Source organism: Poromitra crassiceps (genome assembly GCF_964638095.1).
Source record: "Poromitra crassiceps genome assembly, chromosome: 18".
Lineage (NCBI taxonomy): Eukaryota > Metazoa > Chordata > Actinopteri > Beryciformes > Melamphaidae > Poromitra > Poromitra crassiceps.
Window position 1 is genome coordinate 15,979,153 of NC_139636.1, and position 144,179 is coordinate 16,123,331.

General features: G+C 43.5%; 5 protein-coding genes across 7 annotated transcripts in view; 3 read left to right on the top strand and 2 right to left on the bottom strand.

The window, feature by feature from the left end:
• Positions 1 to 18,621: 18,621 nt before the first annotated feature.
• banp (BTG3 associated nuclear protein) lies at positions 18,622 to 67,754 on the bottom strand. Its single transcript, XM_083654846.1, has 13 exons — positions 67,664 to 67,754; positions 64,106 to 64,184; positions 63,327 to 63,439; positions 63,021 to 63,220; positions 62,650 to 62,739; positions 61,581 to 61,753; positions 59,210 to 59,449; positions 57,002 to 57,160; positions 53,344 to 53,462; positions 51,398 to 51,469; positions 45,252 to 45,296; positions 27,522 to 27,662; positions 18,622 to 19,653 (listed from the first exon to the last, which is right to left on the bottom strand). The coding sequence occupies exons 2-13, from the start codon at positions 64,176 to 64,178 to the stop codon at positions 19,537 to 19,539; spliced, it is 1,542 nt and encodes a 513-aa protein (XP_083510972.1). The 5' UTR covers positions 64,179 to 64,184; positions 67,664 to 67,754; the 3' UTR covers positions 18,622 to 19,536.
• Positions 67,755 to 72,606: 4,852 nt separating this feature from the next.
• On the top strand, positions 72,607 to 86,605 carry LOC310793232 (cocaine esterase-like). Its single transcript, XM_083655004.1, is given in 14 exon segments — positions 72,607 to 72,702; positions 73,586 to 73,775; positions 73,912 to 74,056; positions 74,587 to 74,644; positions 74,647 to 74,719; positions 75,442 to 75,595; positions 75,730 to 75,834; positions 75,968 to 76,066; positions 76,200 to 76,343; positions 76,495 to 76,572; positions 76,675 to 76,822; positions 76,929 to 77,078; positions 77,195 to 77,267; positions 85,473 to 86,605. Coding segments are annotated over 14 exon segments (1,674 nt in total). The 5' UTR covers positions 72,607 to 72,629; the 3' UTR covers positions 85,657 to 86,605.
• A 590-nt stretch (positions 86,606 to 87,195) lies between these two features.
• ces2b (carboxylesterase 2b) lies at positions 87,196 to 116,178 on the top strand. Of its 2 annotated transcripts, none has more exons than XR_014553512.1 (35): positions 87,196 to 87,333; positions 88,072 to 88,261; positions 88,349 to 88,487; positions 89,882 to 90,015; positions 90,099 to 90,252; positions 91,180 to 91,284; positions 91,503 to 91,604; positions 91,901 to 92,044; positions 92,586 to 92,663; positions 93,180 to 93,327; positions 103,319 to 103,468; positions 103,577 to 103,649; positions 103,940 to 104,110; positions 104,280 to 104,480; positions 104,557 to 104,695; positions 105,100 to 105,233; positions 107,387 to 107,540; positions 107,645 to 107,749; positions 107,878 to 107,976; positions 108,134 to 108,277; positions 108,472 to 108,549; positions 108,647 to 108,794; positions 108,885 to 109,125; positions 110,425 to 110,595; positions 110,776 to 110,976; positions 111,053 to 111,191; positions 111,562 to 111,695; positions 113,270 to 113,423; positions 113,528 to 113,632; positions 113,761 to 113,859; positions 114,011 to 114,154; positions 114,348 to 114,425; positions 114,523 to 114,684; positions 114,783 to 115,023; positions 115,162 to 115,300. XR_014553512.1 is itself a non-coding variant. In XM_083655003.1 (35 exons), exons 1-35 carry the CDS (start codon positions 87,249 to 87,251, stop codon positions 115,343 to 115,345), a joined length of 4,914 nt encoding a protein of 1,637 aa, XP_083511129.1. In that variant the 5' UTR covers positions 87,196 to 87,248; the 3' UTR covers positions 115,346 to 116,178. The 2 variants fall into 2 exon arrangements, 1 of the variants encoding a protein (XP_083511129.1); XM_083655003.1 differs by having other exon boundaries at positions 114,523 to 114,670; positions 115,162 to 116,178.
• A 2,671-nt stretch (positions 116,179 to 118,849) lies between these two features.
• Positions 118,850 to 128,558, bottom strand: fbxo31 (F-box protein 31). Its single transcript, XM_083655149.1, has 9 exons — positions 128,069 to 128,558; positions 126,806 to 126,877; positions 125,129 to 125,205; positions 123,670 to 123,837; positions 122,960 to 123,034; positions 122,669 to 122,778; positions 121,932 to 122,085; positions 121,067 to 121,443; positions 118,850 to 120,807 (listed from the first exon to the last, which is right to left on the bottom strand). Exons 1-9 carry the CDS (start codon positions 128,484 to 128,486, stop codon positions 120,585 to 120,587), a joined length of 1,674 nt encoding a protein of 557 aa, XP_083511275.1. The 5' UTR covers positions 128,487 to 128,558; the 3' UTR covers positions 118,850 to 120,584.
• A 4,771-nt stretch (positions 128,559 to 133,329) lies between these two features.
• fanci (FA complementation group I) overlaps positions 133,330 to 144,179 on the top strand; it is a gene marked incomplete at its 5' end in the record, with an annotated part of 14,901 nt that continues 4,051 nt past the window's right edge. For both annotated transcript variants that reach the window (XM_083655026.1, XM_083655025.1), the window contains 27 exons: positions 133,330 to 133,422; positions 133,605 to 133,677; positions 133,877 to 134,007; positions 134,416 to 134,569; positions 134,703 to 134,760; positions 134,953 to 134,994; positions 135,654 to 135,777; positions 135,919 to 136,004; positions 136,115 to 136,247; positions 136,362 to 136,439; positions 136,543 to 136,679; positions 136,816 to 136,996; positions 137,128 to 137,215; positions 137,339 to 137,469; positions 138,701 to 138,771; positions 138,949 to 139,063; positions 139,505 to 139,627; positions 139,868 to 139,936; positions 140,047 to 140,148; positions 140,277 to 140,471; positions 141,307 to 141,428; positions 141,552 to 141,713; positions 142,288 to 142,467; positions 142,940 to 143,106; positions 143,407 to 143,483; positions 143,854 to 143,970; positions 144,049 to 144,100. In XM_083655026.1, the coding sequence (XP_083511152.1) occupies positions 133,330 to 133,422; positions 133,605 to 133,677; positions 133,877 to 134,007; positions 134,416 to 134,569; positions 134,703 to 134,760; positions 134,953 to 134,994; positions 135,654 to 135,777; positions 135,919 to 136,004; positions 136,115 to 136,247; positions 136,362 to 136,439; positions 136,543 to 136,679; positions 136,816 to 136,996; positions 137,128 to 137,215; positions 137,339 to 137,469; positions 138,701 to 138,771; positions 138,949 to 139,063; positions 139,505 to 139,627; positions 139,868 to 139,936; positions 140,047 to 140,148; positions 140,277 to 140,471; positions 141,307 to 141,428; positions 141,552 to 141,713; positions 142,288 to 142,467; positions 142,940 to 143,106; positions 143,407 to 143,483; positions 143,854 to 143,970; positions 144,049 to 144,100 (3,061 nt within the window). The remainder of the gene's footprint in view (positions 133,423 to 133,604; positions 133,678 to 133,876; positions 134,008 to 134,415; positions 134,570 to 134,702; positions 134,761 to 134,952; positions 134,995 to 135,653; positions 135,778 to 135,918; positions 136,005 to 136,114; positions 136,248 to 136,361; positions 136,440 to 136,542; positions 136,680 to 136,815; positions 136,997 to 137,127; positions 137,216 to 137,338; positions 137,470 to 138,700; positions 138,772 to 138,948; positions 139,064 to 139,504; positions 139,628 to 139,867; positions 139,937 to 140,046; positions 140,149 to 140,276; positions 140,472 to 141,306; positions 141,429 to 141,551; positions 141,714 to 142,287; positions 142,468 to 142,939; positions 143,107 to 143,406; positions 143,484 to 143,853; positions 143,971 to 144,048; positions 144,101 to 144,179) is intronic.

The window sequence follows — 144,179 nt, forward strand, 5'->3', positions numbered from 1 at the left end:
CATCTAACATAGCCTCAGGACTGACTCTTGGAATAGAAGATCCGGTTAAGGCAAATACTCAAATTACACATCATTCTACTGAGGTTCACAATGTCAAACTGTCTACCAAGCTTTGAAGCCAGGAGGGAATGTGTTATAGCCCCCTCTACCGTGACTAAACTGACAACATGTATAGCACTTACTGTAACGCATTCATTCAGTTTCCTACGCGACCTAACTTCAGTCTACTTTGCCAAGACATACATCTCAATGAAATTTCTTAATTTTACACGGAATTCAAAACCATGTCACAACCCAGAATAATAAACCATAAAATCTCTATGGAAATCGTAAATCCATAAGAGGAAGCCCATAATGTTAGAATGCAGCAACAGTAGAGGCGCTTTTCAGAACAGACTCAAATTTTGGTCCTACTTTAGATGAGGGATTATAAAAGCATGAGGGAATGCCATTCTGGCCATGAATCTGAGGCGAAGCTGTAATTGATACAGGTTCAAAAAGGCAGCATCATCTTAAAGGAAAACTCCACCCTTGGATCCTCGTATACTGTTATATATCATCATCAATCTGTGATGCATTGCAGGAGTTATTTTGTTGTATCCACTTTCCCTCAACCTCCTTCAACCTGCCCAGCAAAGCATTGGTAACATAACGAGTTTTTCCAGTCAACAGCTCTTGTGGCTGCACTGCATTCTGGTCTATTGAGTCAGTGGATAAATATCTCTGCCTCTTCTATGATGGATTTCTCCCTGCATGATTGTTGAATGTCGGTGGAAAATGAGTCTAGACAGAAGAGCTGCGCTCTTTGCTTTTCAGGAACTCACACCAGAATGATGTCTCATTGGTGGAGCATCACTTCAGAAGAGACAGGACAGACTGTCTAACCAGTTTTGTGGAATTACTCAGTCCAAATCAACAAGATTGAAATAATGAGATAGGCTACAGATTGACTGTAGCTAGCTACTGTAAACAGAAAGCATGTGTGTACGGTAGTTCTTTCCTTAAACCAGAAAGTTGCTCCTACCTGAGCAGAATCACCTGCTGCTCTGTTCCCCTGCTCTTTCTATTGACAGGAGGCCTACAGAAAGTGAAAAACAATGGAGAAATTTAGAAGAGCGTCCCTAAAATGATAGTAATCAGAATCAGAATCACCTTTATTGGGCAAGTATGTACACACACAAGTAATTTGACTCCGGTTTGCGTTGCTCTCAAAGTCCTCACATACAGAAAAGAAGGTATGCACAAGTTAAAAACAGAAAATGTGCAGTAACCATGATGCCTATGATTTGCGTTGTTTACAGTGGCTCAAATCGATCAAACTTTAACAACAACAACAACACAAAATATCCGCATCCATGACACAGCTGAAGTGGACACATGGACATGATAGAGAAAAATAGCAGCCAACGATGTATCGGGTGCCTGCCGGTTACGACAAGCATCAAAACAGACAGAACTCAGAACTCGGAAATCAATAAGAAGACTTTGGCTGTGAGAGTGCCAGTGTTCTGTGTGTTTTGGATGCATGGACACCTTGGATCTCGGAGTTCTGGATTGAACGGACAATGTTGGAAAGTTGGGACTGTTTTCCTTCATCGGCTTGGACTGGAGAAGCCGCGGTGGAAACTCGCTTGTTGACAACAGCACATCACAGCCATTAGAAGCGGGAGGCTTGTAAGTGTTTGTTTTGATTCCTTCTGTGTATTTGTTTGCGAGTTTGAACCTTTGAACACAGTATGGAAGTGCTGCCACACCAGTGGGGACTGTTGGTGGGCTGTTTTGACTGCGTGTAACACTGTGGCTGCCTGCTCTGTTGAGATGAACAATCGCACTGCCGAGGGCCACAGGAGATGTTGAACTATTGTGAATGTGGTTTACAGTATCTGTGTGGAGTGTGGTGGTGTTTATTTGTTGCTGAGTGTTTTGATGAATCGTGCATGTTGGAAAATGACAAAATGAGTGAACTGAGTTGTATGCCTCCATAATTCTCTCTCTACTTTCATTTGTTTTGGAGGACAAGGTAGTCTTTAGGCTATGCTATCTACTGCATCCATAGCTTGCAACTCTTCATAACATAAAGATCACGTCCAGTTGAAAATTAGCCATTTTGCTAACACTGGCATGTTTACAGTGATGTTGATTATGTGCACTGTCCCTCAGATAAATACATAGAAAATAAATACATCGTCATTTTCTGTTTATACCTTTCTCTCGTATCGTCTCAACTAGTACGAGCTTTCCTCCATCTCATCCATTCTGCTTTTCACTTCAATTTCTTGATGTCATCCGAATCACGTGGTTGCAAACAAGCTACTGATAATGAGTCATTTTACCAAAGGTGAGGGACGTATCGGAGCACTGTGCCCGCTCCGTGCCTGACTGACGTTAAAACCTGCTGTTGATGTTTCATTTAGACGAGACAGTTGACCATTTTTCTGCGATCAAACTTGTAGCTGCGCTGGAAATATCATGAATTGAACAGCATTTGGCTAGTTATCCATCCATGGGAATAAGAAAAACACCAAACAACTAAATTGGCCCAGAAATGCAAGGTCAAAAGACCAACAGCTGCTTTTTTAACACTGATTAAGTGTTTTAGGGTGGACTGTAACGTTACTGTATCATGTATAAATCAATTATATGCTGGAGGGAAAGGTGAACTTAGGTGGCCTGCATTTCACGTAGCCTGAACTGTGAGCTTAGCTCGGGTAAATCTTTTAAATATTTTTGCTTAAAAAAAACACACACACACACATTCCACTCTCAGGCAGAGCATTTTCTTATCAGACCGCTCCAATGACCACTCAACTCCTTCTGAGGCCTCTCTCTCTCTCTCTCTCACACACACACACATGCTCACACACACACGCTCACACACACACACGCTCACACACACACACACACACACACACACACACACACACACACACACACACACACACACACACACACACACACACACACACAGTACTTCTGAGGCCTCTCTCATTCCTTCTGAGGCCTCTCTCATTCCCAAAGCAGCAGAACACACAGATGATGTAAAAAGAGAGACAAATGCATGCAATTTAGACATGCAATATAGACACCCCCCATATCTCTCTCTCTCACTCACTCAGACACACACACACACACACACACACACACACACACACACACACACACACACACACACACACACACACACACACACACACACACACAGTACAGTAGTGCGCATAACGGAGTAGGCCTACACACATTCTCAGGGATCCAATGACATGTTTCTGTCAATATATCTTCAGGTAGCACCCGGCCGGCGCATCGTAAACTTAGGAATGTCTCAGAGCCGACGAGATGAAGAGAGGAGAAGGCCAGCTCAGTGCTCCAGTCTCCTCATTCCCATCATCTCCTCCTCGGCAGCAATGATCCAAACACGAAGGCAGAATCGGCTCGCGGCGACCCCATTATTTACAAGCGTGTTCGACAATCGCTCCCTGGACAAATTATTTACCACGCCAGGATTTTATCTGAATGTATCCATCATTTTCAACTTTAATGGCAGGCTTTTAATCATGGATGTTTTTGTGCGTGCATGCCGAGCTCTATTGGCAAGAAGAGGAGAAGCAGAGAGGAGTGAGTGACGAGGGATCGGCCGTGGGTTGATCATAGATATTAAGATACCAGTGAAACATTTGGACACACCTGATTGATCTGTTTTTCATTCTCTTAAAAGCTATTTTGATCCAAAACGCATATGCTTAAATGACTGTCGTTTTTCAGACAAATATGAATAAATATAAACTTTAAAGAATCCAAAGTATAAGATAGGTTGGATCTGGATTTTTATTTTATTTTTGGTCACTGCATAATTCAATTTGTGATATTCCATAGTTTTGATGTCTTCACTATTATTCTAAAATGTAAAAAAAATAAAAAATAAAGCAAAATGCGGTGTCAAAACTTTTGACTGGTCGTCAATATCATAGTTCTCCATGTAGGAATGAAGACTGCCTAATGTCTTTGAATGTGATACACTGACTCTGGAGCTCTGGTTCCTGAGGCACTGAGGTCATCAGGTTCGAAATCTATGGTGCTGCATCTCTCCAAAGGTTGAGAGTTGAGGACTTTGCTTTGTTCATCCTGGCTGTGGGCTGTTCAAGCATCACTGTATCACTGGTGAATGCTGAGTGAGTGAGGAGGGAACCAGCTTGGGCTATCATTTTCTTGGTTGCGGTTAAGCCGGCGAGCCAGATTTCCCTCTGTTCAAACGGGTTTAATTTAGGGTCATCATTAAGTAACAGAACAATTGGGTCAAGAGGAATTCGATGTGCACTTATGTCAGATATTACTGATGTTACTGAGGTCGTTTTATCCCAGACTTCATGCACTTTTTTCACATTCCCAGACCATGTGTAAGAAAGTTCCAATGTGTTCAGGCTGGCAGAAAGAGCAGTAAGGCTTGGGAATGGTTTTAGTATTTCCTTTGAGGGGTCCAATATTATTACAAAATTATGTCCTATATGTTGAACTGGATCAACTGGTGGTTTGGGTTGTTGGAACATTTGAAAATATTGTCCCAAACTGTATCCCAAATTAATCAATTATGTTTTCGGAGGTCAAATCTCCTTCCCGTTTTCCATCGGAAGTCCTCCTACGAATGCATCTGTTAGATTGGCATAAATCCAGAGATCCAGAGTTAATGACTGGGTGTGCCTCGAGACCTTTTCCCCATGGAGCTCCATAACCTTTAAGGGTAGAGCGTAAGCACAAATAAAAGAAAGGGGAAGTCTTTGGGCCGTCAAAACAGGCTCTTAGGTCCTAAATGTTTTTTTTAAATGGCTTCTTGGTTTTGGTTGGTCACAATAATCCCGCCCCCAGCCCCTGACATACCCTTGACGTAAGCGGTCCTTTCTTCTAGTCCAGCAAAGAGTTGGTGTCACTCTGGAACCACGTTTCCTGGCTGAGAGCCAGTTCTTTGGCTGTCGAAAAAACGCAAAGAACCGTTTGAGATTAGGCCCTGGATCCGAACCGGCCCTGGAACTGCCTTGGTTGAAAAGGGGTATTGGACTCCTGGTGCTGTGGCGGCATTTGAAAGCCAGTCTGCAGGTTCAGGACAACCCGCAGATTATGAGAACACGAGAGTGGTGGTGAAAGTTTATGGGAGGGATATTTTAGAGCTGGAGGGAGGAAGTCGAGAGTGCTTCAGTAATTATTTCCGAAAGACATAAACAACAAAATATGCCCGACTCGCTCTGAAGTCTGGTTAGAAAATAACACATCGATGAAAACAGGAAACCATGAACGTGACCTTTCATGCGTCTTTGTGTGTGTGTAACAAAACCCCTCTACCCACTGTGCTGCTTGATCATGTGATCAAGCAGAGCTGAACCAGATGGCGGTGAGTTCATAATCCAAGAAACTGACTGCTTTTTCATACACACACAAATAACCCAAACACCTATGCCGTCACTGGACAACTTGAAGATTAACATTGGCACGCTCATCCTGTATTTGAAATTTCATATTCTGGCCCTATGAATCTCTCCGTAGTCCGGACAATGATGCAAATATAAAGTGCACTAGCGCCAGGCATCATTCACTGTCCAGTTGGACCTTGTGAAACTCTCTCACCAATGGTGTGGCCTTTCGGCCCTGTGGCAAAGCAGCCAACTCCTGTGTTGCGAGTTCACTCGGTTCAGCCTTTTCAAGTTTTGTTAATCCTTCAAGTTTACATCTGATTTCTCCCTGGACCTTCTCTGAGCTCCATCGCCAGCTACACTCACTTCATCATATTACTCAACAGTGACAACACAGCCCAAGTGTATTTCCTGATCTTGTCTCTCACTCTCTAATTGCTCTGAACGATGAGCGAGCCAAGACGCAGCTGGGTGCCACACCAGTCACCTCCCTCTCCTGGGCTGATGTGAGTGGCGCGGGCAGGGCTCATCCTCCAAATGAAAAGGGTTTTGTCCAGCACTGATTGCAGAGATAATTGTCAGAGCTCAGAGGCCATGGACGACCCATCCCTTCCTCCTCTGTCCTCACTCGTACCAGAGCCAACGAGGGCGCAAACCAGAACTGTCGTCCATCTAGGAGCGCCCAACCCTGAATGGACCAGAACGCGAGTAGAGGCGACCCGGCCAAAAGACAACCCAGGCTGAAAGGCTCGCTCCAGATCATCCTCCCCTGTGTTCTAGAGCTTAAAGCGCTACGTGCGATTTGTTTCGCTCTGCGAGATTTAATGAGGATCTGCTTCTAGTTTTCTCTTCTCTGGGTTTTGCTGCATTCTCTCTGGAGGTCATTAAGGAAGATGAAGGGAACAACAGCACGTGATGAGAAGGGGACAGTATGTGCGGTGCTGCCCACTGACACACAAACACACTCTTGTGCTGCTTGGGGAAATAATATGCAACATTTTCATTCATACAAACAAATTAGTATTTTGCCACACTATCACTGATTTATATATTCGTGATTCAATTCCTACCCAGTTCATGACCGCTTAGGCTGGGTGGGCACGCTACGGCCTCGCCCGCCCTGCAGCTCGCCGAGCTGGCCATGCAGCTTGCATACGCAGCTCAGCTGATGACATCATCAGTGACTTATGACATAACTGTAATGTCACAATGCTGATGAGGTCACTGATGACATCATCAGTGAGGTCACAATGCACAATTGCGGAAGTGACATCACTTATGACATCATCAGTGATTTATGATGACATCATCAGTGGGACAAAAATGGAAACGGAGGACAAACAGACATAGAACAGAGCCCACATTGCCAAATTTGTATACTGTATATTGTTTACATGTTTTTTTAGCGGGGGGTTCCTAACTGGAGGAAACCCCTGGGGAGCACGGGGAGAAGATGCAAACTCCACACAGAAAGGCCCTTTATGCTTGTTTCGAATACGTAGGAGAACCTGGTTGTTAGCATGATGATGAGCACCGATAGCCACCGTTGCTGAACAGACACAAATGCAATCAACAGAAAAACAGAGGAAAAATACATCACAGTATTGGCAACACTGTTTGATTGCAGTGATCTCTGGAATGTTTAGTGCAAAACACAACAGCAATGACTGCTTATCATCATCATCATAAAAAACAGCATTTGGCAGAATCTATATTTTCTCAAGGGGGCTTTCACGCCAATGTTCTGTACAGTATGAGCAAAATGCATCCTGTAGGATTAAGTGCATCCTATGGATTTGCATTATTGGTTCAAATCCAACTGTATATCATGTCTCTCTCTCTTTCCCATCTGTCCTTTCTCTCCACTCTATACGGTCAAACAAAACGTTTGAGGGGAAAAGAGAGGAAGAAATGTAAGCTATTCCAAAGGTACATCCAAACATGCAGAAATTGACTGCATCTGAGCTGTAAAAATGTCCTGTCATGAAAAAAAAATACACGTGTTTATCACAAACTGCAAGTATAATGAAATCTTTTAAGTGCATTTTTACTTATTCATCAATTTAATAAAGAGAACTTTAAGAGCCGATTGGCTATTACAAAGGCTTAAGAGCCGAGTCATGTCATCTGTCAAGTGTTAAACAAACAGCTGCCATTGCTAAAGTATACCTCCCAGGTTTTAAATGCTTCTTTGGCCTTCAGAGTACTCTTTCACCCAGGTGAAACTGAAGACCATGCTTTGTGCCTGAACTGTCCTCCTTTCCTCTCAATCTGCGTGTGCTCTTATCAGTTATCACCCCATTAAACTCTGTCTCAATCCCCCCCCCCCCTCTTTTCTTTTTCCATCCTGCAACCTCCTCCAACCATTCCTCCAGCACCGCTGTCAGACGCAGGTCTTGAACGCCTCCTGCAAACACTTTGCTCGAGGCATGCCTCCTCCTGACTCGATCCAAACCCCACTCATCTCTCCACATCGTTCTCTTTACGAGCAAAACTCGCTATCTCTGTGCGTCGCTGTCATTCATCCAGTCTGCCGAGCCAGGAAGTCGACTGAAGACTCATTACAAGGCTGACTTAGCGTTTACTCTCCAGGCATAGATTCTGGCTGCGGGCTCGCTCGTGAGCCGACTGGGGGTTAAGTGAGTTACTAAATGGTTTGGCCTGTGATCATGTGCTCATTGTAAAGAGCACAACCTCCCGAGTCAGTCTAGGAGTCTCTCTAGTGCGCCGCCAAAACATCCCATAGAAGGCAAGTTGCTCTCAGTCATTTTAAGCTCATAAACACTCACACGTACTAAAAAAAACACAACCCCTTTCTGCGCTCGTTGCCAGTCTCTTCATATCTGAGCCATATAAAAAAAAATACTTTGTAGGCACTCCTTCCTCCTTCTGAGAATTTGAGAGTCTTGAAAGGTTCATGTCTGAATATAACCAGAGATGGTGTGATGCAGTGTCAGACACTGCTCTTTAACGGCTCCAGAGAGCTCGGAGTCCCTGTTTTGCTGGGCTGACCTCCTGGTACGGTCCGAAACTTAGAGGAAAACATGCTCCGAGATGTTGGCTCCGGGCAAGGCCTTGTACTGCATGCCACATCTGGCATAATCATATTTGTAACCATAGCAAAGATAGCAGGCCGTAAATCAAACACAGCCCCTCTCAGGACACTTATGCAGAGCACTTTTGCTCAATGAAAAAAGCAAATTGGAGTTTCCTTTCATCACGTGAGAGCGTTTCTGGCGTTAACAAACAAGCGCTCCTTCTCCCATGGAATCAGAGCCGGGCTGGTTCCAAGCCGGATGACCTCTCCGAGTCCCCGCGCCGCTCAGGAAACAAAGCACCATTCTATATTAGGCATCTTAAGACTCACAAAGTGTGAACAGAAACACACAGCTAGATGTGGCCATTCTCTGACCTATAGGCTCATTTCACAACAACCCTTTTGAGGTGGTGAAGCAGGAAATAACGCAGGTGTAATCATTAGCATTAATGAGGGCACTTAGCCCGCTAGCCGGGTGCTTCTCGCTCATACTGAGCATTACCGCCCAGAGAACCACATACAGTAACATTTCCCCATAGCTCTCGCGGCTACGTCTTAAAAGATTACCTGAGCCAGAAACCTGAAGTAACGATGCCTAACATCCTCTTCTAAATGGCGACAGATGTTGCCGCTTCCAACTTGTTGCAAAAAATCCACTTTTGTCTTTGATATCAAAAAGTCCTTAATGAAATACCAATACCGGAAGTGTGGGGGGGGCAGTAGAGTAAACACAGTGCGTCGATGTCCCTACTGCCCCCCCCACACTTCCGGGTATTGGCATTGCATTAAGGAATTTTTAATATCAAAGACATAAAACTGGATTTTATGCAACAAGTCGAAAGTGGCAACATCTGTCGGCATTTAGAAAAGGAAGTTAGGCATCGTATAGGGTCTTCACTTCAGGTTTCTGGCTCAGGTAAGTAATCTTTTAAGACGTAGCCGCCAGAGCAGACAGCTGGTCTATGGTGCTAATGCTCAGTATGAGCGAGAAGCGCCCGGCTAGCGGGGTAACATAGCGGGGTAACATAGCAGGAAACAACGCAGCAGGTCAGGTGTAATATTTAGCATTAATGAGGGCACCTGGCACTGGAACACCTAAAGACAGAATGGAAGCATAATTAAATGGTATTAGCGTACAGCTGCTTTACTTCCTGCTTTTACCACCTCAAAAGGGTTGCTGTGAAATGGGTCCAATATGGTGCATAGATGTCAATCTGGATCGGATCTGTCCGAGAGTCGTCATCTGCCAGCTGCCAAAGAGCATCCCCCATGAGGAGCAGAGAGAAACAGCAGAGGCGAAAAGATGCACAGGAACCTAGCAGGGTTGCCAGGTACAGACAGTGTTTACAGCCATGTCCATGTACAGACTGTGAAATATACAAAGCCTACAACTATATTGATCATCATCAACCAGCAGAAATCCTGTATGGGCGCATCAACGGCATCGTCAGGCCGGGTCGATCGAAAACACCAGTACGTCTCTGTGTGTCATTCAAGCAACAGATCTACTTCACACTACTTGACGCCTGCATTTTGTGTGAGCGAAAGAGAGAGAGAGAACTTGAAAGAGCAACAAGAGCACAACAGAAGGAGGGATGAGGCCGTGAAGATAGATGTTATCAGAAGGAGAGAGCACAGAATCCCAGAGTAGATTACAATGCTGATTGATGTACATCTGTTGTTGCATTGAATATTGGCCTGTAGCTGGCCTGGCATCATATAGTGTTGCTGTGTTGTGTAACTGTCAGCCCATCGGGAATAATGAGCATGGATGACTATTTAGCCCCTATGGGATAGAATAGTGCATTAATGATTTGCTTTTGTATAATCTGATATTTGTTGGTGTGTTCAAATAATACGTATAAAATAAATAGATAAATATCGTGTTTACCGTGTACATGTGTTTATGTTATATGTATGTTAAGAGAGCATGGATCAGAATGTACAGACGGGCTGAGAGTCAATGTTGAGCTTATTGAGTTGCCCGCAGCTTACAGTAAACAGTTGGGTCTCAATAAAACTGGTAATTAATTTGCTCATAACATCGTGAGATGCTAATAAAACGTATTACAGCTACTTGCTCAAAAAGACCACAGAGTTCATTCAATACAGGCCTCTGGTTCAGACACTTTGTCTAGGAATACCATAAGATTGTTTACCAGTTGTTGACTACAACAATGTGGCTCATAAAATAGGCAAGACGTAATTTTGTTCGCCCTAACAGATAGCATTCCGTTCAAATGATGTTCACATGTAACTTGTAATGTAAGCAATTATAGTTATTATAATTATATACGGTGGTTCCCAGAATTGTGTCCAGGAGCCCCCGGGGACCTGGATGGGTGTTGCACGGGGCAGCAAACCAAAATTTTAATCTTCACGATTATTGAATCCACAAGTTAAAGGGGGATAGTTCAGATTTGAGTTCAGAAGCAGTTCAAAAGGTCAGAAGCAAAACAATGTAGTCGGCTAGGCTAGCACTGTGGAGGGGTCAGCAGAAAAACTGATTTTAGCCACCTAAGAAGGCTCACCCAAACAAATGAATATCAATATAGCCTAAGTTAAGTGTAGGCTATATTTAGAACATTTCCAGAGCTTTACCACTGTATTACGCTGCAGACCAGCCCTTTCTTTTCGCATCTTCTCAACCATAGAAACAGCTGATATGCAGTTTAATCATAGACCGTATAAAATATATGGATGTAGCCACTGTGATGTCACCCATTAGTTTGTGGACTCACATTTTGAAGCCTCAAAGTTTGCACTTTCACCATCGCCATCTTGGTTATTTGGAGCCAGAAGTGATGTGGATCATAATTTACGGATCATAATTTACAAAATGAACATCTCGCTGTATTGAAGAAGACTTGAAACTCCATAATCAAGTGAGCAGTACGGTCATTTCCCTATTGACTTCCATGTAGCCTGACTTCTTTTTGCAGCCAGTGGAGTCGCCCCCTGCAGGCCATTCGAAAGAATGCAGGTTTAAGTTCCTTTCGCATTGGCTTCACAAATGGAGCTATGAGCTAACCCCTTGGGCATAATACAGTGCAGTAGCTACAGTCTGTAGTGCTGAAAATGTTCTAAATATAGCATACACTTTTATTGATTTTTAGCTCGGCCCCGTCACTTTCACACCCGCAACTTTTAGCCCCGTGTTTAGACGAAAAATAAGGGTTAACCCCCAAAAAGTCAGGCCAGCTAGCCCCGGGCTAAAGTCACGGCTGGGACACACCAGAAGCATCTCCGAAGCAGTGCGTCACAGAAGCGTCGAGGAGCCTTGCCATTCACACCAGTGGCGCTCTGTTTTGCTCCACACTGGTCACAACTTGTACCGACTTCATGCCTGGCTGCACACGGCCGCTCGTGTCACGCGTCAAAACTAGACCCGATGCCGAAACTCTTGCTGCACGCTCTGCGAGGCGGCGCGCTGCGGATGGTGTGATCGGTCTCCCTTATTAACAAGGGCGCTGAAATGAAACTGCCTCTGCCAGGTGCTGCTTCAGCATCGGATATGCTTCTGGTGTGTTTGGGGAGTCAGGGTTAGCCCACTTTGGAATGTTCCATGATTGTGCAAGTCAAGTGTGAAAGCTTTCTTAACCTGGGGCTAAAGCCCAATGTCCACCAGCTGCGGTATGGCTCTGTGTGGCTCCGGTACGGCTGCCGGTACAGACTCTCGCCCATGTCATACTGTAGATGGGCAACGCATGTGGTACGGCAGAAATATGCACCTGTTCTATGTTTGCTGGATCCGCATGCGTCGCACAAGATTAAATGGTTGTGGGTATGTTCAGGCAGCCGCACGGATCCGTATCGCAGCTAATGGACATAATAGGCCTTAACAGCAGAAATGGGGACTTGAGACTTGGACTTGAGTCAACTAAAGTCCCTGTTTTTATGACTTGCAACTTGACAAAAAAAAATACTTGAGACTTGAGACGTTACCGTTACACCCTCTCACTCTAACGTTAGACTATTTTGGGGTTCCTTTGCCTTTCCGACATGCTGCCACTCCGAACGTTAACTTCCATCATTCGGACTGGCGGTCGTTCACCTTAGAAGCCGCAATGCCGACCTTAGGTTTAGGCGTGGGGGTGGGAGAGGTTAGGTTTTGGGTTAGGGTCTGGGGGAGGTTAGGTTTAGGCATAGGGGGAGGTTAGGTTTGGCGTGGGGGTTGGGAGAGGTTAGTGAAAAACGGGGAATATAGACCCCCTTTCGGAGTGCCGATATTTCGGAGTGGCAGAACGTCGGAGTGGCAGCACGTCGGAGTGGCAGCATGTAACCGACTATTTTGTATTTCTGGTCAGACGTTGACGTTAATACACAGTATTATCATCAGCATCACTATCACTAATTAGACACAGGTACTAATACCTTGTCTTTTTTCTTAATATAAAGGTAGGTAAGACTGTAATCTCTTTGGTGGAAAAGAAGTGACTTGACTTGGGAATTGACTTGACTTGCCAGCCTGTGACCTGACTTGCTCAAAACAAAATGACTTGGGACTTGCATGAGACTTGGACCAAACAACGTGGGACTTGAGACTTGGACCAAAGTGACTTGGTCCCATGTCTGCTAAACAGCCCCCTTAGCCCAAGCTAAGAGAATCACTTAGCCCCTGCTAGTGTGAAAAGCCTATCGATAAGTCGCCTACCTCAGTCATACAACAACCGGAACTACCCCTTTAACACTAGGAGATATGTTTTTTTCTTATGAGTCAATGGTGCAACGCACCTCTACTCATCCTTAACATTAAAAAGTATGGGAATATGTGCGCTAAAGCAGAATTGATGAGAAACGATACAGGCAAAGACTGTCAAAGCTGTGACAGCAGCCGCGTCGATACGGGCTGCAGAGAAACTGATTTGAATGCATCGCATGAGCCTGTCAGAAGTACTTACAGCCTTACGTCATCACGCCAGAAGTTCACCTTCAGGACATCAGCGTGATCGGCGTTTCAAAACAACTGACTGACTGAACACGGTGCCGTTTCCACTTACCTTCGACGCGTTAAGAAAACGTGCAAGCGAAGATCCGCGCTGTCATCATCTCACCGTGCTTTCCCCCCCCGTTCTTTTTCTTGCAAAAGCGGTGACCAGGAAGCTTTTTGCAGGCGCTGCTGCCTGAATGAGGAGATGTATCCCTCCTCCTCTCTCCCATCTGCATGGTCCCTCCGGGCAGGCAGGGGGGGACCTCCCATCAACGCATGTGTGTCGCCTTTATGCACCGAGTAAGCAGTTTTTGTGTGACCTTTGTATTTGAACTTTTGTTCAATAAAGAGAGAAAAAAACTTGTCAATTTAGTTATTTCCAAATTATTCCTTGCATCTTCTGATTGATCTGGTCTTTGAAACAGCTGTTTCTCAAAAAAGTGCTGGTCAGAGTAGATGAATCACAAACTCGTCCACACTTTGCCTCATCATAGCAATGAATGCAGAGATCATAATATAAGAATAAGACAAATTGAAGATAATAGAATAAGAAATGACTACAGTTGAAAAGATTGATGATAATAATACAGCAGTTCAAGTTGTTGATGTTACAGTTTGAAGCAAGTGTGCATCAGTGGCTATTCACAGTATGATGGGAAATAATGTGCACATAAAAATGTGTCCAGGCATAATTACCATACATGGCGGTACATATATACATATATGTACAAACATATATATGTTTTAGCCTAAATAGTTAATTTGAAGTGGATTTACCAGTAAGCAGAGATTAAGGTAGAAATAACATTTTAACATTTCGACCCTAATAGTGCTCTGTGCATGAATACTGACAACTGAAAGAAGAGCAAATCACCACGTTTCAAGTTCCTGAACCTTGTTAACACATGCTGTGTAAATGGACAAACAATACATTTGTAAATCCTTCAAAACAAATCAGCAGAACATTAAGACTGATCAGATTTGATAGAATTCTTCTTCCTCCATGCATTCAAAAATATGTGACTGTTTCCATTCTGGAAGGAGTTTATTGCTGGACCCTCCTTGATCATCCTCCCTGCTTGTCCATCATCAACAGATGTTCATTTGTCATGCTTCATTATATCTACAGTAAACCCCAAAACTGTTTTTATGACTGTTCTGTGCATGGGGACATCAAGAGTAAGATTGTGAAACAAAAGCTAAGCAAAACCAAAAAACAACTCATGATGGGGGATGATCTGATGCTGATAGGCCTCGGGAACGTCATTCTAACGGCTTGTCATATTTATTGGGCTGCCTTAGGGCAGTTAAATGAATGTCTAAGCTAGGATCTTTGGCGCTTTAACGTCCCAAAAACCAAGATCCAGCAGCCTTCACCATTTAATGATGCGTGTAACAACCAGCCATGCTGCTCAGCTTCCCTGACTGGTTCAAGACTCGCCGCTGTCCTTAGACAATGTAAGACTACAGCAACACATACCCCTAAGATCCCATGACACAATGATTATGATACAAAACCTGTTTTTATAGGCAGCAGGAAACACAATCAAAGGCTAGAGATGTCTCTAAAGGCAAAAAATAAAAAACAAAAAAACATGGTATGTCTCACTTGTGAGTGTGACCTCTGGAATATTCAGCATGTGAGAGATATAAAACAAATTGGGGCATCTGATCTGGGTAGTGTAGAGGTTAAAGCACTCGCCTATCACCGCAGGGTCGCGGGTTCGGCTCCTGGTAGCGGTACTTCCGGCTTGGTCAGACGCTCCTACAGACACAATTGGCCGTGCCTGCAGCTGGGAAGCCGGTGGGGTATGAGTCGCTGCCAGGTCGCTGCACTAGTGCCTCCTCTGGTCGGCTGAGGCGCCTGCTCGGGGGGGAGGGGAACTGTGGGGTCGCCACGTCCACCGGTGAAACTCCTCGCTGTCAGGTGTAAAGAAGCGTCTGGCGACTGTGCATGTAACAGAGGAAGCATGGTGCTACTGGAGTCCACCGCTCTCCCCAGATCGGCAGAGGGGGTGGAGCAACGACCAGGACAGCAGGAGGAATTGGCCAAGTACAATTGTGGAGAAAATGGGAGAAAAAAAACAGCATAAAAAAGAGATACAAAATGAAATGTGTATACACCGTCAACTGTAAGCCCTCTGCTCTGGGGTCATCTGTCTGCTGGCCGGAGATGCTCTGCGGAGTTTTGTTTCCCCAAGATGAACAATGGCTGATTTATGATTGATGATCCTGGAGAAACATTGCGTTTGGACATTTTTGATCCCAAAAACGTTCGCTCATCTTTACACAGCCCGTGATACAGTAACTCTTCGAGGGTTGTAAAAATGTGAGCAGGGGGAAGCTCAGCAACAACAAACCGTCCTTAGCATGTGATTGTGAACCCCGGCCAATGAGCAGAGCAGAGCAGAGTGGTGCAGAGCAGAGGTTGGTACTCGGTGGGTGCCAGCAGACTTGCCGTCACACAGCGCCGTCGAAAGGAGGGAAAGATTCACTCTCTGGTCTCCGTCCATCACTCTGCTCCTTCTCCCCACAGATGCATTATCCTTCCAAACAATCTCATCGCTCCATCGATCACTTGTTTCTGTTTTCAGCGGGCTATCTGAGAGAGGGCCCGTCGCTATGGCAACCACTCCAGCCTCTGGATGGCACCCAGGGTTGTAAAAGTGAAACGGCCCGGTGATGTTAAGTGAACAGGAGAAGATGTGTAAGGCCGAGATTTAGTGGGGTCGGCGGGAAGGGAGGACAAGAGGACAAGTCAACATTTGCCTTCAGCTACAATGTGAAGAGTGTGGGCCAGCCAGGGATGGAAACTCACCACATCTCAGGTCAATAAAGCAACTTAGGTGCAAGGCCAAAGGCAACTGATAAGAAAAGCAGAAGGGCCAGCACGCTGAAGAAGTTACTCACTGAAACATGTCCGCTGTACGTTGGTCTGACCCAGATTTATTAAAACCAAAGGGATGCAGAGACTAGTGAAGTCTAGACATAATTTCAGTCAGGAAGACTACTTAGCCCATGCCCTGTTTCATTCATATGTCTCTCTATTCAATCAGTTATCCATGCCCGGTTTCATTCATACTTCTTCCTATCCAATCACAGTCATCCACGCTCTCCCACGCCATCAATAGCCAATCAGCTCAAGACATCTCTTTCCTTCGCTTTGCAGCTGAACCAATCACCTAAGCAGTTAAGAGTATTTGAAGTTCACGTTTTTACTATGTTGTTCCGCTACTCACCTATCTGTTATTGGTCTGCAGTTGCTGTCATTCCCATGTACCAGCCGTTTTGCCCCACCTCCTCCCCTGCCACCACCGTCATGGCTCCAGAGGGATTGCCTGTGGGGGGGGGATTTCTAGCCTACACATTCACAACGCCCTCATCACAGGAGGAGCATCATCATGGAGCCATAGGTTAACGTTAATCTTGCTTTATTGCATCAATAGTTTAATTTGAACCTTCATACAAGTCTCCTGATTGAAACAGCACAGACACACTACCGGATGGTCAGTCGTCAGATCGCCTTTCTGTTCAGATAACACAACTTGCCGTCTTGTAATCGGGAGTCTTGAAGTGGTGATTTTCACACTATATGACTGAGCAGACAGGGGCTCACACTTACACCAGGAGAATCCCTGAGTCCACAAACGCACTCTCACACAGGTCTGCTCAGTGCTCACCGCTGCTGACAGCTTGATTTCTAAACACACACGCGCTCGCACAAAATCTATGGGCCATTCTACCGAATTGGTTCAAAGTCAGAGTTACAGTATTAGCCTACATTTACTGCTATAACAAATATTATGGGGTTTCAACAGCAGTCGTCCTTGCGCTCTCATTGGCTGTAGCAGTTGATGGCTCTCCCGACACCACCAGATATTTAGCCTGCTAGATATCCGTTGGGTGATCCAAAGATTGTCGTCGAGGGCTATCGTGTCATGTCACTCGGCATAACTCGCTAGTCCATGGCCACTACATTTTAAACCAGGCAAGTACAACATTTTGAGCGGGGGGAGGGCAGGTAAATGGAATATAATTTAATATGGCTTCCAAGTGAACCAACACAGCAGTCTGGTGTCTAACGTCCTTCCATCTCTAGTGTGAGTGAGGTGAGGGGATGGGGAAGAGGAGACAGAGGAAAGGGTCAGGAGAGTGCGGCAAATGAGGAGAAAACGCAATATACGGTCAGAGAGAGCAACAGACTGAAAAGAAACAAAGGGAAGCAGCCAAGATCATGAATGTTATTTTATCGAGTTAAATTTGTCGACCGATTCTTTCTTCCAAAATACACGATTACATCACACTGTGCGTGGGAAACGTCCCCGAACTAACCCAGGGCTCCAAAGAGCCTCACTTATCTCTTAACTGCCGCCTCCAAATGCATTCATCATTACTGCAGCATCATCCGTCCCACATCACTTGAATAGAGACGCTTCTCTGTACTGCGGGGGGATGGAAACATGCAATGGCCACTGCACTTTGATGGACGATAAGTACAAGGGGGAAAGTACCAGACCCTAGGACTTAAGGTGTGGTAAAACCTAAGGCTTAGGTGCTGCCTTCCCCCACACATTACTTCAAAAAACGTTTTTTTTTACAAATCTTTTCCCCCCTGCAAATTTCCCCCATTTTCTCCCCAATTGTACTTGGCCAATTCCCCCTGCCGATCTGGGGAGGGCCGTAGACACATGCTTCCTCTGATACATGTGCAGTTGCCAGCCGCTTCTTTTCACCCGACAGCTTCACCGGCAGGACGTAGCACATGGGAGGATCATGCTATTCCCACCAGTTCCCTTCCACCCCGAACAGGCGCAGAACTCCATTTTCTTAATGAACAAAATCTTCTCAAGCAGTTACGCGTCATAAATTGTTTTGAAAATAATATTATCAAAAATATATAATAAACAAAAATATTGATTAGTCTTTTGGCAGATGCCCATGAAGTCCAAATAAATCAAATCTATTTTGTTGTCAGATTCTCAGGGTTGCATAGTAATAGCTACAGTTCCCATGGTTATGGAAAAACAGGCAAAACATGTTCATGTCTACAATTTGAAAATCATCAGCCCAACATTAAACAAGACCTCAAAACCAAACTCAGTCCAAGCCATTTCTAAAATATCTCCTCAAGAGTGCAAAGCAACACTTGCCTTGACGCCTTTGAAGCCATTTCGCTGACCACTGTTTATGGCAAGAAAGAGAATTCAGTAACAAACACCAAAAAAGAAAAACACTTATGGCAACCACAAAATATTTTATTCACATGAATGTATCTTTCACAAAGACACCGCAGGGGGAAAAGAACAACTTAAATGTTTTCTGGGTATTCTACAAGTAACTTGTATTACCTACCACACTTCTACCTTCAAAATTAAATTGCCCCCAAGACTTCAGCATGATACAATGAGATAAATCAAACAAAAGTAATGTGGCTAAACCAATATGAAAACAAGCTGGGTGAAGTGCAGGGAGGTGGGGGTTCATCGTCCGTACCCTGCAGACACTGTATGGAGTGAATCAAGCAGAGTGTGTCAGGAAACCAGATTAATCACGACCAAGAGTAGCTGTCCTCAGCTAAATCTACTTTCCACTGCAGTCCCACATGACAAGAAGTGACCAGAAAGGGAGCACAGTACTGGCTGTTTTGAGGTGGGATTCAGGGGTTTTGTGAATCCCGCAGGGGGTTTCAGGGTTAGCCAAGCAGCTTAACTCCAAATAGCTCGAGTCTTTTCCAACGTTGATGTAAACAAGCGTGTGTGCTGCTGATGAAGTGGCGGGGTGATGGTCTGCCTAAGCAGCATCCTCCATTGATGGAGTATAATCCCACTGTGTATTCTGTGGTGGGCCAGGGTCCTTCTGGCCATGAAAACACCAGAAGAACCACAGTTGATTTTGGAGCATCACGGTCTCTTCAAGTTCTCTGTGAACATTTCCACATTGTGACATTTGGCTGGCAATGAGCACAGTTCTTGTGAGAATAAAACCAATAGACAGAAACGCCTCTCCACTCTATTGATGAAAGACCGTCTGTATTTGTTGGACAATGTTTTTCGATTTGATTGTAAAGGAACTGTAATTAATTTGTTGACCTCTGGTGTTCCCTTCTCACGTGCTTAGCCATGCTGTGTAGGGCAGAGTCCGGGTGGCGGAGCTGTGAATACAGACGGGGGCTCTCAGGTAGCGACAGCGGTGACGATCTGCACCAGCTCCCCGTTCTCTCCCTGCATGGCACCCTGGATGGCCTCTTTCACCTCCATGTCCGCCTGCAGGCCCGCGCCCATTTGAGCAGCCTGGGAGCCATAAGACAGAGGAGACAGACACAGGGAGATGAGTGGGAAAAGAGTTCAGTAAAACAAGACAATGGTAAACATGCCGTTCCCCACAAATAAGGGTTATAACGGAGGGGTTCTCAATTTCGGGGGGGCAACGTTGAGGTGGTTTTGCTTTTTTCAAATAACAGTTAATTTGCAAAATGGGAGATGAAAACGCCTTTTTTGAGTACGGTAAGTTCTGACATAGCGAACATTTAACTTGCATGAGTGATCTGCTGCAGCACTGAGTGTGCTTGTGCACAGCTGGCAGCTTGTCCGGTCTGCTGAGATGTGGAATCTGCAACAAATGGGCCGATAATCCTGCAGCAGATCAAATGTTGTTCTGGATGCTAAAGTGTTGCACCCAAAGGCTCTCACTTTGTCCCTACAATGTCTTTAGCAGGGTGTCTCCCACAACGCTCTTGTGCGACTCGTTTCCCAGATATATGGCGAGCGCGAGCGTCGCAGAACGAGCATTTCGCCTGTGATATTGGCCGCGATATTTACTCATCACCGCCAGAAAGAAATAAATATGGCCACCAGCAGATGACATGACATCAGAATTATTACTTCTCCTATGGCAGGTAGCCATTGGAAAGCTCTCATCTCTTCTCAACCTCTGGGCCCACACACAACACTTACTCGCTTAACAGCGGTAAATGGAAACGCACCCGATTCAAATTTTAAGATAGTCTTAAGTGAGTTTTCAAAAGTTCACGTAGAATTTGCGCAAAACCCGAATGGAAATACAGCTATAGTCTCCGGCGCTCTCCGCCCCAATTTCCTCACGGGGCAACAACAGTGAATGGATCAAATATGGAAGGAGCGGTGAAGAAAGGAGGGGGAGAACAGAGAAGACGTAACACGGAACAGAGAGAGAAAAGAAGCAGAGTGACAGGCCGTAGAGAGACATGAGAAGCGAGAAGCTATTAGTGTTTTAGGAGCGCTCAGACTGTCTCGGTGCTGTTTGTTAGACAGAGGGAGGTATTGTGTTGGTAAACCCCCTAAGAAGATGAGAGCTTCATGACTCAAGTCCTGGAGGACGACCATGAAGAGTGACTCACTCCTTCCTCGAATGCACGCCAAAGGTTCCCTCAAACACACCTGCAGGTTTTAATCCCCCCGCGCCCAAGTGTGCTGTCACTAGACAACAGCGGTGACTGGAGCACAGCTGCACCGCAGCAGCAGCAGCACAGCACAGCACACACACACAATGCAACAACACAACGTTGGGCCGACGCACTGCACTGTACGGGTTGGTGGTAAAGGAAGCCAAGTAAAGCTCATATGGATTTCATGTTTTTAAGTGAGCATTTGAAACGCCAGCTGTGTTGAACCACCACCCCATCGTTCTCCATTTGGGAATGCTGCTGGATAATGGATCCCTTGCCTTGGCTGTAGAGGCTTTTCAGAAGACTGTTATGGCATCTTTGGAAGCGCTGTGCCCAGAGCAGAGTATCAGTGCAACCTCGTCCCTGCTTTAGAGCTGATTTTGGGGGGTGAACAATCTTAAGTCCAAACTCTTTGGTAAGTTACAGCCAACCCAGGAAAAGCAGTCCTTTGCTGTACAGAAATATCATTGTCTCTGTTGTGCACCATTTGATCTAAGTTTGTGTAATGGAAACTATTAAATAAAGAGAGAGAAAAATGCAGAGATAAATAAATACAAAAGCCTAAGTAATTTTTCAAGAACTTGTATAAATGCTACCATATGTTTGGAAACAGATGAGAGGGAGTCTCTCGATTCAACACGTTTCAGAAAGGAGGGAAAAATCAGCGCTAAACTTCCGCTGACCTTTGAACTAAAAGTCATAGAAACATTGATGCACGTTACAACTCTGCGTTCCGATCGGCTAGTAGTTCCCTGCGAAGTGGACCGGCGCACAGGGTATTCAGCCCTATTACTTAACATGGCTGAATACCCTGTGCAGTCCACTTCGAAGGGGAACTACTAGCAGATCGGAACGCAGCCATAGAGCAACACCCCCACAGTGATAATAGCACACTGTGCCAGGCTTTCGGCATTCTTGTTAACAGGGGAGACCGATCACACGGGTCGCAGCGTGTCCCGTCTGTCTCACGTTCTGCAGCAAGATACCCACAGCAGTCCAGCAGGGTGCAGCGTAGAGCATAAAACAAGCAGCATCCTCGTCCCGTCTGCTTTTTCACAAGTCATCATGACGCAGTTTATTCAGTCAGCAAAACAGCGTGAAATCAGTGATCAGACGCCAGCAAACAAAGCAAAATATCTATGCAGATATTTTGACACTTGGGAGACTATTTTCCCATTCCTGACCAGCAGTATGTTGGGAAACAACCATGTATTTTGCAAGAGTTGTAGGATGGAATTTCGTCTTGGTCATGGTGGGAAAAACATAAGTGCACCCAAAACGCGCCCAACCGATTTCATATTGTATCAAATTATGATTGGGTGGAGGTCCGGGAAAATCTCCCGTATTTTCTAAGCCCAATGTTGACAGGTATGTCTTGACTTGCACGTCCATATGACCTTACTGACCCTGAGCTCCTGAGCAGCAATGTAGATGAATGATCAGAGCTGGTTATCTTTGTTGATTTCTGTCACTGTGTACAATCAAACATTAGGGGGAAAAATAGTTCTTTATAGATCTAAAAACCCATTCAAACCAAATCAGTCGAGTAAACACAGCTTGATTACTTGCTGCGCCAATCAAGATGGAGCGCAGACCTCGGGATACTGTCCATGGGGTGGCAATCATTGTGAAGGCTCATGAATTCACAAATAAATAGCATATCAGTGTTCTGGGGGTATGACCTGCACCAAAGGAATCCATCTACATAGGATGCCTTAATTACATCCATGCTGTCAGGGGGGGCAAGGAGCCCGTTACCTAGACAACAAACAACAACAAAGGGATAACGAGTGTCATCGACAGGGCAAAGTTTGACTGTAAATAGAAAAATCCCAAAAACCTGATGCGTAGCCGGCTGCTGTGGACATTTGATCTCTGCATGTCTCGCGGGGAAGAAGTGAATATGATCCATCACACTGCAAACTGTGCAAGCGAGGAGATCCCTGTTTTACACGGCCACAAATCATTTGACAGGCCGAGCTGTTTAAGGTCACACACACTGTCTGCCACGGCACGAGTGGAGAAGGCCTTCACTCACATCGGTAATGGAAGGTACCCAGAATGGGATTTCGGGGAAACCGAGCAGTGAGAACAAAATGTGACATTCAACATGTTTGGGGGGAAACAAAAGAGGAGACAACAATGGAAAAGTGCTGTTTTTGTTGTCTTTTATATTCCTGGCAGAGCCCAGCTGACCACTTTAAAGGCCCCTGCTGTGGATGCCTGCGCACCATTCTTCATTCAACACATGGTTTCAGCTCGAGCTCAGCCATCAAGGGATTTAATGCTAATCTACTAATTATGACTTTTCCTCTTTGTAACACTCCATCCATGCATTTTATCACGTTAAATTACTGTTTACAAAAAACACCATAGGGACTGGGGGGTTAGGTGCGTTTGATTTAAGTGAAATCATGACAGACAACAGGGCAAAAAGCAGACAGCCGTGTACCTGCAAGTAGTTAAGTTAAATTAGAGAAATTGCATTCATATTTCAGTTTCAACCTGACACAAATTATCAGTGAAATATGACAGAACAAAACCTCATTATGAAGTTGATTAACCCATTATAGTACAAAAATAGGTAGGTGTCGGCTCCAGCAACCAAACGCTTTGGCTGCTTGTCAGGGAAAAGTGGAGAGATTCTGATCTCTCAAAGAGCTGTTACTACAGCTGGACCAGGACAAAGGAATTGTACTCTCAGGCTCCATCTACACCAAGACAGATCTTTTTAAAACAGTATTCTCCCTGCATTTTGGCCTCTCGTCCACATGAAAACTGAGGAAAATGTTTTAGGTAACTGAAAATGTAGCTTTTGGAAAACACCTTGCTTGTATTCGTGTGGACAGGTGAAACGGAGCTTCCTGAAGACACTAACATCATAACCTCAACTTGGACGTGGCAAATGCTGTTTTATTTATAATGAGCATGTGACTCATTGAGTGTAGAATCTGCACCCTGCCACAGGATTTTGTTTTTTAAATAACGGTTATTATTATTCAATAATATACAAATAATTTACTACTTGGGTTGGTAGAGTATGTATGCTCCAGAACAGACAGAACAAACCACAACAATATTGAAGCGTCCAGCTGCTCTCCCGTTACCGTCGTCAAAAAAGTGCAGAGCAGTATCTAATGACTTTTATGACTCGGGTGATAAGCTGTTTTGCAAATTCTGTCAACATCAAGCCAATGAGGTAAGCTTGCTAATGTAACATTACGTAGCCGCGACAAAGTCCTTTATAGTTGCGCGTTGCGGCTAAACGTTACATAATAACACTGACAAAGCTGTTAACTTAAACAAGCTGTTAAACAAGCAACTTACATCACGTGGGATGACAAGCAAGATGCGGTGAGGAAGAGGGCATGACTCCTTGTCATGTTCCAATAATCCATTAGATGACCGAACGTAATCATTATGGTAAACAAAACTCGCATCCAATAACGTTAAGGCGCTGACAGGGTTCTTTCCCGTACTTACTGGGAAAGACAGTGGGGGTATTATATCTTTCAACAGTAACTACAACTTCTTACAACATGAATAAACAAACGGAAACGATTATAAAACAAATGATTGGTCTTTACTGAACGATCTCAGTCATTACAGCATTGCAGTAGTTAGTAACAGGCTTGCTGTCTAATCTTAACGTTGTTCTTCTTCTGCCGTTTTATTCTTCTTCTACTGAACATGTAGGCATTTTGACGTTGACTAAAGAAATACTGCCGCCTAGTGGCCACTTTTAGATAGGATTCCAAATTAGTGCTTAAATCAAACACATCAATAGCAAATGCTACCTAAAACAAATACAACAGGGGGGAGGGGTTGGTGGGAGTATTAGGCTACTCCACACATGCGCTCTGTTTACAAACTTGTGTACAATAAAGATTTAAAGTGGGGGGAAATGCCTTTGCCTTGTCAAACAGCTGGAATACAGACATCTGAGAGGGAGGCACACCCCACACTTTGAAAATCACTGCTCTAGAGTAAAACCTTTTTGTGTGGATTGCCTAGATCTTATTAAATAGTGGACATGTATTCATTCCCACTTATTAGACACTATTTCTGCGTAAAAAGCAGAATTCAGAAAAATTCAAAGTGAAAAAAACAGAATTTGGGATTTGTTGCTTTTTTTCCCTTTGTACCGTATTTGTACCGAACCGTGACCCCAAAACCGAGGTACGTACCGAACCGTGACTTTTGTGTACCGTGACACCTATCACATATCAGTGGTGGCTGGTGAGCTTGGAACCAGGGGAGGAAGCTAGTGCCGCCCCCGAAAAAAAATTGGGGTTTTTTTTTTCACGTGTGCGCGCGCGCGCGCGCATATGTGTGTGTGTGTATTTGCCATGTTTCCCATGCTGTCAAGCCTCTTAGCTTTCCACCCAGTGAGGAGCATTGCATTAGCACCCAGTGAGAGGACTACAGGACGGAACAGCACCTGGCACCTGAGGCGGTCCCAGGGAAAATATGACGTGTGCTCTGCTGCTGATACTCTCACCCACAAGCAGTTTTTGCCCAAAACGCCCAAATCTCATTTTAAATTAGCATTAGGATTAGACTGTTGTGATGTCATTATTCAGTTTTAACCATCAATAATTGTTCCTTTTCTCATTATTTCATTTCTCAGAGTAAATACTGTATATTTATTTCGAGATTTTTGTCAATTATTTGTGCTGTTATGGTTATAATTAGCCTAGTTACTCACTTCTACACTATCTTAGATTGTGTTACTTATGGATGGCATGGAATTATAGTATAAATAGATTATCCCCCCTTTTTGCTGGGGACCCCACTTTGAAAACCACTGGCTTAGGCTAGAACTGTTGCGAGAAGGTTTCAGGATTTATCTCTATGCATTAGGCTGTGATTACTATTTATATAAATCTATTTATTCACATAGATTCATGATATATTATGGTATACAGCCTACCTGTGACATCAATGTTTTGATTCATCCTATGATGTCTCACACTCAGGTGTGCTTTCACAAGACAGGTGTTGTCCATTCAATCAGCTAACCTGTCTTTATAATGGCTGTCTTGCACTGTTTGTATGATACTTGACAAAGTCTATGGCCGAAACTGTTGTCAAATAGCGTTAAATTACACTTAATTGCATCTGGAACGAGAGTGTGTCTTCCTGTGAACAGTGCTGCACTACTCATTTAGTTATCAACTTTGGAGCGTTATTTACCCCCCCTTCCCGACATCCTAGGTTGACATGCTTCATCCCAATCGATTCCTTATTTCTTCTACTTTCATATGATATAAAGATCACCACTCAAGCTTTAAAATTGAGCCCGCTGTCAGCTATCGATTTACAGGCCAAATTCAGTTAAAAAATGTGTGAATCTAAAGTTTGCGGGTTTTAGTATAAGAAATTACAGGATGAAACTTCAATACGACAAAAATAGCGCTGCTCGGTGAACCATTTCCACGCCGAATTTAATAGAAGGTTCGGATAACTTGAAATCAATTGACTTACTTGAATATCCGTGCTGTCTGTAGGGGAAACGCTGCAGTCGAGACGTTGCAAATATTCCAGTTTTCTGACATTGCAAAAAGCCCGTATCGCAGCTCAAGTCTCCCCCGCAACTCGAAACTCGTTTTGGTGGTAATCCAATATCAACGACTGTCTGGCTTGTGAACACTTACTGATTGATAAAAAAGTAAATAAAAATAAGAGGGAAATATGATATGCTGCTACTGTCTCAGTAAATCCTTCCTGTCAGGTCAAGCAGTGGATTTCACCTCCTTGATTCAGCGTGACCACAGACCAGCCAGTGGAACAACGTTGCCGATTTTCAGACGTATTCAGCATTGGACAATACAGAATGTCAATCAATGTCAAGCAATCTATCAATCAAACAACAACCAATTAGGGTTTCACCTGGTTTCACGGGCTAAGGGAGAGCTCCCCTCCTCCTCAATCTGATTCGTTGGAAAACACATCACTCTCACTGTTTTCTGTGAATTGCAAGTCTTTTTCAACCAATCTTATTTTTTCATTAGATAAATTACCAAATAAATCAAGCCCACAGGGCGGGTGTTTTTTTAATCCCCTCCCCCATGCTGGGACCAGGGCCAGAGTGACTCGTCTGCATGGAGCTATATAATGAATGAAAAAATGAGCATCTGCACATAAGAAAAAACACATTTGATTGATATTTTATTATAAAAAAAAATATGAAAAATGAAAAATATAAAAATAAAAATAAAAAATATATTTTTTTAATATATATATTTTTTTATATAAAATCCCCAATCTAATAGAGGAGGACCATCCTCCTATGCCTCACTGGAAAAACCTCCTCTGATATATATATATATATATACACACACACACACACACACACGCTCGCTCTATAAAGTTATTATTATTATTATATAAACACACACACACAGTTAATGGCATTTCATAGGGAAGGATTAGTGATCTTCTTCAGATAGGAGGAGTAGTTATTTATTGTGGTTACTTTAAAAAACAAACGCATGTTAAGTGTGATTGGAGTAGATTTAGTACTCGGGCCTGTTTGGCCTCAACCAGCGGGGATAGTTACAGGCCTTTGGAGCGCTCCCCGGTTACAAACTATTTACATGTGTCTGTGCACGCACGCACACACACGCACACGCACACACACACACACACACACACACACACACACACACACACACACACACGTGTATGGCAGCTTGTGAAGCGCGTGCTTGTGTGCGCAGGTTGTGTGTTTACCTGTACGGCAGCAGAGTGGTCTGTGACGGGGGCTAGCTGGACGTACTGCACTTGGATGTCGGGGGGGAGCGCGGAGCCTTCTACTGCCGTGCCCCCTCCGTCGGATGAGGCCACCGCTATCAGCTGAGCTCCACGCAGAACCTGGGACAGGAGAGAGACATGGAAAGAACCAACAGCCACCATCAGTTACATATTCAGTGTAATATCATAGCAACACTGTATCAATGACAATAGATCTGAACCAAAGCGTGACCCGCACTGGACCTCAAACAGCCTGCTAATTGAGCTTTAAAGAGCACCGATCGGCCCGGCGCTGAAAGGAACTCCACTCCACATGAAATAAGAACCAATGTGAAAAAGCAAACAGCAGAAAGTGTAATTGATGTCCTATCTTATGTGTTTATGTTCTTTTATTGATTACAGCCATCAGTGTGTACAAGTGCAGTGCCACACACACACCCACACAGAGTCACTTTGTGGCAAGGAGTCAGGCGTATGTATCCGAGTGACGTAAATAAACAGTTCACTCCCCGCTTCTCTCACTCCCTTCTCCATCCCTCTCTCTCTGTGTATACATCAGGTCGGATAGCGACGTCACGCTCCATTCATTTCAATTCTATTTTTACGAGTTTTGTATTCCTGAGGTGCATAACATGATATGCTAGTTAGGCTCAGTTTGATTTGGTTCCAAGTCATTCACTTTGAATCACTTTCAATGATTCATTCAATTCACATTGAGAGAAAAAATAAATACATTTGGCACAGGATGGAGAGGGGGGGGGGGGGGGGTATTCTAATCACCCACAATGTTGACCGTCAGCCAGGCGTCATGACAGTTTCAATGCAGTAATGACAGAGCAGAGCAGTGCAGTGCAGCTGGAGTGCCGTTGCGTATTCCTATAGCTTGCTGAGGTTATTCCTATGGGTAGAGGCGCAACCACTACACACACAGAGGATCGCATTTATGTACATACTTGTTGTACGAGGAGACACACACACACACACACATATGCAAATGATCTGGGATTTGCATGCACCGCTGCCTAACATTGGATAGCATAACTCGGATGTGACAACAGAGATACAAATCTAACATACAATTATGCTGTCGACACAGACGCACACAAAGACAAATGGAGGGAAACTTTTACTCAAGTCGTCTGCATTTTCAGACCACTCTGGTAAGTGTGGCTCAAGGCTCTCCAGAAATCAGTGGAAGTTTCTCACACAAATTACATTTTTAATGAACGCACGTTGCCATCTATGATCATCTCACACATTTTCATGGCTCTGTCTCTGAAGACAGGCCTCTGTGCTCTTCCTTCATGGCTCTGTCTCTGAACACAGGCCTCTGCTCTTCCTTCATGGCTCCGTCTCTGAACACATGTCTCTGCTCTTCCTTCATGGCTCCGTCTCTGAACACATGTCTCTGCTCTTCCTTCATGGCTCTGTCTCTGAACACATGTCTCTGCTCTTCCTTCATGGCTCCGTCTCTGAACACATGTCTCTGCTCTTCCTTCATGGCTCTGTCTCTGAACACATGTCTCTGCTCTTCCTTCATGGCTCCGTCTCTGAACACATGTCTCTGCTCTTCCTTCATGGCTCTGTCTCTGAACACAGGCCTCTGCTCTTGCTTCATGGCTCTGTCTCTGAACACATGTCTCTGCTCTTCCTTCATGGCTCTGTCTCTGAACACATGTCTCTTCTCTTCCTTCATGGCTCTGTCTCTGAACACATGTCTCTTCTCTTCCTTCATGGCTCTGTCTCTGAACACAGGTCTCTGCTCTTCCTTCATGGCTCTGTCTCTGAACACGTCTCTGCTCTTCCTTCATGGCTCTGTCTCTGAACACATGTCTCTGCTCTTCCTTCATGGCTCCGTCTCTGAACACATGTCTCTGCTCTTCCTTCATGGCTCTGTCTCTGAACACAGGCCTCTGCTCTTGCTTCATGGCTCTGTCTCTGAACACATGTCTCTGCTCTTCCTTCATGGCTCTGTCTCTGAACACATGTCTCTTCTCTTCCTTCATGGCTCTGTCTCTGAACACATGTCTCTTCTCTTCCTTCATGGCTCTGTCTCTGAACACAGGTCTCTGCTCTTCCTTCATGGCTCTGTCTCTGAACACATGTCTCTGCTCTTCCTTCATGGCTCTGTCTCTGAACACATGTCTCTGCTCTTCCTTCATGGCTCTGTCTCTGAACACAGGCCTCTGCTCTTCCTTCATGGCTCTGTCTCTGAACACAGGCCTCTGCTCTTCCTTCATGGCTTTGTCTCTGAACACAGGCTTCTGTGCTCTTCCTTCATGGCTCTGTCTCTGAACACAGGCCTCTGTGCTCTTCCTTCATGGCTCTGTCTCTGAACACATGTCTCTGCTCTTCCTTCATGGCTCTGTCTCTGAACACAGGCCTCTGCTCTTCCTTCATGGCTCTGTCTCTGAACACAGGCCTCTGCTCTTCCTTCATGGCTTTGTCTCTGAACACAGGCTTCTGTGCTCTTCCTTCATGGCTCTGTCTCTGAACACAGGCCTCTGTGCTCTTCCTTCATGGCTCTGTCTCTGAACACATGTCTCTGCTCTTCCTTCATGGCTCTGTCTCTGAACACATGTCTCTGCTCTTCCTTCATGGCTCTGTCTCTGAACACAGGCCTCTGCTCTTCCTTCATGGCTCTGTCTCTGAACACAGGCCTCTGCTCTTCTTTCATGGCTCTGTCTCTGAACACAGGTCTCTGCTCTTCCTTCATGGCTCTGTCTCTGAACACAGGCCTCTGCTCTTCCTTCATGGCTCTGTCTCTGAACACATGCCTCTGTGCTCTTCCTTCATGGCTCTGTCTCTGAACACAGGTCTCTGCTCTTCCTTCATGGCTCTGTCTCTGAACACAGGCCTCTGCTCTTCCTTCATGGCTCTGTCTCTGAACACAGGCCTCTGCTCTTCCTTCATGGCTCTGTCTCTGAACACAGGTCTCTGCTCTTCCTTCATGGCTCTGTCTCTGAACACATGTCTCTGCTCTTCCTTCATGGCTCTGTCTCTGAACACATGTCTCTGCTCTTCCTTCATGGCTCTGTGCTCTTCCTTCATGGCTCTGTCTCTGAACACAGGCCTCTTCTCTTCCTTCATGGCTCTGTCTCTGAACACATGTCTCTGCTCTTCCTTCATGGCTCTGTCTCTGAACACATGTCTCTGCTCTTCCTTCATGGCTCTGTCTCTGAACACATGTCTCTGCTCTTTCTTCATGGCTCCGTCTCTGAACACATGTCTCTGCTCTTCCTTCATGGCTCTGTCTCTGAACACATGTCTCTGCTCTTCCTTCATGGCTCTGTCTCTGAACACAGGTCTCTGTGCTCTTCCTTCATGGCTCTGTCGCTGAACACAGGTCTCTGTGCTCTTCCTTCATGGCTCTGTCTCTGAACACATGTCTCTGCTCTTCCTTCATGGCTCTGTCTCTGAACACATGTCTCTGCTCTTCCTTCATGGCTCTGTCTCTGAACACAGGTCTCTGTGCTCTTCCTTCATGGCTCTGTCTCTGAACACATGTCTCTGTGCTCTTCCTTCATGGCTCTGTCTCTGAACACAGGTCTCTGTGCTCTTCCTTCATGACTCTGTCTCTGAACACATGTCTCTGTGCTCTTCCTTCATGGCTCTGTCTCTGAACACAGGTCTCTGCTCTTCCTTCATGGCTCTGTCTCTGAACACAGGCCTCCGCTCTTCCTTCATGGCTCTGTCTCTGAACACAGGCCTCTGCTCTTCCTTCTCCAACGTCTCCTGTCTAGCATTCTTTCATGTGTGCCCTGTCTCTGTGTGCGTCAACGTCATTTGTACACTTCCTCTGCCTTGTGATGTGACCGTCTCAGTCTTCAGCTCCGTCTCCTTCCAGCTCCGGTACAGGCTGGGACCGGCTGGGGACATGCCCAACAGACACTCGGAATTTGCAAAGCCTGCAGAAAAACCCAAACCTCACAAACCTCAATTACAGATGATGTTTGTTGCCCCTAACCCTTCCAATTCCTGAGTCCCAAACTCCCTCCAGCCTCCACAACCCCCAGTCCGGCCTTGGCTTTGAAGTTCTGACTCAGTGACGAGCCCCAAGAGTTCAGTTAAAACCCCCTCCAGTACCCGCCGGCTTGCCTTGTCATCTACGAGACTTCGCCAGTTTCACCACAGCATGTGCCGCCTCAGCACCATAATGCGCCGGGCCCGGGCCCGGCCCGATGGAAGACATTAGTGAAGGCCGTCTCCCTGACTCACCCGATCAGACAAGCAGCAGATGTCAACGCAGACATGGATAACAGTCGGGTGAGATACGGTCTCCATGTTGCGGGGGACAAATGAATCATCGCGTTGATGACCCATGAACACATTCGCTGATCAATGGGAACATTAGCCCTGGATGATTACAGCAGTCATCAGACACAGCCTCGAAATACACGCGCCTCGCCTCAGAAACAAACAAGACCGCACGCCAACAGCGCCCAGTCGGAGGTCAGCTCGTTGAGAACAGCGAGAACCCAGATGGATGCACAACCAGCTGTGTAAGTGTTTCTTCATAGGAAGCATCCACAGAGATACATCCTCTTCTCTTCTCTCCATCACAGTGATGCCTTCTTAAGCATGATGAGTAGCTGGTGCCAATCGTGTGTGTGTGTGTGTGTGTGTGTGTGTGTGTGTGTGTGTGTGTGTGTCTGTAAACTTGAAGGCACGACAGTTTGCACGGTCCAACTGCCAACTGGTGTATCTAAATGAGTGATTAGTGAGGTTCCAAGGATGCTACACTGACACTGGAGACAGTAAACGCTTGTCTCATTCAATTAGATTGTGAACCTCCAGTAGAGAACAGTTTGCATTCTCAGCTGTGCGGAGCAGCACACAGAGGCACGCGGAGGGAGGCCTTTACAGAGTTGGAACGGTGTGTGAGATCTCTGCGGCGATCACACAGGAACTTCCCTGTTCTACATCCTGTCCCACGCCTCACTTTTTCAGAGCCACTCATCTTCACTATCTGGTGCCCGATACGGTTACACTTGGCCTGAAAGTGACCGCATCAAACACATTCAGAACCCAAATCTGCACTCAAGAGACATGTCCACTCAACGCAAACTAACCGCACACTTTGCTTGGAGGATAGAATTTGCCATTTCATTTGATTGTATATTTGATTATTTCCTTCTAAAGTAAATCATTGATCAACTCTGTACAGTATGATCACCTTGCGAATGAATTGACATGTTTGACCACCAATTAAGACATGTTTGGCCACCAAATTATTGCCGGGAAAGATTTGCTACAGATTCTAGTTAGTAAGCATAATTAATTCCAACAATGGGAACTTGACAACTTTGTATCATTATTAAACTGGGTTTCAACAATGCAACAAAGGGAATCACAAAATTTTAACTAGGAAAGGTTATACGAGATCATTTATGTATGTATTGTATTAACAAATCAATGCATACCTATGGAGAATTTGGGACTTTTCTGTATGTTTAATAGGAGGAAATAATGCATTATACAACAAGAGAAGCCACTAAAGGCAAATGTATGGTTATTGCTGTGTGTCCGGTGTTGGGGGTCTGTGTGGTGAGTGTGGACCCTCCGCAGGGGGTCCGCACCCAGCTCTCAAAAAAGGATACTCCGCGAAGCCCTCCACAAACGCTGCAGTCAGTTCCCAGGCTGATTGGCTAATGGTTGCTATGTTAGTTGGTTACTAGGGAAGTATTTTATTTGTGCAAACTAGACTGATTCTGCACTCTCCGGTGAATGCTGCACTGTTACCGCATGCACCATGAAATGCGATGCCTCTGCAGAGAGCACATGTTACCGGGCACACTGCAGTAAACATACATTTTGCCTTAAGAGGACCTTCTTTGAGCAGATGAATCCTCCCACACTGGGAACACTTCACAATGTCAACTTGATTGCTTCACTGCATCAGCTTAAGAGCTGAGATGACCCACTTTACAATGGAGCCTATTGGGCCTAATATATTACATCTGACATAGTGAGCTCAATTTGTCAGAACCGGGCCAGTGAGTGGATCTTCACTGCATCTGTTACTATTGATTTGACCTCCAGATTTTAGTGATTGGAGAGCCCTTAAAGAATCAGCCTTGGCTGGCTGGCTGGCCACCGCCGTGCTGCTGGAGGGCCACAGACAGAGCAGAGAAGACAAGCAGGATTAAACGTCTTTGTTACAAAAGAGCAGTACTCTCTCCCGACAGAGCACGCCGAACCATCAAGAGCATCTTAAAACTCTCTGCAGGCTCTGCTATTCGCTGTGGCCTTCTGAAAAAAAGAGAAAAAGAAAAAGAGAAATCTTTTGCTGATGCTGTAATGCTTTCAGCAGTAATGGATCCAGGATACTAGGAAGACACAAAGCTGAAAAACAACAAGCAGCCTAATGCAGAAAACATTCATGCTCCCCAGAATGAAAGACAATAACCAAACCGACTGCGTATAAACAGGGATTTTTACCCAGCCCTCAACTCTGTCTGAGCACTATAAAATGAACTTGTTCTCCTTTCGCTTCATATGAAACGAGTTAAAATTGAATGATGATGGAGGATGGAATATCTATTATGTTACTACTATAATTGGAGCGCTGTCTGTCTGTTGTTTGTTAGTGTAGAGAGCGGTCTGTCTGTCTGTTGCTTTTTTATACCCCCCCCCCCCCCCCCCCGCCAATTTTTTTATCCCCCCATTAGTGCTAATTTTAATTTATTTATCCTGGTTGCTGCTCCACCCTCTGCCGATCTGGGGAGAGCCGAAACTGGCTCCATGCTTCCTCCGAGACATGGGCAGTAGCCAGCCGCTTCTTTTCACCTGAGGGGAAGCTTCACTGGTAGGACATAACACGTGGGAGGATATTTCAACGAGTTCCCCTCCCTCCAAACAGGCGCCCCTAACTACCAGAGGAGGCACCACATCAGCAACCAGGATATTGCATGTTTTGGTGTGGGGTTCCTATATGAAGGAAGCCCCCAGGGGGCACGGGGAGAACATGCAAACTCCACACAGAAAGGCCCTTTTGACGACCCCACCCGGGCGGTGGGCACTCGAGGACATGTGGACGGGCATGCACTCCTTCAGTGCTCACAGCGTCCCAGGTGGGAATCGAACCCAGGACCTTCTAGCTGTGAGGCGACAGCGCTTACCACTGTGCCACCGTGCCCCCTTGTCTGTCTGTCCAGAGTTTCAAGGCGCACTGTTGCGCTGATCGCCTCTAAAATTGGCCAAAACACTTTTCAGGGGTCTGGAATGAATCGTGGAAAAAATGAAAAAGTCCGTCCACGGGGGGCACAGTGATATTTTACGTTTTTATGCCTTCACACTCAAAGCGATTGTGACATCATCAGCATCCCCTCCCTCCTTCCCACTGATGCTGTCTTTGATGATGTCACTCGGTGTAACATCAGTGATGACATCACAATTGCTTGAGTGACATCACTGATGACATCAATTATCTTTCTTAATCTTTCTTTGCCCTTCCTCCGGTGAAAAGTGGGCAGCTTTCTTGTGTACAGCGCCCCCTTTCTTGTGTACAGCGCCCGGGGGGAGTATGGGGAGCGTCTCAGGCGGGAATCAAACCCAGGACCTTCTAGCTGTGAGGCATGGTAGCACTGCGCCACCGTGCCCCCCGAGCTGCTTAGGAACCTACAAGCAGGTCCCGACCATACTCTCAAGAACGGCACCAGTTGAAAGTGAGATTTCTGTAGGGACAACAAACAAGGGTGATAGGATCTACCTGCCAATAAATTCCTCACCATGACAGAAATGGTGAGCTTCTCTTCACCTTCATCAGATGGCAGCTCCCAAACAGATTGGCTTTCAAGGGCAAGAGAATGACTGAGTTGGCATCTAGTACCTCAGCCAGTGTTTGCTCATGGCAGCTCTAAAAGCTACTTTTCCCCACCACTTGGTACAGCCTGGCATCACTTCCCAGCCTCGGAGGAGGTCTCTTAAACTCAGCTGTGCATCGGCTCATGCTATGAGTCACCCACTCAGTGTGTGTGTGTGTGTCTGTGTGTGTGTGTTTAAGATCATTTGCTTGTCTTCACTGGGACCCCCCATCATACGCCCCCCCACTTCTAGACCAAAAGGGAAAAAAAGAAGAAAAATACATACATAAGCTGTTTTTTCTCTTTAGAAAACAAGAGCCACACAAATGTGCTTCCTATCACTCCCAATGGAATACCTCCTCCTTTCAGATCTTAAAAAAGGGAGGGGGGGTGCAGGGAAATGAAGAAAAAAAAGAAGAAGAAAGATTTGGACTTTGGAGTAGCTGGAACTTCCTCCCTGCTTCACAGCCGTCAACAACATCTGCAACTGCAGCCCTCCTGAGCTTGGACAGATGTCCAGGCTGAACCACTAGCCCAGAGGGTGGGGGGGGATTAGATGTCCAGGCTGAACCACTAGCCCAGAGGGTGGGGGGGGGGGGGGACTAAGTGCTGGCTGTAAAGATGCCCGTTGACACACTGGTGTTTTGAGTCCTTGATTTGCATTCTGTAGACTGGGACATGATGAACAAACACACTGACATAATATATCAATGTCTCACTGTAGCCATCAACTCAGTTACTCCCCCAGTTATGTCTTAGAATTTTAAAGGTATATTCTCTTTTCAGCTGGGCCCCACAGCTCACAACATTATTGTATGTTTATTTATTTTATTTTTGATTCTTTTGCTTGATTATGCTGCTTACTTTATGTTTGCTTTTGTGCTGGTTTGTTTTTGTTTTGGATTACATGACTTTTGTATTTGTTTATGCTATTGAGGTGAGATTCCTACTTACCATATAAGCCCCTCTCTGGGTTTTCTGAATCTCACCTGCACAATTTGCCCTTTGGTTGTTGTGTTTCTACTACGTTTATCGTGCAAATAAATCTAGCGATACAGATCACAAAATGTTAGAAATGAAGCTGAACTAGAAGCCAAACAGTCTTTGGCTGAACACGTTTCATTTAGGATGTTTGATTCCTCCTTAATACGAGGAATAGATACAGTAGGTCTGTGTGGGAACACCCACAAAACGTTACTTCCGGGAGCGTTGCGTCTGTAGGACGATGGGGGGAAGACAATAATATTATCTCAATGAGCTGACTCACCAGCAGAAGCTGCTCTCTACACACTACATGATTGGGGATTCACGAATAACAGGTAGGGAGAAGTCTGTTCAGATGTTACGTTCACTGTGGGGGTTGAATCCCCAATCCTGTCTGCCTGGGCTGGGCTAGCAGCTAAATGCCAACTCTGCTGCATTGGAAGAACGGGAGGATTTCCCCCACGCTGATCCATGCGTCTATGACGAGACACCGCCTGAATGTATAGTGTTTTGCTACTCTGCCATATAACTGATTCTGATTTGTGAATTCTGTCATTCATTTGCAAATGTATGTCAAAGATAATGAGAACTGATATCAACATGCATTAGTCATATAAGCATTGGCTCTCTACCTGATACTGCTTCAACTGCAAACATCACAGTGTAATAATACATGTGCATCAGTCCTGCAGGAACCCTGACCCTCCTCACCGAGCCTGCTGCTTCCCATCTCCACCATGACGCCGCTTCTACACCAGAGCTAAACACCTGCATTCAATCAAAACCTCCCTTTTGCACCTCCACTCCCACCAGCTGACTGCGAGTCAGATTCAGACGGAGCCGAGAGAGGTTTTATGACAAAGCCAGCATGACTTCCAATTCTGATCCAGAACCAGCAAATCAAAAGAGGACTGACGACAAAAATGACAGCTGTAATTAAGAGTTAGTTCCCTCGAAAGCAAAAAAAGAAGAAAACTCCCGCGAACCCTTCACTGTTCTCTAGCACAAATACAAACTTGGCCTGACCGAATCGACAGATGCATTTTTACTATGTCGGTAAATTTCACTATTTCAGACGATGACTTGATCATGTTTCTAATTATCTTTTTCGATGTGATGGAGCCAGATGATGTGATGTACAGATATCATGTCGTAAAATGAACTAGTAAAATATCACACCGACCGCAAAAAAATATCAATCTTAATGAGTCATTTAATCTAGTGTTGAGCCAGTCAAATAAATAAATACAAAAAGTGGGGGGAGGGGATTCTCCCAATGGGGTTGGTTCATCAAGTTCACTTTCAACTTGATGAAGATCAAAAATTCCTGGAATTTCCTGAATCAAGTATAATCTTCCAAAACTAATGGACTCACCCATCTTACTTGTTTGCTTTGTTTCCAGCTAGTGAAACAACTCAAACTTACAAGAAAATGCTGCAGTGCACCCAAACCTCAAATGACCCCTCTTGAAGAGAAGTCAAGGGGTCCCGGCCACACATGCAGCCAGCACGTTTGATGCACAGCAGTCAAGAACACAACAGCCCCAAGCTCCATTCTCATTATCTCCATGAAAGACACCTGTCATCTTAGCCTGTGATGTAACAGACTAGCGGGTAACACATCATCTCATTTCTCACCTCTCTGGCCAACTTTCTGTAAACTCATGCCAATGGATGGACGTCTTAGATGGTTACTTCTGTAGCTGACCCTAGCTCAGGAGCGGAGGATGGGGCTGTAGATCTCTGTGGGGTTACGGGTATGATGAATAAACTATCACAGTATAGTATACGACCCTTGTCTGAATGGTGCTGGAGGTGAAACTGATCGAGCAATAGAGTGCTGTGGGTCTGGGACTGATGGTGGTGAGTCAGTGACATACATGTGAGACATCTGGTCAATCTTACTCACACAGCCAATGACCCTGAGCTCTGCCCACAAAGACAAAAGAACACACCACTGGGGGTGCCCTACTCTGTAGAGCCCCACCGATATCACGCTTGACCGATATTATCGGCCGATATTGGCCTATCACAGATATATCATTATCGGCGTATATGTTTCTCTGATATGGCTATTTTTATTTTATTTTTTAACCCTCCACTTTATAGTAGTGAGATTTTAGTTGTTTTGTCTTTTTATTTATTATAGTTTTTTATTAAACTAGGAATTCCTAGGTGGAGACTGGAGATGATGCGCCACTTGTCCTCTTCTCCCTACTTATACTCCCACCACTTATACACATCACTGATGACATCACAATTGCTCAAGTGACATCACTGATGACATCACAATTGCAAGTGACATCACTGATGGGATCACAATAGAGCTCAATAGGCACGTGACTTTTTCTGACGTCATTGCCCCGGAAGTAAGTTCCCCATTCGCTTTCTCCATAGACATTCCGAAAAATCCTTATATAACGAGTTTTAAGGCTGGAACCAAGCCAACCCGTGACCTACTGAATTCTGAGTGACCATAAAACATTCGGTTTAGAATTTTCGAATCCCCCCCGTTGTTATCTTTTGTTTTTGCACCAAACCGAATGATTTATGGTCACTCACGACCACCCACTTAACTACGAAAGTTTCCCAGTGAAGTTTACCGTTTCAGTGCACTGATGTCATTTTGGACAATAAAGTTTATTGTTAAACTGTAAAATATCTTGCCTCCATTACATATCTTTGTCGTTGTTTGATATTTGAGGGATCATTGCAAGAAATGTGTTTATTTATGTATGTATGTATATACAGTAAACAATATCCATCGATATCGGAATTTCTTTAGCCCTTAATAGGTATCGCCCCAAAAATCCAGTATCATTCAGGTCCTACTTCTCCCTGCTCTGAAGCACACACACACACACACACACACACACACACACACACACACACAGCTAAGGATTCCCTTAATGTATATAGCCCTTGATCTCCAGGCCATGATGCGACAAGGACACAAAGCAGACTGCTGCTCTTTTGAAACAGGATCCAGCGCTGCTTAGACCTCTAAGTCCTACACTGCTTATGTACATCTGATCCCACATACACTAAACATTGGTCATAAAACATCTCCCTGGTTTTGAGCCTCCCCTTTTGGCTCTGGATCACAGGCTTCAATTGGACAATTGAATGACTGGAGACACGGGCCAGCAGTTTGGTTCTAGTGCAAATCACAGCCTAATGCTGTGAAGTTAACACTAGAGACTGTTCAAGCATCTGCTTTGTGTGTAGTAGAGACACCTAAGACGCCCAGACCTTACCCAAACTAACTCACCACAGGCAGAGAAGGAACTGATGTCTCTGGCAGCAGTCACACACACACACACACACCCCATTGTGAGTTCAGACAGACAGCCAGTAGAGCATGAGTTCAGATGAGTTCAGATCAAAACAACGAAAAGATTGTGACTGTGCATCGAAGCTGTCTTTTCCTTTGCCTCTAATTAATCGGTTCCTCTTTCATCTCCTCTTCTCCCTCAAGCAATTCTCTGCTTTAGTTTCACATGTATATCCTTAAAGGAACAGTTCACCCAAAAACAAAAATTCTGTCATCGTCGTCTACTCACCTAACCTGACTCTGCCAGATGGGGGCGGTACTCACCCTCATGCCATTTGAAACACAGGTGAAGTTTGTCCATATAAACACACAGGGAGGTTGCCAGCACAACTCGTGAGTCGTGATGACACAACTGACTTCAGTACAGTACAACTGAAGTCAACGGTGACTGCTTTTGTCAGGTTAGGTGAGTCGATGACACAATTTGGGTTTTTGGGTGAACTGTTCCTTTCATTTCTCCCTTTTTCTCATCCTCTCCCTCCCTTCCCTCTTCCTCCAACTCCCGTATACCTCCCTTTACTTCCCCTGCTTCTGCTCTGGTGCCGTGTTTACAGGTCTTGGCAGCGTGGCCGGAGGGACCAGTGCTGAGCCGGACCCTGTGTTCTGTGACCCAGTTCCCACACTGACCCTGAACAAAGCAACTCAGGAGGCTCCAACAGATGCGACGCAACATGCGCTGACAGGAAGGGAATGCAGAGGCTCAGCTGGGGTGGTGTGTTTGTGTGTGTGTGGGGTGGGGGGGGGGGGGGGGGGGTGGGGCAGCCAAAAGAAAAATGGATCAGAGCTTCTTTGGATCAGAACCACTTCGATTCTTGACAGTCACATCTGAAGCCCCCAATGGGCGGCGGGCTGGTCCAGCATCAGTCAGTGACGCATGCTTGGATGACAGGGTCAGGAATTTTGGTAGAGATGTTTATGGCTGTCCTATGGCTGTCCTTTGAGAAGAGATGTGTGTTGGATTTCAGACTGAGACAACGGGGCTTTAAAGTTTGTCTGACAGGGAAGGAAGGAACAGTATGAACTCTGCAAGACACTGTGTGAACTCAATGAACAGTGCATGATGCGCTGCCCTTCTATCGCTTTTTAAGATAATTCAATATTTGTATTCTTTTTTTATTGTACAGATATATATAGTAGCCCGTTGCAGTTACGCCTTAGCCAGTCTAGGCGCCTTAGCCAGCTAAACTACCAGGATGCACCCACTTCTATAGTTTTATGTGACACCTGGTACCATGTGTTTGTTATTTACCAGTAATAGTGTGCATGTGTGTGTGTGCGTTTGTGTCTATGTCCGTGCACAGGAGTGAGAAATTGCAGTCTGATTCCCATATCGACTCGTCTCAGTTTTCACTCAAGAACGGCATAAAAACGGCTGTCCTTTTTGGCCCTCCTCTCTCCATCTCTTCCTCTCTCTCCCCTCCTCCTCCTCATCAGTCGCTCCTTTCATCTCCCAATCCTCCATTTGGTCTGCATCAGTGCAGGGTTAGATCAGAGCAGACACGGAGAGAGAGAAGGCTGCTAGATAAGAGGCTATGACAGACGGGGAGTGCCGTAAAAAAGACTGGTTATTTTACAGTTTCACAGGCCTGCCTTCTCTTTCGTCTGCATGAAAGGCTTTTTATGGGAGAGGCTAGCAGAGATCTTTGGATCCAGCTTTGCCCAGACTTTCCGCTGGCACAGTGGCGCAAACTGGCATAGAATAACACAGGAGCGGATACACAAACATCTCCAGCTAAACTAAACATATCGGATCTCTGTACACAAACACACAGACACACAAAGTGAGCAGTGAGTGGAGCACTGCGCTCCTCATAGCAAACAGTAAACCTCCGGTGGCAATGCAGAGCAGGATGGGTGGAGAGAGAGAGAGAGAGAGAGAGAGGGGGCAGATGGAGGGGTCAGTCTGCAACCTTCTCAGCATTTTAACGCTACCTGTGTGTCCCCACCTTCAGAGGAACCTCCAACCCTGCTGCCAATAAAGCTGGAGAAGGTTTCTGACCCCTTCTCCTTTAACTAGCGCCCCAAAGCCTTTGAATGGAGGTCACTTCTTTTTTCCACTAGAGGACCTTCTGGTCCCTGGCGGGGCATTATGCAACAATAAAGCAGTACTCGCTTTACCCACCGGACACCAAGACACAGTGAAAAACACACACGGTCACTCACACACACACACAGACGGACGGACGGACGGACGCGTGCACGCGCGCAAACGTCTGCCCCCACCATGCTAACCCCACACCACCAGGGGGCCACCCGGCAGCTGTGAGCGGAGGAGGGGAAAGAGGAAGTGAGATGAGCTGAGGGAAGCGGCCAGCTGCTGCCCGAGCGCAGCGTCTATCTATAGCACAGGGAGATGAAACGAAGACAGAAAGGGAGAGGGAGGAGGAAGTCAGATGACCCCAGAGAGAGAGAGCTGTGAAGGGAGGAGACATGGCGCTGTTCCACTATGATGTATACAGCGTAGGCTAGGTTACAGCAACATCGCCTCAGCACCATCCCCGCCAGATTACAACAACAATGACATCACACACACACACGGCCCTATCTTCGGATGTAGGCCTCTCTGGAAACGGACAAATTAGACATGTAGGAATACGCGTATCGGCTGATTAAGACTGATCTCTAATGTCTTTGCCTGATGGTTTCAACAAATGCCGGCCCGTGATACAGTATATACAGCACAGGGTAAAGACACAATAGTGTCATTGAGGCCATTTACACCTGGCGTTAACATGCATTTTCTGTCATCAGATTGCAATCAGATAGTGCTTGACCACATTAGCCTGATTTCATTTACACCTGGCGTTAACATGCGTTTTCTGCCATCTGATTGCAATCTGATGGCAGAAATGGTTGTCCTCTCAATCCGCATAAAGTTGCTGGATCCAGATTGAGAGGACACATTGCATTTACACTTGTGTTCAATGTGTACACACAATGCATCCCTGAGCACCTCCGGAGGTGGTTTAGCCGATCAGATTTCAATCCGTCTTCAATGTGTCTTGGGGGCATTTACACCTGTACTTTCAAGTGGTCAAGCACAATCTGATTGCAATCTGATGACAGAAAATGCATGTTAATGCCAGGTGTAAATGGCCTCATTAATAAGGAAACCATATCTGGTCAAACTGATGCATCTCCTTCAAGAACTGCTATTACTAAATATCATACTTGGTTGGGTCCCGTTTCCTTTGAGTGTCTCTGATCTTTCTGGGATTCATCAGTTTTAAGACTTGGCCTAATCTCTCTCATATGAGCAATGCTGACAGTCCACTAGGGCCACTCCCAACTCCCTCCATGGGAATATGCAATCAAAGAGATGCTGCCATAGAGAGGTAAGGGGGTGTGTGAGTGAGAGAATGAGTGTGTGTGCGCGTGCGTGCGTGTGTGAAAAGCTAGACCTGGAACATGGGGTTAGAAGAACAAGCCATTGTGCGTTTGTTTTGGCACTGGACCTGTATCGTTTTACAGACACAATCGAATTATGAGCTAAAAAGAATGAGAAAAGAAGGGGCTTTTCACTGGACAAAGGCTCCCAGACACTACCGAGGGAATAGAGGCCTTTGAGCAGTTCCTGGTTCTTACATACTGGGACACTGTGGTACTCTGAGAGGAACTAAGGCCTACACACATCCCACACTGCAGTTGGGAAAAATTGACTTAGTGCACACTGTCATTCGTGAGTGCATGTGGTGCACGGTATGACATCACCGCCGTACAGATACAGTTTGGTTAACCCTGATAGAAATGATCTAAGACTATTATACAACAACTAGAAATAACCGCTTCACGGTTGTATGCCGCTGCAAACAAGTCAAGTTGCAGTTTTCATCCATGTGCGTCTACTCTAAACTCATACAATATGTGTCACAGTGAAGTTGACCTTTGAACTTTTGGATGTAAAATGTCATCTCTTCATCATTTTATCCTATTAGACATTTGTGTGAAATTCTGGTCAAAAACATATTTTGTGAGATCACAGTGACCTTGCCCTTTGACCACCAAATTGTAATCAGTTCAGATTGCGTCCAAGTGGACGTTTGTGGCAAATTTGAAGAAATTCCCTCAAGGCGTTCTTGAGCCATCGCACTCACAACAATGGAACCGGACAGCACAACCAAAAGATCCCTCCGGCCACAGCTGTCGCCAGTGCAGAGGGATAAAAATAAAAATAAGGGTTTATGCACTCGATGAACTGAGTTGGACAACTGCTGCATATTTGGTGTTTCGGCACAAAATCGGAACCAGAATTTGGCCAAATCCTGTGCCAAGATCCTCGAGAGAGACAAAGGAATGCTGCAGGCTCGCTGAAGAGGTCATCTGAGGACACACGTGTGTGTGTGTGTGTGTGTGTGTGTGTGTGTATGCGTCGTGTGTGTGTGTGTAGGACAACAGGGATGTGGGGTTACTACGTCCTAATCCATTGAAAACACGCATCCAGCCAAACGGCAATAAAACAATACAAAACAACAACAATACAAGCGGCAAAACAACTCATATAAAGCAGATGCACTCACACACTCACACACGCACACATATGGCGCCGAGCACATATGAGTGAGCTGGATTATTGAGATCTTAAGCATGATTATTATAAAAACAGAACAATAGAGCGAGCGACTGCACATGGGAGCCACTGTGGTTCCAGGGTGTGATTGGAGTAGACAGTGGCTTGGCTACTAACTCTTCCTTCATCCATGAAGCATTTAGAGAGGGTGCTGACTGATTATATGAGTTGTCAAGAATAAGTCCTCCATTGGCAGTTCAGGGGTAAAACAATCCCTGTATTGGCCCTTACATAAAACACCTGTCTTAATAGAATAACGCAAAACAGTTTACCCAGCAGACGGGGGAGCGTGAGAAAGAGCTTCCTCCCCTAAAGCCTTGCTGCTAGACCAACATGGTGGAATCATGAATATGAAATCATGCGCCGGGTCTTTGTGCGCCCATATGTGACCTACAATGGTCCCACACAGGCCCGCTCGCCTTTGATCGAGACTCCCTCGGATCCCAGAGGCAAGAACAGAGAAACAGGAAGAGCCCTGGGTCCAAAACATCCAACAAAGGGCCGAGACAGAGGAGCGGAGAGGAAGGAAGAGAGACATAAGACACTGGGAAGAAGACGCAAAGGATTGGAAAAGCCTCTGTGTGACGTGGGTGCGCGTGGATGCGTGCGCGCGAGCGGGCGTCTGACTGTGTCTAGACGGCTTTGCATAGAGATGGAGGATGGAAACAGTTATGGATGAAGGTACAGGGCTGATGGAGCGCTGCATGTCTGTGGGATCAGCTCAGACAGGCCAGAGGCTACAGGGCAAGAGTCAGCTGTGGAAGATCTGATGAGGACGATGACCTATACAGCTGACAAAGGCCTGATGACCGTCCGTTTTATACACCACAAAACCACACGTGTGTGTGTGTGTGTGTGTGTGTGTGTGTGTACCACTAATGTTATACAGGCCTTATTCGTCAAGTATTTGCAATTTATGCACAAAATCATGAAGAGTGCTGAAAAGACAGGACTGGTTTATCATGTGGAGCATGGTGCAATTAGTGTATTACTTAGAACTTGTGTGTGTTTGTTCTTACCTGTCCGTCCTGTCCGACATGAACCTGGTGGATCTGGAGGTTTCCCTGCAAGATAGAGGAGACCAAAGTCATGACAGCCTGAGGACATATCATACACACTGAGACAGCCTGAGGACATATCAGACACACACAGAACAGCCTGAGGACATATCAGACGCACACAGAACAGCCTGAGGACATATCAGACACACACAGACAGCCTGAGGACATATCAGACACACACAGACAGCCTGAGGACATATCAGACACACACAGACAGCCTGAGGACATATCAGACACACACACAGACAGCCTGAGGACATATCACAGAACAGCCTGAGGACATATCAGACACACACAGAACAGCCTGAGGACATATCATAGTAATCAATCATACACACACAGAACAGCCTGAAGACATATCAGACACACACAGACAGCCTGAGGACATATCAGACACACACAGACAGCCTGAGGACATATCATAGTAATCAATCAGACACACAGAACAGCCTGAGGACATATCAGACACACACAGACAGCCTGAGGACATATCATAGTAAATCAATCATACACACACAGAACAGCCTGAGGACATATCGTACACACAGACATTCCAATCATCTGCCTATTTTCACATCACCAGCTAAATGAAGGGGTTGGAAACGCCTTACTTGCGCAACGTCAAACATGTATGAAAGCATGTAAATAAACATCCCAGGCAACATAATGTGGAGCAGGTGAACATAAACATACTATATAGCATGCAAAGCATTTTGACATGGCACAAGTAAGCTGCTTACAATCCTTTTATTTTGATGATATTGTAAATTATATTAATATGTACCGTAAATTCCGGACTATAAGGCGCACCGGTCTATAAGCCGCACCTTCAAAGGTGACTATTTTTTTCTTCTATAAGCCGCACCGGTCTATAAGCCGCGGGTGTTTTGATGTTTAATTACCATATGTAAGGCTTCGTGCACAGAGGGGATTGTCGGGAAAGAGATGGCTGTTTGGGGAAGCTCCCATTTATTAACATTTCAACAAAACAAAAGTCAGGTCACTAATCCCCAGACAAAATCACACATTGTGAGATGCTTAAAAATCACCATCGGCGGGAGCTGCTGTGCAGCCAAGAACACAAGTGAAATTCGTTCTCTCGTGACCTGTGGTTCTCAACGTGATGGACGATTCACCTTTCTTGTTAACAGTCCTAGTGAGAGGCAGGTCGAACGTCAAAGGCACTTCATCCATATTTATGATCTGCTCCGGTCCGATGGAATATTCCTTGATCTTTCTTTGTGTGAATTCGCCGAAGTTTGTAATTTTCTCCTGGTAGTCGGGAGGGAGTTGCTGACACAGTCGTCCGCGCCCTGACGGACAGTCCCTTTCGTCTCGGGTTTGTGCATGATCCTTTGCTGCTGCTGCTGTTGTTGTTCCTGTCTCGCTACCGTCTCAGACATGGCTTTCAGGCTCAATCGCCGCCATCGTCGTAACACAGCCAGTTCTCCATCTTTTGAAGCATGATGTTAGATTACAACGAGCTAGTTGTGTGGCTTAGCCTTCCAAAATGTTGCTGTTAGTTTTTTAGAATGTAATACATAGAATTGGGAATGTTACATTCAATTTCATTCAGACTGTCTTTCAAGCTCAATCGCTGCCTTTTTCCCCCCGGAGCGAGGGAGGAGGGAGGGTGTTTTACCGTAGTGGCTGAGAGAGAGTAGTGGCACAGTGCTCCAATCAGGTCGCGAGGCACATTTTTTGCAACATCATCCAATCAGGGTCTCGCTCTCATAATGTCTGTCTTGCTCTCGTTCTGCCTCATACCAACATCCATAGATTTTGGAGGTTCCCGAGTGGCCGTTTGCTGGAAAAATCCATAGATAAGACGCACCGTTATTTAAGCCGCAGGGGGCAAAAAAGGCCAAAAAACGGGAAAAAAGCCGCGGCTTATAGTCCGGAATTTACAGTACTGTTTTTTTTGGCATGTAAAGATATTATTTCATAAATGTTCATGTAAATGAATGTATGTCACTAACTATTGCAGACCGAGTTAACACAATGGTGATTGAGCCTATGGCTCATCGATGGAAGTCTTTGCATTTTCAGTATTCCAGCATTTATGAACTTGGTGTCTGTGGTGACACCCCAGAGAGGGTGGGCGGAGCTAACGCAATAGACTCGCTCTGCAGATTACTGTAGGCTTCACACTCCTGTGTGAAGTAGGATAACAAGCCACTTTCTTTCCAGTCTCTGCTAGCATTACGGGTCGTTAGTATGGCCGAACAAACTGACTAACGTCACATGCAACACTGTTTGGATCCCACCTGCAATTACCACTCATCGCCATAGGTGTCGGCAAAGAGAACAAAACGGAAATCTTTGAGATTAACACTTTAACGTCACACCAGGAAACAGGAGGCATATTCTTGCCCACTGCTTTTCCTTCCTCCTGGGCATACCTGTGTAGGCTACGGAGTACGAAGAGCATTGTGCACATCTAACATAACAAGGTGAATTAAAAAAGTTCAGCCCATCTCCAAAATAAAAACCCTCCCAGACCCTCATCAGCAACACATGTGGCATGACAGTGGCAATAACCAAAAAACATGCCAGTGTTATAGTTGGGGGAATTCTGAGCATGCATGGCCTGCAAAGTGTTTACACGTCATTACAAACAATTGGAAAGTAGATGCAATGTCCTTGGATATACGTCAAGTTGTCAACTATTCTGTTATTACTGGCGACATTTGGTTTACATTTCTGTAAACAAAAACAGAAACACACTCGGCACAGACACACGCACATGCCAGCAGTCCCATCAAGCACAATGAGGGCGTCAATATTCTGCACACCCACATGGACAATTACAACCCCACATGAGAGGACATCATATAGTAAGCCTTATTTAGCCGAGCGCAGCGTTCGGCTGTTTTCTCCTCCTAATTGTATTTCATGTATATATCCAGTGTTGCCTGAGCTGCCATATGGACAGGGAGCAGTGCAATCTCTCCAATAGCTCATTTCCTTTTCAGGCACGCTAAAACCAATGTCTTTGATGAGAGGGGCCCGTTCCTAATGAAAACACACTCTGTGAGTGGCAGTTGGGAGAAGTGGGATTTTGTTGCTAAGCTTTGAACTCCAGAAAACAAACAATATCGTTGAGTAGGAAGGAGAGAAGAGGAGAGAAAAAAACGAAAAACTTTTCTGGGCTCCGCCACAAAGAGCAGGAAAGGCTTTAGAGCTTTTCTGCCTCCAATTCACTCTGTCTCTCTCACTCAATCGTGCATTTTCTTCCTCCGTGTGCTTTTCCTACATCTGAATGGGAAATGAGAAGAACACTCGGTCAAGGTGTCAATTGCATTTGCATAGATGTCGTGCTCTCGTGCATGCTTGGCACACGGCATATTGTGCACTAGTGTGTACAGTATGTGATGGCATTGTGTATGTGTGCACATACTGGCGCCTTGAAATAATTCTCTCTCCCCCTCACATCCGTTGAAAATCATCAACAATGATGCGGATGCGCTCACCGTCTTCACTATTCCAAGCATACGTTACACAAGTTCTTCCCTTCTGTCTCACCACTGTGTGACAGGTGTCAAGTGCCAGAGGGCACACTATCTCATGCCTTCTGGTTCTGCCCTTCACTAACAGGATTCTGGGCCAAAATATTTGATTGATACTCTAAGGCCTACAAAATAACCCTCCGGCCGGAGGCAGAACTCGCCATTTTCGGTTGCTGAACTTCCCTACAGCTGCGCAACAGTCTAACACAGGGGACAACTGTTGCAAAAAACCCTCATTCTGAAGGAATGGAAGTCCCCCTCTTCACCTTCTTTTAAATTGTGGTTGACGGACATGGCTTCTGTTATACAGATGGAGAGAGGTTCCTGAGAACCAACTCAATTAAGAAGTGTTCGGCTGTCTGGGATCCGTTTCTAGCCTACCTTGATGAGGTTAGGGGCGACGGGTGACTCGCCTGGCTGGTTTCTCGTAGACCCCTTGCGTGGGATCCCGTGCGTAATATCCCTTGCAAGCACATGGACACCTTATGTGGCTAGTAGCACCATGTTGTAATATTGAATGTTGAATATGTATATGTGTATATATGTATATGTATATGTATTCATTGTTTTTCTTTCTTTCTTTTCTTTTCCCGTGTTTTCAGGTCCATTCTGATGTCAGCGAGCAGGCCGGCCAATGTGTGTCAGTGGTGTGTGCATACGATGGAGCGCGGTACATGAGACATCTGGGCATTATGTGGAAACAAAAGTCATAACCCAGCCATAAGCAGGCAGATATACAAACAGTGAGGCGCGTTAATACGGAACATCTGCTTGTCCTAAAATACCCTAATGACTTAAATGCTGTCAGCGATTACTCGGGTGCATTTGGCGTCACTGGGATGGCCGTCCAGAGTCCAGAGTCCAGACAGGCTGATAGAAAGATATACGGCCAAAAAAGACAGATGAAGGCAGATTAACGCTTCCCAACAAAATTATTTGCTCAAACCAAAAATAACAGTCTGCTCGATTCAATTGCGTGTTTTTTTTTCTTTGTGTAAGTTAGCTCCTAGTCTACGGGATGTGTAGCTTGTGTAATCAATGACTGGGGAAATGGGTGTAGTTGAAGAATAAAATGACCCTTCGTCCACACAGCTGAATGGGGGTCCACCCCAGCTTTCTGAGGAAACACTGGGCAGGATTTCAAGGCAACAGAGAAGCCCACCATGGGAGAGTTTGTTAGAAATGTCCTCTGGATGACAGTCATCCTTGTTGTGCACTGGGCTTTGCAATGAGTCAGTTTCAGGATGCATGAAATTGTTTCCCTTTGCTGTTGATTGTTTTGCTGTTGTTGAAATGTTTACGGCACATTCAGAGTTTTTTTTTTTATTCCACAGAGGCAGTTGTAGAAGGGTGGGAGACAATATCGTTATTGAATTAATTAATTTTAAACTATCCATTTATTTTTCAGATATTTTTTTTTTCTTGGCAGGAAGGGCATGAAGCCATGGTGTTCCAGGTCCATCGCATATTACTTCATGAATTCTTTTGAATTCCTTCGTGGGATGTGTGAAGTTAACCATGCGAGGCAGCTGGATTCATGAGAAATCCATCTTGTCGCGCTCCAAGATATTGGTTTAACTCCATCCAGAGCCATCTACGGTATATAGAAGAGTCGCAACATCTCCGTTCACTCCAATGGACCAGTTTTTTACTCTCAAGAGTTCCCGGAAGTAAGGTTCTGGATTAAGCAGCGCTGTAGAGTTGCAGCAAAATGGACAGTTTGTGATGTACTTTGAAAGGGTCCAACGTTTAAAGAATCAAATTGTACACATCTGCTTTATTTTAGCATTCAAAAGTAGTACGAGCCTCCTTCCTGGCTATTCATTGGCTACTGAGTCACGCATTTTGGACCTCCACTGACACCACTCTTTCTCTAAATTGCTCTGACTCCATCCAAGCAGTGGGCCGGACCAATCAGCATCCAGAGGCAGCTACGGGCGGGATTTAGGTGTGACGGCAGGGAGAAGCGAGCCCATGACAGACAGATGGTTCATCCAATCACCTGCCAGGTAGGTTCAAAAGCGCCTGCCCTTCTCTAAACGGTTTTCCAAGGACGACTTCCAGATGGTTGTGTGTAACAAAGCATGTGGCAGCGTCAGGTTAGTGTGAAGTCACATGTCACAGCATGAAGAATATCATTAAAGGCCTGAACTGAACGTGCTTTATGTCAGATGGCAGCGGCTGAATGGACAGGCTCAAAGACATGTGAATGAGAGGTGTGAAGTGGCTGGCCACTCACCAACAATAATGGCCGTCATTCGCCAAGAGGAAGGTGAAAAAGTTGAGCAGACGTCCAGAACGACATACTGAACTTCCCAGACAAACGAGCTAATGTTCGTTTCCCCCCCCCAACGACCCACTTCTCTCTGAAGTGAGTTCCCTGTTTATTCTGGAGGAAAAGACTTGCTTACTAAGAAAGGGAATTTAGAATACCAAGAAGCTTGACTCAAGTAAAGCAGCGCTTGATTTTTTCTTCTTCTCTCAACATCTCTCTTTCTCTCACACACACACACACACACACACACACACACACACACACACACACACACACACACACACACACACACACACACACACACACACACACACACTTGCCTCACTGTCCTGTGTGATCTGCACCTCCTCTCCTTGTGGCACCTGGGCAATGTGCAGCTGACCCTGTGGAATCTGAGGGACAGACATGAAGAATGTGAGAGAGCTGAAAAGAGAAAGATTAAACAAACATGATCGATAACTGAAGAAATTCAAAAATACTGTGAAGGCATCTTTTCCCAACGTAAAGATGATTCTGTCATACTGTGGGCATGCTTTTACTTTCTAATTCTGTGTGTGTGCGCGCGTGTGTGTGTGTATTTGTGCTATAAGGCTCCATTGCTGAAATTATAATGTTGCTAGATCATCACATCGTTATTATGATTATGTGTCGTTCTTAGAAAATTTGATTATGTGAAGAACATCTTTTTTTAATCTTATATAATCATCATGACTACTTTCAACTACAGTGGACGTTCTAAATCAAATTAATTGTTTCAATACTATAAATATACCAATCCAATGAGAAAGTGTTGGTCGCGATGAGCATAGCTGTAATATACGATTATAAAACTGAGTAGCCCTAACTGTGTGTTTCATGCAATCTGGCAACAACAGCACACAGATTGAGTTTAGCAGTCCCCGACTCAGTCACTAGACGCTGGTCCCAGCCCTGTGGCGCGCCGCCAGAGTGTGCTTGGTTTCCACTGCTGTATTTGCAGCGCTCATAAATTGGAGGCTCAGCTGCACCCTTTAACACTGGGCAGAATATCAGGAGGGTAATAACTTCACTGCACCGTGAGCTCCTGACAATGATTCACTCCCACTCTTCCACCTTCTGCCTAACTTTTCTTCCTGTCCGCACGCCCCTTCCATCTTTTAAGCCTGTTCCTTCCTTTTTCAGATGAGTCACCCGTCATCAGCCAGAGGCCTTGACACCGATGCATCACAGTGAGCTAATGACAGCAGAAATAAGTCAACACATGTTATGTACAAGACAGCTGAAGGCACCGATCAGCAGAGAGAAACAACTCACGGCAGAATCATGAAGGCCGTTCCGTTCTCACAGAACAATACGTGTACAATTACTTATTTCAGTTGATAACACTGATGATGCAAGTCAAAACATGCAATTGTAGCACTATGACAAAACATAATCAGAATTGATTTCCTTGTGAATCCCCCCCTGATGACATATTGTCGGCCTCGCGGCCTGTGTGTATCAGCCCTTGGCTGTTTGAATATACAGCAAAACTGAGAAGGAATCAAGCTGCTTTCACTCAATTAGCAAACAGCAAGCTCCGTGGTGAACTTTGCGCTGAGATCTGACATTTTTAAAGATTGATTTGAACAATTCCTGCAAAAACACAGTGCAGCTTCATAACACTTTGATACAGAGGCCGTCAAAGAGGGGTCCGGCGATAGGCTCCTCTTATCAGTGTTGGAGCCAAAAAGCGAGTCTTTTGTGTGACTTCTGGGTGCAGGAAGGACAAGCCCTGATAGACCAGTCACTTCCTGTCGTACAGCCCACCCATAATGCTGTAGTGGGCCTGGTCGTGACCTCTCACCCTAGCAGCTGTACGATGCCGTCCAATCCCTGAGCATGGGCGGGCCACTCCTTCGTTGACATAGGCTGCACTATCTTTCTGCGGAATGCCGTATGTGTCTCTGTGGTGGGTGGTGTGATGATCGACCCCCATGCACTATAAACCCCGCCCTATGGGACCCTCATATGACAACATGCACTATAAACCCCGCCCCCTCATGCCTCATATGACAACAGCATCATCACAAGAGGACAATTAACAGTGAAAGAACAAAAAAAATCATAGAGACATTAAACAGAAGGGGTAAAAAGATAATGACAAGATAAGGGGAGGATCAAGCGTGGTGCCCGTACAGCACCAGGATACTTTCCCGTGCGTTTGCTGCCTGGAAATTTAAAGTGTTTTCTTATGGATACTAGGTCATCAGAGAAAGATGGAGGAATGAAGGGGGTAGCCACTCACCACCTGCACCTGTCCATCCTCGCCAATACGGTGGATCTGGACCTGTTGGTTGGCTAGGGCGTAGTGCAAGGTCTGCTGGGTAGCAGTCTCGATAACAGCCGTTTCTCCCATGCCTCCGTCTGGTTAGGACAAACGATACGGTCAGAAGTGTCTTCATGTGGACGCTGCAACTTGGTCAGGATTGGAATACACCATAACTACTTCCAGTGCACATAATACATAAGACATATGGGTGAGGTTTATGAGATAGTGTACAGACAGAAACACACACACACATCATCATGCAAGGAGCCATATCAACCTCTTGTGAAAACTTGGCTAATTCCGAGGCCATCTGCTAGATGATGGCGTGTTTATACTTGATCATATGCGCCTAAACACACAACAAGACCTCTCCATCCAAACACACTCATGGTCTAGCGGCCAAACACAAACTCCTGGCCACAGTCTAAAAAACCCAACATCACACCGGCAGCCTGAAAGACACCCTGTCAGCAGACGATACTGACAGGCACCGCAGCGCGTCGACACACCGCACCCTGCAAAATAAACAATAACACAGCTTCTCCCGTCACGTGTCAAAATGCATGGCAATAGAAAGAGCATTTGGGAGAGAGATGTGGATTGAAAGGATTCAAGGTCACTTCTTGTAGCAGAGATTCCCACGGCTACGATACTCAGTCTAACTGCCATTCGAGAGCTTGAAAAAAGACAAGCAATGTGGCCAAAAGTGACATAAAACACTCAGCACACATGTACGCCTCAAATGTCTTGCTGTGTTGTGTTGCTTTGAAAGTAAAGGCCCTGTCTCCCATCTTTCATCATTGCTGCTACAGTATGTAACTGTATTCTGTAAATAATCCTCAATACTTCTTCCCAGAGAGGGGAGCAGGAGCCAGCTGACGACATGGACTTTTGATCACTTCTCTTTGCTGGTTAGAGCTGCAACCATTAGTCGATTAATCAATTTGTTGATTGTCAGAAAATAACTATTAACTTCTTTTTTATTGATGAATCATTTAGACTCATTTTTAAGAAAAAATAAGAAAATCCTATCATTCCAGCTTCTTAAATATGAATATTTTCTGGTTTCTTTAGTTATCTTTTGGTTGTGGACTGTTGGTCCGGACAAAAGGCATTTGAGGATGTCCTCTTGGGCTTTGGGGGAAAAGTGACCGACATTCTTCACCATTTTGTGACATTTTATAGACCATCGATTAGTCCAGAAAATGATCGACAGATTAATTGATAATGAAGATAATCGTTAGTTGCAGTCCCATCACTCTTTCCCTCCTTGTTAACGTCTCTCTCTCTCTCTCGTACGCACTGTTCTTCTGAGCATGCTCAGTTGAGCAATTGCGCGCCTGGCTGTGTGGAATCCACCTTATTAGTAGAGATTAAAGGGTCTGGTCAGAAGACTGGACCGGACATTCAAACGTCTGATTAAAAATCATTCTGTCAGTGTCAATAATAATCCACTCATTCTGGCCATAGCTTCATCATTGGTGTATCTGTTGCTTCAACAAGCTAAACGCATTTTGATAGGCTCCTCACTAGAGCAGGGGTAATCTCCATAAATGCAAAGTTTTGAGAGTTATATGGGAGCTACCGCTAAGCTGTGGGGACGCGTGTGCGTCTGTCTGTCTGTCGCTCTGGTTTGGTCTCTTTAGTCTATGCTGCAGGATTTATGCTGACTCCCCGCAATAAAAAAGAGCTAATCATGACAAACGGTCAACACCTGTCAACAAAAACACGTGTTGTTCGATCTCAGACTGACTCAACTTTAAAATATTGTTTTTATGTTCAAATATAACGTGGCATTGAAAACGTCATTGAATATCGATGTTTTTCTGGGTACAGTATCGAAGTTAGAAATTCTAGTATCGTGACAACCCTAGCATTGCGCATGTGCGCACACCATGTGAACTAGTGCTCGTGTTGTACACTCTGTGGTGTGTGTGGCCTGGGAGAGAGAGAAGGGCCTGACTGACTGGTGTGTGCTCACAGGATATTTGGCTTTCCCCCTACAGTCTTAGTCTCCCTGGTCAGAGGTGAGGGGTGATGGCTCTCAGTCTCAGTGAGGGAAGGACAGCAGGCATTGTTGTGTGCAGATTGCAACCATCTGCAGCAATAAGCACTGCGTCTGCACTTGGGCTCAGGTCGCGACATAGCTTTCGAATAGCTGCAGAAGTGAGTGAAGACCTGTGTACCGTAAATTCCGGGCTATAAGCCGCACCGGTGTATAAGCCGCACCTGCAAAGTTGACTATTTTTTACATATATAAGCCGCACCGGACTATAAGCCGCGGGTGTTTTAATGGTATTTTTTTTTATTGTGTTTTAATGTTTAATTACCATATGTAAGGGTTCATGCACAGAGGGGATTGTCAGGAAAGAGATGGCTGTTTGAGGAAGCTCCCATTTATTAACATTTCAACAAAACAACATAACACAACACCACCTGTGTTGTTTTTTACAGTGCACAGTGTCATACAGTGTGGTGAAAAGAGGGCAAGAGAGGAAATTAAAACAGAAGTGGATTTATAGTTAGAAAGAGTGCTAAAAAAGAGAGATTTTTTTTTTTTTTTTTTTTAATCCATAGATAAGCCGCACCGTTATATAAGCCGCAGGGGCCAAAAAAGCCCAAAAAACGGGAAAAAAGGTGTGGCTTATAGTCCGGAATTTACGGTAATTGCATTGTGTGTGTTTGTCGGTTGATTCCTTCTGTACAGACGTTTTCCCTCCATAGTGCGAGTGGCGTGTGCCAAAGCCTCAAACACCAAAGTTGAACAAAACGGAACTCTGCACCGACTGAACAAAGCAAAGAAGCTTCATAACGGTAAGGAAAATCTGACCCCACGCTGCGTCCATCGAAATGGACAAAAGACAAACTATTGTTAATAGATTTAGACTTTTCAGACCACCGTAGCGACTTTATTTGCCAAAAGCATCTTGCTACTTTTTCAGACCATGAGGATAAATGTTAGTGTACCGACTGCCAAAGCATTTGGTTACAACTTCAAGGTTTCTGCACGTCTCAAAAAGGTCTTAAAATGTTTTGAATTTGAAATTCAATAAGTCCTTGAATACTGTTAAATACATCCATTATGGCTTGAACTCTTATTTTAGAGGTCTTAAAAGTGTTGAAATATTTTCCCACTCAGAAATCAGCCCAGTCATGCAGACCTGTACTCGGATACGAAACCATGTTTTTTTCTTGTTCATTTCAGTGACAAAATTGGTCTTATAATCCCATTCTAACTTTAAGCAAGAGGTCCTTAATGACCGCCATAATCACCATGATATAAACATAACCAGTTATGCTAATGAAAATGTAATTAAGCCAATTAACAGAATAATTGGCCAAATTTGAAGACAGATAACAAATGGGTGCTATTAATATGAAATCCATATTGTATAAGCATTAAGGAGTTATAGTGGCTCAAAGAAAAACAGTCTTCCTCATTTATATGCAAATTGATGCAGTAACGAAGGTGCAGTCATGCAACAAAATCTAATCGGATCATCTCCTCTATAGTGGGGACCTGTGGTGTATGTATGAATTTTCTATCATATAGTAGTTTATATCATATAACAGGGACACTGACAAAGGCCTGCTTTGAAGGCAGGAAAAGGCCCGGATATATGCTGCACTGTACCTGAGCCTGAGGAGCGCGGCGTGCGTTTGGAGAAGCTCTTGACAGCCAGACTCTGGCCACGCTGCTTGCGCCTCCAGGCGGTGCGACACTTGGAGTCGATGCTCTGCTTGATGCGGTACCAATCTGACTCACCGATGCCGAATTTGAAGAACAAGTGGCCTGTGTGGACACAGAAAGGTCAAAGGTCATCACATAGATCAAATCTTAGTGGCTTGTCAAGAATGAGTCTCTAAAATGACTTTTTTTTTGCATTGCAGCTAACAGGAGGCCCCCTGGGCTAATATTCTTTTGAGTCTTGGACATGCAGCATTCATGTCATGCGTGACCCCCATCACTCCCTCGGTGGAGCTGTGCGCACTCGAGAGTGAACCCCGCGGTTGTAGTGGCGTCGACGTATTATTAGCTGTTCAGAGGGCGTGACCCGTTTGACAGCTCGTTTCTACATCGATTAATGAGCTAGCGAAAGCCCCCGGGTAGGAACTGAGACAGAGGGAGAGCTGTGGGGTGCTGCTGTGGGGCGCTGCTGTGCGGACGATCAGGCGAAGGCATACAGCCTGATGGGTCCTGTACAGGCAGGCAGGGCAGGTGCTCGCCCCCGCCCCCTTTAGACAGGTAGAGTGAGTCACCTGGCCCTGTTCCAGCCTCTACATACCTCCATGTCAGTCCGAATCTGCCTGTAACCACATTGCCGAGAGGAATACACGCCTTTAAAATACGCAACGGGGGACATGCGCTCAAATTCAATATCCAGGCATTTAACTGGGCTAAGTCATAAGCACACATACTGAAACACACCTTTGTTGTGCCTAACTCCTGCAGGTGGCCTAGGCTGAACTCCCCAGGATATATAGCAAAAGAAGTAGGATAACAGAACTCTAGACAGCAATGTACACCTCACACATGTATCGCCACAGGACTTTCATAAATATCCATCTGCCCGCCTCCGTATCCCTGTGTGGAATCAAGAGTCCACTGAGTTATGAGTGGCTCCGTTAGCATCACTGTACCCCACATATGCTTGTCATTTAGAGTCTGGTAAGTTTCAAATGTGTTATGCGTTAATGCATGTGTGCAATGCGTGCTGTTGTAACCTGCCTCGGGAATACAGATTGCAGTCCATTTCTGTGTTAATTTCTATAATGCTTCGTTTATGGCGATAGAGAGGAAATGTGCGAAAGCTCAGGGGGTTCAGTGCTGTAAGAGTTTCAAGTGCTGTAAGGGGGAGTTTTATAAACCCTGGATCCATTCAATCCTAAAATATTTTGAATAATCTATGCTATGGAGGCATTACAGATTCTCATCACGTCGTAAACAGTGGTTATTAAACACAGCCTCTGCAATTATTAGCTGGTAATTTTGTCAATCATGTGAAATTCTCTTTACGAGCTCAGAGACAAGTGACGATTGTCGTGCCTCTCCACATCTTGTTGTTGTTAATGTCAACTGTCTTGCTTAGTTTAAGCAGAGACCTTTAATATTGGGTAGAGACAGCCCACTGCAGGCTCTGCCAATAATAAGAAATGGCACTCTGCTGGTCTCCTAAATGGTCACATGGTCACCTCTCCCCTTGAAGTGTTGTGAGAGAGAGCCTGGTGATGCAGGGTTAGTGCTGACCTAGCAGGCTAACCTGAGCTAGAGATGGTGAGTTCCCAAACTTCACACAAACCACACATATAAACACAAAGCTGCCCAATCTAGTTGTAAATAAGATATTAGATAAAAAAAAAAAAAAAAAACGTCACATGTAGCTTTAGCTAATCGCTCCCTGCTACCGTGAGCTCCTGTTGCCAAATCTCATGAGGGTGTTTTGCTGAGACAGAGACAGGTCTTGAACAAGTTTAATTTTCTTCTGATCTGTCTGTCTGAAAAATGCCATTTTACTGTCAAAATGTTCACAAGATATGTGGCTTTGGGAAAATGGGCCCAATATTTACTTTGATGACTATGGGGGCGAAATAATGTCATCTGTTCCAAGACATAATTGACAAAATTACCAGCTAATAATTGCAGCGGCGGTGTAACGACTGTTTATCACATGTTTAGACTATCTCTAATGCCTGTTCCTTTCAAATTGTATGGTGTTTTTCAGTTCAGATGAATACAGTTACAGTTGTCAAGTGGAAATACATAAAACTGATACACTTGTCATTGTCAATGGTAGAGTCAACTCAGTTTGATTGTTGTCGTCGTCAGCTTTAGGAGACTCACAGCGAATGCCATAGATCATGAGGGGGTCAAGCTGCTTCTTGCCATGTTTGCCCTGTCCAGAGAGGTTGGACATGGCCTGGACCTCTCGATGGAACAGATAGTCCAGAAGTGTTAGTGCCATCTTCTCTGCCGTGCGGCAGTTTGTGGTGATGTGGAGCATGTCAGCCGCCGACACGGGGCACCGCACGCGCATCTCTGGGTTGTTTTCATCCCCCAGCCAGGTGCCTGATGGGTAGTCGTCTAGAGAGAGGAGGAAGAACAGCAATTTATAACAGGTAGCTACACAAACACTTTTCATAAAAACATCGGTCTGTGTCAGATGTTGAGATCTTGGAGAACGCTATGAAAATTCTGCCTAGCACTCCTGCAATACAGAAGAAATGCTACATAATTCCTGTTTCAAAACTGCACAACTACTGGTCCACAAGGCAATATACTACACTGGTATAGGAGTATTTAGTGTTAATTCATATACCACAGCACACCCATGTGGCAGCAAAAGAGAATTAAATTACTTCCAGGGTGTTGGAACAATGTGTTATTATTCACAATATTATTGACATGTGGCAGCCTCCCACAGGGCCACAGGGCCACCCACCCACACACACACACACACACACACACACACACACACTTCTGAGTACGACATGATACCTTCTGGCTAATGCTGACAGGACACAATTTTGTCATGGTGACTCACAGCTGCAAATACGTAGTTGCCTTTGAAGCTAACCAAGAACTGTGTGAGTCCACTCAAAACGTCTCAACCAACCATTACAGCAAGAACAGAAACAGCATGAGCTGAGTCAATTTGCTCAATTAGACATGAACTATGCCCCTCAGGCTTGATCGCAACCACTGAGCAACGCTACTGAATCAATGAGTGAAGCATCAGAGCAAACATCATCACAGCCTGAGAGAGGTCCCACAAGGACATGAACATGCCACGCATCATGCCATCGCTGTTAGTCAGTGGAGTATGTTTTCGATTCAATATGCACACCATCTGAAAAAGTCACGTAAGCCCTCAAGGGAGCAAGACTGTGTACATATGGGAAATGATCTTATAAACCCGGATGCTCAAGAAACCAGATTTTGGGTCGGCGCATGAAAATGCCATGAATTGGTTAGAATAAACTTGGAGAAACCCAGTTAAGATGCCTGGCTTACTCTGATATTGCGTACGTTAAAAGATCCTGCTCTTTTCACTTTTTGTTTTTGACATCTGCGCAAGCTCAGACTCTTTTGATGGCAACAAAAAACATGGATTACAATTACTATTCTGATGGGGATCATCATTTCCTTCCCCTGTATCAGAAGCAGTGTTGGGCAAGTTACTTTCAAAATGTAATATACTACATATTACTAGTTACTTTCATTTGAAAGTAATAAGTTACTTTACAATATTACTTTCTGTGTAGAGTAACTCGTTGCTTATTACACTACTTTTGCATTACTTTTACCAACACAACAGCAGCAGCAGAATGACATTGCCGCCCCGGAACCATCCCGTAGAATAATTTCAATCGCCTTAAAGTCAGTGCAAACAAAAATTCTAAATGTTATTGTTTTCCTTTGTTATTGTCATCTGTAGTGGTTATTTGCATAGAAACACACAGTTTGATTAGGAAATGATTGTATCTTTTTTAAATATGTGCTTTGATTTGATTTTTTTATAACTCAATTTGTAACTTGAGTTACTTGACAAAGTAACTGGTATAATATTACTGAAATCCTATAAGTAATAAGTTATATTACTGAGTTACTGCTAAAAGTAATATATTACAATATATGACTTTTGTAATGAGTTACCCCCAACGCTGATCAGAAGGAACCTTCTATCGTTCAGTCAAAGGGAAATCTCTCTCTCTCTCTCTCTCTCTCTCTCTCTCTCTCTCTCTCTCTCTCTCTCTCTCTCTCTCTCTCTCTCTCTCTCTCTCTCTCTCTCTCTCTCTCTCTCTCTCTCTCTCTCTCTCTCTCTAAAAAAAAAAATAATAAAAAAAAAAGGAGGGGGGGCGGGGGGGGGGGGCGAATGCCCAAAAGATAATAGAAAAGAAAAAAGGGGGGAAAGGCTAGCTGACATTTTCATACAGACAATTTTATCTGTGCCGGGCAGGACCCTGGATGTGGACATGAATACCAACATGGATACTACAAAAGACTTTGACCGGAATATAACCAATAGCCAAGATGCTCTGCACATATAAACTCAACCACCAAAAGAGTAAGAAGAATGTGAGAAGTACCGTACCAATGCATGTGTGTCTAATATCAGCAGAGAGAAACCATACCAATGCATGTGTGTCTAATATCAGCAGAGAGAAACCATACCAATGCATGTGTGTCTAATATCAGCAGAGTGAAACCATACCCTCTGAGTTGAGAGTGATGAGCGTGATATTTTGGCCGTTCTGTGCGTTACTGGCTTGGCCACTATTGGAAACGGTGTCACTGGCCTCCGAGCCACTTTCCTGCTCGTCCTGACTGTCCTCAGGCCCCGGCACCTTCACCAGGATGGTGTTCGACCGCCGTCCGCTCACTGTGCTGAAAACAGACATACGCTAGTCAGTAATGCAGCAAGGCTAACACACACATGAAGCACACATAAAAATAAGTTTGGGTTATGTACAGTCCGAACATTAACTAGATGTAAACGGAGGGGAAGGACGCAACCGTCGTTACCGTACGTTCACACCAAGGCCTAAAAAAAGCTTCACTCGCAAGAGCAACTGTAAAGTTGAACAATTTCAACTCGAGCGAACAGGTGATGAGGCAAAATCTTGTCATTCGCACCACGAAAATTCACATCACTCGCCTCATTCGTGCAGCCCAGGATGAAATCACATCTACTCGCGCGTTTACATTGACTTTGTATGTAATCTCGGCGCACAAACTTGTGAAATTTGCTCCGCTGTGAACGCCCAGTTAAGGACAGAGTTGACATTATAAAGGAGTGCCCAATGTAAAAAATTAAATCATCTTGAAAATCATGTCTTCCCTCTCTGAAACATGGCATTGGACAGTTGCACTACTATGTTTCAGTGCTACTCATCCACAAACTGAAAGCAAAACTCTAGCCATCATGCCTTGTAGCCTCATCAAAGGATTCAACTGATTCAACTAACTCAACTAACTCAACTAAACAACAGAGTGGCTAAAATCAGTGGCTCCTCTTTTGAAACTCACCAAATAAGCTAAAGCAAACATATTTTATTAACTTGTTCACATAAATTATGAAATTGAGAACAAGTGTACAGAGTAGCAAAAACTATCTATATTGGGCACTAAAATGAATGTGTATGTACACTTTGTACGAACACAAACACAGGGACCAGCGTTTAAAGTTTTAATCTGAGCTATAAAGCACCAGACCTTGCAAACCTTGCAGATCTCTGACCTCAGTCCATATGAAACAGATACATTGAATGTGAGCCACTCACTTGCTGAGCAGGTTCTCCAGTGGAGTGTCCTCCGGACCCGACCCCTTTGGGCGGTCGCTGCTCACTATCACATTTGTTTGTGGAACAACACTGAAGGAGAAATCCAAAATATAGTGGTAAACGAATATATAAAATAATAAATTCCTGTGTATGTACAAATTGTATTGCATTTGAAAGACATAAAACAGGCTTGGAAAAGACACAATGAAAAGACTACAATTCAGTAATAAAAAACAACACAATGAAAAGACTACAATTTCTTCAGCCCAAGAATTAGTTTAAACTACGGTAATCTTCATTTGACAGCATTCTCAGCTTGAAACCATTCCTAGGTGCAAAATGTGCCGGTGTGCCAATGCCTTGCAGCTCACCAGCGCACTTTGTTCCAGGTCTGAGTGGCCCCTTGAGGTGAACCTGCAACCATAGGGACCTGGATGGGACTCCTGGCATTGGGAACCATGCTGTCCAATTTACGTCCAAGGGCCTTGCAGGTGGCCTCCACTGCCTGTAACTTCGACTCTATGCCCTCCAGTCTCTGGCAGATTGACGAGTTGAATGAGAGCAACAGGTTCTGGAGAGACAGAGAATAAGAAAAAACATGTCTTTGTTTCCGTAAATTATAGTTTGTCCACATTCTGTGGACGTAGACAAAACGCCTTTATGCAGAGCTAACGTACCTTAATAACAGATATATCTTGATTATTGTTGTTGTTATTCTCCTGGTTGTTGCTCAATTTCCTCCGTTTCTTCTGAGGCTTGTCTTCGCCATCTTCATGATTGTCCAGCATATCTAATACAAGTCAAATATGTAGACACCCTTGTTAAGAGCACAGGACAACCTTGTTTTTACCACAGAACTATTACAATTACTATATTATTGATAAAACAATTCCTATATTATTAATAAAAGATTAACCATGTACAGTTCCCAGGAACCATGTCACCACATAATAAATCAGCCTGTGTAAGTGGTCAACAGTAACAATATTTTTTGTGTAATCTTCCCAACCGTTGCTTAGATGATGATGCTGTCATTTGTTTAAACTTTATGTCAACCTCAGTTCTCTCCAAGACAGAATACAGTGGCTTTTGTAGATACATTATAATCTCCAGGGGTGAAAACGATTAAAACAACTAAAATATTAAAGTCCTACAGTAGTGCACACTTGCCTACAATAAAACCTAAAGATAATTGGTCAATGCGAATGACTTATTGTGCTGGTTTAAAATGGATTGATAGATCCCTTGACATTGCCTCAAGTGCCAGACAGCACAGCACAGAGAGAGGATGACACCCGCAGACACAGCCAATTGTGTATGGACGCCCGGCCAAGCCGGAGGTAACACTGGGGCGCGAACCTGCGCCCCACATGTTGGTAGGCAGGGAATGTACCGCTGCACTACCTGGCACAGAGATGATGAGAGTGAGTGAATATTATTTCAAAATATATCTTACCTCTCTGCTCATCCTGAGCAAAGTCCTCCACTGTTATTTGCACAATTTCACCCAACTCTTGCCCAGACATCATTCACAGCTGAAATAATAAAACAGGGACAGAACAATATATGACTAGAGGCTTTCCATCCCAAATATTGTTCAACTTGAGATGTTAGCAAAACATTTGATTTGCTTGCTGGTCACATACTGCTAAACAGGTTGTTAACTCAAAAAAAAAAAAAAAAAACAAGACAATTACATCTTCCTACTTTTGTATTTGTGCTGTACCTGTTACCTCCTCATTATGTCGACAATGTGGACAATTGTTTTGCAGATTTTTTTACAAGGTGAAAGAGATTAGAATATAGGCATTGATAAATTATTAATGTCATTCAAAATAACTTTTATTTGGTTGAAAATCAAATGTCTTGTCATTATTGCAAATGTGAATTGGGATATGGCAAAAATGATTGTGTGGCATGCTGAAAACATGTGCACCTTTTTAACAGTTGGCAGATTGGGTTGCATTGGGCAGGGAAACGGGTTTGGGCGGGTGGACAGAATTTGGGCTTGTTTGTTTGTTTGCTCTACAGGAGAAAACCCTGTGGAAACAGGCTGTAGGCTGCTGACATTGTTGTATGTTCCAGTTGACCCATTTCACAGCAACCTTTTTCAGGTGATAAGCAGGAAGTAAAGCAGATGTAATCAATAGCATTAATGATGGTTCCATTTCATTTAGGTGTTCCAGTGCCAGGGTCCTCATTAATGATATTGATTACAGTGTGAAATGAAAGTGTACTGTATGTCTTATGTATCACATGATGTGTCAGGTGACCCCTGCGAGGGTACTTAAGGGGTGTGTCACTACACTTCATTCATGTCTGAGGAAGGGCTTTGCCCAAAACGTCACACATTTTTGTGGTCTCCGATTAAACATTTGGGAGCAGCTGCCAGTGTGCGCTGTGCGGACTCTATTTTTTATTACTTAGTGTGAAATGGCCCTATAGCCAACAAAGCTTCATCACTGCTGTCCTTGTAGAACACTGCTGACAGCTGACTGTACTATTCTTCATTTCTTCACAAACTCCCTGATATCAAAGCAGTCACATTTATTTGTTTTCTAGCAAGAGTTTGACTTGTGATCAGGCAATAATTAGGATACCTAGATCTAAACAAACCTAAACATGTATCTTGTTTACTTTTGTGGTAATTCAATAATAGTTTTAAGGGCAACTGATAATTCAAAACCAGATAGATCACCATCCTACAATTTATTGGATTTAAAACTTGCTCATTTAAGACATTTAAGTTAATTAATTTATTGCTTCTGTTGTGATATAATTGAGAAATGACCATCTACAATGTTTTAGTGATGTCACGGTACCAATAATTCAGTAGTCGGTACCGGTACTAGTGAATTTTTCCACGGTACTCTGTACCAATTTCGGTACCACGGTAAAAAAAACAGACAGATATTTCTTCAACATATTCTCCTTTATTAAAGTATGCAACCATTTCCAATGAACAAATGGGATGTAGCCTTCAACTTTAAAACAAAACAATGTGCTTCTGCTTACTTCTTACATTCAACTCTGTATGGCAGTGAGTGCAGACAGTGCAACACCAGTGGCATGTAGCCCTCAAGTATTGTTTTTTGAATAAAAAAACAAAAAAAACAATGTAGTACCGACGAAGTACCGAAAACCGTGACAACACTACGTTTTCTATGGTGCTTTCCTGTTACTTAAATGCAATGGGGTGGGGGGGTGCAAGATGCTTCTTCTTCTGTTGATCAAACATTTTGGGCGATTTTGTGTGCATTTTGCAAATATTTTATCAGTTACTTTTTCATCTGGCAGCACCGTAATAGACCCTTTTCACGGGGGCCATTTTGTGTCGAAAAGGCATGGTAAACACAGAGACTCATGGAAGTTGGAAACCCTCATTCGTGTTTTGCTTGCACCTGTGTTTACCCTGCCCTTTCGACCACAAAATGCCCCCCGTGAAAAGGGTCTATACTATTTGACAAGCTGTCTGAGGGACACAAATGCAGTTTCATGGAATAATCAATCATCGTTTTCACACAGTTCCCAGCAAATGACTGAGGTGGGCAGGACTGGTCAGGACTATCCCATTGTCATTCAATTTGCAGAGAGGGGGGCATTCATGTGCCCCTCCCTGCAGTGTTACTGCTTTCATTCACGTGGCAACCGAGCAAGGATTTTCCCTGAAATGTTACTAGGTCTTGTGGTGAGAAATTGTATTTGGTGATACAGAATTTCCCTGGATATCGATCTCTTCTCCCATTCACATACATGTTTGAGCCCATGCAGGAAGGCTGCATGTGTGAACTCGGCTTTACAGGACAGTTTCTAGTGGTTTTAGTTGCTTCTATTAAAATTGTGGTAGTATTCCTATAGTCTAATGATGAATATGATCAACTCTGCCCAACATAGAACCAGACTCAGACACAAAGGTGGCAGCAGTGAGGAATATTTCATGCTTTCCTGAAGGTCGTGGAAACTAGCTACCCTTGACCACAAGGGGACACCCCTCTCCCACTCAGTCACTCTTGTTTTAGGACGATTGTAAACCTTCGCAGCTGGATTCAATGATCATGAGATCATCGTCAACAAAATAAGTTTTGTATTTTAAACACTAAAAGCAATTTTATCAACCATAATCATGAAAATAAATTTGTATCATCGCCAGCATCTTCTTCTGTCATTAGAGCCAGGGGCCTGATGGAACATGGTAACGCTACATCGTACGTTTACGTTAGGTCCATTTGTATTTAATAATTGAAATGACAATATCATTATCAACTGCATGAATATTAGCTTAACCTTATAAACGATGTTTGAGTTGTGGCCAAACACTGCTTTTCTATCCCCAAGTAACGTTAGCTCCAAAGCTAACGTTAGATAGTAACGTTACAAGCAAACGCTGTTATTACGCCCTCTCTTCGTAGCCTACCGTTAGCTAGATAATGTTGCATATTGCAATAGGAGACCATCTATAAGTCATTAGCAGACTAGCTTAATTACGGCTAGCCCTTACTGGATATCTCAGGGCAATATGAAGAGTGACCAAAATTATACGAATTGATTTAGTGTAAATCCAATGAAAATACCCCCAAATGTGAAAAATATTTGGCTAAAATCGATACTCTAGCGTTAGCTATAGCCTGTTAGGACAAAATTGATACTCGAGCGTTAGCCATAGCCTATTTGGACAAAATTGATACTCGAGCTTTAGCCATACTAGCCTATTTGGTCAAAATTGATACTCTGGCGCTAGCCATAGCCAACTAGCTAACGCTAGCATGTGTAGAAAAATCCCAAATTGCTAGCTAGCTTTGCAAGCTTGGTTGCTAACGTCAAAGCTGAAGCAAGGCAAAGACATCATGGTGTACGCTAGCGTGGTAGTTAGCTTGCTAGTTAGGCCGCGTAGCCGCCGAAATGTTGTAATGTGAGTTGTTAGGAAAAATATCAACAAAAAGATGATTTCGACACGGCTCCCCTTCTCCGCTGCTGGCACACGACACATGTACCGTGTAAGATTGGGTTATATTACCGTGTGAAGGATGAATTCTCGTGTTGTTTGTAGAGATTCCGATAACGGCGTCGTTCCTCGCGAGAGATGAGCTTGTGTTCCTTCCTTCCTACTAGTCCCCTGCTGGTCCCACACGGTCCCACACACACAGGGAGGTCAAACTGCAAGCAAGCAACCGCAGTGGGAGATGCTGCTCACACAAACACTACACAAAATGTAGTCATATCATCTTCCAAACTACATAGCCTAAGCTATGCCATTCTACCCCCAGTTATCACTGTTCAAGTGTGTACACAAATAATATACTTTCACATTTTCTCCACCATATCATTTGATGTAAAGAGTTTGTTAGCACTACTATTTCTTCTTCATGTGTAGCACAGAGTGCCTTACAACTAGTGTCTTTGCTTTTTTAAATTGGAAATAAGTATATTTCATAATTACCAACAAAACATTTACCAATACACAAGATGCTCATATTTGTGCTGTAACCAACGTGACCATTCATGAGCATTCATATAATATAGAAACATCCCACTGTTTGTCCAGATTCAGCAGACACAAGTCCAATCCGTGTCCACTACTACACTACTGTCACTGTTTGTAACCTGCACCTATTATCAACAACAATAGCCTACTCAATCACATACAGTATTACCATCAATGTCCATTTCTCTTCAGAACGTTAAGTTTCACACTACAAAAACCCTACCCAGTCGCAATACAGAGCACACGTCGTTTCTGTAATAAGGTGAGAATGAAGACCTGTCTACAGCTTATTTTCAATAAATGTTAGCCTATAGCCTGAATAGTAAGGTGAGTCTGAATTTTTTTTTACACTCCCCTCTGTTGTGCAGCAACTTCTTTGCGTGTTTTTATTTGTTCACACTAAGAGTTTTGTAAAAAATAAAATAAAATAAAAATAAACTATATTTAAAACTCATTCCAGTGCAAAAACAGAGGTGCAAAACCCAGAAACTGGTGATGGAGCACATCAAGCTGTAGGATGAGCAGCGCACTCTTCTCTCTGTTCCATGGGAATATAATGTCAATCAGAAGAGATCATCTTACCCTACCTGAGTCATCATGAAGACATCAAGACAGGAAAGTGTTGCAATTCATGTCTGTGCTTAGCGTTCACATTACAAAGGGCTGTTCAATTCGTATGCGGCGCACTCTGTATGAGACATGGGAGATAAGAACAGTAATTCATTCAATTGAGAGAAAGAATCATTTGCAAAGGTGCTGAGGTAACAAATTGCAACAATTACAGAGAAATTGGGTCAATTAATAATGAAAAACAAAGTGAAAATATTAGTCAAAACATTTACATTCAAAATTTATGAGAACTACAAAACTCTTTGCAAGTTTAAGTTTGTTTATTTATACATCAGCACATCTCAAAGGCAGCTATCCACAACATGTAGGCCGGGGCCCACGCTTAACTAGCCTATTGCAGACAGCCTCACACTTTTAGTTTCTGATTTATGTGTGGTGCTGATGATGGATAGCTCATTTTATCGTTTACAGTCAGATGTGGCCCACAAACATTTTTGAGATTTTCAAGTTGGTCTGAGTCAGAAAAGAGAATAAGCCTATAGCTAAATCTGAGGCTGAAAACAACAACAAAACGTCTCAGATGAAATTCCTTGGGACAAAATCATATCAAACAACAATGAACTACTCATAGTTTAAACTCACAATAGTTAATATCGCAATAGAGGGAATTCCAAAGTGACAGCCAAATCTTCTGTAGATCAAGTAACTCAGGTGTATTCATATTATTCTGCTACATCAACACACAGCCATCTTGGTAGGAAAATAACAGGTGATGATGAATTGACAAGTGATTATAAGGAAATGACAGCCACCACCAAAGAATTGTGTATGGTAAAGCACCATATTACTACGAAATGCATCATGCAGCATGTGACAGGGGCGGTTTTAGCATCAGAGCTTTGGGTGGGCTCAGCCCACCCAAAGGTCATGGACCACTGAACCCCTAGGGGGGTCCGGGGGCATGCCCCCCCGGAAGAAAATTTTGTACAGTTTCAAGTAAAAATGGATCAAACTGGCGCACTTTGAGATCAAAATGAAGAGACTAGATCTATGAAGAACTACACACATCAATATCTTCTTTACCGTTCTGTGGTTTTACAGCAATGAAAAAATAATTGTTTCCCTATATATACTATATATATTCTGCATACAGGTTACTATATGGTAGAATTATCCTTGCATAAATAATACCAAAATCACTTCAGGGGAGTTTCAAGTAAAGTAACATTTTGCTTTGTAGGCAAAACAAAAGTAAAATTAAATCAAAAGGGAACTTCCTAACTTATTGGCTGGAATAATATTCCGACAAGATAATAATATACTGTAAGCACTAAAGCAGGAGTTTGCAGTCAACTAGTTTAAATTAATATGTGGCAGTATTTGTGGGGGTCAAAATCTATGTAGGGTGTACCACCACAAATAGATCAGTGTATGGGAAACACTGACTATTAAATTGTGTGACTAGAAAGACACCAATAAATCTGAGAAAATGTACTTTAATTTTGAACAACAGCACTACAACGGTGGCATTACAAATGGTATTATGAAATTATTGTGTGAAAAAACAAGAATGCCACTTTTTTCATGAACTTTAAGCAGAAAATTAAAAAATAGTTTTAAAGCAAAAATAAATCATAAATAAAGATCATTTTAACATTGGCTCAACCAGCCCATCTTACTGACCACCAGGGGTCCTGGTCCTTAATCCCTTTTTATTACTCCCATGCCACTGGTACTGTACACAAACAAGGCTGTTTAAATATCTGCCTTGCACTCCCTTAGAGCAGGGGTGTCAGACTCATATTAGGTAGAGGGCCGGATTTGTTCAACTGAGACCTCATGGATGCCGGATTTTTTTTTTACTAAAATCAATTCGACTCATTTACCCATTTACTTCACAAAAGAAATACTGCTCTTTCCATTTCTCTTGAAACTGCCTGCATTCCGTGTCAACCTTTCTCTTTTTCGACAGCATCTTGTTCAGGGACGGACTGGGATCATAATTCAGGCCGGGCATTAGATACCAAGCGTGCCAGGCCGATACGGGCCGACGCGCGTGCCGGCGTCAGAAAAATTTGGGCCGTTTAAAGCTCAATTTGGGCCGTTTGAAGCCAGATGTGGGCTGTTTGAAGCCCAATTTGGGTCGTTTAAAGCCAGATTTGGGCCGTTTGAAGCCCAATTTGGGCCGTTTGAAGCCCAATTTGGGCCAAGTCCAATTTTACAATGAGATGCACCCACTTTAATCCTGAATAAAGTAATAAAACCACTAGTAAACCAGTAGGCGGCGCCTGGCCTGCTGTTCAGTGAGTGGCCTGACTGCGGGCACATTTTTTTTTTTTTTTTTTTTTTTGCAGGCCAGGCCAGGCCAGGCCAGGCCACCGGGCCCGACGGGCTCCGATTATGCAGTCCGCGCCTGATCTTGTTGATTCTTTTGTTTTTTGGTAGGTAGCTGAATGTGTGATTCAATTCCAGCGTGGCATTATGGCGGCTTTGTTTACACCTGATGACCTACTGACATACTTCCTTGTAGTGCAGGTTAATTAACTTATAAATGAACTCTTAGCTTGCTTATTAGCCACACGTAGTTCATGATAATGGGGTGCGAATTTAATAATAATAATAATAATATATATATATATATTTTTTTATATTCCAAAACATCTCGCGGGCCGGATGAAACCTGCCCGTGGGCCGGATCCGGCCCGCGGGCCGTATCTCTGACATCCCTGCCTTAGAGGGAAATAACAAGCCTGTAAGAACTTTTATTGAGATACTGAACTAACATCACAGCAAGACATACAGTAAGTGATGCCATGCACGCATGTTAAGCTATCGTCATCATCACATCAGACAGGCTGTGTAAAGCAGCCACTTGCGATTCTGAAGGGCTTAATTTCATTCAGATAACAAGGGACCCGTTTGAAAATGTTTGTCACTTATGCCCATATGTTTCTCAAAAAACATCACATCCATTTACACCCGCTTACTGCGAGCTAGCATGACATGGCTGGCTGGTGCCATGGTAGCCTACCTACCTTCCTCCAGTCCACCTGTTTGTCTGGCAGGCACAGCGACAAGTTCTTTTGTTTAGCCTACGACAACGTTACGTGCTAATTTGCATATCAATATGCGCTAATTAAGTAACTACTAACGACTCTGACTGCTCAATGCTCACCTCAGTTTCATTGATCATGAGTGGGGAGAACGATTGTGTGGACTGTGGAGGACCACTTCGCTGCTGTACTGTGTGTGTGACCTGTGTGAAGTGATGTGGGATTAGGCAGATAGATGGAGGAGGGAGCGCCTGCGCAGCCGCGGTTCTAGAAACTTTTCGGGTGGGCTGAACCCCCCTAAATTTTTGTCTCAGCCCACCCTAAGAACATAGAGGGGGGGGGAAAACATGCACAGAGTGCATTGAGTGTAGTCAGAAACTGCTACTAATGACCACCATGGATTTGGAGAGGGATTTAAAAAAAAAAAAGAAAAGAAAAAAAAAAAGGTTTTTTTGCCTCTATTTTTTTGGGTGGGCTGAGACTATTTTTGGGTGGGCTAAAGCCCACCCAAAAACGGCCTAGAACCGCCCCATGGGAATACTATGGATAGAGTGTAGCCCTTCTACACTCTATCCAAAGGCCTCGGATATGGATGAATTTATGAATTACTTTGTGGAAAGCTGTCGAAACTGTAGAATATAATTTTCTTTTCATAACTTCATGGTCAGTCTTGATAACACTGTACAGGAGTCAACAAGTACACACTTGTTAACTACTGGATGTATCTTGTCGCACCTTGTCGGTTGTAGCCTATACATTCCTCCAGCAGGAACCGATTACCCCACTGTCTCGGTCGGAGGTATAAAGTGAACACACCAGTTTGCCACTTCCTAGTCTTCAGTCGGTACTTCATTGTGGTCGAAGTTTGCTCCGTCATGAAGCCCTCTGCACACCAAACTCAGCTCTTTCTGACACATGTATTGTTTCTCTGTGTTGCTGCAGACCTAGGTGAGTAGGAAACATTTACTTCAGGACTGTCACACTGATTATTCATTCATTATATGGTTATTTTTAGGTGTGATTGTAGATCTAGCAAATCATGTCAATATCCTGACAGCATTATGGTTTTGTGTCTGGTATAAATGCATCTGTTAATCATTCGTAGACTTGAAGTAGTTCATGCCTGCTAGCATAATAATGCCTGCTAGCATAATAAAACGTTAATGTCACTCATTAACGTTTTTTTACCCGATGTGACCTTTCACCTACATATTGGTAAAATAGGCTAGATGCCTTTACCACTGAATAGATGGGCTATTACTATTAGTATGGGTTTCATGGCCATCCGGGTAGTGTATAGATTTCCTGCCTACCAACACGAGGCTCGTAGGTTCGCGCCCCTGTGTTACGTCCGGCTTGGTCGGGTGTCCATACAGGCACGATTGGCTGTGTCTGCGGGTGGGAAGCTGGAATGAGGGTATGTGTCTTGGTCGCTGCACTAGCGCCTCCTCCGGTCGGTCGGGGCGGAAGGGAACTGGTGGGAATCGTTTGATCCTCCCATGTGCTACGTCCTGCCGGTGAAGCTCCCGGCTGTTGGGTGAAAAGAAGCTGGCAACTGCACATGTATCGGAGGAAGCATGTGTGTGTCTCTATACGGCTCTCCCCAGGGTGGGAGAGGGGGTGGGGCAGCGAACGGGGCAGCAGGGGGAATTGGCCAAGTACAATTGGGGAGAAAAAATGTGGGGCGGGGGAATCTGAAAAAATAGTATGGGTTTGATTGGAGAGTGTCCCATGGGGTTAAATCCGGTTAAATCAGCCTTGTTGAGAGTGAGTCACTTCCTGTTCTTCCAGTTGCACCATGACTCTTGACTCAATCCTAATGTCCCAACAGGGCCTGTAGTCCATACAAAGCTTGGGGGTGTGAGAGGCCAGTATGTGAGTGTAAAGGGCAAGGAGACGGCGGTCCATGCCTACCTGGGTGTGCCGTTTGCCAAGCCACCTGTCGGCCCTCTGAGACTGGCCCCGCCCCAGCCTGCAGAGGGGTGGGAAGGAGTGAGGGATGCCACCCAGCAGCCACTCATGTAAGGCATTCATACGCTTGAGTGGTAGCCTGGTAAACCAGCTGGATTACCAGGCTACTTGAGTGGTTGCATAATACAGTATTCGGAAGAGTTATAGCTACTAACATGAGTTAATACATAATCCTATCTTTCACAGATGTGTTCAGAACAAACAGCATCTTGCCAATCTGTTAAAATTACTAGTCGGCGGCATGACTGCAGAAGTCCCGGATGTTTCAGAAGACTGTCTTTACCTCAACATCTACACGCCTGCAAACACAGATCCAGATGCCAACCTCCCAGTAAGAGAAGAGCCCTTTTGATGCAGAGTTGGTGATCTTGCTCACTTATTGAGATTCAACTTTGGATAAAGTTTGTTCTTTAAGTGTTCCAGGTCTAGTTGGTTACACACCGTTTTGTGGCGTTAACACTTTGAAAGAGTACCTAAATGACCAATCAATGTTAACTCCATCAGTGTGAGGTGATCTTAGCAAGGTGGAGAGCGTAAGAAGAACTGAGGTGTGACCGTGGTGATGGGTTTATGTAGGCACTAGCAGGCCCTCACATACTGTATGTACATGTATATCACCACAGGTCATCTGCCTTACAGGCGTAAATAAAGGTCTCTTCAATCAGACTACAGAAAGGCATAATATCCCATGTGTTGCATGGAGTGAATCAACTGAAAAGGAACCACAATACATTTTATATTTGAATCAGATTGGAGTCTGTCAGTTTTCTAATTTGTTGAGCTCCTTCAGAATAATACTAAATTTGTCCCATAAATAGGCTTCATTGGAAAAAGTCATATTTATGGTCTTTTTTTCCCTAGGTCATGGTCTGGATCCATGGTGGGGGGTTTACAAGTGGATCAGCCTCAGTTAATGATGGTCTGCCCTGGCTGCTTACCAGGATATGGTTGTGGTTCTGATCCAATACCGCTTGGGACTACTTGGGTTCCTCAGGTAAAAAGGCTCAAGTAGCTATTGCTGTTCTATTGAGACAATTGTCTCTGTTGGCTAGGGATGGGTATCGAGAAACAGTTAGAATGAATTTAGAAATACAGCATGTCCGTTTAACACATAGCAAGTTGGCCAGCGCAGCTCTAGCAGCCTTCTTCAAGACAACAGAAGTTGCTGGAGACCATCTTCTTTAGCGTTCCAAAAATGGCACACACAAAAATCACCAAATGTTCTGAAGCCAACATTATTACACTGTGGGTCCAAAAGTCTGATATTTACCTCAACAACCCAATAAAATGGTAAATGAAGTCAGGGCAAGTGAGTAAGGCATTGTGCCAAATGTGCCTTAGCTGCTTTGGAAAGTAATTCAGAGACAAGCAAAAAACTGTATACACCTGAAAATCTGTATAGTGGGAATCAATTACAGAATCAATGAAGAATTGGATAGATAAGAAGAAATGAAAATGCCACCGGAATCAGTAGAATTCCAAGGAAAGCCAGCCCTCCTATTGGCTGTCTGCTCTGCCTCTGTCTGGCTCGTTTCACTCCAACGTTGTGTGTGTCTCTCTCTCTCTCTCTCCCTCTCTCTCTCTCTCTCTCTCTCTCTCTCTCTCTCTCTCTCTCTCCTCTCTCTCTCTCTCTCTCTCTCTCTCTCTTCTCTCTCTCTCTCTCTCTCTCTCTCTCTCTCTCTCTCTCTCTCTCTCTCTCTCTCTCTCTCTCTTCAGCACTGGAGATGAACACATGCCAGGAAACTTTGGCCTCCTGGACCAGGTGGAAGCCCTGCACTGGATCCAGGAGCACATTCACAACTTTGGAGGAGACCCAGGTTCAGTCACCATATTTGGGGAGTCTGCTGGTGGATCGAGTGTATCCCTCCTGGTAAGAATGAATTTACAGATAAAGGATCATTTTTGAGACTGAAACAAATAAAATAAAAAGTTCTGGTCTGTAATACATAGTAAAGTCAATCTTCATTTACTACATGCAATATTTTCTGTTCCGTGATTTTCCAGCTTCTCTCACCGTTGTCTGATGGCCTGTTTCACCATGCAATTGCTGAGAGTGGTACTGCTGCAATGGATGAACTTTTGACAAATGATCCACTGTTGATTGCTCAGGTTATTTATGAATATGCTTATGTTTTTTTATGTAAATGCCTGTAAATGCAGAATGTGTAGAACATACAGCACCACCACATCCTCTGTTGTTTTCCCCTTCAAATTGAGATGAATCCCTGATATCTATCCTCAGATGGTAGCCAATGTGTCTGGCTGTGGCATCACAAGCACAGAGAAGATTGCTGATTGCATGAGACACATGGATAATGATGCCATGGTGACTCTTGCGCAGGTGAGATGTGCAAAACTATATACTGATGAGATTAGAACACATCCCATGTATTTACAGATATTATGCAAAATATTTTGGTCACAATTTGTCAGTAAACCCAATGTTTTCCTTGATACAATTTTTTCTCATTAAGGGCCAAATGATGCGATTTCCTGTCAGTGTTGACGGCCACTTCCTGACAAAACCTGTGGCTGAACTGTTCCAAAACCATCAACTTCTTAAAATACCTTTCATAACTGGCATTAATAATGATGAAGCGGGCTGGCTAATTCCTGGTGTAAGTATGAATGCAAAAGTACCACTGATGTTTGCTAAAACAGATAAAACCATAATCTTATAACCCCTGATATAATTGTATTATTTGACTTCTGTACATGTCTTAAACTTTAAACAAAACAAAACTGGTGAATCAGCTAACCTTCCCTTAGTTCTTTGCTCCTCCAAACTGGACAGAGGGAATGGATCGGGAGGACTTCATGTCCACTATAGCCATGTTCTTCCCTGATGTAAGAGAAACGATGCCCAGCATATACAGTACAGGGTTTCACAGCTTGATTTTACTCGAGCTTCTATGTTGTTAGACTTCATGTTTATTTTATTTTCTCAAGCCCAAAGATGAATTGATGAGAGAGCTGATAGCAGAGGAATATCTGGGAACCTCTGAAGATCGTGTCAAGAATAGAGATGGCTTCACTGAGCTGCTTGGAGACCTGATGTTCACCTTTCCAGCCATCAAGACTGCCAATGCCCACAGAGGTATCTTTTTAGAAGTAAATGTCCAATATGACTACCATATTGTTGATTCTTTACTGTCACATACTTGTATAACTGAAGCACTCCACACCCATTTGTTTCTAACTAGATGCCGGTGCCCGTGTGTACCTGTACGAGTACCAGTATGCTCCCAAATTCCTGCAGGAGAAAAGGCCGAGCTTTGTTGGGTCTGACCATGGAGACGAAATATTAACATTCTTAGGACTCTGCTTCACCACTACCCATGTCAAAATAGAGAGTAAGTCACTTTTTTTATGTTCAAAAAGTTACACCAGTCACTGTCACTGGCTTTCCTAGAATGCAAAATTTGAGCAGGTCTGCAACTGAAGCTTGACCAAACCTCCACCATTTTAGATGTGTGCACAGAAGAGGACAAACAGCTAAGCAGAACCACAATGGGCTACTGGGGAAGCTTTGCCCGCACAGGGTATGAATGAATGAATTATTATTATTAGGGGTCCAAGCACGAAGTGCGTGGATCCCTATTGTATCTGTTCCGTTTATTATTTTTATTTTTATTCTCCGCTAAAACAGTATGCACGGCAAAAACCGTAAGGGGTACAGTAGCCAGACTTTGCACATAGGTTGGAAATGTGCCCCACTACTCAGAGACAAAAAATTAGCCATATTGGCCAGATGGTGGCGCTATAACAGACCCTTTTGCGTATTGACCCATAACTGCTGAACCGTGAGGCGTAGAATCAAAATTCCACATCTGCTGGATTCCCTGGATCAATACGCATCTATCCATATAGACCACGCCCATTTAAGTCTGCTAGATTTTCCGCCATCTTGGACTTTGTCAATAACCTATTTTTGCTATCTCCTCCCAGGCCATTTGCCTGAATGAGCCCAAACTTTTTCTGTGGCATCTCTGGACTTACCTGGCTTAAAGTTATGGAATTCATTTAGATACGTGAAACCGTTTTGAAATGATAAATGTTTAAACTTTTGATGACACATGCCCTGACACTAAACACACACAAACACACACACACACACACACACCTACACACACACACACACACACACACACACACACACACAAACAAACAAACAAACAATCAAACAAACAAACAAACACAGACACACACACACACACACACACATACTAAAATGGCCACCACGGCTGTACTTCATCTCCCAGAGTGCTTCACTCCACACACAGGTGTCATACAGGCCCAATTCCAATCCGCCCCCTAAAGACTCAAGCCCTGAACCCTCAGTCCCTCTAATGGCCGCCATCTGAAAGTGGTTGATCCACATTGGATAAATAGGAGGATTGGGACAGCAGAGCCCTTTGCACTTGACAAGATGATGTTGACTTTGGCAGGTTTGGGGCTCACTATACCTATATTGTTTATTGTCAAGACGCTTTGAGGGATAGACTCCCTGATGAGTCTGTTCTCATCCAGGCTCTGGTCATTTAAAAATAAATATAGCCTACTGCAAAATCTGCAATCTGCAACATGTGTAATTATAATTAAAATAAGCATAATAATGACATGTCACCCAACATTATACACACAATGTCAATACTGTACAATACAGATTCGGTAAAACTATTTCTCATTCATCAAAAAAGTTGTGGATTGCAATTGTAATAGAAATGATCGATGATTATTCTAGGATTGTGTAAAATAACAACTTGCATTCCTCTGATATAATATTTTTGTCTAATCTGAAATCCCTATTAATGTAATGTTTCATAGTCAATTAAGGCATTCCAGCGCACTCGCAAACACCGCGTTCGTTTCGCGCGTGTGTGCTTTTATTTTTTTGACAGATATTTGCAGCCTTCCCCCTTTTATACGTCACAACGCTATGCATTGTGGGCAATTCCCTTTCCGTAAGTGGCCATAGCTGCTCCCTTACGGTAAGGGGGCAGAAAGGGCTCACTCTGAGCCCTCATTCACTTTGCGATTTCACCGTGGGACATCCCTAAGCCCTCGCTCCCTTCACGTGAAAGCGCCTCTAAGGGCTTGAGTCAGTAAGGGGGCGAATTGGAATTGGGCCACACACATACGCACGCACGCATGCACACACACACACACATGCACACACACACACACACACACATGCACACACACATGCACACACACACACACACGCACACACACACACACACAAAACACACACACACACACACACACAGCCCCTGGTGCAAGAGATGAGCCAGGGAATGGGATTACTCTCACAAAAAACTACACTTCCCAAGATGCAGCAGCAAAATGGCCGCTCATTACCAGATTGAGAACACCTGAAAAGGAATACATTCTCTCAGTCATACATTCAAACAAACAGACAGCAACCAGAAGCACCAAGCTCTACTCAGAGTTTAATTCCAAAGATGCCAATGGTCGGTGAATATGTTTACATTCCTGTTGTTTTAAAATGCTGCTTAAATGTTTGATGCAATGCTGCTTAATTTATTTGTTAAATTGCTTCAATTGGAAGGAACCATTGTATTGCAGCACTGATTTCATTTTTGTGTTTCCATCTTTGAATTCATATTGTGTTTTAGTTTAATAAGTTAAAAGCATAAGTTAAAAGTATAAATTACGAAAGAATAACACAAAGTTAAAAATGTAAAATTTATGTTTAAACCGCTACTAAAAATGTGGACATGAATGTACCATGTTAATGTTAATGTTTGAACTTGAAGTGATTGGTTGCGCCTTTACTGATCTGTAGATATCCACCGTGCCAATGGTGCCCTGTTGAATCTAAACTCTGAAGCTGAATTGGTGAGTTATTGTTTGTGTGTTTGCAGACTCGGACTCAAATTCCCATAATCCATCACTCCCTGGGTGGCTATTCACATGCAACCACCACCATTCTGAATGAAGGACGCCACTTCGAAAAAGTAAGTCTACTATCTTTTTTTGCACCCTATGCCACAGTAGTGACATTAGATAAAACATACAATATCATGCAAAAACAAAATGCCACCTACTGAACCTTGGCCTTGAATCTTTGAATTTGAATTACATACTCCAGATTTTCTAAAGTCAACCTATATGCAAATAGTGTCATGTCAATGTGAAGTTATAAAAGCTAAACATACTACTTCCTATGACTAATTTGTCTGTTTATGCCATGCTCTTCCACAGATCAACATCACTTGCAAAGTAATCAAACTGGTAAAACCCACAACTGAAGCAACAACCTGAGCCGGCACCACCATGAATACAACAACCTTCCTCCTCATTGACGCAACTGGAACCATTGACCTAGCTGTGTGGGGGTACTGTAAACCTGACATTGACGACTGGTACCACCTGACCAACCTATCCATACATGCATACAAACCAATACATATCTGACAACCACCCCAACCACAACATCAACACCCACCACTGCACTTGAATCATACACAGAACCACCACCACCCACCACTCAAAGCATCTATGGTGAAGTCTCTTCTGCCACCGTCACAAACAAGTACTTCTGTTTTTGGCACCTATCACTACTGTAAACTTTGACTCACTCACATACAAATGTCACAAATGCAATCAACGCCATAAAACAGAAACCGCAAAACACATATCCAATTCTCTCTGTCCATCAATAACCAGGAAACATCATACACCATCCCACTCGCACTTATCACACCACTGCTTACAAAATCACCAACTCAAATGACTACAGACGAAATGGAAGAAGCTATCCTCATGCTCAATCACATCTGAGTTGACATAATAGACAAATCATAGCCCTGACTCAGACTTGAGTCCAAGACTCGACAGTCCCTCCACACAGTCCAGAAACCCCGACTCAGCCCCACACAAGGACAAAATGGATTGATATATTTCTTTTTACTTTTAAGTTTTTCATTTCATAAAAACTATTATTTGCAATAAAAACTTATTGTTTGAATCATATATCTGCCTCCTTTGCTGTCTTTTGTCCCAGTTTTTTATGCATTATATCCTAACTCCTTTAGTCAACCTTGAGCTTACACTTTTATTGCCAACTTGTAGATGTCCACTGTGCCCAAGCTTACCCTTTTAAAACATCTGAATAACAGACAAGTAACTTGTTAACTGATAACCTATTAAGCCACTAACAGTTTGACTTAAAGGGTGATTTACACAACCTGAATATTAATCTTGTTATACCTATACAGAGACACTATGAATGTACCATGTGGAGTATCTAGTAATAGTTAGGATTTTACATTAATTTCAAGACAAATGGTTCAAATTCTGGCCTTGTGCTTATGCAGACCAGATTTATGACTACCACCACTACTACAAAAGCATTGGCTTTTCATTGTGACAACCAATTACTTAGATCACCATTCAGGAACAGTTTGTTTAATCCTTTCCTCACTGAGCACATCTATAACCATGATCAGAAGTGTACAGTAGAAGCAGCACACTATCTTCATCCAATGGACTCGGAACACCACAAAAGCAACACCTCAGTAAGCTGTCCACTCATGGCTAACACATCTAAGCTTATCAGGAAGCTAGGATTTGAAATTATGACAGTTTGCCTAGAAAAAGTCCATTGCTTAATAAGCCTCTTTGACAGCCACCATTTGGCTTACCACCACCACTGCTACTTACTATTACTTACTGCAAACTTGGTACACTTGTGCACATATCAACTCTGACTAAATGTGCAATTCAGTGTCTATATTATCTGACATATAACCCCCAAGTCACCAGAAGCTTGGACCCCGCATCGCCGCTTGCGGCTATATTTATTATTATTATTATTATTATTATTATTATTATTATTAGGGGTCCAAGCACGAAGTGCGTGGATCCCTATTGTAATTGTTCCGTTTATTATTTTTATTTTTATTTTTATTATTCTCCGCTAAAACAGTATGCACGTCAAAAACCGTAAGGGGTACAGTAGCCAGACTTTGTACATAGGTTGGAAATGTGCCCCACTACTCAGAGACAAAAAATTAGCCATATTGGCCAGATGGTGGCGCTATAACAGACCCTTTTGCGTATTGACCCATAACTGCTGAACCGTGAGGCGTAGAATCAAAATTCCACATCTGCTGGATTCCCTGGATCAATACGCATCTATCCATATAGACCACGCCCATTTAAGTCTCCTAGATTTTCCGCCATCTTGGACTTTGTCAATAACCTATTTTTGCTATCTCCTCCCAGGCCATTTGCCTGAATGAGCCCAAACTTTTTCTGTGGCATCTCTGGACTTACCTGACCTAAAGTTATGGAATTCATTTAGATACGTGAAACCGTTTTGAAATGATAAATGTTTAAACTTTTGATGACACATGCCCTGACACTAAACACACACAAACACACACACACACACACACACACACACAAACAAAGAAACAAACAAACAAACAAACACACACACACACACACACACACACACACACACACACACACACACACACACACTAAAATGGCCACCACGGCTGTACTTCATCTCCCAGAGTGCTTCACTCCACACACAGGTGTCATACACACATACGCACGCACGCATGCACACACACACACACATGCACACACACACACACACACACACACACACACACACACACACATATGCACACACACACACACACACACACACACACACACACACACACACACACACACACACACAGCCCCTGGTGCAAGAGATGAGCCAGGGAATGGGATTACTCTCACAAAAAACTACACTTCCCAAGATGCAGCAGCAAAATGGCCGCTCATTACCAGATTGAGAACACCTGAAAAGGAATACATTCTCTCAGTCATACATTCAAACAAACAGACAGCAACCAGAAGCACCAAGCTCTACTCAGAGTTTAATTCCAAAGACGCCAATGGTCGGTGAATATGTTTACATTCCTGTTGTTTTAAAATGCTGCTTAAATGTTTGATGCAATGCTGCTTAATTTATTTGTTAAATTGCTTCAATTGGAAGGAACCATTGTATTGCAGCACCGATTTCGTTTTTGTGTTTGCATCTTTGAATTCATATTGTGTTTTAGTTTAATAAGTTAAAAGCATAAGTTAAAAGTATAAATTACGAAAGAATAACACAAAGTAAAAAATGTTAAATTTATGTTTAAAACGCTACTAAAAATGTGGACATGAATGTACCATGTTAATGTTTGAACTTGAAGTGATTGGTTGCGCCTTTACTGATCTGTAGATATCCACCGTGCCAATGGTGCCCTGTTGAATCTAAACTCTGAAGCTGAATTGGTGAGTTATTGTTTGTGTGTTTGCATCCCCCCCCCCCCCCCCCCTGGGAAGATGGGTGGAGCTATGGGTATAAAAATTTGAAATGTATTCCTATCTTGTGTGTTTAATTAAAGCCAAGTAAGATGTTAAGAGTTTTGGCCTTAAAGGGACACTCCACCGAAAAACAATGCTGATTTATTTTGCACATCTCACACATCCGAAAACAGTTTAGCAGGCATTCATTTAGTTTGACACTTATTGAGTTGATTTGTGAAAGGTATAGTTTGGTTTATTTGAAGTGTGGTACTATGCGGTACTTGTAATGTCTAAACTTTTAATGCCCCCTGCTGTGACACCCCCCCCCCCCCCATTCCCACACACACACACACACACACACACACACACACACACGTGTGAGCCACCTAATTGACTCAGGGCTTGGAGACTCGGACTCAAACTCCCATAATCCATCACTCCCTGGGTGGCTATTCACATGCAACCACCACCATTCTGAATGAAGGACGCCACTTCGAAAAAGTAAGTCTACTATCTTTTTTTGCACCCTATGCCACAGTAGTGACATTAGATAAAACATACAATATCATGCAAAAACAAAATGCCACCTACTGAACCTTGGCCTTGAATCTTTGAATTTGAATTACATACTCCAGATTTTCTAAAGTCAACCTATATGCAAATAGTGTCATGTCAATGTGAAGTTATAAAAGCTAAACATACTACTTCCTATGACTAATTTGTCTGTTTATGCCATGCTCTTCCACAGATCAACATCACTTGCAAAGTAATCAAACTGGTAAAACCCACAACTGAAGCAACAACCTGAGCCGGCACCACCATGAATACAACAACCTTCCTCCTCATTGACGCAACTGGAACCATTGACCTAGCTGTGTGGGGGTACTGTAAACCTGACATTGACGACTGGTACCACCTGACCAACCTATCCATACATGCATACAAACCAATACATATCTGACAACCACCCCAACCACAACATCAACACCCACCACTGCACTTGAATCATACACAGAACCACCACCACCCACCACTCAAAGCATCTATGGTGAAGTCTCTTCTGCCACCGTCACAAACAAGTACTTCTGTTTTTGGCACCTATCACTACTGTAAACTTTGACTCACACATACAAATGTCACAAATGCAATCAACGCCATAAAACAGAAACCGCAAAACACATATCCAATTCTCTCTGTCCATCAATAACCAGGAAACATCATACACCATCCCACTCGCACTTATCACACCACTGCTTACAAAATCACCAACTCAAATGACTACAGACGAAATGGAAGAAGCTATCCTCATGCTCAATCACATCTGAGTTGACATAATAGACAAATCATAGCCCTGACTCAGACTTGACTCCAAGACTCGACAGTCCCTCCACACAGTCCAGAAACCCCGACTCAGCCCCACACAAGGACAAAATGGATTGATATATTTCTTTTTACTTTAAGTTTTTCATTTCATAAAAACTATTATTTGCAATAAAAACTTATTGTTTGAATCATATATCTGCCTCCTTTGCTGTCTTTTGTCCCAGTTTTTTATGCATTATATCCTAACTCCTTTAGTCAACCTTGAGCTTACACTTTTATTGCCAACTTGTAGATGTCCACTGTGCCCAAGCTTACCCTTTTAAAACATCTGAATAACAGACAAGTAACTTGTTAACTGATAACCTATTAAGCCACTAACAGTTTGACTTAAAGGGTGATTTACACAACCTGAATATTAATCTTGTTATACCTATACAGAGACACTATGAATGTACCATGTGGAGTATCTAGTAATAGTTAGGATTTTACATTAATTTCAAGACAAATGGTTCAAATTCTGGCCTTGTGCTTATGCAGACCAGATTTATGACTACCACCACTACTACAAAAGCATTGGCTTTTCATTGTGACAACCAATTACTTAGATCACCATTCAGGAACAGTTTGTTTAATCCTTTCTTCACTGAGCACATCTATAACCATGATCAGAAGTGTACAGTAGAAGCAGCACACTATCTTCATCCAATGGACTCGGAACACCACAAAAGCAACACCTCAGTAAGCTGTCCACTCATGGCTAACACATCTAAGCTTATCAGGAAGCTAGGATTTGAAATTATGACAGTTTGCCTAGAAAAAGTCCATTGCTTAATAAGCTTCTTTGACAGCCACCATTTGGCTTACCACCACCACTGCTACTTACTACATATTACTTGCAAACTTGGTACACTTGTGCACATATCAACTCTGACTAAATGTGCAATTCAGTGTCTATATTATCTGACATATAACCCCCAAGTCACCAGAAGCTTGGACCCCGCATCGCCGCTTGCGGCTATATTTATTATTATTATTATTCACATTGAAAAAATAAATAAATAAATAAATAAAATAAACTTGTTCAAAAATACTGTGTGTAGGTCTCCTAATGGGGAAGGCCTCGTCCAGTGGCCACAGTATGGAGCAGAAGGAGACTACCTGGCCATTGGGATGGAGCAGGTACCTGGTCAGCACCTAAAGAAAGAGCGCTTCACCTTCTTCACTGAAACTCTCCCAGAGAAGATCAGACAACACCAAGAGAAGCTGGAGCACAGAGAGCTGTAGGATGATGAGAAGTTGGAGCACAGAGAACTGTAGGATGGCCAGCACTCTTGTTTTCATGGGGGAATTGGAAGAAGACATCCAAACAGGAATAATGTAATAATGTCTGCGTTCACTTGTGTTTACAAAGGGCTGTTAAATTTACATTACATTACTTTACGTCATCTAGCAGACAGTTTTACAACAGTAAATATACAAATACTTGGATAAGTAAGTACAATGCTCCACACAAGGCATGGAATACAAGAACATTAATTCATTCAAATCTTTATTTAATCCTCAGGGACACGAGAGACACTCATTTGCAATGGTGCCAAAAGTAACAATAGATTGAACGCATCTAATTAAAATTTGGTCAATAAATAAATAAATAAATAAAAACAAAGTAAAAATATTGGTCAAAACGTACAAAAATATTCTCAAGTTCAAGTATTGAGGCTATATGAGAATCTATAGCCTACACTGCGCACATCCATGCTATTCATCCAGGGTGCATCTAGAATAGGAACAAAGTCTGCATTCAATGAATCAAAGTAATCCAGCGCACACCGAGTAGATCGACTTTTTGGTTGAATACATATCAAATATTGTGGCAAACAACACGTTTGGTTTCACAATCACATCACATCAGGAGGTAGAGTGGGTCGGCCAATGACGCAAGGGTTGGCGGTTCGATCCCCACTCCCTCCCAGCTGCTGTCGTTGTGTCCTTGGGCAAGACACTTAACCCTCCTTGCTCCCGATGGTGTGTAGGCACCCTGCGTGGTAGCCTGCCGCCATTGGTGTATGAATGGGTGAATGTAGACTACCTACTGATTGTAAAGCGCTTTGGATAAAAGCGCTATATAAATGCAGACCATTTTACCATTTACATCATGGCTTCTTCAGGAACCACTTTGGTGGGAACAAAGACTGTGAACAAAGTGGATGAAATACCTTAAATAGGGTCTCAAAACCTGAACTCTGGTGTTGTTCTATTGACTCTTGTCATTTTGTCTTGTAATGCTGCTTGCTAAAAACCTAACATCTGTATTGGCTTGTGTATGCACACTTGCACAGGCTTCTGTTTGTTTATCACCTGGGGGAAAGGATGGGTCATGGGTGGTAGAAACGTTGTTTTGTTTTCAATAGGCTGTATTGTGGTTTCTTTCAGGCTGTTGATTACATCAATGACTATGTGGTGGTGGTGTGTGTGTGTGTGTGTGTGTGTGTGTGTGTGTGTGTGTGTGTGTGCGTGTGCGTGTGCGTGTGCGTGTGCGTGTGCGTGTGCGTGTGTGTGTGTGTGTGTGTGGAGATGGGGTAAACTCAAACTGCTTGGAGGCCACGCCCATTAGGAGATACCAGAGGTACCAGTCTGGCCCCCTCCTGTGGAAAAAGTGTTGAACTGTCACATGCCCAATACAACAAACACTGAATCGAGTCTTGGAGCGCATTTGTTGTTGACTTTACGACTTTAGCTGCACCTTGTCCAACGGGTACAGCCCATGGTAGATAGGTCGAAGCTCGGTCAAAGGTAGAAAGCTAAACGCACCAGACCAGACCAGACCAGTTTGCCGCTTCCTACTGTAGTCTTCAGTCGGTTCTCTTCCGTCCGTCATGAAGCCCCCTGCGCACCAAACTCAGCTCTTCTCCCTCCTCACACTATCTGTGTTGTTTCTGTGTGTTGCTGCAGACCTACACGGTGAGTAGGAAACATAATACCTCAGGACAGCCACACTGACAATTATCGATTGTAGATGGAACAATATTGTCAATACTCAATAATAACCCATAAGCATACTTCTGGTTTTCTGTCTGGTATTAAAATGCACATTTTGTTGACAGGGTTTAATCAGTCGTTGATTTTATGTAACGCTAGTTCAGTTCCTGCTAGCTCACCCATTCACCCCATTATGACCTTTTACCTACATTGGTAACATGAATGCATTATTAGAGTATGTTCAGATGTTACATAATGGTGTTTTTCCTCACTTAGCCCCCACCCCCTCTCTTTTTTCTTTGTGTGTGTGTGTGTGTGTGTGTGTGTGTGTGTGTGTGTGTGTGTGTGGGGGGGGGGGGGGTTGTTGTGGGGCATGGTGTTTCAGAAGCATTTCCACCCTGCCAACTTGCCAATCGATTTCTGGGGGAACTCTAGCATACCAATGTGAAAATAGGCTTGACAACACATAACCTAGATACATATTATATAATAATATATAATAGAGGTAATCATACATATTGTGTTAGGTTTAGAAGGCTACACAAGCATGATGGAACTAAATACAAATACAAATACCAGTAAGCTAAAATAAAATAAGGAAAATAGCACACTTTTATGTTGAGAAAAGTTTAAAATATAGCTGCAAAAGTCTGGTTGAGACTCACTTCCTGTTCTCCCAGTTGCACCATGACTCTTGACTTAATCCTAACATCCCAACAGGGCCTGTAGTCCATACAAAGCTTGGGGGTGTGACAGGCAAATATGTGAGCGTAAAGGGCAAGGAGACGGGGGTCCATGCCTACCTGGGTGTGCCGTTTGCCAAGCCACCTGTCGGCTCTCTGAGACTGGCCCCGACCCAGCCTTCAGAGGGGTGGGAAGGAGTGAGGGATGCCACCCAGCAGCCACCCATGTAAGACGTGCATTTCAACAGAGATGACCAAAAAATAAATACAATAAATCTTCAATGACTCATGGAAATAAAATACATATTTTTCAGATGTGTCCAAGACCGAGAGTTTATGGCTGAACTTGCAAGAAATTTTTCAATGGAAATTGAGTTCCCGGACAAATCTGAAGATTGCCTTTATCTCAACATTTACACTCCTGCCAAACCCTCTGAGAATCGAAAACTACCTGTAAGTGTTGGAGCAGACAAATCAGATCAAGCAATAATACCAAGGCCCCTTTATTTTTTAATTTGAATCAGTCTGTTCATTTGTCAAGCAAACATTGTAGAAATAGACAACCAGTCAAATGTTTGGACACTCATGATTGAATGTAGGCTACTATGTTGTTGTTGTTATTATTATTATTATTATGATCTTGAAGTCATTTTCTATCTAATGTTATCTATCTTTTGCTTAAATGCTTGAAATGTTTTTCTTAGACAAATATAGTGAAGTTGATGCCTATGGATGCATTTCTTTCCAAAGCCTTTGCCTAAATATAAGATAAGTTTTGATTTAACACTTTTTTGGTCACAGCACAATTCCATTAGTTTCATTTCCAAAATGTGGGAAATAGTAAAAAGGAAGTAAAATGTGGTGTGTCAAAACGTTTGACTGATAGTAGATAGAATAGGTGTCCCTTACACTGGACATGTCCCCACCATTTCTTTTAAATCGCTGATTTTGTCAATTGTCTTGTCCGCTGTACAAGCAGAGGTGTGAGTTTCATGTCACACTGTGCACAGTGTTAAATGGCACAAAACATCTCGCCTCACTGGTGAAGTTCTAGGTGACAACGACAAGTTACTCAAACTCCCACGATGTTTTAACTGTGATATGTTGAAGACAGTTTAAAAAATGTTCCCCCCTCCCCCATCTGAGCCCGTATGTCCCAAACACTTTTCAACACAAAGTGAATCCCTTGGTAGATAGGTGGATAGATAGATGATTTGATAGATAGTTTGTTTGTTTATTAAAAGGATCCCCATTAGCTGCTGCCAAGACGACCGCTAGTCTTCCTGGGGTCCAAGCACATTACACATTACATGACAAATGATAGTAGAATGCAAGCAATAGTAAAAGGCAATAGTAAAATGCAAGCAATAGTAAAATGCAATAGTAAAATAACAAGCAATAATAAAATGCAATAAGCACAAAGGAAAATCACAGAAGACTGAATTAAAAGTAATACAAAATCAAGGCAGGCAATTGCATGGTCAGCTAGTCCTCTAGCTGGCCTTTAGCCCAAATATTATAGGATCAGTATTCAGTATAACTCTCTGTACTTTAGAAAACACACATAGTAAGTAAAGTCAAAGTGATGTGACCAACATCAATTTGATAGTGTGTGTGTGTGAGTACCGATGGGGTCTGAGCTTCCTTTTAAAACAAACCCTCCCTTTGATGGAACAAACCGCTTGGTAGACAATTCCAAGATGCTATAGACCTGTATGACAGTTTTCTTCATGTAGTTGGTTTCTGGTCTGGGCAAAGACATGGTTAGATACATATTGTCTTAGAGAGGTTTAATGCTGCATGAGTGCTGTCCAATAATGTGATATGTCATTGATTTTGCCATCAAGGTGATGGTCTGGATCCATGGAGGAGGACTGGTCATGGGCTCTGCATCCTGTTATGATGGTTCTGCTCTGGCAGCATACCAGGACGTGGTCGTGGTTCTGATCCAGTATCGCCTCGGAATCCTGGGGTTCATTAGGTAAGTCTCTTTTGTCGAGCACTGGACCAACTATGTGTCTCACTGGGTACTTTAATCATCTCAACCCCATGTTTTCTACACAGCACGGGAGACAAGAACATGCCGGGGAACTTTGGCATGTTGGACCAGGTGGAAGCTCTGCGGTGGGTCCAGGAGCACATTCACAACTTTGGAGGAGACCCAGGTTCAGTCACCATATTTGGGGAGTCTGCTGGTGGACTGAGTGTATCCCTATTGGTGAGGACACACACGCACGCACGCACGCATGCACGCACGCACACGCACGCACGCACGCACTCACGCACGCACGCACACACACACACACACACACACACACACACACACACACACACACACACACACACTGCAACATCAGATTCTGAGCAGGTGATGCAGAACTACAGACCAAACAGACGACTGTATTTTAAGAAGTTTCTTAGCAGGATCCCATTGCAATGAGAGAGAAGGAACATGAGGTTCTGTACCCTAGTCTACATGAAGGATCAGCAAGCTTTCACCCCGTGGTTGTCCTCAGCTGAGAGCTCTGTGTTTGACACTATCATCAATCACTACACACTACTGAATAGAATAAATCAATAGTGTGGACTCTCTGGTCCGGTCTAACTGGTTCAGAACCTACAGTACATGGAGGAACAAGCAGGCAGGGAGCAGCGCAGGAAAAACAAGAGTGGGCAGCGTCTGGTGGCCAGGGGTGGCATGGCATGCCAACCTGACAAATGGCTATCCAAATGAAATGTGTTATTTATTGTTAGGAGTTTAGATTCAAATTTAGAAACCAGAGAAGTCAAACAATGAAGACCCATTCAACCAATCAAAACTAAAGCATTTTCATGTTATATGTTTGTTACAAACAGGGATGCAACTGAAGGCTACAGTACTTCCATCCATGATGATTGCTGTTGTTGTTGTGTTGTCGTCATCTATATACTACTGTTTTAGCTGTAGCTATTTGTGCATTGGTGTTTCTTTGCTGTGTATGATACTTGCATTTCCGTACAAAATGGACACAATTTATCTCAACTCCTCATCTCATCAACACACAGGATTTACACATTCAATTCCATGCAAATATTATTGCTGCAGTTGTTTATGAGCACAACAGCAGCAACATCTTGACATTCTTCTTTTCCATTCCATGAGCAGCTTCTCTCTCCATTGTCTGCTGGCTTGTTTCATGGTGCCATAGCTGAGAGTGGCTCTGCAGCAATGCACGCACTCATGAACCCCAACCCTCTGCCTATAGCTCAGGTGAGTTAACCCTTTGCCTATAGCTCAGGTGAGTTAACCCTTTGCCTATAGCTCAGGTGAGTTAACCCTTTGCCTATAGCTCAGGTGAGTTAACCCTTTGCCTATAGCTCAGGTGAGTTAAGGAATTAGCATAGGTACACACATCCCACTTGTTTCTAACGGCCCTAAAAATGCACATGATGATACATGCAATAAGTAGCTTTCTTTTTGTATTCTAGATGATAGCAAACCTCTCCGGCTGTGACAGTTCCACCACAGAGAAGATTGCCGAATGTGTGATGAAGTTGTCTGTTGAGGACATTGTGAAGATTCAAAAACAGGTAGAATTTACAGAATTTGGGCTTTTAAAAGTGACTATAGCAACATTTTATTGTGACATAAGCAAGATGGCTTTATATCTGTGCTCAGGGTGTTGCCATGATCTAATTGAGATTTTTTTGTGGCTTGCCTAAGCTCGGGTATATTTCAACTAACAGATTTTCATACTGGTGGGGGGTGGGGGGGGATGGGGGGGGCACCAACATGATTTCAGCTAAGTGTTAGTAACAATCACACTTTCAGTGATGATGAGTTTTGAGTCATGCCTACGTGTCTCTGTTTGTCTTGTTCTATATAGAATCAAATGCTCCAGATTGGAGTGGCTGTTGATGGAAAGTTCCTGCTCAGGTCTCCAAAGGAGCTGTTTGAGAACCATGAGATGCACAATGTGCCTCTCATGATTGGTTGCAATAGCGACGAAGGAGGATGGATTTTTCCAGATGTGAGTTTTTTAATAACTTTTCAAATATCGAATTTGTAAGTAAAAAAAGAAAATGTGCAGTATAATGCAAAAATTATGGTTTGGTAGAAATGATGATGGTAATGTGACTGTTCATGTGCAATTTTTTGCTGCAATTGTCTCATTTCTGCCCCTCATGATGGCCATATTTACTCACTGAATTTACTCTACTCACACTGATTATGTATTGGTGCATTTGCTTATTAGTAATTTATCAGTCATTCAAAGTGATTCAAAGTATGCATGAAAACCAGCCCCTTTCGGAACTGTGTCATGTTTGTCTCGCTTGCTTGCTAGACTCTCCCTCCACAGTCCCTTCCCCAAACGTTAAGTGAGGCGCTGAGAAAAGTCCCAAGCAGCAGAACATACCGATCTGCGCGTCGTACAAATATCACAGAGACATTTCAAAGCCACCTACCAAAGCAGAGCTCTACATTGATTAGGGGGTTTGAAAGCTCGATTTTTTGCTCGAAAACAGTCCAGTTATTATTATGAAATCTAATTGTGTGTTTTGTTGCCTTAGATGTTAACTCCAGGGTGGGTGGATGGAATGGACCGGGAAGTAACCGTACCCATTCTAACCATGTTCTCATACCCCGATGTAAGTGAGGTTTAGTGACTGAGATTTCAAAATATTAAGAAATCAAAACAACAATGACTAAGTTACATATTATTTTCATGGTACCAAAAAGAGATGGCATGGAAGGAAGTGTGGCATTATTATATACAAGATGTGTGTTTTCTCCTTTGTTCTTTATGTTTTGTTAAATTCAAGAGCACACTTTTGAATTAGCTTGATTGGAAGCTCTGCTGTCTATAATGCTAACAGGCACAGCATTCACTGCTTAGAGATTAAGAAGAGATTCACCTCAGTGGAAGCAGTTCTTGCTAACCTAAATTTCCATAGCACCTGTATTACAAAGTGATTTATTGTGATGCAATTATCATTAGCTAAAAATAATAATGCAAAATATCTTATTATCTTATTATTAGTAGTTTTGTTTCCACCGGGTTGGAGAAAACATAATTCAGACAGTAGTTTATCTGATGTTTAGACACAATGTTTTTCTTTTACATCGAGAAGACCACCATACTGATTGTTATCTGTATGATCTAGCCTGAGGACCAATGGAAAGCTGAGCTGTTGGCTGAAGAATACATGGGGACCTCAGATGATCGTGAGAAGATTAGAGATGGGTTCACTGAGGCTATTGGAGATCTAATATTTGTCATTCCTGCACTTGAGACTGCAAACTTCCACAGAGGTGAGACTGAACTTGTTGGCGTTGCCAATTCTAAATATAAATGCAAAGAATCACAAAAAAACAAATGATGGGAATGTACTTGAACGCAGCATTATGTCAACAGTGATGATGTCATAATTGAAGACGATGTCATCACTGATGATGTCACACCTGACGTATGATGTCCTGTGGATGGCTATAATGCTGCATTCAAGTCGGCTCGTGTTTACCGTGAATACAACATAAATCCACTTGAACGGCCCCCTCGTGTGGTATTCACGACTTGGTATGTGGAATCTTTCTGAAAGCTTCGAAGGTCACGACTTGTGACGTGTCTTGTGACATTTTCACAAAATGGCGGATGCCATGGATGTTGATGGAAAGTAAATATATTGACATTTTAGCTGTATAGAGCTTTTCCTAGTCATTTTATAATATGTCTGAGGAACATGTTGTTCTCATCTTGTTCCCTCTGTAATGCCTTTGCATTTCCTGCATTAACGCAGTTAGCCGCTCGCTAGCCAGTGTGGTAGCTAAATTGTTAGCCTCGGTGGCTTCTTGTTGTTCACAACATGACCACTTGAATGCCAAGCATGTCGTGTACACGACTTCCACTCCCGTATTCACGGTGAACACGAGCCGACTTGAATGCAGCATAAGAATCAGGCATCAGCTCTGCCAGCTTTGCAACTACATAACCACACATGCACAGACAGGATAACAAACTCTTGAAAATCTAATTACATGGTGGAGGAAAAACATACATAGCACTGAATTAAAATAACTGACATAGCGCTTGTGTAGTGTATAGGTGTGTAGTGTATAGAGCTGTATGGAGCGTGTGTAGTGTATAGATGTGTAGTGTATAAAGTGCATAGAGCTGTATAGAGCTTGTGTAGTGTATAGGTGTGTAGTGTATAGAGTGTATAGAGCTTGTGTAGTTTATAGGTGTGTAGTGTATAGAGCTGTATAGAGCTTGTGTAGTGTATAGAGCTGTATAGAGCTTGTGTAGTGTATAGGTGTGTAGTTGTTGGGGATATTTTTACCAGATGAAGCGCTTGGTTGTAAGACAAGCTTCCCCAGGCTCTTTTACCAAGATCTTTAACCCAATCAGACTCAAAGATAGACAGGACTCGAGTTCTCAGTTTTACTTGCTGAGGAGACAGCAAGGAGACAGTGTCGAGCGGCACCTCTGCCCGTCTCCAAAACACTTCTGCTGTTCACCCTTCGTGCTCAGTCTTTTATTTACTATAACTCGTGGTTACACATGAAGCAACATGATCCTCCCAGTTCCTGTTTATCAGATAGTACACGTATGCATAATTTCAACACACATCAACAACGGTTGGACTGAACGCTGACTGCGCAAGCTGTTATTCTGCAACGTTAGATGAAGACTTCCTCATTTTAAAGCACAGCAAACACAAGTGAACATCCTTTTTACATAGGTCATCTCATTTTGACAGAGACACACACATGACAGTTCCATTTCTGCACAAGCTGTAAAATATATAGGTCACAGTGCAGTAAACCGTTCAGTCAGCAGAGTGGCAGAAAACACAGGCCAACAGATAAAATAAAACATGTTTAAGCAAATATGAAAAACACTTCTTCAAACCCTAACAATCCCTACTTTTTTTCATTTTTACCTTATACATTTGTTTCTCTCATATTCAGATGCAGGTTAACTTGTTATTCACATTTTCTAACCTCATCGTCATTTATAAAACATAAGTACTTGGCTTTACAGTTTGGTTTGATAGTTGGGACGTGTGTAATCTTCTTGTACTGCTTCCACTTGCTGCAACATGACATATTGTACAAATGCATTTGACACCAGCCGGGTTGTCAAAACTTTAACACCTGAAATGCAACAAGCCATAAATATGCACATCACGATAATTACACACAGGACGATGATTCCTCCTCTGATCAGCCTCTGGACCCAGCTGCCCGACCACAACCAGCTGAACCAGTCATAGGTAGTACCAGCATGGTCTGCGGTCATGGCTTTCTGCAGAGCCAGCAGTCGGTCCATCGCAGCAGTCATATTCGGGGAATGTACTTCATCAGTAATGTATGTACAACAAGTTGTATTCAATAGCACACAGGTCCCTCCTGAAGCAGCTGTGAGCAAGTCTAAGGCCATTCGGTTTTGCATCACCATAGTGCGTTTTCTTCTTCATCCGGGCTCTCTTGTCTCTGTCCGGTAGTGGACTGTCACTTGTCAGTCTGATCGTTATCAGTACCACTGTGACTGTGAACAGTCCAATTGACACTTTCCCAACCATCTCTAAATGCTAGTGGCTTCTGTTGTTTTCTTCACCGAATTGAGACTAGCGTTTATAAGAAACGCCACCCTTTGTAGTCGGACTTCCTGCCACTAACCGTCGGCTGGAGGGAAAGGTATCACCTTTTTGCAATGTGTCTGATGAATCCAAGTGTCTCTTTCAGCGATCTTCAGGGCAGTCGGAGTGGTCAGCAGGACTTTGTAGGGGCCGATCCAACGTGGACTGAACCAGCTCTTTCGCTTGATCTCTTTGATGAGGACTTCGTCACCTGGGTCCAGACGAGTGTCCTGTAGGGCAGAAGAAATCTCTGGCAATTTATTTGCACGAGCCACTGTCACTGTATATCTTTTCTGGGATCCCATGGTTTGGTATTATGACTTTGCATATAGCTTTTGCTACTGTGATGGCGTCTGCATGTTTGGCTGGGATTATTTCAACCCATTTAGAGAAAGGACATATCAGGACTAAACAATACTTATATCCTTGGCATGGATTTAGTTGAATAAAATCCATATGTAAATATTGCCAAGGAAATGATACTGCAGGCAGGTCTCTCATTTCCCTGTGAATTATGTCTACAACATATCATACATGATCTACAAAATTGTTTTGAAAATTTTGTGTAGTTATATGTGTAGAAGTGTTGTCCTACTATCTCATTCCCCCTGTTGAGACATGGCAACGCCCATGGCTCAGGTGTGAGGCTATTTTATAGAGACTTTTCTCGCCCATTGTGCAGCGAACACGTGAATAGTGGAGTGAGCACACCGACTGTCTCTCCACATTGCAATATCTCTGCCTTGGGCCTGTTTGCCTGCTTCAGTAAGAGCTATTAGTGTGTGAGGGAGCCTTCCTGCTTTCACATCCTCTTTTTCTGAGCACAAACTGCCTGTACACAGAGGGGAAGTGCCATTGACACGGGATCAAGTCGCTTTGTTTGGTTCCGTGTTTTTGGGTAAGGACAGATGTCATAAATCCATTTTTGCAATCCACCATTTGTACAAACATTTTGTCATAATCAGGTAAAGCTAAGACGCACGAGCTTACTAGACAATGTTTTGTTGTTGAAAACGCCTCATTAGCTGCAAACGTCCACTCAATCTCTTTGTTCATGGTCTTGGAAAATTAGTATTATCATAATAATAATGTACTATTTTCTTCCATGCATTCGGTCTACTAGTTGGGAGGACATATTATCTATGTGACGCCTATTATATCTATTTGTATAATCTATAGGCCATCAAATAACATTCCATATCTATACCTCTATCGAATCCACCATATCTATTTTATTGTCTCGCATTTTGGTCACAAAAGCTAATTTTACTTTGAAAATCAGTTCAGTTAAAAACGGAAACAGTTGCATTCTTAGTACTGGCTAACTTCACCCCGCAAACTAAAAAAAAAAACATTTTAGCCTGCTGGACATCAATCAAAGCCAGGATCAGAATATGATTATTATCCAGCAACAATTTGAAACACATTGGGGACATATTTTACATCGGAAGACGTTAATCAGAGGAACCGCGTCAGAAACAGCACGATTTATTATCATTCAACCGAGCGCTCTCACTCTTTCCACCTCTTCTCCTCCGACTTGCATCCACTGTGAAGCCGTCTCCATTTCCGCATCGCACATTATCTCTTAACAAATCAACCGTTATTATGATTACTACAATACTACCGTGATGATGTTCAGACTCGCTTTCATGCATAGCGTGACGTATCTCATGCAATATTAATCCCGGCTTCACGGTCGTTTTACTGTAGGCTAAGTGTGAGCTGACTTCACAACAGCCTATTTACGCCCATGTCGCAGGACGGCCTAGCCGCAAATTTAGGGTGCAGGGCGGAGGCCAGACCGAGGGAAAAAATCCCACGTTTTGGCCAAGAAACATGTCATGATCAAACATCGATTCCTCAGAATTTGCTTGCCAAAGGCTCTTATTTTAAAATAACATTACCTCAGTGATCCCGCGCATGCAGCCAAATATAATCAATAATATAATAGGCTACAGTAACAGCAAGCCTATTCATAATGCACAGTGAAATAGCCACACCATCGCTTAATACTCGAATCGTTCTCCAATAAATTGCATAATTTGGAGGTCACATTCCATGACCAAATTTACCATTTATAACAATATCTATTTACAATTCTCTGCTCTGTAGCCGCATCTCCGCCAGACAGGCGGCGCTTCCTCACAGACTTCTCCTGCTTGAACGCCAAAGCTCACTCACACAGCAAAAGTGCCAGCACATCACACCCGCGGCCATTTGGCTGCACCCGGACCCTTGGTTAGAAGCTGCGCGCATCAACTATGGTGTATTTTCTTCCACAAACAGTTTTTTCATAAGCGTCAAATTACTGTTGATGTTAATAAAACTCCCAATCTTTTAATAATAACTATTAATACAGGCATATAAAGTCACTATACTCGCCTATCTTGATTAAATCACTATATTCCTGCGTATCACAGTTTCACTGTAAAATAGGGCGTCCCCTCATACAATGAAACTCTGCTTCGCAGTATAATCCCACTCCCTTCACAAATGAAGGTGTGTGCCTAATAACACAATTTATTTCGCTCTCTGTTATATATATAAAATGTTCCTCTATAGGAGAGGATCATTTACATTCATTTTCCCCCCAAAAAATAAAAAAAATAATCTTCTTTAGGACTTTTATTCCTCATTCACCCACTTTGTGTACTTCAATTCAAGTCCACTGGTGACATTCGTATCACTCGCACATACACACTCTTTCACTTCATTCACCACAAGTACTTTCACTTCTCTTATTTTAACCTCCTCTCCAGGGAGAACTATAGTTTCTTTCAAACCTCCTTCAGGCGGAGAAACCAAACCTCCTTATGGTGGAGAAACCAATTTCTTATCAAACCTCCTTATGGCGGAGAAACCAATTTCCTTACCGTGTATCTGAGGTCTGTGGTTAGATCTGGATTCCCGTCGATCGTTTTCCTGAAGAGAAGAAGGCTGGACAGGATACCGGCCTGGGCCCGAATTCACGCCCCAGGACTTTTCAGGGTCGGCTGTTGACCCCGGCTGTCGACAGACTTGCGGTGTGTCGTTCCCTCCCTCTCTCCTGGTCAACGATGTTGGGATCCGGCTCGCAGGACCAATAATGTTGGGGATATTTTTACCAGATGAAGCGCTTGGTTGTAAGACAAGCTTCCCCAGGCTCTTTTACCAAGATCTTTAACCCAATCAGACTCAAAGATAGACAGGACTCGAGTTCTCAGTTTTACTTGCTGAGGAGACAGCAAGGAGACAGTGTCGAGCGGCACCTCTGCCCGTCTCCAAAACACTTCTGCTGTTCACCCTTCGTGCTCAGTCTTTTATTTACTATAACTCGTGGTTACACATGAAGCAACATGATCCTCCCAGTTCCTGTTTATCAGATAGTACACGTATGCATAATTTCAACACACATCAACAACGGTTGGACTGAACGCTGACTGCGCAAGCTGTTATTCTGCAACGTTAGATGAAGACTTCCTCATTTTAAAGCACAGCAAACACAAGTGAACATCCTTTTTACATAGGTCATCTCATTTTGACAGAGACACACACATGACAGTTCCATTTCTGCACAAGCTGTAAAATATATAGGTCACAGTGCAGTAAACCGTTCAGTCAGCAGAGTGGCAGAAAACACAGGCCAACAGATAAAATAAAACATGTTTAAGCAAATATGAAAAACACTTCTTCAAACCCTAACAGTAGTGTATAGAGCTGTATAGAGCTTGTGTAGTGTATAGGTGTGTAGTGTATAGAGCTGTATAGAGCTTGTGTAGTGTATAGGTGTGTAGTGTATAGAGCTGTATAGAGCTTGTGTAGTGTATAGGTGTGTAGTGTATAGAGCTGTATAGAGCTTGTGTAGTTTATAGGTGTGTAGTGTATAGAGCTGTATAGAGCTTGTGTAGTGTATAGGTGTGTAGTCTGTATAGAGCTTGTGTAGTGTATAGGTGTGTAGTGTATAGAGCTGTATAGAGGTTGTGTAGTGTATAAGTGTGTAGTGTATAGAGCTGTATAGAGCTTGTGTAGTTTATAGGTGTGTAGTGTATAGAGCTGTATAGAGCTTGTGTAGTGTATAGGTGTGTAGTGTATAGAGCTGTATAGAGCTTGTGTAGTGTATAGGTGTGTAGTGTATAGAGCTGTATAGAGCTTGTGTAGTGTATAGGTGTGTAGTGTATAGAGCTGTATAGAGCTTGTGTAGTGTATAGGTGTGTAGTGTATAGAGCTGTATAGAGCTTGTGTAGTTTATAGGTGTGTAGTGTATAGAGCTGTATATAGCTTGTGTAGTGTATAGGTGTGTAGTGTATAGAGCTGTATAGAGCTTGTGTAGTGTATAGGTGTGTAGTCTGTATAGAGCTTGTGTAGTGTATAGGTGTGTAGTGTATAGAGCTGTATAGAGGTTGTGTAGTGTATAAGTGTGTAGTGTATAGAGTGTATAGAGCTTGTGTAGTGTATAGGTGTGTAGTCTATAGAGTGTATAGAGCTTGTGTAGTGTATAGGTGTGTAGTGTATAGAGTGTATAGAGCTTGTGTAGTGTATAGGTGTGTAGTGTATAGAGTGTATAGAGCTGTATAGAGCTTGTGTAGTGTATAGGTGTGTAGTGTATAGAGTGTATAGAGCTTGTGTAGTGTATAGGTGTGTAGTGTATAGAGTGTATAGAGCTTGTGTAGTGTATAGGTGTGTAGTGTATAGAGTGTATAGAGCTTGTGTAGTGTATAGGTGTGTAGTCTATAGAGTGTATAGAGCTTGTGTAGTGTATAGGTGTGTAGTGTATAGAGCATACATGGGCAACATACGGCCCGCGGGCCGTATGCGGCCCGCGGGCGCCCCCTGTGTGGCCCGCGATGGAATTGCAATTTTTTTTTTTTTTTTTTTTTTTTTTTTTTTACAGTGCACTTGAACGCAACATGCAATATACCCGCTGAATAAGTGTCCAAATGTTCATGTCATTCTGGGCAATACTCTTCTGTTATAGCATTTCAGTCTGAAATATGGAATATCTTTCAATAATATTTATGACTAAAAGGCTAAAAGTAATCTCATGTGTAAGAAATGACTGTTCTACATTGAAGTAGAAATTTAAATAATTAACTTGTTGGTTTTGGATTTATTTAGCTTCAAGAGTGCATTTTTGTTCTTGTGTGACCCTCAACACAGGCTTTGAGAATCCCGGGCCACTTACTGATACTTATGCTTAAATTAACCCACTCATATTCTGGTTTATTTCAAGAAAAACATTTCGGCTAGTGGAAATTCTAATTGGCTGGTAACTTTAAAATCTAGCAGCCATATTGGCAGGTGGTGAAAAAAGTTAATTTCAAGCCCTGCAGGGAGAGCAGGTGGTGACATAGGAGTGAGTGAGGAAAAGGATCAAATATTGGTGGTTAAGACTGAATAATGACATCACAATTGTTAATTTAAAATGAGTTATTCCTCTAAACCTGGCTTCAAATGCCCCAACTTTTTCGCGCTGGCGCCGTTCAGCCCTCAGCAAAATCTGGTAGCGAGGACATTTTTTTGTGGCCCTCTCCATCATCAAAGTTGCCCATCCATGGGTTACGGCATGACAATATTTGTTCGGCCCCCGGCAACAATCTGGGTTTCTCATGTGGCCCCCCATGAAAAATAGTTGCCCACCCCTGCTTTAGGGCATACATGGGCAACATACGGCCCGCGGGCCGTATGCGGCCCGCGGGCGCCCCCTGTGTGGCCCGCGATGGAATTGCAAAAAAAATTTTTTTTTTTTTTTTTTTTTTACAGTGCACTTGAACGCAACATGCAATATACCCGCTGAATAAGTGTCCAAATGTTCATGTCATTCTGGGCAATACTCTTCTGTTATAGCATTTCAGTCTGAAATATGGAATATCTTTCAATAATATTTATGACTAAAAGGCTAAAAGTAATCTCATGTGTAAGAAATGACTGTTCTACATTGAAGTAGAAATTTAAATAATTAACTTGTTGGTTTTGGATTTATTTAGCTTCAAGAGTGCATTTTTGTTCTTGTGTGACCCTCAACACAGGCTTTGAGAATCCCGGGCCACTTACTGATACTTATGCTTAAATTAACCCACTCATATTCTGGTTTATTTCAAGAAAAACATTTCGGCTAGTGGAAATTCTAATTGGCTGGTAACTTTAAAATCTAGCAGCCATATTGGCAGGTGGTGAAAAAAGTTAATTTCAAGCCCTGCAGGGAGAGCAGGTGGTGACATAGGAGTGAGTGAGGAAAAGGATCAAATATTGGTGGTTAAGACTGAATAATGACATCACAATTGTTAATTTAAAATGAGTTATTAAAATAGTTGCCCACCCCTGGTATAGAGTGTATAGAGCTTGTGTAGTGTATAGGTGTGTAGTGTATAGAGTGTATAGAGCTGTATAGAGCTTGTGTAGTGTATAGGTGTGTAGTGTATAGAGTGTATAGAGCTTGTGTAGTGTATAGGTGTGTAGTCTATAGAGCAGGGGTGGGCAACTATTTTTCATGGGGGGCCACATGAGAAACCCAGATTGTTGCCGGGGGCCGAACAAATATTGTCATGCCGTAACCCATGGATGGGCAACTTTGATGATGGAGAGGGCCACAAAAAAATGTCCTCGCTACCAGATTTTGCTGAGGGCTGAACGGCGCCAGCGCGAAAAATTTGGGGCATTTGAAGCCAGGTTTAGAGGAATAACTCATTTTAAATTAACAATTGTGATGTCATTATTCAGTCTTAACCACCAATATTTGATCCTTTTCCTCACTCACTCCTATGTCACCACCTGCTCTCCCTGCAGGGCTTGAAATTAACTTTTTTCACCACCTGCCAATATGGCTGCTAGATTTTAAAGTTACCAGCCAATTAGAATTTCCACTAGCCGAAATGTTTTTCTTGAAATAAACCAGAATATGAGTGGGTTAATTTAAGCATAAGTATCAGTAAGTGGCCCGGGATTCTCAAAGCCTGTGTTGAGGGTCACACAAGAACAAAAATGCACTCTTGAAGCTAAATAAATCCAAAACCAACAAGTTAATTATTTAAATTTCTACTTCAATGTAGAACAGTCATTTCTTACACATGAGATTACTTTTAGCCTTTTAGTCATAAATATTATTGAAAGATATTCCATATTTCAGACTGAAATGCTATAACAGAAGAGTATTGCCCAGAATGACATGAACATTTGGACACTTATTCAGCGGGTATATTGCATGTTGCGTTCAAGTGCACTGTAAAAAAAAAAAAAAAAAAAATTTTTTTTTTGCAATTCCATCGCGGGCCACACAGGGGGCGCCCGCGGGCCGCATACGGCCCGCGGGCCGTATGTTGCCCATGTATGCCATAGAGTGTATAGAGCTTGTGTAGTGTATAGGTGTGTAGTGTATAGAGTGTATAGAGCTTGTGTAGTGTATAGGTGTGTAGTGTATAGAGCTTGTGTAGTGTATAAGTGTGTAGTGTATAGAGTGTATAGAGCTTGTGTAGTGTATAGGTGTGTAGTGTATATAGCTTGTGTAGTGTATAAGTGTGTAGTGTATAGAGTGTATAGAGCTTGTGTAGTGTATAGGTGTGTAGTGTATAGAGTGTATAGAGCTGTATAGAGCTTGTGTAGTGTATAGACACTTGGACCTGAGTCCAAAGATCAGGACCGCTGAGAATTACACTAATAAATTGCTTTTATCCCACATTCACAAACAGATGCAGGAGCTCCTGTCTACTTCTATCTGTTCAAGGAAAGTCCCAGCCTACTCAAGAGCAAGAGACCAAGCTTTGTTGGGTCTGACCATGGAGATGAAATCTTTTTTGTTTTGGGATTGTGTTTCACCACAGATCATCTGACACTAAGTGGTAAAATGATACTTTAAGATATTGTAATCCAGAGTGATGTTCAGTCTATCAGAAGACATTATGTTTCACATCTTTAGTGTAGCAATAGTTTCATCCCTTCTCTCCCAGGACCGTGCACGGAGGAAGACCAGCAGCTCAGCAGAACCATGATGGCATATTGGGGCAACTTTGCTCGCACAAGGTAGGAGGAGTCAGCTCAGGTGAGCAGAAGATCTGGGTGATCTCCAGTGTGATAGTGCTTTACTCTCCAGGTCATATACAGAGTGACCTGGAGAGTAAACAAATAGAACCATGGAATTGCTTTGAAAAGACTAAGCTAATATACTGTAAATTATGTGTGCGTTGTGTGCCCTCTGCCTCATAGACACTTCACAGCGTAATAAATCACTGGCTAGTAAGGCGTAGCAAAGTAATCAAAGAAGTCAACCAGCTCACCTGAATACAAACAGTGTCTGTGTCTGTATACTGTAGGTCTCCTAATGGGGACGGCCTGGTCCAGTGGCCACAGTATGGAGCAGAAGGAGACTACCTGGCCATTGGGATGGAGCAGGTACCTGCTCAGCACCTAAAGAAGGAGCGCTTCACCTTCTTCACCGAAACTCTCCCAGAGAAGATCAGACAACAGCAAGAGAAGCTGGAGCTGTAGGTTACGGCTCTTCTCCATTTTAACTATCTACTGCTACCCTACATTAAATACAGCAGATGTAACACCAAACGATTACATTGAATTTCACCAACGGATTACTATTCATTTTGTGGAGTGGTCAATTGGTGTTTGAATTTGCAAAATAGATGTTGTGTTTCTCCGCAGACTGAAAACAGCGCCTGTAGTCCATACAAAGCTTGGGGGTGTGAGAGGCCAGTATGTGAGCGTAAAGGGCAAGGAGACGGGGGTCCATGCCTACCTGGGTGTGCCGTTTGCCAAGCCACCTGTCGGCCCTCTGAGACTGGCCCCGCCCCAGCCTGCAGAGGGGTGGGAAGGAGTGAGGGATGCCGCCCAGCAGCCACCCATGTAAGACATTTATGCATATATTTGGAAGAGTTGCATCTCCTACAGACGTTCTAATACATCATCTTTTCTATCACAGATGTGTTCAGAATAAACAGATGCTTGAGCATCTGGTCAAATTAATTGGCATGACTTTAGAAGTCCCAGATGTTTCAGAAGACTGCCTTTACCTCAACATCTACACTCCTGCAAACTCAGCTCCAGATGCCAAGCTCCCAGTAAGAGAAGAGCCCTTTGGTGCAGAGTTGGTGATCTTGCTCACTTATTGAGATTCAACTTGAAATAAGTCTGTTGGTTTAACTTGGTTATACTGTAGTCGTGTTCCAGGACTAGTTGGTTGTACAGCATTTTGTCGCTTTAACACTTTGAAAGAGTGCTTATTCCAAGTAGGATTACATTTATAAACAGGCTGCAATAAGGTTATCTCTAAACACCTCAACTGAGATTGTCAGTAATTGTATTAATAAGACAACATCAAACAATTTTATGTTTTAATCAGACTGGTGTCTGTCAGGTTAGTTTAGTTTGTTTGAGAATACCGTAATCGTTTTTAATCGTTTTTAGAATAATAGTAGATTTGTTGTGTAAATATGCTTCATGGTCAATGTCTTTCTTTCCCTAGGTCATGGTCTGGATCCATGGTGGGGGGTTTACCAGTGGGTCAGCCTCGATGTATGATGGTTCTTCCCTGGCTGCTTACCAGGATATGGTTGTGGTTCTGATCCAATACCGCTTGGGACTACTGGGGTTCCTCAGGTAAAAAGGTTCAAGTCACTGTGGCTGTCCTATTAGGCCTCGTTCAGACTGCAGCCAAATCCGATTTGAGAAACAAATCGGATCTTTAAGACAGAGGCTGTCCGCACTGCCAAAAATCCGATTTGGGCAAGTGATCAGATCAGATTTGTGTGTCCAGACATCACCAACCTATCTGCATGGGTTGCTGTGGTAACTACGTAGGCGTCAATCAGTACTACGCTGGTGATGGGGCTTTCCTACACGGAAGCATAAGAAATGGAGATCCATCATCTCGTCATGCAAACAATCGTGCTGTCAAGTCGCGGTGCAGAGAGGCTGGTTTCATTTAGAGGCTGGTTTCATTTACGTTGCTGCAGTCATGCTTCACTGTGCAGCGAAAGCTGTGGTGTCATCTATAAAGTAGTGACTGGTGGGAACCGGAGGGGACAGCCTAGTCCTATAGGTGGTTTGGCATTTTTAGAATGTACTGGCATTAAGTTACGGGAAAAGTGTTGTGTAACATACTGTATCTGGGAAGTCAATTGGATCAGTGTATGACGAGGGAAACTATGGCCCTCTCTGTCATTGGGAAGGTAGGTAGGTGCTTTTATTAATCCCCGAGGTGAAATTCCTTTGTTGCAATACAGCACACAAAAATAAGAATAGGAATAGGAATAGGAATAAGAAATAAACTATGTAGGAGGTACGATGGTGCAGTGGTAAGCACTATCGCCTCACAGCTCGAAGGTCGTGGGTTCGATTCCCACCTGGGACGATGTGAACGCTGAAGGAATGCGTGCCCGTCCGCATGTCCTCGAGTGCCCACCGCCCGGGTGGGGTCGTCAGAAGGGCCTTTCTGTGTGGAGTTTGCATGTTCTCCCCATGCCTCCCGGGGGTTTCCTTCATATAGGAACCCCCTTCACAAAAACATGCAATATCCTGGTTGCTAATGTGGTTCCTCCTCTGGTCGTTAAGGGCGCCTGGTCAGAGGGAGGGGAACTGGTTGGAATAGCGTGAACCTCCCAAGTGCTATGTCCTACCGGTGAAGCTTCCTCTGTCAGGTGAAAAGAAGCGGCTGGCTGACTGCCCATGTCTCGGAGGAAGCATGGAGCCAGTCTCAGCTCTCCCCAGATCGGCAGAGGATGGAGTAGCAACCAGGATTAAGAAATCAAGTGAGCACTAATGGGGGATAAAATGGGATAAAAAATCGGGGAAAAAAACATTAGAAAAAATAAATAAAAATAAACTATGAATAGCATATTTAGCAGCAATATGCATCCATAAATATATCTGACAAATATACATATTTATGTAGCAAATGTACAATTATATGTAATAAATACACATATTTATGTAACAGATTGACATATTACACAATTATATACAGTAATGAACATAGTTATATACACCAATATACACAAGTAAATAATACAATACTAATAAGTGACCCAGTCCGTGTGGGGTGGTGGGGGTGGTTAGCCCAGGGAGGCATTTTAGAGTCTGGTGGCTGTGGGCAGGAAGGACCTCACTTTAGGCCGCCAATATCTGTGGAGAAATGTTTTGCACTTGTGAGTGACGCAAAAGACACTTTGAAATCCGATTTGAGCGACCAGAGCATCCGGACTGAAGACGCATCGTTTGGAATCTGGATATGCCAAACAATTTGATTTGGGCTGGCAGTCTGAACATGGCCTTTTACCAATTACACTGTGGGTCCAAAAGGTTGACATTTACCTCAATCTCATTAACTTCCTTGTTCTGCAATGTGCCAGCGTGTCAAGCAGATCCTGAGTTCAAGTGCTGTTGGAAAGATTGTAATTATGGGTAGAGTGCACTTGAACAAGTCATCAGTGAGTCATTGGGAAATATTTAGTTTTTGTTTTGTGATGTTGACCTCTAACTAATTACTTGGATTTTTCTAAATGTGAGTTAGCTATTTTGAAAAGTGATTAGTAAACAGCAATGTATGTCTTGAGTAATAAAACAAGTTAACCACTACAGCTGTAGCCCTGAAAATGAATGCAGTAGGAATTGATAAGGTATCAAGACAATGAGGACAATCAAAAATCGCTGTGTCACTCCCAATGTTGTGTGTTCTCTCTCTCTCTCTCTCTCTCTCTCTCTCTCTCTCTCTCTCTCTCTCTCTCTCTCTCTCTCTCTCTCTCTCTCTTCAGCACTGGAGATGAACACATGCCAGGAAACTTTGGCCTCCTGGACCAGGTGGAAGCCCTGCACTGGATCCAGGAGCACATTCAGAACTTTGGAGGAGACCCAGGTTCAGTCACCATATTTGGAGAGTCTGCTGGTGGAATAAGTGTATCCCTCCTGGTAAGAATCAAGTGACAGATAAACCATCATGTTTGAAACTGAAATCAAATCAAAAAGCACTTCTGGACAGTAAAGTCATGTGTTTCTGTTGCTTGATTTTCCAGCTTCTCTCACCGTTGTCTGATGGCCTGTTTCACCATGCAATTGCTGAGAGTGGTACTGCTGCAATGTGTGAATTTTTCACAAGTGATCCACTGCCGATTGCTCAGGTTATTTATCAATGTGTTTATTCTTTCATGTACATGCAGAATATGTAGAACATACAGTAGCAGCACCAACACTTCCAACGTTGTTTCCCTCTTCAAATTGAGGATGAATCACTGATCTCTATCCTCAGATGGTAGCCAATGTGTCTGGCTGTGGCATCACAAGCACAGAGAAGATCGCTGATTGCATGAGACACATGGATAATGATGCCATGGTGACTCTTTCACAGGTGAGATGTGCAAAACTCATATGAGTAGACAATGCACTAATGAGATTACCGGTAGTTGGAATCAACTATATTCATTTGTGTAGCAAAATATTTTGGTCACGATTTGTCAGCAAACCATCTGCCCAGTGTTCTCCTCAACACCTGTTTTCCTCACAAGGACCAAATGATGAGATCGCTTATCAGTGTTGACGGACACTTCCTGACAAAACATGTGCCTGAACTGTTCCAAAACCATGAACTTCTCAAAATACCTTTCATAACTGGTGCCAATACTGATGAAGGGGGCTGGCTACTTCCTAGTGTAAGTATAAATGCTAAAATGATCAATGTTTGTTAATACAGATAAAACAGTAAATGTGTTTTTCAGAGTTTAGTGGAGACTGTTTTTTTCCAGTTTTCCATCTTAACACCTGATAGGTGTATTTGACTTCTGTACTTTTTTCAAACTTTAAACAAAACAAATTCAAACTGGTGAATCAGCTAACCTTCCCTTAGTTCTTTGCTCCTCCAAACTGGACAGAGGGAATGGATCGGGAGGACGTCATGTCCACTATAGCCATGTTCTTCCCTGATGTAAGAGAAACAATGCCCAGCATATACAGTATTTCAAAGCTTGATTTTACTCAAGCTTCTATGTTGTTAGACTTCATGTTTATTTTATTTTCTCAAGCCCAAAGATGAATTGATGGGAGAGCTGATAGCGGATGAATATCTGGGAACCTCTGAAGACCGTGTGAAGAATAGAGATGGCTTCACTGAGCTGCTTGGAGACTTGCTCTTCGTCATTCCAGCAATCAAGACTGCCAATGTCCACAGAGGTATTTTTTAGAAGTAAATGATGCAGTCTTTTCTTTACTGTCACATACTTGTATAACTGAGGCACTCCACACCCATTTGTTTCTAACTAGATGCCGGTGCCCGTGTGTACCTGTACGAGTACCAGCATGCTCCCAAATTCCTGCAGGAGAAAAGGCCAAGCTTTGTTGGGTGTGACCACGGAGACGAGATCTTTATAGTATTAGGAGCATGCTTCACCACCAGCCATGGCAAAATAGAGAGTACGTCCACCATTTTAGAAGTGTGCACAGAAGAGGAGGAGCATCTTAGCAGAACCATGATGAGCTACTGGGGGAACTTTGCCCGCACAGGGTAGGAATGTTGTTATTATTATTAGGGGTCCAAGCACGAAGTGCGTGGATCCCTATTGTATCTGTTCTGATTTTTTTTTTTTTATTCTTCTTCTCCGGTAAAACTGTATGTACAGCAGAAACTGTAATGCTCAGCGTAGCCAGACTGGGCACATAGATTGTAAATGTGCCTCACTACTCTGAAACAAAAAATGACCCATATCGGCCAGATGGTGGCGCTATAACAGACCATTTTGCGCTATGGTCCATATCTTCTGAACCGTGTGTCCTATACTCAAAATTTCACTTATCCTGGATTCCTTGGATCAATACACATCTATCCATATAGGCCCCGCCCATTTGCGTGTGGCTAGATTTTCCGCCATTTTGAATTGTATCAAAAACCTACAACCTACAAAAACAGCCAATTTCACATTTGTCGGTCCATAACTTCTGAACCACGAGCCGTAAAATCAAAATTCCACATCTACTGGTTTCCCTGGAGCATCATGCATCTAACCTACTAGGCCACGCCCATTTCTGTCTGGTAGATTTTCTGCCATTTTGAATTTGATCAAAAACCTACTTTTGTGAGCTCCTCCTAGACCGTTTGGCCAAATCACACGAAACTTTTTCTGGGTCATCTATGGACTACCCCGACCTAAAGTTATTAAAGGATTTTGGATACGTGAAACCGTTTTGAAATGATAAATGTCTAAACTTGTGTGTATTTGCTTTTGTTCTTTTCCTGCCCTAAAAGTGTGTGGATCTCAGAAACCATACGCGCCACATCACCCACCTTTCCACATAGTTTCAAGACATCACCCACTACTCAGAGGAATAAATTACACCAATCCACCAGATGGTGGCGCTATAACAGCCAACCACCACTACTACTGCTGCTGCTGCTACTACTACTACTACTATTCTTAGTACTTCTGCTGCTACTACTGCTACCACTCCCACTACTACCAACACTACTACTACTACTATTACTACTACTGCTACTACTACTACTACTACTAGTACTGCTTGGAAACCGTCAGGTCACCGGATCTCAACCAAACTTTGTTTACTTGTGCACATACCAAGTCTGAATAAATGTGCACTATCTGACATATAGCCCCCAAGTCACCGGAAGCTTGGACCCCGCATCGCCGCTTGCGGCTATATTTATTGTTGTTGTTGTTGTTGTTGTTGTTGTTGTTGTTGTTGTTGTTGTTGTCGTTGTTGTTGTTGTTGTTGGTGGTGGTGGTGGTGGTGGTGTTGTTCACATGGAGGGAAAAAAAGACAAACCTGTAAAAAAAAAAACTGTGTGTAGGTCTCCTAATGGGGAAGGCCTGGTCCAATGGCCACAGTATGGAGCAGAAAGAGACTACCTGGCCATTGGGATGGAGCAGGTACCTGGTCAGCACCTAAAGAAGGAGCGCTTCACCTTCTTCACTGAAACTCTCCCAGAGAAGATCAGACAACACCAAGAGAAGCTGGAGCTGTAGGTTACGGCTCTTCTCCATTTTAACTATCTACTCCAATAGATAGTTAAAATAGACATTAATACAGCAAATGTAACACCAAACGATTACATTGAATTTCACCAACGGATTACTATTCATTTTGTGGAGTGGTCAATTGGTGTTTGAATTTGCAAAATAGATGTTGTGTTTCTCCGCAGACTGAAAACAGCGCCTGTAGTCCATACAAAGCTTGGGGGTGTGAGAGGCCAGTATGTGAGCGTAAAGGGGAAGGAGACGGGGGTCCATGCCTACCTGGGTGTGCCGTTTGCCAAGCCACCTGTCGGCCCTCTGAGACTGGCCCCGCCCCAGCCTGCAGAGGGGTGGGAAGGAGTGAGGGATGCCGCCCAGCAGCCACCCATGTAAGGCATTTATGCATATATTTGGAAGAGTTGCATCTCCTACAGACGTTCTAATACATCATCTTTTCTATCACAGATGTGTTCAGAATAAACAGATGATTGAGGATATGGCCAAATTAATTGGCATGACTTTAGAAGTCCCAGATGTTTCAGAAGACTGCCTTTACCTCAACATCTACACTCCTGCAAACTCAGCTCCAGATGCCAAGCTCCCAGTAAGAGAAGAGCCCTTTGGTGCAGAGTTGGTGATCTTGCTCAGTTATTGAGATTCAACGTGAAATACGTTTGTTGGTTTAACTTGGTTATACTGTAGTCGTGTTCCAGGACTAGTTGGTTGTACAGCATTTTGTTGCTTTAACACTTTGAAAGAGTGCTTATTCCAAGTAAGATTACATTTATAAACAGGCTGCAATCAGGTTATCTCTAAACACCTCAACTGAGATTGTCAGTAATTGTATTAATAAGACAACATCAAACAATTTTATGTTTTAATCAGACTGGAGTCTGTTTTAATTATTTTTAGAATAATAGTAGATTTGTCATGTAAATATGCTTAATGGAAAGTCAATCTCTTTCTTTACCTAGGTCATGGTCTGGATCCATGGTGGGGGGTTTACCATGGGGTCAGCCTCAACTTATGATGGTTCTTCCCTGGCTGCTTACCAGGATATGGTTGTGGTTCTGATCCAATACCGCTTGGGACTACTGGGGTTCCTCAGGTAAAAAGGTTCAAGTCACTGTGGCTGTCCTATTAGGCCTCGTTCAGACTGCAGCCAAATCCGATTTGAGAAACAAATAGGATCTTTAAGACAGAGGCTGTCCGCACTGCCAAAAATCCGATTTGGGCAAGTGATCAGATCAGATTTGTGTGTCCAGACATCACCAACCTATCTGCATGGGTTGCTGTGGTAACTACGTAGGCGTCAATCAGTACTACGCTGGTGACGGGGCTTTCCTACACGGAAGCATAAGAAATGGAGATCCATCATCTCGTCATGCAAACAATCGTGCTGTCAAGTCGCGGTGCAGAGAGGCTGGTTTCATTTAGAGGCTGGTTTAATTTACGTTGCTGCAGTCATGCTTCACTGTGCAGCGAGAGCTGTGGTGTCATCTATAAAGTAGTGACTGGTGGGAACCGGAGGGGACAGCCTAGTCCTATAGGTGGTTTGGCATTTTTAGAATGTACTGGCATTAAGTTACAGGAAAAGTGTTGTGTAACATACTGTATCTGGGAAGTCAATTGGATCAGTGTATGACGAGGGAAACTATGGCCCTCTCTGTCATTGGGAAGGTAGGTAGGTGCTTTTATTAATCCCCGAGGTGAAATTCCTTTGTTGCAGCAGCAATACAGCACACAAAAATAAGAATAGGATTAGGAATAAGAAATAAACTATGAATAGCATATTTAGCATCAATATGCATCCATAAATATATCTGACAAATATACATATTTATGTAGCAAATGTACAATTACCGTATATGTAATAAATACACATATTTATGTAACAGATTTACATATTACACCATTATATACAGTAATGAACATAGTTATATACACCAATATACACAAGTAAATAATACAATACTAATAAGTGACCCAGTCCGTGTGGGGTGGTGGGGGTGGTTAGCCCAGGGAGGCATTTTAGAGTCTGGTGGCTGTGGGCAGGAAGGACCTCACTTTAGGCCGCCAATATCTGTGGAGAAATGTTTTGCACTTGTGAGTGACGCAAAAGACACTTTGAAATCCGATTTGAGCGACCAGAGCGTCCGGACTGAAGACGCATCGTTTGGAATCTGGATATGCCAAACAATTTGATTTGGGCTGGCAGTCTGAACATGGCCTTTTACCAATTACACTGTGGGTCCAAAAGGTTGACATTTACCTCAATCTCATTAACTTCCTTGTTCTGCAATGTGCCAGCGTGTCAAGCAGATCCTGAGTTCAAGTGCTGTTGGAAAGATTGTAATTATGGGTAGAGTGCACTTGAACAAGTCATCAGTGAGTCATTGGGAAATATTTAGTTTTTGTTTTGTGATGTTGACCTCTAACTAATTACTTGGATTTTTCTAAATGTGTCTTAGCTATTTTGAAAAGTGATTAGTAAACAGCAATGTATGTCTTGAGTAATAAAACAAGTTAACCACTACAGCTGTAGCCCTGAAAATGAATGCAGTAGGAATCGATAAGGTATCAAGACAATGAGGACAATCAAAAATGGCTGTGTCACTCCCAATGTTGTGTTCTCTCTCTCTCTCTCTCTCTCTCTCTCTCTCTCTCTCTCTCTCTCTTCAGCACTGGAGATGAACACATGCCAGGAAACTTTGGCATGTTGGACCAGGTGGAAGCTCTGCGGTGGGTCCAGGAGCACATTCAGAACTTTGGAGGAGACCCAGGTTCAGTCACCATATTTGGGGAGTCTGCTGGTGGAATGAGTGTATCCCTCCTGGTAAGAATCAAGTGACGGATAAACCATCATGTTTGAAACTGAAATCAAATCAAAAAGCACTTCTGGACAGTAAAGTCATGTGTTACTGTTGCTTGATTTTCCAGCTTCTCTCACCGTTGTCTGATGGCCTGTTTCACCATGCAATTGCTGAGAGTGGTACTGCTGCAATGGATGGATTTTTGACAAGTGATCCACTGCCGATTGCTCAGGTTATTTATCAATGTGTTTATTATTTTATGTACATGCAGAATATGTAGAACATACAGTAGCAGCACCAACACTTCCAACGTTGTTTTCCTCTTCAAATTGAGGATGAATCACTGATCTCTATCCTCAGATGGTAGCCAATGTGTCTGGCTGTGGCATCACAAGCACAGAGAAGATCGCTGATTGCATGAGACACATGGATAATGATGCCATGGTGACTCTTTCACAGGTGAGATGTGCAAAACTCATATGAGTAGACAATGCACTAATGAGATTAGTTGGAATCAACTATATTCATTTGTGTAGCAAAATATTTTGGTCACGATTTGTTAGCAAACCGTCTGCCCAGTGTTCTCCTCAACACCTGTTTTCCTCACAAGGACCAAATGATGAGATCGCTTATCAGTGTTGACGGACACTTCCTGACAAAACGTGTGCCTGAACTATTCCAAAACCATGAACTTCTCAAAATACCTTTCATAACTGGTGCGAATACTGATGAAGGGGGCTGGCTACTTCCTAGTGTAAGTATAAATGCAAAATGATCAATGTTTGTTAATACAGATAAAACAGTAAATGTGTTTTTCAGAGTTTAGTGGAGACTGTTTTTTTCCAGTTTTCCATCTTAACACCTGATAGGTGTATTTGACTTCTGTACTTTTTTCAAACTTTAAACAAAACAAATTCAAACTGGTGAATCAGCTAACCTTCCCTTAGTTCTTTGCTCCTCCAAACTGGACAGAGGGAATGGATCGGGAGGACGTCCTGTCCACTATAGCCATGTTCTTCTCTGATGTAAGAGAAACAATGCCCAGCATATACAGTATTTCAAAGCTTGATTTTACTCGAGCTTCTATGTTGTTAGACTTCATGTTTATTTTATTTTCTCAAGCCCAAAGATGAATTGATGGGAGAGCTGATAGCGGATGAATATCTGGGAACCTCTGAAGACCGTGTGAAGAATAGAGATGGCTTCACTGAGCTGCTTGGAGACTTGCTCTTCGTCATTCCAGCCATCAAGACTGCCAATGCCCACAGAGGTATCTTTTTAGAAGTAAATGATGCAGTCCAATATGATTCCCGTATTGTTGATTCTTTACTGTCACATACTTGTATAACTGAAGCACTCCACACCCATTTGTTTCTAACTAGATGCCGGTGCCCGTGTGTACCTGTACGAGTACCAGCATGCTCCCAAATTCCTGCAGGAGAAAAGGCCGAGCTTTGTTGGGTCTGACCACGGAGACGAGATCTTTACAGTATTAGGAGCATGCTTCACCACCAGCCATGGCAAAATAGAGAGTACGTCCACCATTTTAGAAGTGTGCACAGAAGAGGAGGAGCATCTTAGCAGAACCATGATGAGCTACTGGGGGAACTTTGCCCGCACAGGGTAGGAATGTTGTTATTATTATTATTATTATTGTTGTTGTTATTGTTGTTGTTGTTGTTGTTGTTGTTGGTGGTGGTGGTGGTGTTGTTCACATGGAGGGAAAAAAAGACAAACATGTAAAAAAAAAAATGTCTGTAGGTCTCCTAATGGGGAAGGCCTGGTCCAGTGGCCACAGTATGGAGCAGAAGGAGACTACCTGGCCATTGGGATGGAGCAGGTACCTGGTCAGCACCTAAAGAAAGAGCGCTTCACCTTCTTCACTGAAACCCTCCCAGAGAAGATCAGACAACACCAAGAGAAGCTGGAGCACATAGAGCTGTAGGATGATGAGGAGCTGGAGCACAGAGAACTGTAGGATGATGAGAAGATGGAGCACAGAGAACTGTAGGATGGCCAGCGCTCTTCTCGCTGTTAATTTAAACACTCCATCATTAAACGACAATCATGTGAATCAGAAGAGATCAACTTAAAATGGAACTGTAAGTAGAGACAGAAGCCTTGCTGGAAAATGCTGCAAAGTAATGTCTGTGTCCACTTGGGGTGTTAAGTATTCAGATTACAAAGGGCTGTTAAATTGACCTAATAATTCACTCAAACCTTTATTTAATCCTCAGGGACACATTGAGAGAAATATTCTAATTTGCAGTGGTGCCAAGGTAACAAAATTGTAAGACAACAAATAAATAAAAACTCTGAAAATATCAGTCAAAACATTTACTTTTAAAATTAATTCGCTTTTCAGTTAGATTCTTGAAATGCTCCGGTGATAATCGATCTTTAAAGTGCTTTGCAGTTCATCCCACATACAGTATGAGGGGGACAACATCTAAACACAGTCTTTCCTAACCATCAGCACATTTGCAATATACTTGTTCTGTTCCTTACAAAGCATGGAGGTTTGTCCCATGAATCTGCATGAAACACATCGACTGTGAAGAGGCTCTTGGCTTGATACCATGCTGTAACTGCTGCCTATACAGAGCTGTGACAATTGAAATGGGAAATGGTTTAACAAACTGATGATGATACTTACAGTATATACTAAATGATCAAACCCGTGGAAGTTGAAAATAAGCTTTTTTTTAAGTAGACTTTTCATTTTTACACCTTGGAGTAATTTCAACCTTGCTTTGAGACCTAGTTTCAATAAAATGATCCGACTGGGAATTCAACAGAAATAAGCATGTGAACTTGTGTTTTTTTTCATCCCTGGCACACAGTTTTCTACAAGCGAATAGCCTACTAGCAGAGTGCCCGTTACAAGCTATGTGGAGAGTATGGTATTAAATAATGCAATATTGTTTTTCATTAGACGCATGGATTTTATTGAATACACAGTTTATTAAACTTGTATTTGTTGTCTGAAGGTCTGACAGCTTTATAAGTAAAATGAAAGGTAAAAAGAATAAATAGTCGAGGGGCAGAACACTAAAGATACTTATAAACGGACAGAATTAAACAGACAAAATCAAAATTCATATTGTGTTTATCAAGAATAATGTGAGGCACAAGGTGCTAACGGGTAAACAGGAGCTTGCAGAAGAGTTTGCTGAGTTATTAGGCTAAAGACAGTTATATTGACAAAGAAGAAACTAAACTCAACTGAGATTATATTTTCAAGGATTAAATCTACAACACACATGCCAAAGTCTCAAGGTTTATCCTACACCCATTTGCAGAAACTACTGGCATCTGACAAACTAAAAGAAAGCCTGCATACGCTATAAGACAGGAAGGTTGAGATAAATTGATATTGTGATCATGGGGGAAACAACAGGTTGAGGTCAGTCAGCAGATCTCGATCCCACTGAACTCTTGTTCTGATAACACTGATTCACTGTTTTCCACCACCATCATCCAAAGAACAATCGATTTAATTATTTTGGTAGAATTATAATCATCCAGATGTTTGTAGAGTCAATGTCAAGCTACTTCAGCAGCAAGTGATTTTAAATGACTCAGCGTTTCATTTATTCGAGCAGTTTGTAAGTTGCAGTACCTCCCCGTTTCAGCAGAATTAACCTTATAGTCACATTAGTGGTGCTCCATTATAGCAGAAAACGAGCTAAGTAATAGTTTAAACTATCAACATAAAATGTGATGTGGCCAGAGAGAAGATGGATCAAATACAAATATGAAAGAAATATGCTATTGGTTCGTTGAAGCAGTGCCACCTGGGGGCAGCTGGGGAGGAAGTAATCAGTCTGACTTGTGGTTATTACTCCTCTGCTCCGAGTGGAGGCGCTGTAGGACAAGCAAGAGACAGACTTGTTAGGAATGTTTCTCATTGGAAAGACCAGATAAACCGGCTCTGATCAAGCTGTTATGGGACTTAAAAAATAATGGTATAGTGCGGTGGTTCTCAACGTGGGGTCCGGGGACCACCAAGGGTCATTGAGGGGGTCCCCAGCAAATTGATGAGTTGTTAAACTTCACCAATACTTTGTTTACAATACGTTAACACGAGTGATTTGATCATAGTTTCACTGTTAAGAGGGTAGTCATGGAATTCTGGACACAATCTAACAATAAAAACATTCTCAGATGAGAGACAACATCTCATCAAATGGGGGTCCATGACCCCTCCTAAATTAGGGGTCCTTGATATGAAGTGGTTTTATGCCAGTGACTGTGAAGAGACAGAAACCTGTATCAAGATGTAGCAGTAGAAAAAGACTGGGTCCCGCTGTATTACTCAGGCTGCACTACAGTGTCTATTCACAGGCGCGATCCCACTACTGGGCGGCACGGGGGCTTTGGCCTGCTCCGTTTCCGGCCTGGGCCGATGCACCCCTCCTTAGACGACCTGGTGGTCCCGAGCTCCCCCAGGAGCACCATATCGATACCGAACTTAGCGCGGACACCCGATCGGCATAGTCCACTGGAGCTCAGAACTCCTGAACTCAAACGATCCGCCAGCCTCAGCCTCCCAGTAGCTTGGATTACAGGGGCGAGCCACCACACCCGGCGAGGAATAGCCTGTCTTATCGGGCTTTTGTCTTTTACAATCGTGACGTCATTGAGAAAGACACGCCCTATTTTATTCTTACCCTAACCGTAACCAATCATCACTCCTCAGTCCTCATGCCTAAAAAAACCCCCAATCAGAGGCAGAGTAGGGCGGGTCTTTGGTCTTGCCCACTGTGGCCCACTGACGTCTACCGCGTCTTACCAAGAAATGTGGTTATCCATAATAACTCTACGGCGACATCTTGCGTCGCAAAAGGAAAGCTCCAAATCATACTCATGATAAAGTCTTGCTTTGAAGGTGACCACTGACACTTAATAATAAATAGCTGTTGTCTTCCTAAATTCAGCAGGGTGATGACTACAGCAAAAATGTATTACTTAGACGTGTCTTCTTTAGCTCCCTTCTCGCAGGGGACTGAATGCAATCAGATGATAGAGGAAAATTGTATTTGTCCTTTATTTGACTGTATTGTACAATAGGCATGCTACATTCAAACACAGTCTGAACCCCTCAGTCAGACTAGTTAACCACTGGTCTGACAGTATGACTGCAGCATGGAGCAGGAAACTGTTCAGAACTGGACAAAAATGACCCAACCTCCCCCAGATGATTTAGCTGCATCAGCAGCTGTAATGTGAGCCATAGAAATGTCAAGAAAAATGTTTCATGGTCTCGTAGTGTGAGTGGCTAAGAGGTGTGCTGATACTAAAATCCAAGTGTGGCACTGAAATAAAGAAATAATACTTGTACAAAATGTGTGACAGCAGGGTGCTAAACATACAGAGAAGAACATACAGATTGGACATGGCATGGGATTGTTTTTGTATGTTGGTTTTATTATTACTGAGAAGAGCGCTTAAGCTGAAAAGCTCCCTGAAGTCAGATGTGAGCAGTTCAGTAGGTCAAATTTTGTTAAGTTTCCCACAAAATCAAACCTACGGCATTGAAAGTAGTACAAAGCACAACCTTTCAAAGGCAAATCATTCAACAGCTGAGCACAGAGGGATTACAGATAGGAAGGAAAGGGTACATAAATAAAACAAAGTTAAGCAGAAATGAATCAAATGCGACACAAAATTTAGTCTACGACACCTTTATAGACATGGTTAATATTCGTTATATTACTTATCCACAGAGTTTTTGCAAATGTTAGTAAAGCTGCAGTCTGATACAAAAGTGCTGGCCAGTGGTTTTGAATGATTCACGAATGCTGCCCAGAAAAGTGCACTTGGAGTAAGAGAGCTACTGGACTCCACCACCATCAGGCCGTGATGAGACATACAGACACTTAGTCGGTGCTTGGAGATGCACCTTGATTGAGCTGCTAGGTTGTATCATGGTTAGCTAGCCAGAAGTTCCAAATGAATTGGAAGACCGGATGGGAGAGCTTTGCAGGTATAAAGCCAGGCAAACTGCATGTCAGCCATTTTAAATAGACAACAAATGTGATACATTTCAAAGGTAAAAGAAGCTTCTGGTCTAGGCCAAGTATACAAGCACAGAAACGTCATAATTTTGATACTGTACTTTGATAGTTTATTCACGTATTGGTTAGGTTACTCTATTGCATCACAACATCTTTCTGATTTATTACATAGTGTTGTATAGGGTGGTGACATTAATAGTGAATCTTACATGTAGGACCATGTACCAACATATACCATGTCAAAAGATATCTGTCTAGATCCTGTTCATAGGGCAACAAGATATCAGTCTACCAAAAACCAGCTGATGTGACTACAGTGATAAGACAGCATACGTTTACTTGTCAGTGGTTAGAAAATGAAAGAAAGTGTATGTAACTTTATTATGCACATGGCCAGTTTTGTGATACCAATAAAATGGTTGTTTCTGGTATACTTTCATTGACTTAGTGGCAAAGAGAAAAAACACCTGAGACGCAGTCTTTTTTCCCCCCCAAATTCTGTGACGCCCCTAAAGCAAGAAAGTACGTAAATCAAGAGCAAGGCATGCTGCTTTGCAGAAACATCTTCATGTTGTGATAATAGTTGCAAGAGTAATGCGATTAGATCTAAATAAACCGCAGCATGCAGTTCAGTATGTTGGGCATCGAATTAATGATGGTACCACAGAGCAGAATATACATGTATAGGACACCTCTTTCTTCTTCAAGCACTATGAATTACAGACATGGTGTACATTTTGGAATCAAGAGGCACATACAGTTTGATTCATAATAAGTGGTGTGAGATATCATTCCTCTTCTCCTGCTGGGAATAAATAAATAAATAAAAAGATGGCGAGGAGACATTTTTTATGTCATGTGACCCGTTATCATGCTTCACCGGAGATATTGAGGTCGCACTGTGGTCAGGTGATAAACAGTCACTGGGGGGAGGCCATTCAAAGTGCATGTATGCGACTGCGAGTGTTCTGGGCCACGGTGACATAACTAGCTTTATCAGACAGTAAAACCCCCGTGTTCGTTAAGCCTATATAGATCGAATCTGGCAGATTAAGGTCCGCTAAGGTGGTAGTAACAGTTAGTGGGGAAGGAACAGAGGTGCTTTGTGTGTAATGAGTGTATTGTGGACGGAGGATCTTTCTACGCGTGCGTGTGCGTGGTGCATCAGGATGTCCAGGACTGCATGTTGCACAGCATGGCCTCAAAGCGCTCCATGTCGGGGGCATGAGCGTGGGCCAGGTGGTCCGTCAGCCGGCTGTATAAGCTGAAAGACTTCAGCTCCAGCCAGATGAAGCCAAAACGGTCCTCATCAAACAGCACAAACAGCCCCGCGGTGCGCTCTGGGCTGGTGAAGCCGTGCCCGGCGATCAGACCCGTCCCATAGAAGCTGAAACAGAGGAACATCAACACACATCCATCAGCCAATATACCGCTACTGTCAGAGCTGGCGTGTGGGCGGGGCAGACAGGGCAATTGCACAGAGCACCATGCCACTAGGGGTGCCAAATTTGTCCACACTTGTCTTAATTTGATTGTTACTAGGGTGACACCCAGGGGGGTCGCGACCCCCAGGTTAAGAACCACTGCTCTAGTACACTGTGGGTTTCTATGCATTATCCAGCTCTTTTAGCGGAGACATTACTCACCACTTCCTGCAGGTGCGAGGGTAGACCTCGTTGCGGGCCATAACCCCTAGGGGCAGGATGAAGGGCTGGGATTCAGGGGAGCTGCTGCTGATGGGGCCAGGCTGGCACTTCTCTGAACAGACTCGGGAGCCCGCCTCCACCCCTTCCGCCCCCTCCGCTCCACTGTGGCCATCACAGGCACCCCCTGCTGCGTCTTCGGGGGCAGTGGAAGTGCCCTTGGCCTGCTGCTGTGCCTCCCTCTGTACTTCCTCGTGCACCGCCTGGACCAGACGCGACAGCTCCTCTATGCTGCGCTGACGCTCCAAGTCTGGAAGCACCACGGGCCGGCTCAGGTCCACATCTAGTGTTAGCTGCCCTGCAGGAACGTTGGGGTCTCCCTATCGGAAGGGGCAACATTACAGTCTGCACAACTAGCAGCTTAATCACGTGGGACAGTGCTACATCTTCCAACCCCGTATGGTCCATTCAAAGACAATGGGTACACGGCACGGTTCTACACTAAGCTCAGGGCTATTTTATGATTAATCAAAAAGCTATCTTCATGATGCATATGAATTAATATGTTTAAATAATTATATATATATTGTTATTATTATAACGAGGCCAAGAAATACCAGTTGTTAGCAAACCTTGCAGAATAGACCCTTTTCACAGGGGCCATTTTGTGTCGAAAAGGCAGAATAAACACAGGTGCAAGCCGAACACTAATGCAGGTTTCCAAATTCCAATGATGGAAGTTTGAAACCCTCATTAGTGTTTTGCTTGCACCTGTGTTTACCCTGCCTTTTCGACACAAAATGGCCCCCGTCAGAAGGGTCTATTGGTCAAATTGCCATTCCATGAGTTGCCAAGTATTGGGACTCACTGTGAGCTTAGTGGCCCTTGCGGTTGCTCCATGGAAACTGAGCATAACAATCTCCAGGCCGTGGCTCCCATAGGTGCCCTTGAAGAGGCCGGGCCGCAGCAAGTCGGAGGGCAGCTGTGGAGGCAGGTAGATCCTCCGGTACGTCAAGCAGTTACTGTCAACAACAAAGCATATCAAAGACGCGTCTTAGGGTTGCTTTCGTTCCGTTCCGCACCTGGGAACGATTGCCCCCCCCTCCCCTCTCCCCCGCTGGTCAGCTTTCATATTACAACATATCTTCCGTGCTCGGAAACGGAACAGAGTGCACTTGCGTCATCAACTATGCCTGGAGTTTATCCTCGTCCGTGTGTTGTCTATGTTGTTCCAGAACGGTTGGCTTTCACACTTGCAAGTGTCCCGTGCTCGCGCACGCCAAAGCGCTCCCCAGACCACCTTTTCAAGTGCATCCTGTCATGGTTCTCTGTTGTGTGCCCAGGCGCGGAACGGAACGCAACGTTCACACTCATCAAACGTTCCGAAACTGGGGTCAATTTGGGGACATGTGAGCTCGGGAACGGGACCTGGGTGGCAGTGTGAAAGCACTCTTAGTCGCTACCAAGGCCATAGCATCTATATGTTATTGATAAATCCTCACTCGTGCCTTTTAAAGAGAAATCGTGCTTTTCTGAAGATGCCACGCCATTCTTGTCGCCATTATATTGACTGGTATAAATAAAGTATGAAAGAGGGACACATACTCATATTGGCTAGTATAAATGAACTTCATGAGGATGAGCTCCTGCATGTGCTCATGGAAGATGTCCTCCAGCGTCCGCCCCCATTCTTCTTCCAACCATGTCCTAAACTCCTACACAGATAAACACACATACATGCACACACACCACACCACAGAAAGCTGATCACGTTGCCTTTGAATTCCAACATTATCAAAGTACATGGACTTTAAAAACATGATTAAGCAATATTGCACAATAATTACATAATTAACAAGTTGCAGATAATGACAGTTTCCTGACTTGCCCCCTCACCTCCTGCCTGCCTCCTGGCATGCGGTGATGATCCGTCTGGGTACATTTGGTTGAGAATTCATCCTTCTTCACAGTCTAAAAGTAGCACATCACAGAAACAAATTTGAGGACGAGTCAACCTACTTTTAGATGATGGTACTAACCTCACATTAGAGCACCACTACAACAAATATCCACAAAATTCTGTAAAGCCCGTTGCTCTGGTGCACACAGGTAAGTAGCATCCTGAATATCAAGATACCCCAGGGTTACCACACATTTTCATGGATACAATTTCAAAACTTTTCCATGACTTTTCAAGGATACATAATAGAATTTCCATGAATAAATACCAAAAATTATGATTACACTGGTTAAATAGGACACACCTCTTTATATTGGACTGGAGTGCTTTACAGTCACTGCATCACATTACATGGAAGCTATTGAAATAAAACATGAATTTTCCATAAAAATATTAATATAAAATACAAGCAGCACTAAAATGCAATATAAAGAGCTGTGTCCTATGTTAAATTACGTAGAAGGTTATCCACAGAAGATTACTGTAACAATTAATGTCATTACACAAAACAAAATTGCATTATTTAATTTCCCAAACTTTCAAGGATTTGACTAATTCCATGATTTTTCCAGGTTTTCCATGACCGTGGGAACCCTGATACAAATTGCAATGCATACATGCTGTGCGGGCCGGGGCGGGGACTGACCTGTATGTCTCCTTTGTGAGGGCCCTTGTGTCCGTACATGCACTCCACAGTGGCCGTCTTGGTCTCCCACATGTGGATGCGGAAGAGTGGCCGTCTTCTCATCGGATCCTCTACGCGAGGGTCGTGAGGCGGCAAGTACATCCAGCCAATGATGAATAGCCCATCCACCTGTAACAATAACAATAAGAGTTCCAATAAAAACCAGACAAGCAACAAGTAAATGGATAGAAGAGGTAAATAAGATTAAGCAATCTTCTTCTACATAATAAAGTTGAAGTTGTCTGTCTATTTGTGTGTCTGTTGTCTATACACGCCCACACCGCCAGACCGATTGGGCTGAAATTTTGCATGGTGGTGGGTTGTGATCCGGGGAAGGTCATGGCCAGGTCATCAATCCCCCGAACCACCTGGAAGGTCCTGGAAAATCCTGGAAGCCACCTTACGCCCACACCCCAGGTCAGGCCACCTTACGCCCACACCCCAGGTCAGGCCACCTTACGCCCACACCCCAGGTCAGATTGGGCTGAACCTTTGCATGGTAGTGGGTTATGACCCGGGGACGATCAAGGCAGGTTGTATAATCCTGGAAACCATCTGGACACCACCATAATTTCCGGCCAAGCAAAAGACACAGTTGTATTGCTTTGTGCCTATTTAGCCCGGGCAACGCCGGGTACATTGCTAGTAAAACAATAAAACCAAATACAACAAACCCATAAAACAGAGATAAAACGTAGGTAAAGGGGGGTGGGGATAAAGAATAAATGTAATAAAACTATAAGCAGATGTTTGTATAAAAGTGAGTCCCCTAGAATTTTTTTCGGGCCTGGTGGTACCCACCGAAAACAAAACCCTAAACCGACATGGCACGCCGCGGGATGGCATATTGGCATGGTCGGCTTTGGTCAGATGGTGCAGCAAGCAAGCGGCCTACAATTTACATTTGCTTTCATATTTTGCTTTGCTTGGTATATTCAAGACTTAAAACAAAGTGATCACAAGGAGAGGATGGCGTAATAAAGTTCATTTATTGCTGAATAAATAAGCTGTGTAACTTATTGCAAAACATTACAGGGAGGGATGCAAGCTCACAAAAGCAAATGCTTATCGATTTGAATGAACGTGGGGGGGTTTTTCCCTTTCTTTTTTCTCAATTTTTCCTCTCCAATTGTAGGGGAAACACCGGAGTCTTAAGAAGTTATGTCAAAGATGACGCTGATTTTGCTAAAATGAAAACACTTTCAATGTTTCACCAGCCAAATAGAGAAATGATCTTAAAAATTATGTTTGGTTGCCTGCCAAAGTGGCTGACCAGCGTTTGGCAGGTAGATGGTGCTCATTTCCCCACTTTATTTGCTTTTTGTGAAAGAGATCAACAAATAGAGATCCAGCATCACTGCCCTCACCAATGAAAAAAAGTCTTTGTTGGCAAACTTGTGTAAGATTTGTTTGTACTTACCACAACATTGAGCAGCCCACCATAGGGGCCAATGTCAGGCTGCCACAGGCCCAAGATATGTCTGTATGGGTGAAGCACTGCGACACAAGAGCACAAAGCCAGAGCTCGTGAGTTTCTGCACTGCTACCCTGATGCTATGCTGCCTGTGTGCAATGCCATGCATGGTTCAAACACAAGAGCAAACGCTATAACCAACACATAATGCTGTTTGAATTGAGATGAGGTGCTCGTCTACGGATCCAATGAGGGCACCGCCTGTTTTTAAAGTGGACAGGCTCCGTCTGGGACGTGTAAAAAGTGCAAACTAACCGCAGCCCTGCAGCCTGTCGGCCTGTCGGCCAAGCTGTGAGAGAAAACACACACAGCAAAAGTTCTCTGAACTCCCGTTTTAGACTGAATGTAAAGAAAATGGTGCTGAGGAGAATCACCACAAATCCTTTTCACACACAGCATGCAGAACACTGTCAAAAGCATCTGCTTGCAAGATACAGATGGTCACACTAAATGAATAGAACTTCCACACACACAACCTCACATGCTGTGGGCAATTAGCGCCGAGAGGCGCAGTACATACAGTACATGTACACGCCTCTATAGTCCATGTGCTCGTAGTCAGGAAGGAGCTTCATAAAGCGACCAGACTTCACCCGAGGGTTGACACCTGGACAGGCACAACACAGGTATGTGTAGAGTGCACCGACAGACAGGCTCAGCTGACTACTATGAGGAGTCTAGTGAATACAGAAGTGTGCCAAAAGAAAATCAATTCAAAGATCCAACAGGTGACACCGGTCTGCATGGTATGTGTTTTAGTGGTCGACCGATTAACGGCATTTTGAGATCATCGGCATGGGCCGATGCCTGCGCTCACAAGGTCGATAAATGAAAATGTCTGCAGACACATCTGCTGGCAGCCTTGTCAGCGTGGCTGCTGTGGATCGATGTTAGCGCTCCCCTTGTGTCAATAATACACCAAGCTAACTTGGCACAGTGTTTAATGAGGTACAGTGTGAGTGAACTTAATATTTTTTAATGTCTTTGATCACTTAGATTGGCTATTTGGCTGGTAACCAAGCCTGTCAACAAACGTAATCAAACAAACATACAAAAATATGCTTTGGGACAGTTTTGCGAAGGTGGTGAATAAGTTAGTTACGAGCCCTGTGGACATTTATTTACCGTAGTTGAGGTTTTTTGAGTGCACTGCAGACAGAGTGCAGAACAGAGACAATGCAGACAATAACATTAGTGTTCAATAAATGTTCATTTTGTGTCTCATTTGTTATTATTAAATTGGTGTATTTTATCAGATGGAGGAAAACAACAACAACAACATGATATCGGCATTATACGTATCAACCATTAGCTACCCTGGTCTCTAAATATCGGCATCGCCATTGAAAAACGCCTATCGGTCGCCCGCTAGTATGTTTTATTAACAGTGTGTGTTGCCAAATTATTATTTTTCTAAATCTCATAAAAAAGGACGACGTCATGTGAATCCCCCAGAAGTGAACCCCTTCCCTCCCCAAAGGGCAAAATATGTAGGTAGGTACATGCTTAAGTGGAGATGCACACAATAAAGAAGACAAACTCAATCAATTGGTGGAGAAGGGATGAGTGAAATACTTGACTGGAACAAGTCATGGGTCACTTTTTTTTGGCAGGCAAACTCACGTTTTACATAGAGCTCCCGGCTGGATACACCTCCCACTTCCATCTTCCGCAGATCCTCCCTCATGCCAAACTCTGTGGAAGATCAAGAAAGGAGACCAAGCTTGGCTTAAAGCGGGTTAGGATAGAGCTGTGCATCCCACATCTCTACATGGGAGTGAAGAAGTCACTGACACACAGTCCCATAGGCTTCAATTGAAAATGAAACCCTCAAGCAGCATAACAATTGGCTCTGTCATTCAATATTGCAAGCATGTGAATTGTGTTGCTAAGCATTATAGCAGTTAAAGAGAGCAAATATATTGGAGTCACTCAGTGACCTCTCTCTGTTACTCTTATTATCTGACAACAGCCATGGAATTTGCACCTTTGTCATTTGCACAGCAGCCAGTGGCCATCCAGGTCCAGGCATAATCTCCAGTCAAGAGAGGCGGAGAGGAGACGACTAGATGAATGACTCACTCACACACCGCTTCACCAGCATGCCTCCTGTATGTGCCTGTGGCCGAGATGGCCCTACTAGTGTCAGCAGGCCCAGGTCTATTTTTGCAGCATGTGACTGCAGGGCAAGCAGACTGGATTAGCCATAATTTCCTATCTGGTTCCCGCACAGATCGATATAAAAGCTTTTAGGGGAACACAAAGCAGAGCACAGTGCCCCGGTGCAAATGGTGTCGACAAGAAACAGAGCGCAGCAGCGCACCACATAACAACACATAGCATGTTATGACACACATAATGTTAGTGTTATGTGTCATAACACTGTTATGACACATAAACACTAACATTGTGTGTGTTGTGATTAATTATGTTATTAATTTGCTAGTTAAAACTGGCTTTTGCACATGCAGGTGACACATTGGTGGTTCTCAACATGGGGTCCTCCTCCTCCCACCAAATGGATGAATTGTTACACTTCATTATTTCATTTACAGGATGGCAACAGAATTACAGAATCTAGAATAATGACTGTTTTGATCATAGTTTCACTGTTATCACTCTACCTGCAATAAAGATAGTCATGGAATTCTGGACTAAATAATATCATATATATATATATATATATATATATATATATATATATATATATATATATATATATATATATATATATATATATATATATATACACACATACATATGATTTGGATTGGAGAGACATCTCATCAAATGGGGATCTGTGGCTCTAATGTGGACAAGGGTTGATCGATCACTGATTGTTAATTGTTACATGCAAATCTCTCCAACAAGCCCTGCATTATTTACCCTCCATGCATCGCCTTCTCCAAATGGTTTCCGTGTTGAGGATTTGCCTGAATTTCTTGCAGACAAGGGCGACATTTGGCAGCGCCGCACCGGGCAGTAAGGAGAATATTTCCACCACAAGCTCCGGTGGTAAGTCCAATAGAGACTGTGGATTTGGAGGTCCGGTGTTTGCGCGATCCAGAAACCCGAGTTTGTTGAAATTAGCGCTGCCGTAGGACTCCGGAGAAGCGTCACTCGGCCCTGCTATGGTGCCCGGGCCTGCTGCACCGATGTCGGCTTGCTTGCGGCCCACGATCCGCTCCTCTTCCTCATCGTCCATGTCGGAGTCGCTGCTACCCTGGTCCTCTTTGTTTTGTCGCTGTCGCCGCCGGCACCTCCGCGACTGCCCCACTCCGCAGAGCCTGGCACACACAGCCATCCGTAGTCACCAAACAAGCAACATTACATCACCGCCACAACAAATGGATCATCAGCTGCCCTGGCTGCAGTCTGGACTGGCTGATCTCCTCCTGCTGCCCTTGTGTGCGTGCAGCGGGTGTGCGTGCGTGCATGGGCGGAAACGTTGCTCGTGACGTCAGACGACAGTCGCTGAAGAAAAGAAAAACGTGGTGTACATAGTAATATAGATAGAACAGTACAGCATCTTCACAGTCAGGTTTTATTCCAAGCATACAAATGCATTCTTGTCCCACGATATAGCCTATCGGCTTTTGCTCTTCGTGTGAAGTCTGCCTCATATCTAAAAATGCTACACATTATTTGCCTTGTGTCTCGAACACAAGGTCGGCCCAGGTCCACGTCGTTCTTTTAATACATCCATTCCATGATCCACGTCTGGCCTTTACTCTTTAAGCTATGATCTCATGATGAAACGCTATCAAGTGTGTACACAAGTGTGCTCATCCACATTGCTGATAATCTTTAGATCTTCACTGTAAAGTTATCTATCAGTCAATCAATCTAAATGCTTTCTTAAAACAGTTATGATTTGCTACAACTGGCGCCCCATCCCGCCCTCGGGCCCGTGGCCCCTGCTGCAGGGGGCATCCCTTATTTTTCTGCATGAAAAGTGGCAACCCGTCCCTATCTTGACATGTTATAGTCCCAAAACACACCTTGCTATATCTGGCCTGGATCAACATTTACCAACATAACATTACAATCAATGACATTTCCATGTCAGTCAGGATACAACAATAATATTCTGTCCTTAAAGAGTATTTTCTTATATATTTGGCTAAATACTAGCCAATTATCATCTATGGTAGTTCTTCCATGAAGACAAAGCAAGGGAAAAAACAAGGGAGGAAGAAAAGAATCGAGCCAGCCAGGAGTCGAACCTAGAATCTTCTGATCCGTAGTCAGACGCGTTATCCATTGCGCCACTGGCCCGATAAACATGCGGATATAATAGCATCTATATAACACTTCTACTGTATATCATCATCAGTATATAAAAGGAAGATAGGACTCTGTTTGTCTGTCTGTCCCCACTGATGATATCATCAGTGATGTCATAAATCCTCTCTCTCGCACGCGCGCACACACACACACACACACACACACACACACACACACACACACACACACACACACACACACACACTGGTGAGCTTGGAAACAGGGGAGGAAGCTAGTGCGGCGACCGTGCGGCTTTTTTTTTTCACGTGTGCGCGCGCGCATGTGTGTGTGTGTATTTGCCATGTTTCCCATGCTGTCAAGCCTCTTAGCTTTCCACCCAGTGAGGAGCATTGCATTAGCACCCAGTGAGAGGACTACAGGACGGAACAGCACCTGGCACCTGAGGCGGTCCCAGGGAAAATATGACGTGTGCTCTGCTGCTGATACTCTCACCCACAAGCAGTTTTTGCCCAAAACGCCCAAATCTCATTTTAAATTAGCATTAGGATTAGACTGTTGTGATGTCATTATTCAGTTTTAACCATCAATAATTGTTCCTTTTCTCATTATTTCATTTCTCAGAGTAAATACTGTATATTTATTTCGAGATTTTTGTCAATTATTTGTGCTGTTATGGTTATAATTAGCCTAGTTACTCACTTCTACACTATCTTAGATTGTGTTACTTATGGATGGCATGGAATTATAGTGAAAATAGATTATCCCCCCTTTTTGCTGGGACAGGGGACCCCACTTTGAAAACCACTGGCTTAGGCTAGAACTGTTGTGAGAAGGTTTCAGGATTTATCTCTATGCATTAGGCTGTGATTACTATTTATATAAATCTATTTATTCACATAGATTCATGATATATTATGGTATACAGCAGTGGTGGCTGGTGAGCTTGGCAATTGGGCCTTTTTTTTTTCTCTTTTGCAGTTTGAAGACAGATTTTAACAACATACAAACAAAACAAAAGCTCAGACACAGCTGGAAAACAAAGCAAAGCATACTATTGATTGACAATTATAATATGGTGCTACCACCCATATAAGGGTGCTTACATGCTTATAAAAGCATAATGGGTTATACAAGGGGCCAAGACAAACCAGCTGAGCAAGTCACCCACCGCCCCTAACCTCATCAAGGTAGGCCAGAAACGGGTCCCAAATATGTCACTCCTATACCCTAATGTAATCTCAATAGCAGCACCAGTCTCCTTCAAGGAAACGAGATCAATAGAAATTATTAGGCTACAGACCGCTTTACCATCTACACTGTAACAGGCAACATCAAACTTCATTTCAGTTTAATTCAATCACACAATCCTAAAACTTGGGTGCTGGCTTGACAGATTCCTCAACTGCAATAATTTTTATGGCAGAAGATGTAGCCCAGGCCAGTGTTTATCGAACTTGCTCATGTTAAGGAGCCCTAAACTAACACAAATTACACCACGCACCCCCATATAGATAAGATTTTGTTCCAGGGTCCCCCATCTGATAAGAGTTTTGCTAGATGTTTTATCAGACATTATATGAAACCCATGACCAAAATAGTCATACATTCTGTGATTGTGTTACTTATGGATGGAATTATAGTGAAAATAGATTAGCCTAATCCCCCCTTTTTGCTGGGGAACCCACTTTGAAAACCACTATTTTAGGCTACAACTGTTGCAAGAAGGTGAATTTTCACACATTTTCAATGCAGATTGAGGACAAATAAGATGGATGTCCTCTGGTGCATTTTAACGTTATAGCGCACCCAGGAGAAAGAGAGTTGAAGTGGGAATAATTTCTGGCTGAGCAATGTAGGCTAATGCACCTCAAAATAAAGTAAGATATTTAGGCTAACAGTTAGTCTGTCAGTAAAAGGTTTGATGGATGAACAAATCAATCAAAAACACTTCACTATGTCCAACATAGGAGGATCACAATGGAAATAAGCCTTTGGCTTTATTGTGTACTTAATCCTCGGCATGTGTTAATGTATGTAAACTGTCTTCATTTGAAGCTTTTTTATGTGGATTTTACATTGTGTCAAATAAACTACTACTACTACTACAAGTTTCGTTTCATTCCATTGAATTTGGCAGCGCGACATGCAAATTGCATGTTTCATTGCGTTCCATGTTTGGTTCCGCGCTGCCAAATTCAGTTAAAACATGTGCGAGTTTAAGATCGCCATTGTATTAGGAAATGGCGGGCTATTCAGCATAAAACAATATAATAGCGGCTAATAGCGCTGCTTGGTGGACGCCGACTTTAGTAGAAGACCTGGATAACTCGAACTTAATTGACTTACTTGCATATCCAATGCTGTCACAGCTGTCTGTAGTCGGTGCGCCGTGCAGCCGATGAGGTTGCAGCAGTATCCCAGTGTTTGCTACATCGGGAGCCTCCGTGAACCCCGCTGCAGTCTCTCTAAACTCGTTGCAGGAAATCGTGTTCCGGGCGCTCATGCAACGGCTTGTGAGCTAACTTACTGTTTGATAATAAAAAAAAACATAGGGAAAGGGGAAAGTATAGGTGCTACTACTGTCTGTAAATCTATCTATTAATCTGTCAGGTTGTCACAGCGTGGAGGTCATCATTTCCTAGTTCCTACTGACAACGGAGCTAGATTCAACAAGATTTTCAGACGTATTCAGCATTGGACAATACAGAATGTCAATCAATGTCAAGCAATCTATCCAACACACAACCAATTAGGTTTCACCTGGTTTAACCAGGGTAAGGGAGGGCTGACTTCCAGCTCAACCTGATTGGTGGGAAAACAGTAAAAACACATCAATCTCACGTGTTCTCTGTGTCTGTCTGTCTTTTTCAACCAATCTTATTTTTTCATTAGATAAATTCCCAAATAAATAAACGCCCACGCCACAGGGCGAATGTTTTTTTAATCTCCTACTCCAAGGTGGGACCAGGGCCAGAGTCACTCGTCTGCATGGAGCTATAATGAATGAAAAAATGAGCGTCTGCAGACTGCAGATAAGAAAAACACATTTGATTGATATTTTATTATAAAAAAAAATGAAAAATGAAAAATGATTTTATTTTTATTTTTTATTTTTTTTATATAAAATCCCCAATCTAATAGAGGAGGACCATCCTCCTATGCCTCACTGGAAAAACCTCCTCTGACACACACACACACACACACACACACACACACACACACACACACACACACACACACACACACACACACACACACACACACACACACACACACACACACACAAGAGACAGATAGGCACACACATGCACACGCACAAGAGACAGAGCCTTGTAAACAATAAACTGGGTTGACAGGTTTGTCGAAACCCCCTTTTTCTAATACATGCCTATTTTTCGACTGACAGTCACACAGCTGTTATTCAATCATTTACTGACACACAATAGGTAGCCAACATTATTCCGCTAATATGATTGTCCAAGTTACAACTGCATTTTCTTTTGACTTTTTAAAATGCTAACGCTATTTCTTAAACCCATGGATGTGCTTCAACCGTGATTGAGGGATATTTTGTACCGGACTTGGCAACCATATGACACTGCCAACAGGAAGGAAGGAAGTGTTTGCTCTTTGCTGGCGGCGGGAACTTTGTTAACATTATGAAAGCGTTTTCATCCGTCGTACCTTACACAATTGAATGACTAGCTTTAAAGTTAGCTAAACCATCGACATAAAGGTAAATCACATTGTTATTCGCGGCTTAGCTTCTGTAGCAATATGGGTAATAGTAGAAGAACGTAAAAGAAACAGTAGCTAGCTACAATTCACTCTAGTAAGTTCATACTAGGCGTTCCCCCTATTGCTATTTCCAGCATTTGCATAGCTGCCCGTGGTTGAGCATGAAGGCGGAAATAGAGAAGATTGTCTCTCTGTCAGATGGAGACAGTACTGCCGAGCTTCAGAAGTACTTGTCTTCACTAACAGATGATAAGGTATGTTACCTTGTGTTAACTTAGCCCAACACGGGCTTACCTCCATCAGTAACTTAATCATGAAATACGCCTGATTCCTATGTAGACAGCTCATGCTATCTAACATTAATAGCATTGGCCACTCTCTGAAATTCTTGTCTAATGCCTTAATAGACAACCAATTCTGCTTTCTCGCCTCCTAGTTGATGAATGCGATCACCAACAGCGCACTGAAGGGCAAGAACATCGGTGCCATGATCAAAGGCATATTTAAAGGTACGTTAGATTGTGGCATACTGCTAAATATCCTGGGTTAAATACACCACATTATTACACCAGTGTCCAGCTTTAACAACATCATATCTCACAGCGGATCAGCCACTGCAGCTAAGATCAGTATTGGTTTTTATGTCACACATAGGCAATGGATGTCAGTCAGTCTGTGTATTTGAGTGTCTGTACTGTACTTCTGTAGGCTCTCCACCCAGTGCAACTGAGGGCTCAAAGCGCAGACTGCTCCTGTATCAACACTGCATCCCTCTTTGTGAGTCCGGGGACCTCCAGCCTGAGGTGGCAGCTGATGTCATCGGACTACTGATGCTGGAGGTGAAAATGACGTATTAAGCTATGAAAATATTAGAATTTAATATTAAATATTACAAAATATTACAGAATGATGACTAATTACAATAAAATTTGAGATTTTGGAGACACGCACAATTCCAATGGGGCCATCTGATCTCTGTCCATAAGGATTTTTTCCTCTTCAGGTACTGATTTTCAGAAGCTGTTTCATTGGACTTCTGTCAGTTCTGTGTATACAGTATTTGTGTCTGACATCTTGTTTCTTTTAGACATTGTTCTTCTTGTATGTGAAGCACTTTGAATTGCCTCTGTGTATGAAATGTGCTATACAAATAAACTTGACTTGACTTACAGTATGTCTTGATCTGGTGGGACACAACTGAAATTGTTTTTAACTCCCGTTATCCCTTTTTATTGTTCTTATTATAGACCCATACTTTGACCGGACCCTCTCTGGCACAACTGGCATCTCTTTTTGTTGAAGCCATCAAGGCAGGAAAGATGGGCAGTGGAAAGTCCTTGGAACTGTTTCCCACTGTGCTTACTGCCCTTGCAGCCTGTGAAGCCTTGTCTTATGGCAAAGGTAACTACAAATAGCTTGCCGTGGTAATGTTATTTTTACTCTCATTTTTCTTGTGGTATTATCTACACTACAGTTTAAGAGACAATGAATCGGTTTCAAATCATAATAGCTGATTTCGTTATCATAAATTCAGGAGAACTCAGTGGTGAGGAATACAAGAAACAGCTGATCAACAGCCTCTGCTCCAGCAGGTGAGAATGTTATATATCAGAATTTCCAACATCATGCTTTTTATTGTGAACACTTTTGAAATGTTTTCTTTATCAAAAGAATACGGATAAGTGTATTGGAGAAATATTGATTTTAAAGGAAGCTTTTCATGGAGTTTGACTGATTGAGGTTGACTGTACAGAATAATTTGTATTAACAATATTTTCACGCAGATGGGATCCACAGTGTGTGATCCACCTCACAACCATGTTCAGGTAAGATCTTTGACTAGTTAGTTTTGTTTATTTGTCCTTTTGGAAATTCATTTAGCATCTGTGGCAGCACTCAGACAAAATACAATACACATACTGTACATACAACCACAAAAAAGACATTACGATTATGACAAATATTTGATCACAAAGGGCTTCACATCAACATCCCTAGTGAAAAATGATTAAATACTACAAAGTGCGAGTGCAAGTGGACAAACCGGTTGAAAAAACAACCTCATAGCAACAACAAGGACCCATCATGAGCTCAGTCGTCATTATTGTTGGTGTTCTTCTCATTGAACAACAAGACGGCAAAGCCAGGCGCCATGCCAGAAAAAGAGAGTAAAAAAGTCTGCAAGAGTAAAAAGTCCGCAAATGCGGTACCCTGTACCTCCTTCCTGATGGTATAACAACTCTTATCAGGCTGTCATGTTTCATTCAGTTTTGTCATTTATCATTCACTTTCCCTGAGAGTTCTGTTACCGTAGTCTCATCATTTCTCTTTTTAAATCATCATCACTTTTATTATTATCATCACCCCCATTATTTGCTCTCTGTGCTGCCCCTCGAAATCTCAATGCCCATCAAATCTGTCATCAGTTTTCATTGAAATCACAGCTTCCCTAAATGAAGGGCTTCTTGTGTCTGCCTCACTCCAGGGATGTGCCTCTATCACCAGAGGAGCTGCAGTTCCTGGTGGAGAAGATCCTGAGGATGTTCCTCAAACTGGAACTGCAGGAGATCCCGCCACTGGTCTACCAGCTGCTGCTTTTATCTGCCAAGGTGTGTGTATGTGCGTTTCCAAATGTGTTGCGAGTGTGTGTGCACCTGCCGCGCAATTACTGTTTCACATCATGTGAAACTGTGAAATGTGAAAGTGATTTCTTTTGTGAATGAACAACCCAATGCATTGTGTCTGCTTAGGGATGTAAGAAACAGGTCCTGGATGGAATCATCGCTTACTTTAAGGAACAAGACCTTCACCAGGAAGAAGAACAGAAAGATGGAGAGTAAGTGAGACGTACATTTAATTTCAATTTTCATCAAGAGACAGTGCCACTCACCCAACACACATCCATTCCCCCTCTAAATCTCTTTTCCTATATTCCAATTCTGTCAGGAGCATGGATCTAGAGGTTCAGACGATTCCCCAGGACCAGTTGAGGCACGTGGAAGGCACCACCATCCTGCACATTGTCTTTGCCATTCGACTCGACCACGAACTCGGGAGAGAGTTCCTTAAAAGCTTCAAGGTTACTGTTGATTTATCTCCATTCATGAAATTAAGTATGCACCTGCAGAAATGTCTATACTATACACATGCGGTGACATGCAGCGTACTATAAATCTGGAATTGCATTCTGCAGACATCGTATGCAGACCTGTGTCCTTTCAGCATTGCCCTGCTGCTGTCGGTGGCTCGTATCCAGCGCTACGAGGAGCAGGTGCGAACTCGCTCTCCACTCATTCTTCTTCTTTTTGAGTCTTATTTCTCTTATTTCACTGTTCCGGCTCTGTGAACTCCATCTCTCTCCCTGGTTTGAGCAGGTGTTTGACCTTCTGAAGGGGGCGATCGTGAAGAGCATCAAGGATGGGCAGCAGCAGAAGGGCTCAAAGTTCCTGCAGGACCTCCTGCCTCAGCACTGCAGCGTGGCTCAGATGATCCTGGACACGGTCAAGAACAGGTAAACAGTAAAGCAATTATTGGTCTATTTCAAACATCCGACACATAAACAATTCATCTTTTTGACATAGGTTTTGTGTATTATCTCGTCAAGATGCTGTGACAGTTTAACTAAGGATATGCTTCCACCCACGCAGTGTGTTCGGTTGGGATCATGTGACTCAGGGGCTGGTCCAGCTCGGCTTCTTCCTCATGGACACGTTTGGACCCAAACCTGGGCCGTTTGGCAAGACCTCGGAAGGGTCTGCTACTATAGCCAAGACCCCGACCCAGCAGGCATGTAGGCTGGGTGGTCGGGTCCTTTTGGAGGGCTTCAAGGTACAACAACTTTTGTTTATACGTTTTTATTTTGTAGAATTATCAGAATCTAAAATTTCCAATATTGACTCCGTATGTCCTGTTCTATCAGTGGACAATGTGTTGACCGGTTGCTTCTTTGTAAACAACAGATACATGAGCCTATCAGAGGAGAGATACTAGAGCAAGTCCTGAATCGATTGGTCACAAAGACGGCCTCACCTGTCGGTCATTTCGTAGGTAATACAACCTCTAGAGACTCATCCCAGATGTCAAGTGCCCTACAATTTCTACTCATTTGAGTTTGAAAGTAGCAAAATTATGTTTCCACTTTGATTTGATATTTTTCTGTTGTGTCTTTAGAGCTTTTCTCCGACATTGTGGTCTCTGCTCCCATGATCCTCCTGGAGTCGTCGTCTAAGGTGACGGAGACGTTTGACCATCTGTCATACCTGCCCTTGGCCACTGTGCAGGGCCTGCTGAAAGCTGTCCAGGTACCTAACACACAGAAACACAATGTAGAAGCTTCTCTCTTTCTTTAGAACGATTAAAAGTCAGCACTTACCTTACCTCTATGAAACTACAACCCACAAATCAAGCTAGAAATTGTGGTGTAGTTATGGACGCGGACCAAAGTTTTAACAGCCACATAAAAGTAGTTACAAAATCATCTCAAAAACATAAAGGGAGAATAAAGGGATTTTTATCTGAACAAGATACAGAAAAATAACAATGTGTTTATTTTTAGCAGACTATTATTGCAATGGTGTTTTCACAGGTCAAACAGTTACAGCTCATCCAAAATGCCGCTGCCAGAGTGCTAACTAACATCAAGAGAAAGGAACACATTACACGGGTCCTCAAATCGCTCCACTGTCTTCCTGTGTGTCAAAGGATCGGCTTTAAGATCCTTCTATTGGTCTACAAGGCACTAAATGGCCTCGGTGACTTGCTTGTGCCTTATGAAGCATCCAGAGCCATCTGGGTTAGGCCTAGTTAGCATTCCCAGAAGCGGGCGGCGATGTCTGTCACGATTGTGATGTCGTCGGTGATGTCACTTGAGCAATTGTAATGTCATCAGTGATGTCATTCGAGCAATTGTGATGTAGTATGAGTTGCACGATGGCGCCTAGGTGGGTGGGCAGTGTCTGTCTGTCAGTCACGATTTTGGGAGGCCGCGGCGTGGGTGATTTCCATAACTGCAGCCATGGCGCATCTCTCCGCCCTAGGAATCGAGCGCGCAAGGTCCCTGGTATAAATAAAATTGCCTTGCCTTACCTTTGTTTAAGCCTTTTTCTTAGGACTGGGCAATATGTCAATATTATATCGATATTGTGATATAATGATGAGATATCATCTTAGATTTTGGATATCGTGATATAGCAAAGTGATGTCATTTTCTGAACTTACCAGAATGTTCTAGCTGTTCTATTATTTGCCTTTACCCACTTAGTCATTATATCCACATTACTGATGATTATGTAACAAAAACTCATGTAAATATTTTGTGAAATCACCAATAGTCATCCCTACAATATTTGTATTTATAACATCCTTACAGTATTTTGCTGAAAAATAATGTGATATTTGATTTTGTCCATATCCCTGAGCCCTAATGTAGTACGTGATAAGATTGTGCATCGTGCTCCTGCCTGAAAAAAAAGTGATATTTTCGCCATATTTTCACCCACCCCTACGTCTTCTTCTTCTGTCTTTGACCTACAGCCCCTGCTGAAGGTCAGCATGTCGTTGAAAGATGCTTTGATCCTAGTTCTCCGCAAGGCCATGTTCTCCAGGTATGAACGTTCTTTGACATTGCTCCTAATCTAATGAGCTCTGTTGGCACAGTTGATGAAAAACGCTTTGGTTAATGCATTTGAGGATATCTTATAATGATCCGAAAGAAAAGGCAAGTGAACATCTCAAAGAATGACATTTCTCACACCCATCTCCCCGCTACATGTCTCTACTAGCCAACTGGACGGAAGGAAGTCTGCGGTGACCGGCTTCCTGTTACTGCTAAAGAACTTCAAAGTGTTGGGCAGCCTGGCCTCTAGCCAGTGTAGCCAGGCCATCTCTTCTAGCCAGGTACAGTGGAGATGTGTGAATGTGGTCTGTTCATGAAAGGGTGTGTGTTGTGGGTGTGCGTTCATGTACTTGTAATAGTGGTTTTAAAATCTTCAAAATGGTCAAAATATGTGCAAATGTCCACAATGCATTCCATGGTGCATTATGTATCCTTGCAACGCCTATTTAACTCAGACTGTAAATTCATCTAAATTCATATTTAATGCCTACTGAACACTCCTCCACTTGTGTATATATTGTATTTTGGACTGCACTTGCAACGTTGTGATTGTCTTTTAGTTATTTTTCCTATTTCTTTATCTCTGAATATTGACATGAGCGCTACGCTGCATACTGACACTGAGACAAATTCCTCGTATGTAATCTTACATATTGTTAGCCTGGCTAGCATATTATGGCAATAAAAGTGATTCTGATTCTGATTCTGAAACCCCTGATCAGATCCAAGTGGACGTTCACTCCCGTTACAACTCTGCTGCCAACGAGGCTTTCTGTCTGGAGATCCTCAGCAGCCTGCGCCGCTGCCTGGGCCAGCAGGCTGATGTACGCTTCATGCTCTATGAGGTCAGACTACTATTCTACACTGTGTGTGTGTGTGTGTGTGTGTGTGTGTGTGTGTGTGTGTGTGTGTGCGCGAGACTATTACTATGTGACATTCATAGGGCTGCATCCGGCTAAAATGATAGTATTATGATGTACTGTGATCACAATCACAGGAACAAATGATTTGCAGATGTAATTGTTTTATTCTTGGCGTGGAAGGTAAACTTTGATATTGAATAAGAAAATTCGTGTCTATTTTAGGGCTTCCACGATGTTCTCCGTCGCAACTCCCAACTTGCGAGCTCCATTATGCAGACCCTCCTCTCGCAGGTATGGCTGTGTGCTGTCCTTGTGTGTAATTATAAATAATATGCAATGATCTGCTTGGCATGTTCTCTTCATGCGTGGAGAGCTGTACTTGAGCTGTCTGTGTTCCCTAGCTGAGGCGCTACTACGAGCCTGAACAAGACCTCCTGCCCCCAGTCAAGTTGGAGCCATGCATCACTGCTCACGGAGACCAAATCTTTCTCCAGGAGCCTCTGGTACACCGTGTTAATTACAGCATAATATGCGTGTGTGTGTGCGTGTGCGTGTGTGTGTGTGCGTGTGTGTACCGGTGGTGAGCTTCTGCTGTGGTGACGTCTGCTAAGTAGTGTGTGCTCCCCCTCAGGCCCACCTGGTGAGCTGCACTGTGCACTGCCTGCTGTGGCTTCAGAGCACCCGCCTGTCGGCCAACCCCAACGCTAGCGAGAGCGACGACGATGAGCAAGACGAAGAGGAGGAGGGATACCAGTCTGAGCTCAACACTATCCTAGAGAGCGTAACGAGACGCATGATCAAGTGTGAACTGGAGGACTTTGAGCTGGTATGCATGATCCATGGGCACTGGGCAGACACATAGAATTGATGCACAATATACCACATTGTATGGGTTTCAACGCGATTGGTGGAGCAAGGCACTGAGCCTTTATTATTATTATTATTCCCACCCCCTCTACCGATCTGGGGAGAGCCGTAGACTAGCACCATGCTTCCTCCGACCCATGCACAGTTGTCAGCCGCTTCTTTTCACCTGACAGCAGGGAGCTTCACCGGCAGGACGTAGCACGTGGGAGGATCACGCTATTCCCACCAGTTCCCTTCCGCCCCGAACAGGCGCCCCGACCGACCAGAGGAGGCGCTAGTGCAGTGACCAGGACACACCCTTAATCCGGCTTCCCACCCGCAGAGCCAATGCCTGTGCGTGTATGGACGCCCGACCAAGCCAGAGGTAACACGGGGGCGTGAACCTGCGACCCTCATGTTGGTAGGCAGGGAATCTACTGCTACACTACCCGGTTGGCAGTGTGGCTTTTAATCCACCCACTTTTCTCTGCCCATAGCTGCTTGTCTACATGGCTGAAAAGAGGAGAAACACAAATCTATAATTTTCCTAAAACAATTAATTTGTGGGTGGGGAATAATATGGGATGTCCTTATGAGAAGTGTGAAGGATATTAATTTACCATAGAAGCCAAGTAGAATAACTGTCTCTCCATAAGAATGCATGGGGGAATATTTACTGGTATTTATTCTGGTAATTATGGTCAACTGCCAGTGTGCCCTGCTAGTCTGCTACTGTACCAGTTTTTAATTTTGTCGTGCTGGTTGTTTAGGAATATACGGTAGTCTTAATTAAGTCATCCCTGTGTGCTGATTAGGACAAGTCGGCAGAGTTCTCCACGGGGTCCAGTGTGGGAGTAAAGAATAATATCTATGCTGTGCTGGTCATGGGAGTGTATGAGGTGCTTATCGAGTACAACTACATCAAAGCCAACTACAGGTAACAAGTAACCACCTACCTGTGGTGCATGATATGGGTGTTGTCTTGCATACATCTTCATCCAGTGTTGGTGTGTTCTACCTTTTGAGAACATGACCGTTCACTTGCATGTGGCATTTGCAGTAAAAGCCGCTTCGAAGAGCTCATGGAACTGTTCAACCGCTACCACAAGCTGGCTGAGATCCTGAAGGAGAAATCTGGAAAGGGTCGAGGTCCCTCCCACAAGACACCTCGCAGTCTGCTCTCCATGGGCTTCGTCTCAACGCTCCTCACCATGCTCTTCAGGTAAATGCTATGTGTATAATGGCTGTTTGTATAGATTATCTCATTTCAATCTGAATTTAAATATAAGATTTTATGAGATCACATTATTTTATGTCCACACGTTGCCTAAAAATGGCGTGTTGTATTTATTAAAATCTGTGTATGCATTACTTTTTCCATTCTCCATCTCCATGTCTTAACATTCCTTGTATGCACTGGATTGTGTATGGACTAAATGCAGTTCCAGTCACCATGTGAGCTTGACTACTTCCACATCAGGTTTAGAAGATCTGATCTGATTTGATCAGATCTAATTGTGAGGTGTAACCAGATTTTTGTGCATCCAGACTTGCCACTTGATGCGTCCTGGCATGATTGTAGCATTAAATTAGCATTGAGTTGCTGTAGCTATAGCATTAAATGAGCATTGAGTTGCTATAGCTATAGCAGCACTCTAGTCGCAACGATCAACGGCGTCAGGAAAACATGAAGCAGAACATCCGTTTTTGCTTATTGATCATTATTGTGTATAGTAGGAAAGGTCAGATGTGGTACAGGGTACACATGTGTTTTTCGTTTGTTTGATCCATTTCAGAGACTGTACTCAGAGCAGAGAGGAGGCTCTCTCAGTGCTGCGCTCAAGTGGAGAATTCCTGCGCTATGCAGTCAGCGTGGCCCTGCAGAAGATTCAGCAGCTGGAGGAGACTGGACACACGGACGGCCCAGATGGACAGAGTACAGACAAGACTTTCCACTTCCTCTGTGACATGACAAGGTTACAAGCCCTTTACTGTCTATATAGACTATGACCTCATACAATTTGTCTTGATCATAAAAGTCAGTATTTGGATAGATTTTGTGTGCATGCATGTTATTGTTCTTTGCCATATTGCTTGGTCAGATTCTCTATGACATATTTCTCTGACATCATAAATTCACTTGGACATTCCAGTAAAGTTATTTGTTGCATCACCCCATCTATTTTCCTTTCTTGAGTCACACTGGGACTCAAGAATACTATCAAATAGTATACTAGCATCATTATTGTTGCATACTTATAATCTAAGCATATAGCCTTTTGGTGACCTCACAAAAGAGATGCTATCAAATTTGTTCTTCATTGTCCAATGTATCCATTATGATAGGCTGCTAATAAGCAAAAAAAAAAAAAAAATCCAAGTCACATTTTAGTCAAAGGAATGAAACATTTGACCCATGACCCATCAACCCTTCTCTGTGGACACCAGTGTGCTGATGTGGCGTTACACCAACATTCCCAGCGTGGTGGAGGAGGTCGGGCGCAAGGAGAAGCGCTCCAGCCTGTCTCACCTGTGTCTGGAGGGCCTGCTCAGGATCTTCACAACCTGCCTGCAGCGCTACCCAGACAAGACGGCCCAGCTTCTCTCTGCCATAGGTTAGAGTCAAACACAGACGAAAAACCTTTCTTTCAAACACAGGTGCCATCTTAGCTAATAGTTTGTATTCATACAATGCATAAACACAAGCTTTGTATTTTGGCCTATGAAAGCAGCGCATTTCTCTGGTTTTCCATTTGAATACAATGTACTAAATCCTACAGTGTTGCTCAGTATCGTCCTCATGGCTCATCTCTTTGTGTATGGCCAGGATGTGGTGGTAGAAAAACAGCCTTATTTTGCCATTTTCAACGTGAAGACCACACTACTAAATCATTACATTTTGTTGTTTCTTCCAGACATCTCGGGGAACGATACCGTGCCAGACAATGGCAGTGTCACAGAGATGACCTTCTTTTACATTCGACAGTTTCAGGTGCGTCTAATGTGTTTGTGATTGGTTTGTTTGTAGGTTTTCTACCCCTTTCTGGTTTCAGTATATATGTTAAAATCTTGTTAATCCAGTGCTTCTTGTTTTTTATGCTTCATATGCGCCAATGCTGGGCTAAAATGTTATGCCCCCCCAATACTAAAATGCCATACCAAGAGTCATGCAATATGTCAAATCTCTATGAAAACTGACTTTACCTTCTGCCTTTTTTTTTTTGACACAGTAGTGTTTTAGTGGTGAAGGGTGGATTATCTCAACCCCATCTAATCGCCTACATGAAAATCCAACTTCTTTGCTTGAAGCTCACACACTCGTCTGTCTCCGAAAAAAACAAAAGTCTGTATTTTGTCTACAGAGGGCGCTGTTCACACAGCTGAGTGGAGGAGAGGATGAATTCAACAGCAAAGAGGCTCAGCTTTTGGTCAGCATCTTGGGCGTGCTCTCACACAAGCTAAAGCCCTCCTCCGAACAGGTGGGTGTGCTCAAAGTGTAGTTTCACGGGACAAAGTTAGGTGGTGGGTGTCCTACTAAGGTGTCTGCATCTAATCAGTTCATTCAGATGATCACCTGGACTGTGAAAATCTGCAAGGAGACCAGTTTTGGTGAGTCACAGCTTGAGGCACACAGTTGGATTTATTGCAGTATTTTCAGACGAGGTGTGTTTCTGACTTTTAAGCCCCC

Bases quoted from the DNA above. Each gene is read 5' to 3' on its own strand.
- fbxo31 (XM_083655149.1), bottom strand. From the start codon at position 128,486: ATGGCTGTGTGTGCCAGGCTCTGCGGAGTGGGGCAGTCGCGGAGGTGC. The intron at 122,779-122,959 runs GTGAGGGGGCAA...TTATCTGTGTAG, and splicing joins TGCCAGGAGGCAGGCAGGAG to GAGTTTAGGACATGGTTGGA. The intron at 120,808-121,066 runs GTGAGTAATGTC...CCTCTGTTTCAG, and splicing joins CCTCGCACCTGCAGGAAGTG to CTTCTATGGGACGGGTCTGA.
- banp (XM_083654846.1), bottom strand. From the start codon at position 64,178: ATGATGTCTGGGCAAGAGTTGGGTGAAATTGTGCAAATAACAGTGGAG. The intron at 62,740-63,020 runs GTGAGCTGCAAG...TTTCTCCTTCAG, and splicing joins ACCTGGAACAAAGTGCGCTG to TGTTGTTCCACAAACAAATG. The intron at 53,463-57,001 runs GTACAGTGCAGC...TGTCCTAACCAG, and splicing joins GCCGCGCTCCTCAGGCTCAG to ACGGAGGCATGGGAGAAACG.
- ces2b (XM_083655003.1), top strand. From the start codon at position 87,249: ATGAAGCCCCCTGCGCACCAAACTCAGCTCTTCTCCCTCCTCACACTA. The intron at 92,045-92,585 runs GTGAGTTTTTTA...TTGTTGCCTTAG, and splicing joins GAGGATGGATTTTTCCAGAT to ATGTTAACTCCAGGGTGGGT. The intron at 104,481-104,556 runs GTAAGACATTTA...TTTCTATCACAG, and splicing joins GCCGCCCAGCAGCCACCCAT to ATGTGTTCAGAATAAACAGA.